A 144,179-nucleotide genomic window follows, 5' to 3' on the forward strand; every position below is an offset into this window, starting at 1 on the left:
TGCTCAGCCAAGTGCTGTCCCGAGAGCTTTAAGTGGTGCCTTAGACTTAATTTGTAGACATAAGACAGAAAGGCTTGACTAACAAAGTGTAATATTTCAGCAGCGTCCTCCCTATGCTGGAATGTTGAAATCTAATGAGTGATAGTCATGTAAGGAATGCCAGTTTCACGGAAGGAGTCAGCATGGTGTTCACAAGGTTGCAAGGAAATTTAATGACTCACCCGGTCACTCTGACACATCTCACTCAAGTACCTGACTCACATCGTAGCAGTGTACATGTCTGCCTGTGCTGTTTGTTCACACCAGGCTGCTTTACGTAGAGTGAACATTCAGGCCTCCTGCTTTGCTGTGTGGAGTCACACAGCTATGATCTCGCAGTCCTAAAATGCCTGTCAGCTGCAACATTCAAATCCCAGCTGGTGTCTTTCTGTTTTCAAAACACGTGTACTCGTTAAATCCATGGAAAATTTGAAATAAAAGGGACAATAAATACAGCACAGTGATGAGTTTATCTCTTAACACTGGGACTGTGTCAAATTAACCAGCATGTTAGCTGCTGCTGCTGCTGTTTCATCAACAGTAGAACCAGCAGTGTTGGGCAAGTTGTTTGGAAAAGTAATTAATTATAGATACTAATTACTTCTTCTTCAAAAAAGTAACTGAGTTAATAACTAAATTACAAGATTCTAAAAGTAATTAATTACTAGGAAAAGTAACTATTGTGCTACTTAAAAAAGTTGTTTAACCCTCTGGGGTCCAGGTCATAATTGCCCATTTTTAACTACTTCTGATGTTTCCTCTACATTTCACCTTTAAAACGATTTTCTTTGCCTTGTTTCGTATTGTGGCGGACCACCAGGTGGCTCCACTCACACCCAAGTTGAAGGGAAGTGCTGGGGTGGAGATTTTGGCGCTTACTATATGTGAAGTTCTGAGAGTCAGTTAATAAAGTTGGAGTGAGACACTGAGACCTCTCCTGTCGTTATTACATACCTCCACAGTATCATCCTTTTCAGCACTACCTCACGTGTCTGAATTTACAGTCATGTTTTCATTTTGACTACAGTATTAACACAACTGATCTAAAATCAGACAAAAAACATAAAATGAATCGTTATGAATCGTATTTCATAACTTTAAATGTAAATATAGTTTGTAAATTTTAAAATCCTGTCACGGTCACCGAGGCAGACCGTGGGGAAGTGGGGAAGGACCCAAACGCTGGACTCTGTGCAGTGAACAGTTTATTTACAGTGCAGAAAAGGACAATAAATCCACATGTGCTCCCTTGACTTCCGTGTCGTGTCTTCTCCCAGAAATCAGTGTCTTTGCACTCCCTGTGCTCGGTGCCCTCCTGTTTCCACGCTCCTCATGGAGTCTTCGCTCCCCCGACGAGCCTCATCAGCAGCAGGTGAGTGGCATGGTCTTCAGGTGTGGCCAGCTCTCCTGCAGGGCCACACCCACCAGGCCTACGGGTGCCTGTCACCCAGCCTACAGGAAACAGCCACACCTGCAGACACACACGCACACATGCCTGCGTATACATACAAATGTGGAACACAGAATGGCAGCACAGTGCAGCAAAAATACAAATAATAATAATAATAACAATAATAATGAGAGTCCACACTGCTCAAGGACCCTGGGTCACTCACACCCACCTGACCTACAGGTCAGTGGCCACTCTTTCAGTGATGAGGATATGCACATCCTGGACAGGGAGGAACGCTGGTTTGAGCAGGAAGTCAAGGAGGCCATTTACATGAAAAGGGAAAGGCCACCTTTAATTTGAGGAGGGGGGCTAAGGGTACATCTGTCACCATCTTACAATACTGTGATTGTAGCTATTCCCCAACTCTCTGTGAATGGCACTCATGGTCATTGATCAATGGTCTCTGATCAGTGGTTTTTGATTAATGGTTATGACAAGTTGCATGTTGGTGATCAAGAAACTGATCTCACAGTCCATTGTTCGCTAGTGGTGCTAGTTTGTGCAACTTTTATTGGGCGAAGCAGGGCTTTGTGCAAGGGCGCTGCTAGGATCATCTCAGTGGAAGGGGTTACATGAAGAGGACATGGAAGCTATGGAAACATGGAACCTGTGATGCCCAACTTCTAGACTAACTGCAAAACAACTAGTAACTCAGTGTTCCACCATTTAGAAGACGCATCTGCTATCACAAGTGGAGCTCAATGAGGTACAACACAAATGCTATGGCAATCATCAGGTCAGGGGGGTGATATCATCATCCACACCCAAGATAGGGTACCTTAAACACAATTGTTCATATAAATCCTCTGAGGATCTACTAGATGATGTGAATGCGGCTCTACGGACAATACCTACCGCCACCATTACCGAGACTAACAAGTGGGGCTGAGTATCATCACTGATTTCTAGAATCAATCGATTCCAGTTCACAAGGTCCCGAATCGATTCAATCCACGAATGGATTCGATTCAATTCGATTTGAATTTGGGAAATTTTGCCTCAGACAGTCAGAAATATTATAATTCTAAACAGAATGTCTGTGAAGGTTCTCAGTCATCCAGGTCATCGTAGTCAAAGGAGCTTGCAAAGAAAAGCGTCTGGACTTCTTTAAGTTGCAACTTAAAGAAGTCCAGACGCTTTTCATCCACAAGCGCCTTTGACTATAATTCTAAACACTTATCCATATTTTTATATCTATAAAAAGACAGCTGACACTTGTGAGCCTTTATCAAAGGTGTGAGCATCACAGCAGATGCCTTTGTGTCAAAGTAACTGAGGATAAAACACAGAACAACATGGACATTTTCGTGGCCTGGCTTTTTATAGCAGATAACCTTCAAAATATTGTGCAATAGAACAAAAACGAAAGAAAACCATGAATCATCATATGAACGTTACCTGATGCTGCTGAAGTGAAGCAGAACAAAGTTACAGAGCTGAGCGTTTTGCAATTTTGCATAATTTTAAAAAGTTTACATTTGTTCAGTATTGACCAACAGAAATGAGACTTTCTTTTTGGAAGTCAGTAAAAAAAACAAAAAACAAACTGTGGCCGACAGCGCTGTAAACAACGGTAGACAGGTGCATAATAAGCAAGCGAATAATGCAGAAAACAGAGATTTTTGGATGGGGAACCTATTCCTGAGAGAGGGAGACAGAAAGCTCTGCATGAAGTGTGATTTTATCGTGGTGGAAGCAGAACAGCAAAAGTCAGAAGGAATTCATGACGATGTTTACGTGAAGCGAAATGTGAAGCGTCGTTTGGCTTCTTTTGTTGATGGTTCAGTCAATATTGGTGAGAGATAAAACCTGCAGCTTCAGAATCAGCGCAAAAAAAGACATAAACACAAAGAGTGGACCCACCGACGCATTAAAAATCAGTGAGCTGTCGCCTTTCTCATGGACATGGCGTCGGGGCGACAGCTCACTGATTTTAACTACTATCATTTTACACCTCGGAGTTACATTAAAAGATTGTGACTCTACTTAGAGTAAAATTAACTCTACTTTTGCAAGAAGACTATTAACACCAAAACATTTAATGCTTTTGAATTGCTGTGAAGTTACTGATGGTGTACTTTGTGGTAACTGAGACACGCCAGGACCACAGACTCGGTGTTGGATCCATTTTATTTATTCTGGCTGCAGCTCTCGGCTGTCAGCCGCACATCACACCACAAAACTACTTGCAACTCTTACCCAAACCCTGATTCTCCATGTTTTAACATGGGGGGCATGATTGCAGATGCCGTGCAGTTGCGTTCGCATGGCACCGCAGACTACGCCCCACCACATACTTAAACTTACTTAAAATGCAATCTGTGTCTCCTTCCCTGTAAAATAACATGGCCATTTTCCAGAAAACAAGCAATATTTATACATTTTACATCGTATGAGGCATAGGCTGCATTCATGGAGTCACTTAAACATACACAACATCAAGGTATTTTACAGAGAAAGAAACACTAAGACAGATTTCTGAAAACTGACTTTGTGTGAAGCTGTTCCTCCAGCACAGAGAGCTGCAAAAGCCCTCAGGAAAATCTAACTCTCCAGTCACAGACAAAAACCAAAAACTCGAGCAGGCACCTGGAAAATGCTGTCTGGGTTGATATTGGATGTTGCTGCTGATGTCAGCAGAGTGCTTCTGACTCATGTGGACAGTGACTGTGGAGAGCTGCCCTGGCAAACTGAAAAGAGACGTAAAATGAAAAAACCCAAACAGGATTTCCATAAAGGCCATTTTGGAATCAGTAATCAAATATTGATCACAAATATACGGAAAATTATTGATTTATCTTTCAGTTAAATATGAATGTGTTCCTTAACTGTGAGGAGTTAAGATGTGGTTTGATTTACATCTTTCATGTACCCAGCACGTTTGTCATGGCCTCCAGCTAAATATTGGTGTAATCTCAGGGGAAATAGCTTATTGTAGGGATTCTGTGAGAAAGATTGCTAGCTCTAATATTAATAGCACAAAATCCAAGGACACACCGACAGCTCGGATTTCTAGAACAATTTAAAAAAAAACATTCGTTTTCTTCTGCCCATTCAATTCAGGGTCACAATGGGTTCCAGTCTGTGGCAGGACTTACAGTGAGACAGACATTAGAGTAGCAAGTCTGTTTAAAACGACTGCAAGCTGGCTGCAACTATGACCATGTGTCTCTGTGCCCACGGTCCACTTCTCAGGAACCTGCAGTTCATTTTTAGTCTACTTTAAACAGACCTCACAAAGTCCAGTATTTTGAATTGATTATGGTACCTTTGGTCATACATCTCCTCACCACCTTCATTTTAACAATTCTAAATGAGACTTGAGTATTTTTCCCACACCTAAATAAAAAATACTGATATTTACAGATAACACATTCAGCTGATCCAGCCTGACTCCAACCTGATTAGAAAAGGTTCAGCGCAGACAGACAGGCATTGTTTAAAGTCAAGGACAGCAAATGTTTGTACAGTATTTCCCAGACAGTGTTTGCATGATGTTTGATGTGACGTTTGATGTCATGAAGTTTCTAACTAATGCTCCGGCAGCAGTTAAGAGGGTCATTAAAGCTGCATCCTGAGGTTTGTTGATGATCTGTCCGGCTGATTAAAGGAGCCAGATTTCTTTCAGACAGGTAGAATTTTATTTTACACTGACCCTGAGTCAGTATGAGTAACCTATACACCGAAACTTTAAGCCAGCACCATAAAGACGGTAAAGCACGTGATAATAACACTCCTGGTAACCACATTAACATTACTGACACTCGCTGACTTATTATAGTCCCTATAAATGCTCTCCATTGCAATGGTCTTACCTGTAAACACTGCCATGTCCACCGGAATCTATCAATCAATCAATCAATCAATCAATCTTTATTTATAAAGCACTTTTCATACAGAAAAAATGTAGTACAAAGTGCTTTACATAGTTAAAAGCAGCCCACCCCACCCTCCAACTCACTCCCCACACTCTCAATACACATATATCCCCCCACCCACACACACATACACACACGCGCACACTTAAAGAGTAAAAATTGGGCTGGGCTCACATGAGCCAAGTGAGGAAACACTATAACAGAGAGCTGGGCACACAGCCGGAGGGAGGCAAAGGAGCCCCCCAGCCAGGCTGAGAGGACCCCAGAGACCCAGCAGCCACGGTCAATAACAGCCCCGGTGCAGAGAGCGCCCTCTGAGGAAACACTGGAGATATGACGCAATACGATGTATACAGGGTAAAATGATAAAATAAATAAGAACAGGATACAATATAAATATAAATATAAATAGAGTAAGGGACAATCAAAAGGCCAGCACCAGAGGACCTCAGGGTCCGCGAGGGTTCGTATGGTAAAAGCAGATCTGAGAGATAAGAAGGCCCAAGACCATTAAGACATTTAAAAACCAATAAAAGAACTTTAAAATCGATCCTGAAACACACGGGGAGCCAGTGCAGCGATTCTAAAACCGGTGTAATGTGGGCCCGCCCTCTGGTCTTCGTCAGCACACGAGCTGCTGAGTTTTGCAAGAGTTGTAAAGGTGAAATATTCTTCTTAGGAAGACCAGAGAGCAGGGCATTACAGTAATCAATGTGACTGGTAATAAAAGCATGCATCAGCATCTCCGTGTTGGCCCGAGAGAGAATAGGGCGGACTCTGGCTATATTTTTTAGATGATAAAATCCAATTTTAGTTACATGTTTAACATGTGGGATAAAATCAAGCTCAGAGTCAAAAATAACACCCAGGTTTTTCACTTGTAGCGAAGGACATAGTGAAAATGCCTGTAATTTAGACAAGAGTTTCTCTCTCTGAGCCTCAGGACCGACGATTAAAACTTCAGTTTTGTCCTGGTTAAGCTGTAAAAAGTTTTCTGCCATCCAAGATCTTATATCCAAGACACAGTTAAAAAGGGCATCCATTGGTCTGGTGTCATCAGGAGACACGGAGATGTACAGCTGCGTGTCATCAGCGTAACTGTGGAAGTTCACTCCATGCCTCCTGATGACACTGCCGAGAGGCAACATATACAAATTAAAAAGTACAGGGCCTAGAACCGACTCTTGAGGCACACCACATGTCATTTTATGGATCTTAGAGGAGCATGTATCCATACTCACCATAAAAGATCTGTCAGAGAGATAGGAAGTGAACCAGTTGTGTACAGCACCAGAGAGGCCCACCATGTGTTTCAGTCTGTTTAAAAGAATAGCGTGGTCTACTGTATCAAAGGCTGCGCTTAGATCCAGTAGCACCAGGACTGAGAGCTTTTGGGCGTCCCAGTTACATCTAAGATCATTTAAAACCTTTAGGAGAGCCGTCTCTGTGCTGTGGTTCACCCTAAATCCAGACTGGAATATCTCCAGGATCTGTCTATCATTGAGAAAATCAGTAATCTGAGTAAAAACAAGTTTTTCTAAGACTTTACTTAAAAATGGTAAGTTGGATACAGGTCTGTAGTTATTAAAATCATTACAATCCAAATTGCTCTTCTTCAGAAGGGGCCTCACCACCGCCGTTTTAAAGGCAGCAGGGAAGACACCCAACTGAAGAGAGCAATTCATCATGTATAAAAGCTCAGCCTCAAAAAATCCATAAAGTGTTTTAAAGAGTGAAGAAGGAATTGGATCTAAAAGACATGTGGTGGGTCTCACTGTGGAGAAAACCTTCTGAAAGTTCTCAGCATTAACCAGGACAAAGCTGTCCAGTGTCTCCTCAGGTACAATCGAGCCCTCAGATGTGTTTACAATCATATCGCGATTAGATAAAATATCAGATCTGATGGCGCTGATCTTTCCCCTGAAGTGGTCTGCAAACTGCTCACAGAGCGAGTCTGTGGGGGTTCTTTGGGAGATTTTAAAATCAGGGTTAAATAAATGATCTATGGTGGAAAAGAGGACCTTGGGATTATTTTTGTTTTTACTGATTATTTTGGCGAAGTATGAATTTCTTGACTTCCTTAATGTATTATTGTACATTTTAAGTTGCTCGGAAAATATTTGATGGTTGATATTATTTTTATTTTTCCTCCATCTCCTTTCTGCTGCCCTGCAATTTCTTTTGAGTGTTTTGACTTCTTCGTTTCTCCAGGGTGATGCATGTTTTACGTTAATCTTTTTGGTGGTGAGTAGAGCAACGGAGTCAAGGCTTTTCTTCAGTTTGCTGTTGAAATGATTAAAAATCAAATCGCAGGGTGCAGGTAGAATCACAGGGGGGCATTCGTCTAAAACCCTGGTAAAATTTGCAGCCACTTCAGAGGTTAGAGAGCGCCTCCTCACAGTTCGCACCGAGGTCTCCCGCTGAATAAAACCGGTGATGTTAAAAAACACACAGTAGTGGTCAGAGACAGCCAAGTCAACAACAGAGGACACGCTGGTGGACAGCCCATGGGTGATGACCAGGTCCAGAGTGTGTCCTCTGTTGTGAGTCGGCTGCGTGACGTGCTGGGTAAAATCCAAACAGTGAAGAATGTTTAAGAATTCTTTTGTTGCAGGGTCAGAAGGATTATCTATGTGCAGGTTAAAATCACCGGTTAAAATTATCATATTATATTTATCTAGGGAGTCTTCCCATCCTCCTGTTAGTGATCCCCCATCTGAATGGATGATAACAACCTTCTGAACAAACTAGGTGTAAAAGGCCCCTACTGGCCCATATCTATGGGGCTGATTTCTGCTAATAATGCCCATTGTATGGACTGTTAACATGTGAATCGGGTGCCCATTGCCTTTTACGGTTGACTCCAGGTATTTAAACTACTCCTTGCATCTTCAGTATTATACAGTACCTATCTCCCTCTCATTCACACACATCACAAAGAAGCTCTAATGTTTAATAGTAGCAATACTCTTCACTTCTGTGTGTGATTTTCTACATTTGGCAGAGCAGCAGCCTGTGCTCACAGATGGTGACGGTGTGAGAGACTGTGGTGTTTCCTCAGAAGAACTACCAGAGGGCACAAGTCCTGTGCTGTGTCATCAAATGTATATTCCACATTTTCTATGCGTACAGATGCAGAGGCTCTGTAGAGGTTAGACAAAGCAGAGAAAATGAAGATCTGATCTCTCATAAGAGGCAGAAGATAAACCATCCACAGCTAGAAAAGAAATAGTTGTGAGTTGTAGAATTTATGGCCTCTCATGTTGTACGTAGTGTGTTCTTTACATTTTACTGTGATTTTTGTCGGCTGATGTTTAGAGTAGGAATGGAAAGTGGAATGAGATGCAGATGTTTTCACTGTCAAATGAAGTGCAGACAGTTCTTCAACAAAAGAACATGGCAGGCCTCAGTGATCACCACAGATGAGTGTGTTCCTGCAACATTCAGCATCTGATTTTTCTTGGTCTGTCTGCTTCTGCTGTTGGTAAGTATAGTGACCTACAGTAACCATCATGCGGTCACTCTAGACACACGCCATATCACTATTTCTTCTTGTTCCCTTCAATCTTGAAGTGTCAGCTGGAAAGGAAACCATGCCAGTGTGCTGTGATGTTTCACCAGCATGTGCCACATGCTGTTCTTGCCATTCATAGTTACACCACCAGAGACAGCCCCGCCCACCTCAGGACCTCCCTGTGTCAAGTATGATTATGAAGATGAAAATGAGCAGAACTAAGACTGTAAAAATTCATGAACAGAATGTTTAAATGCTTTTTAATTATTTATGAATCATTAGTATGTTTGTGTGTTTTGTCTTGTTTTTTGGCGTTGTTACTAACAAAGTTCACCAAACTCAGACAGTTTACATTCTGTATGTGTTTTCATCTTTACCAGCCACACTGAATTGTTGACTCAGTGACTTTATCAAATATTCAAGTAGTCCAGGTAACCCTTGCTCTCAGTAAGTTTGAAGTAATTTCCATATTTATTTTGTAATCTCTACTCTTTCTGTGTTCTGCTCTGTTTGCGTGCTGCCTTTAACAGTTTTTCTCCTTTGTAACTGAGCTTGTAAACAGCTGTGTCTCTTTGTTCCCACATCACCGTGTTAAGTTTTTCAGTGTCTGGTTATTTTTTACTGCTGTTTGAATTCTCTGTATGTTTGACCCTGTAGACTGTTTAATGGATTGCTTATCTTTCTGTTAAGCCTGTTTTTGACTAAAGATTTGGATTTTTGATTTTAATACAGCCTCTGCGTGTCCTCTTCCTCTGTGAATGTGTTACACATGACACAGATGTTTTCATTTTAATAACACAGCTTTCCCACAGTGAGTTACCAGCAGCATTTATTCACAGTATCACAGAGAAAGGAGATAATGACTGTGAGCCACAGTGAGTTATTATCTTTCATGAGGTAAATTTGAAAGTCCAGTATTTCAAAGCAGATGGGATTAGGAACAATACTTTCACTTATTTACAAAGTGTCGTTTTTCTAATTATGTTAAGAAATATGCTCTTTTTTTTCTTTTTTTTCTTTTTTTTGTGTCCCGTTTGGATCTTTAGCATCAGAATTGTTGTCTTAAGGCCAAGAAAGATGCCAAGCAGATTTATTTTACCAAGTGGATCATCATGGCCTTGCCATATTGGTCCATTTGATTGACCTTTATTATAATTATGAATTTATTTTATTTTCAGTTGCTACAAACGGGACAGACATGACTGGGGGATAGGACAGGGAGAGAGAATGAAAGAAAGAGAGGGAGAGAAAGAAAACCAAAGGGGAGAAGAGACGGTGAGAAGGGGGGGGGGGGGGGGGGGGGAGAGAGAAAAAACAAAAAAACAAAACACCTGGGTCACCTGTATGGAGAAAAAAAACGGCACCATCACAATAAACTAGCTAGCAGTAGATATCAGTAGATACTAAATAATAAACGATATTGTGCAGCACGCAAGATAGACAGCGCACAATGTGCTTTGAGGCAGCAGCCAAGAAAGCTGTAGTCCGCGTCTGTGAACACCCATGTGTACACCTGTGTGCATACCTGTGTGGATCAGCATGCTTGTATTCCAAAGGTTCCTTCATGTAACGATCTGCTAGGGAGTGTGGGGGGGCCACAGCCCCGTCCTCCAGGGCATGAAGCGGGTATGGAGGAGATCAAAACTCCAGACATCCAGAGGCCCCCAGAACACAAGCGACCAAGGAAGACCAACAGAGGGGCAGCCGCGCCACTGTCCCAGTAAGAGCTGAGGAGAGTCCCAGATGAGGGCTCACTCAGCAGCCGCGGAGCAGAAGCCAGGGGGAGTTGCAGTGACACGCCCGTGAGCTCCGCCGGCAGCCAGCCGTGCCTGAGTGACCGAGCCCCAGGCCGAGAGGCCGGGGGCACCCCACCTCCGAAGTGGCCCGAGCGAGCCCCAGGCTCCAGGCCCCGATAAGCAGCCGCCAAGGAGTGAGCCGGTGTGTACCCGGACGCCCACCCCCAGACACAAAGAACCACCAACGCACCGACACCTGAGGGAGTCCGCCACCGGCAGGGGAAGTGGTGGTGGGGGGAGATAGGCCTCCAAACCTTGGAGGGCCTGAGGTGTCCCCAGAGAGGTGGCGTCTGATACCCAACCTGACATATAGACACAGACATACAGGCACACACAGACACAAACATCCATTCCCACCCTCATGCTCTCATATGCACTCACTCCACACTCAACCAACGTGGAGACAGACATAAAGAGACGCTGTACACACGATCACACTCCCCAAGCGTACTCTACGAACCGGGTCTAGGTACCTTTGCCCCTGGAGGGGGAACTGCACCCAGACCCAGGTGGTGTTACCCTTTTCCCTGCGGTGGGGAGAGGCAGACCGCCCCGACTCTGCAGCAGCAGGGAGGCCCCACACTCCAGACCGCAGTCGGACGGCCAACTCCTCCTCCTAGCCCCCCCCCCGCTCCAGCAGGCCGCAGAGAATGGGGGTGGGAGAAGACTCCAAACCTCCCTCCACCCGCTCATTGTAGTGTTGATGCATGTGTGTTCTAAGGTGCAATTAAAACCCAGGAGGGCATGGAGCTACCTGCCAAGGAGCAGCAGGTAAGCGCATAGTCCCTCCTGCTAGCCCTCAATGTCTACGTGTATTTAAAATTGAGAGGTGGGCAACGACGCCAGGGGTGAGGTTGGACACCCTGATGGTACCGTAATTTGGACTCCGTGTATCGTGCCCACCCCCAAGATCCTATATGTATGTGTAATGAGAGTGTGAGTAATGTGAATGTCTAAGTTGTGGGATATATGCTATTAATAATGCTGTTAGTCATGTATAAATTAGAGATGGTGACTCTAACTTTACAGAAGGATACTAAAACAAGTACACAACTCGCAATCTAACATGCCTTACTACTCTAAGTCATCATAAATAGTGATCGTTCGCTATGAGAGTCTGACAAGCATTTTTCTTGTCAGTTGGGAAGAAAATGACCTCAAAATGTTAGACTTTCTTTTTTATTTTGCTTTTTTTTTTGCTGCTTTTCTTTTATACTTGAAACTTTAATCAAAGTTACCCATGTAACACTGATGTTTATTAAGCTTGGGTTAGCAATTCAGACATATGTAATCGATATTACTCTTGCTGGATTTAACAAATATCTAGGAATTTGTAATATAATTCAATTTGCATGTAATATTCATATTCAATATCAGTCCTTTCATTTGATAACCACATATGCTCCCAGGCTCATGGTGGGGCAGGGATGTGTCCTGGGATCCCTGAGTAAAAGGCAGTGTACATCCAATTCAATTCAATTCAATTCTTTATTTATTTGTCACATGTAGTTATAACTAGTACAACACACAGTGAAATGTTTTTTCCGGCTAAAAAGTACTCCCCCCCCCCCGACTGTGCATCTTACTAAACTTATAATAAAAAATATCTATATAAAAGTATAAAAATGTATAATATCGTGCAAAATATTACGCTGTAATAGTTAAGAGCTATAGTGTACGTATTTACATAAATACAGATGTATATGATAAAATACAAATAAAAATAAGGATAAAACTCAAAGGAAAATTATATACTGTTTGGTTAAAAGAATATGAATGTAAACTAAAATCAAAGTAGGATTCTTGCAAATGAGAACATGGCTGTTTGTATTCAAGTCTGTCTTTGACTCTATCGTCCGCCTGATCCATCAAACCTCCAGCCAGTAAACCTTAGTCATGACATTATTAAAGGTAACAATGTAAAAAATTACACAGTCTGAATATAAAGTGCATTCTAAACTCCACTTCGGTGAATTATATGAATGTCCAAAGAGTCATTCAGGACTGTAAAACATTAACTAAAGAGCCTGGTCTTTATCATTAAACCTGTTGTTGCTTCATGTTTCTATTTTATATCAGATACTCTAAAGGTTTTAGTAAAGTTGCATTGTTATGGTGAAGTGACAGTATATATGTGTGTTAGTGTGTGTGTCACCAACAGCTATAAAAGGCTTTTTCTTAAAGGAGAAAGTGGGGTTTGAATCCGAGTTACAGCAGACTGTCAGCACTTTGAAATGGAACGCAGCCCTCCTACGGTGGACAGCCAACAACAGGAATCGGATGCGCCTTCCACCCAAAAACAGCAAACACCATAGCAACCGCCTAGCATGAGCTTACAACATATCCAGTCTTCATAACTATCAAACATATGAAATAATTTGCAAACAGTGAAAGTGTTACAGCTGTAGAGAGCTATATCTTTGGAAGCTGCTAACATGTAATAATGTAAAATGTGATGTAACCATGGAGACCATAACTCAGTCATGTTAGCTAGCACTGACTGAGGTGATCGAGCACAGCCTCCACACACAGCACAGGATAAAGACATTTTTTGAATATAGTTTTGAGGTTATGGTGAACAGAAAGTAAATGGATATATATTTGCTTTCTTTGACAGTTTCAGCCTACAAATGTGCACTGTCTAAACATTAAAACAGTCGAAGAATAAAGTTTTGTCTCAGAAATAAGCAGAGCTGTTCATGTTTGCCATTATAGTTTTATTTGTTGAGAGAATTATGAATTTCACACTGTGTATCTAATGACAGAGAGTTTGAATAGTCTATTTCATTCCTTTGCCCTCTGAGAGCAGGAGAAACACTGACAATTATAGTTTAGCAAACTTCAGTTAAATCATGAAACAGTAGATACAGGTAGTGTCAGGGTCCTGGGACTGGGCGACCTAGGATCCCTGGGCAGTCATGGACCTGTGTATTATTATGTATTTTTGGTGTCGTTTCCCCTTCTCTGTGCGTGTACATATGTGTGTTTCTCTGTGCTGTGTTAGTCTGTGTCCCACTCATATGTTTAGGCGAGGTATGGGTGTGTATGTCTGGAGGATGGAGCTCGGCCACCTGCAGGCCTGAGGGGTGTGGCCCTGCGGAGGGACTGGCCACACCCGAAGCAACACACCTGCCGCTGATCAGGGCTCGTCGGGGGAGCTACTTAGGAGAGTCTTGGAGCTCCCACCGACGCGGGATCATTGCATGAGACTCCACGTTAGTCACCCTGTCTAGGTTTTGTCTTAAAGTGTATGCCTGCCATTCCTAAGTGTCCTGACAGCTGCCGCTATTGTTTCCCACAGGTGGAGCGTGGAAGGCTTGGGAGAGCAGCGAGCACCGGGGGTTGCTGACACGGGAGCAGAGGGCACGAGGGAGACACGACACGGGAGTCTGGGGAATACACTGGGGTTTATTGTTACTTTCCATCACTGTAAATAAACGCACTGTTTATACACAGAGTACCGCGCCTGGGTCCTCCTTTTCCCCACATCCCCACGGTCTGCCAGCCAGACCGTGACAGGTAGAAACTGGGTCAGATTTTTGCTTAGTCAAAAGCAGATACATTCTGAGTTCAGTCTGTCAAATTAAAAAAGAAACTACAGCATGCTGCATGTACTGTTTGCATACACGGTCTCATAAATAGGCATCGATGTCTCGAATGTAGACGTGTACCGCAGTAAGCATTAAAAGATCACAAATGAAACAGCAACATTCATGTAAAACTAATTTATATGACAATGATCAGACACTGAAAACAACATGTTTTAAAACAGTATTGTGGGGTGTAGGTGGGCATCAAAGTAGAAAACAGAACAGGACAATGTTCAATAACAAACACTTGCATGCACGGATATAACACATCTCCAAACAAAAATAAATATTTCACAGTTTTTGATCAGTGTATTGATTGTTGTATGACCACATGCAGTGTGTTACCATGATTGGCACACTGTGGATTGAGACTATGAACGTCACTTCTTTGAAGGATTCTCCTTCTTCTTGGCATCAGCATGGAAGCAGAAACAGCAAAGAGTTGCTTTCATCCACCAAAAGGAAAAAGCAGAATATCTGAGTTGAAACCAGTCACATCATGTCACTTTGCTGTTAGGGTTAGTGAGTTTCTCCAAGGTGTTTAACTGGCAGTGAATGTGAGCAGGGCTTCTAGCTCGGAAGCACATCAGTGGCTTACCCCCTAGTGATGGGTCGTTCGCGAACGAAATGGCTCTTAGAGCCGACTCTTTGACGTGAACGACGCGAGCCGGCTCGTGACGTGGTTTGTTTGTTTTTTCTCTCACCCTCTCTCTCTCTCGCACTTTTTTCCCGCTTCACTCCGCACGCGAGCCTTGTGCTTTACGCTGGGCAGAGGGGGGAGGGGCGGTAGTTACACTGAGTAGCACAGGAACAGAGCCAGAGAGAGAGAAAGAGAGGCAGGGACAACAACGTCACATTAGAAAGGTATAGTAATCATCCACAACTATTTTCAGTTGCAGATGATAAAGGATTCAGAAAGTTTATTCATGCAGGTCCATATGACAGAGAATATGCATGTTCTTTTTGTTTTTATATTTTAATTTATATTTAATTGTGTTGTGATTTGCAGTGTTTTGTGTTGTTTCACTTTAAATTTGTAAAAGGAAAAAGCTGAAAATTTAAATAGTTAAAAGTTGAAATGTGAATAGTTGATTTTTGTATTATATGATTTATTTATTACATTTTATGTGGAGTGAATAAATAAAAGTATATTTACGGTGGCCCCTAGAGACAAAGCACATACAAACTTCAAATCACGTACAAACTCCAAAACACGTAAAAACACGTACGAACTCCGAAGCACGTAAAAACTCAGAAGCATATAAAAGCTCAAAACACGTATAAAACACAACAGAAGTGCTCCAGGATGCTGGGCGCAGTGTTGAGCTTTTGTTACCTCGTGGCTACACAAGCCAACAAGTACCAACGACCAGATTTGGTGTGTGGTAGTAACAGGTAAATGAACTTTTTTTTTTTTAATTATTTGAATTTATATGAATGCTTGTGTATAAATACACAAACAATACACATATGCTTTCAATTGTGTAATTTAAGTGATCTAGTAGCTCTGCTTTGGAAGTTCAGTTCATGCTAGAAATGTGTTTTGGAGTTTGTACATGTTTTGTCTCTAGGGGCCACCGCATATATTTATATATAAACATATATAAATAAAACCACTTTTTTTTACATTAGTAATTCCTTTTGTGCATAATTTTATATTATTGTTAATAATAAATTAATTAAAGCAACAAAACAACCTGAAGAGCCGGTTCGGAGCCGAAAGAACCGGCTCTTTTTAGTGAGCCGAACCGAAAGAGCCGGATCTCTAAAAAGAGCTGGAAATCCCATCACTATTACCCCCACTGGTTATCTTTGGTTGCAGTTAACTTGGGAGGTACGTGTGGTCTCCCATGACAATATGAAAAACAATTATCTAGGGTACATTTCATAATGCATGCATATATCAATTCAATCTGGCTTGAAGTCTGCTATATTTTAAATTCAGTCTCGTAGAAACTTGGGATCTGTATTGCAAACATGTTACAGTTAACCTGTCGCTGGTTAGTGCAAATGGCTCATTGGGACATAGAAACCTAATATCTATGTCAAAGAATATCCAACCTGTAAAAGCTGTTTACAGTCAGAATCTTTTTCCACCTGTATGCCATAAAAATAATACAAAAATCAATAGTTACATATGTTAATGAATTTTGTATTTATAAGGATGTCTTACTAAAATAGCACCTCTCTCAGCATGTTTATATTGTTTTCCTTTCAGAAATGTAGCATAAAGCAGACTTATAAACATTTATTATCAAGTAGCAGCTAAATGTTGTAAAATGTAAGCATGATGCTAAAGTGTAAAAATAAATGTTTCACCAGGTATATTTACTTTAATTCAAAAAATATTTGTTTGTTCATCTTTACGTGCATGTATGTGACAAGCATTTTCTCTGCTAGTCATTCTTTTAAGAAAATATCGCATGGCAGTAATTTCCTTGTTTTGTTTTTAACATACAATTTTCCAGCATTAAATTTTATAAAACGGTTATAAAAGTATTATGACATTATTACATTCACTTGGGTTCTATTTACATTTTATGACACAGTTGAATGCAATACACCAAAATAATGTTTAGTGTAATGTAAAGATGGCACGATACCACTTTTTTATGTCCAATACCGATATCATAAATTTGGATATCGGCCGATACCGATATGAATCCGATATAGTGTGTTTTTTAATTAAGACTGTTTTTTTAATATCTTGCTGCATTTTGTATAAGTTCAACTTTAAAAAAAACAAACAAACACTAAAGCTATTCTGTTATACCTGTATGCAAAAAATACACTGCAGCCAAAATATTTCATAGTTCAGCAACACTGATCAATCTAATAAACTTAACCCTTTAAGACCTACCATAGAACCAAGTCCGTCAGAGCTTATATTATATTTTTACATGCTGTGTGTCACGGAGGAGCAGGGAGGACTCGGCGCAGACTGAAATCTCAGAAAAACAGGTTTATTTACACACTCCAGGTGCACTATATACAGGTGAAGGAGAGGGGGGCCAGGGTTCCCAGGGGTGCGGAGAGGGGTCGGGAAAAGCGTCCAGAGTCACCAAACCAAGCACGAGAAATCTGCATACAGAGAACAAGAGTTAGCACGGAACTTTCACGGACAGAGCTCAAAACTGGCTGAGGCTAAAGTAGCACTGACGAGCGTTACTCAATAGTCCAGCGGCGAGGTGCTCTCAGTCACTGCCTTAAGTAGCGGGAGCAAACAAGGTGAGGAGCCACAGGTGATTGCCTACAGGTGGTGGAGGCCGGGAGCTCACAATGAGCTCCGCCCAGGCAGCGAGCAGAGAGAGAGGAGAGAGAGAAAAGACAAAACATAACATGTAGCCACACAGGGCCAGCCGAGCAGGCACGGGGACCATGACACTGTGGTGCCATTTCTGGGAGCATTTCAAGTTGATATACATCAATACAACCATTATAGCCCAAATTTTAATAATATGTATGCATTAAGTGCATAGTAATTACATAAATTGCAAAAAAGTGCAATAAACTACAAAAAAATTGAAAATCGTTTTTGTTTTTTTAACATATATTTCTAGTTAGAGAAATTTAAGAGGCTTATCCCTCAAAACTGTAAATACAAAACAGTTGCACAAAATAGTTTCCCACCACAGGAAATTTATTTTGAGTGTCTTCATAGTTTTAGTTTTGAAATACACCAACTTTTATATACTGCAGGAAAAACGAAAATAAACATTATAATACAAATTAGTGATGGTAAATTTGATTCTTTTTACTGAATCGATTTTTAATGAGTCACTCACCAAAGTGAATCTGTTTTTTTGAGTCATTTGATTCACTGAGTCAGTGGACCAGAGAGTGCAAAAAATGTACATTTTCACTCGAACTTAATTTGTTTCTCTTTTCATGTAAATCCTACTGCTAAGGTGAATGATTCTAAAAGAAAAACAACTATTTTATAGAGCAAAAAAGAGCAAAAACATTTCTAAAATTAAGCAATTTCCTATCAAAATTGCTTAATAAACATTTATTTTGTTTATTTTTATTTTATTAGTATTTTCCTTAAATGTGTTAAATACACTCAACAAAAATATAAACGCAACACCTTTGTTACTGCTCCCATTCCCCATGGGATGGACGTAGAGACCTAAAATTCATTCCAGATACACAATATAACCATCCCTCCCAAACAGTGGTCACAAATCAGTCCAAATGTGTGGTAGTGGGCACATCTGCTATATTGAGATAATCCATCCCACCTCACAGGTGTGCCACATCAGGATGCTGATCTGACATCATGAGTAGTGCACAGGTGTACCTCAGACTGCCCACAACAAAAGGCCACCCTGGAATGTGCAGTTTTTTGCGCTATTGGGGGTCTGGGGACCCAGAACCGGTCAGTATCTGGTGTGACCACCATTTGCCTCATGCAGTGCAACACATCGTCGCATGGAGTCTATCAGATTGTCAATTGTGGCCTGTGGAATGTTGGTCCACTCCACTTCAATGGCTGTGCGAGGTTGTTGGATATTCGTGGGAACTGGTACACGCTGTCGTATACGCCGGTCAAGCACATCCCGAACATGCTCAATGGGTGACATGTCCGGTGAGTATGCTGGCCATGCAAGAACTGGGACATTCTCAGCTGCCATCTGCCCTGAACAATGTGAACCATGATTCATCCGTGAAGCGCACACCTCTCCAACGTGCCAGACGCCATCGAATGTGAGCATTTGCCCACACAAGTCTGTTACGGCGACGAGCTGGAGTCAGGTCAAGACCCCGATGAGGACGACGGGCATGCAGTTGAGCGTCCCTGAGACGGTTTCTGACAGTTTGTGCAGAAATTGTTTGGTTGTGCAAACCAATTGTTCCAGCAGCTGTCTGGGTGGCTGGTCTCAGACGATCTTGGACGTGAACCTGCTGGATGTGGAGGTCCTGGGCTGGTGTGGTTACACGAGGTCTGCGGTTGTGAGGCCGGTTGGATGTGCTGCCGTATTCTCTGAAACGCCTGTGGAGACGGCTTATGGTTGAGAAATGAACATTCAATGCACGGGCGACAGATCTGGTTGACATTCCTGCTGTCAGCATGCCAATTGCACGCTCCCTCATTGCTTGTGGCATCTGTGGCATTTTGCTGTGAGACAAAACTGCACATTCCAGGGTGGCCTTTTGTTGTGGGCAGTCTGAGGTACACCTGTGCACTACTCATGATGTCAGATCAGCATCCTGATGTGGCACACCTGTGAGGTGGGATGGATTATCTCAATATAGCAGATGTGCCCACTACCACACATTTGGACTGATTTGTGACCACTGTTTGGGAGGGATGGTTATATTGTGTATCTGGAATGAATTTTAGGTCTCTACGTCCATCCCATGGGGAATGGGAGCAGTAACAAAGGTGTTGCGTTTATATTTTTGTTGAGTGTATATATTTTCTCATCTAAATGTCCACTGAGCTGTGAGCCAGGGGGCGGTAATGCGCCTTAACATTGGCTGCCAACCAAGAAGAAGAAGCTGTGAGCCAGGAGGGAGGGGGTGAGTGAGTGAGAGAGTGAGTGAGTGAGTGAGTGAGTGATTAGTTTGCTCTATGATTCAGCACAGGAGGGAGGGGGTGAGTAGCTCAAATGTGCTGTTAGCATGTTAGCAGAGGGATGCTACTGTGAACCGAGGAGCTATTGTCTTGATGTGAGCTTCTACTCAGGGTTTTTTCTTCCAGTTCAGAGCAGTATTTTTTTTGTTAAGATACTGGATGTTGTGTTTTTCTCCACAATTTTAATTATAAGCTAGATACATTGCTGCTAACAGCAACAGGGATGAGTCAGTGAGTCAGTTGGGTTTGTGAATCATGATTCATGAGTCAGTAAAGTGATTCTCGAGTATTGAACGATTCGTTCATGATTTGCGCATCACTAATGCAAATTTGCAAAAAAGCAGCATATGCATCAAAATAAACTATATCCAGCAATGCAATATGAGTCCTAAGCATCCCAGAAACGACACAGAAAGTCATAAAGTCAAAGATAACTTATAAAAACACCAGTATAGGCTCATGAAGCCCTGATGGTAAAAAACTACATTTTCGCGAAAATGTCACTTCCGGTTTCGGGCAGGTAATGGTGGACATGTGAAAGTTCGCGCTGACGTGTATTCCTGATGGCATAAGATGTAAGTACAACTCCTCCGGTTTCATATGCAAAAAAAATTATCGCGCTAGCTTACGTGGTTGCAGTGCTACTGGGATTTAAAAATAGTTATGCAAAACAGAGCCTGCCGCTCCGACCGGCTTTAAAGGGTTAAACCTACTCCATCCTCCCTATTCTGGTATTTTAAAGAGTAAGTGTTAGGGAAAATATTCTAAAACACTTCTTCAGTAAAGACTCAGAGAAGAGAAACACACAGAACTTCTTGCTAGCAAGGGCAGCCTCCAGACTGAGACTCGCACTAAGAAACTGCCCCAATCTTTATTTATACTTCAGTAGGTGTGTGTGTGTGTGTGTGCGTGTGTGTGTATGTGTGTGTGTGTGTGTGTGTGTGTGTGTGTGTGTGTGTGTGTCCTGCTGATCAAAGGGTCATGAGAGCACAAAAGGTACATCCTTGGTCAGGAAAGGGGGTAGTCTCCCCCACCCTAGATAACATGGTGAGGAAGTCCAGCAGTTCATCTATATGTAAAGAAGCACTTAAACTAAAACAGACATAGCTACGTTAATCCTGCCGTAAAACAATAAAACAAGGTATGAGCTCTCATGCTCCCAGACGTGGGGGTGCATTCCTGGGATGCACCCCAAGCCTGCAGCCTGTTAGAGATCACACACAATTAATTATATGCCTCTAAGTATACATGGTTGAATATTTTCTAATACAAATAACTACATGCAGTATTCTACCATATGCAAACTTATATCACTAAAAGATTATACTGACTACTAAATACAATTTTCCATTGACAGTAAGCAACCTAATTAATAGGGTTGCAAGCTCCCAGCAAAAAAAAAAAAAATAAATAGGGAACCACCCTCCACCTCATGATGCTTAATCGACGTAATCAACTTTAATTTGATGCAGTGTGAAAAAAAAATGCACAGAAATCAATTATTTTTCAAGAAATATTAAATAGATTCAACATCTTTCTTCAACAGAACTGCAGACTGCACAGATGGTACCTTCCCAAAGGAAAAAGTTCTATAGCTTACTAGGGTATATTAGACTTAATCTTCTTCTTCTTCTTCCTAGCAGTTAATATCCCGCGACGCAGGGTCCGCTATCTTGCATGCCTTCCTCCACTTCTTCCTATCAAGGGCGTCTTCTGGTGTAACATTCACAGCCTTCATATCATCCTTGATTCGGTCCATCCAGAGTTTTTTTGGTCTTCCTTGTGGCCTGTTTCCATCCAGATCTAATTGCTGGGGTGTCTTTGCGATGGAATTTTTATCGCTACGGGCAACATGGCCGTACCATCGGAGTCTCGCCTCTCGCATCTTGTCTGTGATCGGTGTCACTCCCCATTGTTTCCTGACATCTTCGTTCCTCGCTCGGTCAAGTCGTGTGAGACCCAGAGGCCACCTCAGCATCTTCACCTCCATGGTGTGAAGAGCTTGTTCGTGTTTGGTCGTCGCTGGCCAGCACTCTGATCCGTAGAGTGCCACTGGGCGCACAATTGACTTATAGACTTTTGCCTTAAGATAGATTGGCATTCTCTTGTCACATAAGACTCCACTCACCTGATGCCACTTCCTCCACAATGTGTTGACACGGAGTCTGGCGTCTGGTAGAGTTTTGCAGTCCGAGGTGACAAGGGACCCGAGGTACTTGAATTGGGCAACTTTAGTCAGCGGCTCGCCGTCGATAGTGATGGTACTGTTGATCTGGGGGCCGCATTCAAGGTACTCAGTCTTCTTGATGTTCAGGTGCATGCCGTTTTCGAAGAGCCGGTCTTTCCATGCTTGTAGGCACACATCATCTGCATACAGGAGGAGCAGCAGGAGAGGGGGAGAGAGAGAGGCAGTCGTCCATATATCGGTTGTTAAACTTAACGCTGGAATGCTTTACAAACATTCAGAGATGAACTTTGTAACAGTTGCTATCGTAATGCAGTGTATCACCACATGGCGGCGCCTCCTGTCTCACGACTGGTGTCACCCCCTTTTTTGTTCTTCTTCGCACTCCTCCTGTAATGGATGCTCCCGTGTGTACGCGGACTAGTGTGCTCTTCAGTAATGTGTGGTAGAGGTAGCACTTATTTTTGATATTGTAAATAAATGAGTACTTTTTGGAAAGTCAGAAGCTGTTGCTCATTCGCTATCCACCTGCACACCTCCGCGGCTGGCTTCATCTCCACCGCACGTTACAACTTACACACTTGCTTTACTTCTCTCTGGGATCACTTTCTGGTAGATGAAATGCCAGTTTGGTAGCGAGCCTCCAAATGCTCAACCAGACAACAGGTCTCATGCCACAGCCGCTCTATCACGTGATGCATACTGCTCCGCCGCGCTACGGTCATGAGCCGAGTTACGCCATGTCGCAAGTTTTGTGAAGTGCTTTTTTGATATTTAATGGATCGGATTACATTTTTTTATTTCTCTCCGATATCTGATCCAGTAATTTAGGTCAATATCAGACCGATACTTAATATCAGATCGGTACATCTCTAGTGTAATGGACTTTCACTTGTGCACCTATTCTGTGAAGTACACTTGTGCTGTCTGGACAGACAGCACGATTATTGAATACATTATTGCATGCATTAACTGCTGTTATGTAAAGCAGTGACAATGGATTGAAACAGAAAAAAGCAAAAAAGAAATTGCAAGCATAAAAGGAAAAACACTGTAAATGTAAAAATTCAGTGTCAGTGTTTGCTTTTTCAGTTCACGTTTTTTTTTTATCTTTCAATTACATTTTGTTTTCAGTATCAAAACCAGATGCTGTTCTGGCTTCATGTTACCCACCCAGGATACCAAGGTTGCCTGAAAATTCCTCTATCGGCAGGCTCTAATAAAAAACCTTGCAACACTCCATTCCTGATCAAAACTTAAATCAGTGTTCATGTGTTTAATGGGACAGTTTACAATGAAATTGTTCAGCCAGTTTTGGGGTGCTGCTGCAAGAAATGCTAAACCCGCTTCTTATTCTAGCTGTTAGCACATGCATGTGGGCCACCCAGCTGTCAAAAATAAGATTCGCACTGGCCCTTTAATGACTGGACCGCTCCATTCATTCCACAGGGGAGAACTCACCAACAAAGAACTAGATATGCCAACGTCTAACATAAATACAAAGAGTCACGGGGGGAAAGTGAAGGACACCACGTAGAAAATCGAGATAAAAGACTGTCTATGCTAAGAGTGGATTTAAAATTAAGTAAAGAAGCAGACAGTCCAAGGCTGCTTTCCCGTTCAGCCGCATCTATCTACTTTATTGCAGGGGCTGAGCCCCCGTCAAGGTAGCCGCAGTAGTGGATCACTAAGCGGAAAACAAGGGTTTTTACTTTCAAAATAAAAGTAAAAGTAGGCCCAGCTACAGTACATCAAAGGTATCTGTATATTAATTCATTCACTCATCACTCAATTATATTATGCTACAATATTTATTACGACTAGTCTTTCTGATTTTTTTATGCTTTTACATTCATTGTAGTTCATTTTAACTGTTGTTTTTACGATTGGATGCATCTTATGATGCATCTTATGATTGGACTTTATAAAATGCCAGTACGCCAACATAAACAAGTTATCAGAGGTTCACTAAAATCTGTTAGGGTATAATGAATATCTTCTTTGTCCTTTATAAATAGACAACTATATAAACGTTAACGAGGGTCAAAGTCGACCATAATGCTTGAAGTTGTGACCGGAAGCGGCCTTCGTGCTGCCGCGCAGCCTCACAGCGGTGCTGCTGACTGGAAACAGGATGCTGTCAGGCCGAAGAGACGCTCTGACCTAACGGAGAGAAACCGCAGCATCATCCTTTGTTTTCTGGAGCTGGATATCCAGGTAAGGACAACTAACTAGCTTAGTTGTGATGTTAACCTGTCTGCATTTCATAGCTGCAATGGCTGAAACGGCACTGACACTTCTGATGAAACGCAGGACCTGTCTTTTTTTCTTCATTAGCAGTCTTGTCGTAACTAAGGCTATTGTTCGGGATAATGCGATCCAGTCAGGCGCTGAGGACAAATCATATAACGTAGCACTTATCCGTTGTTCTGACGAAGCCCTATGAGAGGTGCTGATGTGATTTCGTGTGAGGTTAGGGGTGGTGGTGCAGAGCTAGCTTCCAGCGCAGGAGCACACAGGCATTCCGAGGTGTAACATCCATGGCTGTGCTGCTGTGACGGGGGGGGGTCGCATTGCATTGCATTGCACTGCACCACCCCCACCACCAGCAGCAGCAGTAGCAACGCGGGGACGCGCGCGCATGCAGGTGTAGTTGGTGTTGTAAACAGCTCGTGACACATGGTGTCACAGATAGGGACACCTCTGAATGCTTTGGGGACGTTTGTCTTCCTCCTCCATGTCACAGTGGCTGTAGATATATCTGCAGTATATGATGCTCATGCTAGCTTTGAGGGAGGAAAATATTGTCTTTTGGTGTGCGCACACTCACTTCTCTCTCTCTCTCTCTCTCTCTCTCTCTCCCCCCCCCCCCCCTCTCTCACACACACACACACACACACACACACACACACACACACACACCTTTTCACTTACTTGTAGGCTGTTGATTATGCCTGACCATTTTGTGCTTGTTCCACCCTTTAACCATAAGAAACACTGTCCACTTTCACGCTGTCTTTAGCAGTAGGTGGTTCTTTGGCTAGCTGCAGTTACACGGGAAATTCCACCTGTTAGCTGTAATGTCGTGAAGGACTCTCTAAATGACAACAGTGTGGAGCAGAGTCCGTTTGAATCACCAGACCAAAAAGCCGGATCAGTGTAATCAATGTAACCCAGGGATCATACTGACAGTAGATGGCCCTAAACTTTAAGCACTTGTTCTTAAATTCAGCCAAACAGCCAGTGTTACATCTATGTCAGCGTTTGGGAGCATGGTGTAAATGAGCCTTTATACATTTAGTGCTTCGTGTCCACTTTACTGAAAGGAAACGGGGAGAAAAGGCTGCTGTGGCAACAAGTCGCTGTCAGTATCAGTCCAGTTCAACGGGGTAGAAAAGTGCTATATAAGAACCAGTCCATTGACCAGTTTTAGTGTTGAATCCAAATTTACAATGTGTGCTTCATCATCAGTAAGTATGGAGGAGGTCAGGAAAGTGAGTGGCAAACACGTTGGAGGTTCTGCCATGGTTTAGGGTTGTATTTAACCCAGTAGTGTTAAAATTCATGGAATTACGAAAACTGCAAAGTACCATCAGATTTTAGCTACCGTCTGAAAACTGATTTGTTACAGCTTCATTTTTCAGCCTGTGACCCCAATGATCCCAAACACGCTGCCACTGCGGTAAAAGCATTCATGGATTTAAAAACAAAATCAAACACAAGAAACTCAGTGGAACATCAGTCATGGTGTTATTAGTAGTAATACCAAGTGTTAGCTTTCAAGCTTGTTAACATTGTACAAACTCTGTTATGCAGCGTATATAGAACAGAATAATCCTTTAATTGTCCCACAAAGGGGAATTTGGTTGTAACAGCAACAGAAGAAAAGCACTTATACAAACAGAAACACACAATTTTTACAGAACAAATATTTACATCATGGAATCGATTCAGTAAATCACTGTTACACATTTACCTAGTGAAATATAAAGAAATGAGGAAGGGCTGAAGAGGTTTGAACAGAATTGAAATCACTACTGTTACAATATATACTCTAGAACAGCGGTCCCCAACCCCCGGGCCTCGGACCGGTACCGGTCCGTGAGTCGTTTGGTACCGGGCCGTGAGAGTTGAGGCTCAGGTGTGAAATGTATAGTTTTCAGGGTTTTATCGGTTTTCAGCGTTATTTTGTTATCATTTTTATGGTTAACTCGGTTTTCCTGGGTCTTTTCACGTCTGTTATGAATAAATTTTCTGTTTTTTGGTACCGGTACTAGTTTTATTTTTTTGTATTTATCCGTGACACATTAAAGGCCGGTCCATGAAAAAAAAGTCGGTCCGTAGCGCAAAAAAGGTTGGAGACCGCTGGTCTAGTACATGTGCTCAGCTTAAAAATCACAGCCAACAGTACAACAGTGCTTTTTACATTATGGGTAAGTTTACATTCATTAAGCTTGTCACAGAGCAGCAGCTCACCGTCTGCTCTCTGGGCATCATTCCTGCATCTTATAGTCATTTAGGGCAGCAAATAAGTCTTGATCACATAGAGTTTTGTGTGAAACTGTACACAGAATACAGTTTAGTATATAAGATACAGACCAAAAACAATGTCTCTGTATTTTCAGACTGAATAGTACAGTTCATAGTGCAGTGTTTCCCACACAGACATTACTGGGCAGGAACCCCAGGTATGCTTTATGATTTCATTTTTTCATCCTTCTGAGAAAACGGCACCATCAGTTTCCTTATAGGCCAAATTTTTAAGCCCCGTCACTGCTGGACAGGCTCCCATCTTGCAGTCAGATGGACTCTGCTGCCATGGACTGATTCTGGCAGCAGTAGTCAGTGCTTGTACTTGGAAGGTCACTGTCCACAAGCTGCAGGTGGGAGACTGGTTCATGCATTGCTAAGCTGTAGTTCAGTGAGGCTAAAGAAAGTTGCTGCTAACTCCAGGTCAGGATGTTGAAGATTGAGTTTTTGTCATTCAGATTAGACAAAGTTTAATCTGTGAAAATCCCAGGCTCTTTAATCTCCAGCACTTTTCTGCTCTTAGTAACCAAAGTGTGAAAACTGCAGGGGTCAGCAATAACCAGCACGAGTGCGCATCACAGAACTGTTCGTGTTTTGAAGGTTCAAAGTATCTTTACATGAAATGTGAAACACTTTACTTCCAAAATGTCTGAATGTGAAGGACACGTGTCTCACCTTTGTAAATGATGCTGTTCCTGTAAGGACTGCCAGCTCTTCAGTCGTGTACGTTATTAACACCAGAGGAAATTACAGTGGTGTGAAAACGTGTTTGCAAGCTTCCTGAATTCCTGTTTTTTGTATGTTTGTCACACTTCAGTGTTTCAGAGTATCAAGCAAATGTAAACGTTAGACAAAGACAATATAAGGCTACGTTCACACTGCAGGCGAAAGCGCATCAAATCCGATTTTTTTGACCCTATGCGACCCATATCCGATCATGCTATGACAGTGTGAACGGCGCAAATCCGATATTTTCAAATCCGATCTGGGTCACTTTCGTATGTGGTACTGAATCCGATACATATCCGATGTTTTAGAAAGCGACTGCTGTTTGAACGGTCAAGTCGCATTAAATCCGCCTTTTACGTCACTGACACAAGACAGACGCCAATTATCAGCTCCGGAGAAGCGCCCGAGAAGACATCGCGAACGCTTCTCTGGCCATCCCGTGTAGATATCAGTGAAACTGTTGGGAAGACAACGTTGGAGAAATGTGAACATTTTATTTGTACTGTGTAATCTGCAGATTCTGACAGAAATCTGCAGCTATCCTTTGAAGCACCGCTCCTCTCTAAAACAGCAATAAGGATCATTATTAGGTTATTTACATTATTATGTAAACAACAAAATAACTTAAAGCAAAAATTGGGAAACATAAAGTCCGAAGTCTTTATATTAAGGGCCATCTATGAAACAATACTGTTTGCTCTGGGTCTAAACAGAGCGCGTTGTGTGTGAAGTCTTCTTTTGCGCATGCGGGCCGCTTTGAGCGTTCACACTAGAGCGCGTTTGCTGTCGCATTTTATTTGTAGTGTGAACGAGGAGACAAAAAAATCGGATTTGATCAAAAAATCGGAATTGAGCATTAAGACCTGCAGTGTGAACGTAGCCTAAGTTCCATGTTTTCGCCATTTGTGGATAAATGGCTCGTACTGTGTTTGGCTGAAGTTACACAGCTTTAGCCTTTTCAGACTCAGACCTGAGGGTTGTTTCTCATTTGTTCCTGAATTTTCTTGGATCACCTTATTCTTGATCGAGAACAGGTGTGGCAGTAATCAGCAGCAGCAATGGCCTTTATACATCTAGTGTTTCATGTCCACTTTAAGAAGCCACACTTCCACTGAGTCCATTTCTGATCAGGCTTGAGTGAACACTGTGGTGCAGCTGAAGTACATCTTCATGTCATCTGTTGCTGGGTATTTTAGTCAGGACCACTATAACCAATAGAAAAGGCAGACGTTTTCCATCTGCACCTTCCCAACTTTCCATGTGTATGTACATAGAAAACCAGTTAAAGGGAGAGCAACTATCCTAAAACAGCTATAAGAGACAAGCAGCTTCATACACAGAGGGCTTAAGGTAGCAGTGAAACCACTGGACAACTATTCGAGGAAAACCTTCTGCCCTTCCGTGTGAACGGGAAACCTTGAGGGAGGCCAAGCAGCAGAAAACATGGCCACAGGGAAGCCACTAACTCCTCTGTTTATCCCCAACCAGGAGGTCTGAGTCAGAAGTGAACAATGTTGAATTTGACCAGCGGTTATTGAATCAAATTCTTGCTTTCTTACAGAGTCTAGTTTTTCTTCTCAATGAGCTAAAGTCTGCCTAAAAAAGCAAAAACATGTGTGAAGTGTGTTTGCGTGAAGGCAATGCTTTTTCCGCTTTAAAAGTCAACATCAACATGACTGAAGCTGTTTTTTACAGTGTTGTCATTAACAGTCCTGCACCAGTATTAAGTTAGTTTTCTCACTGTGTGCTCAGCAGTTAACAAGTAGTGTAACTTCCACTCTTCATTCAGATCACTGCTACATTGAGCCAGCATCAAAGAAGCAAGAAGAAAGATGGAAGAGCCCTTTATAAAACCTGGCCTTTGCTTTGGTAACACTGCAGAGCTCTCACCTTGCGCTCCCTCTTCATCCTGTGCACACTTAAGTGATGCAATAACCTTTTAAATTTGTCTGGGCAGTCAGTTGCACAGTCTTTGCTTTGTTGTAGAAACAAGCCTAGAGTTTAGTGCTTCCAGCTTCGACTGAGATGTAGATTGAGGAAGTTTTACCTGAGAGCCACAGGTGTCCTTGCTCATAGTGCACAGCTTCTGTCTGTAGCCTTTATGAATTCTGCTGTGAATGATTTAGTCAGGCTGTTTCTCTGCTCTAGCTGGAGCTTTAGATTGCAGTTACCAGGAACAGCTGACAGGGATTTAATCAAATGCATGAGATGATGGGTTCCCAGGTATCTGTGAAGTTACAGACGTCATGTATTAGCAGTTATTGAAAAGTGTTTTCTTTTTTCCAAAGACAGTGCTGCTGCTTCTTCTTCTTTAGAATCAGTTCAGACAATCAGGCTAAACCTACTGCAGCAATGACTTGACCCCTTTAGAAGGAGCACATTCAAATGATGGAGGTAAATGAAGCAAACTGCAGCGACCGCAGTGAAGGCAGGGCTTACTCAGGATGTGACACTACCCAACACTGGAGCGTGCATCGCTGTGCTAAGGGACATTTCCAATAAAGTTTACTGTACAACCAGCTCTGCTATCAGTGGTGACATACAGAGAGCTGTGCAGAGTAACTGTGAAACAGCACCGACTCTGAATTTGTACTCACCCATGTAAATGATCACCAGTGTCCAGTGTTTTTACATTTGGGGCGGTCGTTGTGTCCTTGGGCGAGAGACTTCACCCGTTGCCTACTGGTGGTGGTCAGAGGGCCCGGTGGCGCCAGTGTCCGGCAGCCTCGCCTCTGTCAGTGCGCCCCAGGGTGGCTGGGGCTACAATGTAGCTGCCATCACCAGTGTGTGAATGGGTGGATGACTGGTTGTGTAAAGCGCTTTGGGGTCCTTAGGGACTAGTTTTTACCATTTCCAGTGACTCTCAGATTAAACAATAAAAAGCAGAGTGTGCTACTTTGAGCCTCTCCTCTGTTACAGCTCGGCGTCTGTCTGCATTGTGTGTGTTCTGCAGTTTGAACTGAACATTATTAAGGTGTCTGACAGTGAATGAAGAGCTAATCATGGTCTCTTCTTTTTCTTTGCACTGACACATTTTTGGCAGCGCAGTTGTTAGTAGTAGAGCAGGGCGATATGACCCAAAATATTTATCACGATATAGATTTGAAAATTTGCGATAACGATATAACTGACGATATAATTGACACTAGAAAGAATACTTTACAACTCCTCAACTTTATTAGTGCAAAAAAACCCATCAATGTATTTTCTCTTAAACAAGCAGCTGTTTTTTTTATGTGCATTACAGTTATATAAACTTTAACAATGCAAATGTAAATTCTTTGCTGACAGTTTAACCAAAAGGCATTTCCAGTGGAAATTGGCCAACATATCCTCAGCATAACCATGTATAATATCCTCAAAACTGAAAAAGAGGTTATACACACACAATACGGTAATATTATGTTGAAGCCTACGATAGCCGTAATGCTCCGACAAGCCATCAAGTGGTGCGGGTTCGTAGCTTAGCAAAGTCGTACTAAACATTTGACAGATTTTCGAGCGCCACATAAAATCGTTTCGAGGTCGGTAAACAAAACCAGGATTAATATATAAGGCACACGGGATTATAAGGGGCACTGCCGATTTTCAGAAAAATCAAAGGATTGGAAAATACGGCACACTTAAAATCAAACAACACGGTAATAACGACGGCCCGCTAGCATGCTCTACCAAAAATAGTGTTTTGTTGTGTATCTGACGGACGAAAGCCAAACCAGTTCCACACCACTGAAGTTGCAGCATTTTTACAAACCAGTTCTGGTTCATCCGTTTCATTTAACGATCCGCTTTCGCCCTTGTCATTCTCCGTCACCGCCGTGCCTTTTCCGCCATGTGCGTATGAAAACAAAGGCACTGCGCATGCGCGTTTTACCCATATTCTATCGTGATATTTAATTTTAAAATAAAACAATGTTGTTTTTGTGCATAACAAAAAGCTCACAATTGTGCAGTCAAAATGTAAACTAAAAGACGCTGAGCATAATATGAAAGACAGATTTCACAGCTGCTCTGTTCCCAACTTCTACTGTGTGACTGACAGCCTGGAGTTTGAAATCCTCTTTGTAACCACGTCTCTGAACAGTTGCCATTTGTGTCAATAATTAATTAAATGTGTCAAAAATATTTATTTAATTAATTATTTCCCATTTGTATTTAATTATTGCCACATTTAATTAATTATTTAATGGTGTATTTAATTAATTCATTATGGCAGTCCTGGCGTTCCATAGTAAAGCAGCAACACTGATCCTTTTATTAAAGATGAAAGAATTTAGACAGTTTTTAACTCTCAGTAAACCCACAGTGTTCGTTTGACTTTGGACCCAGAATCTCGTCTGTAAGTCTGACGTCACTGACTTACAGACCGGATAAGATAAAGAAGACATTTAAGCATCTGCACGTTTATTTTCTAGAAATGAAAGCAAGACGAACATAGCAGTGTAAAGGCAGTATCCAATGAAACTGAAGTTTATATTCAGCACTTGTACAGAGGAAAAATAAGGCTTTTTTGCATGTTTTTAGGCCACCAGCTTTTTAGCAGGACAAGCACAGAGATGAGTCCACTGTCAGAGGCCATAAGAAGATCATTTGTAACCTTCACTAAAGCTGTTTCTGTGCTGTGATGAGCTCTGAAACCTGACTGAAACTCTTCAAATAAACCTCTGCAGATGATCTGTTAGCTGTTTGACAACTACTCTTTCAAGGATGTTTGATATGAAAGGAAGGTTGGAGATTGGCCTATAATTAGCTAAGACTGCTGGGTCTAGAGATGCTTTTTGAGTAAAGGTTTAACTACAGCCAGCTTGAAGGCCTGTGGTACATAGCCGATTAATTTTTAAAACACCTGATGGCTTAGCATTTAGCGTCACAGTGAGACATTTATATATAACCTAACTGTAATCCTGACACTAAAACCACATTTTGAGCCTCAAACATGCCTTCAAACTTGTGGGGACGGCATTTCGTCCCCATTACTGACTGTTAGTCCCGACAAGTATAGTAGCATGTCAATTTTCTGTCCTCACAAAGATGTCTAAATATGTACACACACAGCCTCTGTCAACTTGGCAAAGTGGTTGATTAATGACTTTATGCATGCTGCAGGTTTAGATGAAGTATGTCTGTGAAGGTTCTCAGTCATCCAGGTCATTGTAGTCTAAGGAGCTTGGAAAGAAAAGCGTCTGGACTTCTTTGAGTTGCTTGAAGACGTTTCACCTCTCATCCGAGAAGCTTCTTCAGTTCTAGGGTCACATGTTGGAGAGTCCCAGATTTAAGCCGTGTAGGAGCAACCCACTGAGAGGGACAATGGACCCCGTAATGATCCTCTACCTAATCACATGAGCCAAGGTGTGAAAATGGGTGTAGGTCGTCACAATGGGTTAACGCCCACTCACATCCTGGGCCATCTGACCTCAGAAAATCACATGGTGGGGTGGGGCTAGGTTTCACAATGAGCTCACCCGAAACCTTGGCTGATTGTGCCCTACACCCATATTTGGTTGTAAAGGTGTTGTCGTTGTGCTGTTGTCCACCTCAGTGTGTAAACAAAACAAAAAAACAACGATTGGGAATAATACTTTCTGAAGGGATTTGGATAACAGAATTTAAAAAACAAACAAAAAAAACACAGCGATTGTAGACTTTCATTTCTTTCTTTTTATGATTTTCTTTTATTGTTTATGATGTTTTTTTATATCTTTATTTTAATGGTTTCACCTTGTCCTTTAGTCACAGTGTAATAATATTAGAGACAGCGTTTTACTTTGCAGTTATTTTTGTGTGTATCCATGGAAATAAATCCTCCATGAGCCATCTGTCACATGCTCTCCATGTTGCAGAGACTATGTATGTGCATGAGGCGCACTACCTGTCAAATGTGTGAGCTGATTTTACCTAAGAAGTAGGATCCACACACAGCCTCACTCTCTCTTTGTCTCACACACACACTTGCAGTTGAAGAATACATTAACTCAGCTTCCTTCTTGTACTTGCTGGACTCTTTCAGGTAATTTAAGATTAGAATCTGATGGGTCACATCAGGGCGTCTGGGTGAAAATGAATCCAGGGATGTGTGAGCATCAGGCAGATGAAGTGGGGGAGGGGCTTTTACATGTCTACTCCAATCAGATTAGAGATGTTAAATCTTTCTGCTTTGCCATCCTTGGAAAACATGGCAAGCACTGTCATCAGTCTGTGCTTCAGTTCAGACTGCAATTCATGAATGGATGCTGCAAGTATTCCCTGGTTCAGGGCAACAACAAGTACCACTCCTAGGGATGGGAATCGAGAACTGGTTCTCTACAAGAACGAGTAGTTCAATTTAAGGTTGGGCGACTGGACGAATATATTGAAGATAGGCTGAGCCTTCCGCTGATCGTTTTTACAAGAGTGATTTATTTATTTGCCCATGAGTAAGTTTGCTAAAAATGTTGGTTGAAGCTAAGAGAAGCAGTCAACCGTAAAAATAATAGCGCTGTTTTAACAGCATCCTCTTCCAGCTGCGAACAAATGCAGCAATTCATTTACTCGGGTGGGGCGATCGTGGCTCAAGAGTTGGGTGGTCGCCTTGTAATTGGAAGGTTGCCGGTTCGAGCCCCGGCTTTGACAGTTTCGGTTGTTGTGTCCTTGGGCAAGACACTTCACCCGTTGCCTACTGGTGGCTGTGGCTACAATGTAGCTGCCATCACCAGTGTGTGAATGTGTGTGTGAATGGGTGGATGACTGGATATGTAAAGCGCTTTGGGGTCCTTAGGGACTAGTAAAGCACTATACAAATACAGGCCATTTACCATTTACTCAGACTCATAACAGAAAGAAAGAAAGGAGTTCAGAAAACATATTATTACAAAAAAACCCAAAACACAATGGTGGGGAGGGAAACAAAGAAGAAATGGCTTCTTTTTTCCACTATAACTGTGTTTACAGGCCGTTCCAGTGTTTATGTGTTTTACACACTCGACCAAACAACAAATACAAAATTAAAAATGGTAAATGGTAAATGGCCTGTATTTATATAGCGCTTTACTAGTCCCTAAGGACCCCAAAGCGCTTTACATATCCAGTCATCCACCCATTCACGCACACATTCACACACTGGTGATGGCAGCTACATTGTAGCCACAGCCACCCTGGGGCGCACTGACAGAGGCGAGGCTGCCGGACACTGGCGCCACCGGGCCCTCTGACCTGATTAAACACAAAGTAAGTTAAAAATGTCTCTGCCAGCGAACATAAAAAGAATCTCTGACGTAAAGTTAAGTCTTTTGTGCGATTTGGTGCATCTCAAATAAATAAATGAGTAATCCAAAAAGTATCTATGTTAATACTGAAACAAGCAAGATAAGAAGGTGAAATATTCCCTCCAAACAAAACGTACAAATTTGAAACGCGCAAATCAGTCCATACATGATTACATTGCTCTGCCCATCAAAAAGTCTGCATGAATATATCGCCTATCATCGGTTATTGGACTGTCAGTTGGAAATTTTTTACATATCGCCCAAGAACCCAAAGTGAAAGCTGAATGAATGTTAACCCCAACCCAGCAACCAGACACCGAAACTGGGTCTACATATACATGTATATATGTGCGTGTGTGTGTGTGTATACCAGCCAAGGTGTACTCTCAGTGGCAGAGGAACAATATGAAATCGGCACCACCAAGGCAGGAGACGGCGCAATATTGGAAGAGCATATGGGAGAAGGACGCAACTCATAATGGCAATGCTCAGTGGCTAGTGGATCTAAGAGCAGACCACAGCAACCTCCCTGAACAGGGTCCAGTAACCATGCTGGTTGACGAGAGACACCCAGAATGGCTAACCAAAGGCCGGATGGTCCTGATCCTCAAGGACCCCCCAGAAGGGACCGGTCCCCTCCAACTACCGACCAATAACCTGCCTCAGCACCACGTGGAAGCTCCTGTCAGGCATCATAGCTGCTAAGATGAACAGGCACATGGGTCAATACATGAGTACGGCACAGAAAGGGATGGGCAAGAATACCAGAGGCGCAAAACACCAGCTACTGATAGACCAAGCAGTCAGCCTAGACTGCAAGACTAGGCTGACCAGCCTGTGCACTGCCTGGATTGATTGCAAGAAGGCCTATGACTCAATGCCCCACACCTGGATCCTGGAATGCCTAGAACTATATAAGATCAACAGGACCCTAAGAGCCTTCATCAGGAACTTAATGGGGATGTGGCGCACAACACTAGAGGCCAACTTCAAGCCCATAGCACCAGTCATTATCACGTGCAGGATCTACCAAGGAGATGCTCTGTCCCCACTGCTGTTCTGCATAGGCCTGAACCCCCTCAGTGAGATCATTGACAAGACTGGCTACGGATACCGACTACGGAACGGAGCAGTTGTCAGACACCTCCTGTACATGGATGACATCAAGCTGTATGCCAAGAGTGAACGAGACATCGATTCACTGATCCACACCATCAGTATATACAGCAATGAGATCGGAATGTCTTTCGGACTGGAGAAGTGTAGTCGGATGATAATAAAGAGATGGAAGGTAGTCAGAACTGAGGGGATCGAACTACCAGAAGGTAACATTGCAGACATAGAGGACAGTTACAAGTACCTGGGGATCCCGCAGGCGAATGGGAACCATGAAGAGGCCGCTAGAAAGGCTGCAACCACCAAGTACCTGCAGAGGGTCAGGCAAGTCCTGAGGAGTCAGCTGAACGGTAAGAACAAGAAGTCCTGAGGTCAAAATGGGAGACGCCCCCAAGGGTGATGGAGAATGTCCGAGCTAAGGTCCTGTGGGACTTCCAGTTACAGATGGACAAAATGGTGGTGGCTAACCAACCGGATATAGTGGTGGTAGACAAACAGAAGAAGACAGCCGTAGTGATCGATGTAGCGGTTCCCAATGACAGCAACATCAGGAAGAAGGAACACGAGAAATAAAGGGCTCAGAGAAGAACTCGAAAAAATGTGGACAGAGGTGTAACAGCGATCCCAGTGGTAATCGGAGTACTCGGTGCGGTGACTCCCAAACTAGTCGAGTGGCTCCAGAAGATTCCAGGAACAACATCGGAGATCTCTGTCCAGAAGAGCGCAGTCCTGGGAACAGCTAAGATACTGCGCAGGACCCTCAAGCTCCCAGGCCTCTGGTAGAGGACCAGAGCTTGAAGAGTAGACCGCCCGCATGGGCAAGTGGGGAATTTTTAATTTTTTTAAAATATTCTCATTCAGCAGTCAGCGTACAAGTTATTGAACCTTGCATTGGCCTCTATGCTTATATAGTGACCATTGCAGGGAGAATTCCTCGGCATAGTGGAGGTGGAGCATCCCCACACTGACTCCTGAAATCTGACATGCATGTGTTCATCACGGTGTGTTAGTGCCATTCATTTGGTGAGTTAATAACATTACATAACAGCTTTTTTCAGCAGTGTCTGCAGTACTGTGAGGGAACTGAGGCTGGAGAGTTCATCTGTGTTCTCAGTTAGAGGCCTGTCACAGTATCTGTATAGGACCCACAGCATCTTAGCACATGTGTGCAGGAGATTTGAAATGTACTGTTTACCCTTTATCTACCTCATACCTTTATCTAATAAACTTAAACTAGTGCTAACACTGGTGAATATTGCGAGGATTGTTTTGTTCCAGCTAATGTCTAAATTGCAGAGGAAGATATGCAGATTATTACTATTTATCTTTTTTAGAGGAATCTTGTTTGCTTGTCTTATGTTTAGTTTGCAGTAGGGCTGCATTTTTACTCGTAAAGTGGACTGGTACTTATTGCTGATTAAGGGATTTTTTTGTGTCCAAATTACAGTCCCTAGGGTTTCTCTGTGTCCGTTTCAATGTATATGTGTAGCAGCTGGATTGAGGCCATCAAAACCACAAGTTTTTCACAAGGCTGTCAGTTTATTTGTGGCACAAACCCTGCCTGGATTAACACGTGCTGCTTTGACTTGGCTCTCAGCACTCTAATGTCTCTGATCCCAGTCAGTCTGTATGTACAGAATAGAATAGAAATAGAAATATCCTTTATCGTCCCTCACTGGGGAAATTCAAGTGTTCCAGTAGAAGAGTGACCAGCATGGAGCAAAAATAAGGAATAAGAGACTGTATGGTCTCTTAAGTGAAATTTAAAACATAAGAAAAAAAAATACTTTACTGTTATTAAAAATAGCATACTTGGATTCAAAGAAATGTGCAACGGAGTAGGGTAATTGTTTTTAAAAAGAATGTACAAAATGTGCTGTATATTTGTGCTTAAAAAACCGAGACTTTTTACAGACAATGGAAAAACGAGGGGGCATCCTAGGACAGAGCTGGCCTTCTTGATTAGCTTATCCAGCCACTTCCTCTCAGCTGTAGATATGCTGCTGTTCCAACACACAACACCACAGAAGATGGCTGACGCTACCACAGAGTCAGAAAAGGTCTTCAGCAGCATCCCTTACACTCCAAAAGATCTCAGTCTCCTCAGTAGGTAGTCTGCTCTGACCCTTTCTGTAAAGTGTGCATATATGTTTGGAAGTGTGGCAAAACACGTTCTTGTGAACGTTGTGGCGACTGTGGGTGAATAGTGCAACACAATAGTGACATAACCTGCAAGATACAGTGATAAAACTTTACAGGTGTGTAGAACAAGTTTAAAGAAGAAAGAAATGCTACAAAATGAGATTACGGGATTAGAAACTTATGTTGAACATAACCTGCTCCCACTCAAGTTATATTCAGACATTTGGTTTAATGTGCCATCTTTTCAGTTGATTCTTTTGTTTCACATCCAGTATACACTCACCAGCCTGTTTAACTGCTCATTAACACACATATCTAATCAGCCAATCACATGGCAGCAATGTAAATTTGTAGACATGGTCAAACATGGTCATGATGCTGAAGTTCAAACTGAGCGTCATAATGAGGAAGAAATGAGATTTTAAAAAATATCCAAGTTTAAAAAAAAAAGGCAGCATAAAAAGTACACACTGTGGGTGCTGTGGGTACTTTAAGTGTTTTTAACACTCAGTTTCACTTTATCTCTTTGTTTGTTAAAACCTCACTGTTCTCTACAGCTGCTGATGGACCAGCAGCAGCACAAGCAACAGTGTCCCATAGATCGGTTGAACCACATTTGGACACTGCCTACAAATGGCAACAGATACCCTCTTCTCATAGATGGGCTGTCCATGGCCCCCTATAGTCTGCCAGCGGAGAACCGTGCTGAGCTCTGAACTCTTATGAATGCATCAGGACCAACTCAGGGTTCAGTGTCTTGCCCAAGAATACTTTAGCATGCAGACTGGAACAGCCAGAGATTGAACCAGCAACCTTCTGAATAATAGATGCTATAGTCTGCTACTCTTCAGTCTCCTCCTAGAAATATCCTGAAAGAAAGAACAAAGAAGAAGGAATCTTTTTATAGCAGTTTCCAAGTTGTTTACTGAGCCACTTAATCTCTGAACAGTAATTTCCGTTGACACGAGTCCAATAAGTTGAGGTGGTGAAGAAAAAGCTGTTCTGTAGAAGTGCTGTGATTAAAGCAGTAGGGTAAGTCTGCTTGTAAGATGTGATCTGTGTCTTTGGTAAACCCATTAGCTCCAGCACACAGCTTATCTTGTCTCCCTTATCTGACCCAGGGCTTCTTCAGCCTTCTATTGCCACTCTTTTTGCTTACTTTCTGCAGGTTTCTTCATGAACCTTGTTAAATTTGCCTGAAAATTGTAGTTTGCTCAAAGAGATGATGCCAGTTTTTGCCTGACTCGGGCAACAATGTGTACAGTAATTGTGTGCTTCATAATTCGCCAAGTCATCAAATGTGTGGAATTTAGCAGACTTATGGTAAGTCTGCAAATTAAATGTTGCAGAATATTAGTCTTACTATACAGTTAGTTCCACAATTTGTTGGTCAGCAACACAGTTTTTGTCACGTTGCCTCTGTCCACCACCACAGTGGATTTTAAAGTGCAGACTTACAGCTTTAATTTGAGATGTTCAACAAAAGATTTGGCTTAACTGTTTATAAATTGCAGCCATTTTTTTCACGGTCCCCCATATTTGGAGCCTCAATGGGACTTGGACAGTTGAGTGGCAAGCATGTCCTGTGCCCTTTGTTATTATCTGAAGTTAAAGAGATATTGGTGCAAATGAGCAAAGCACTCATTGGTCTGAAACAAAAACTGTGTGTGTGAGAGAGAGAGAGCAAAAAATCTGTTAGATTTTACAAAAGAATGGATGAACTGTTCAGCTACAACACAAGGCCTGAAAGAGCACTGCAGAAACTGAGGTGTACAATCACAGATTCATTTCCTTGGTTAAGACAACCAACTTCACAATATCTAACCATGATAAGAAGCCTCTCGAGAAGGCAGGAATGAATGGAAATACAAAGTTTAGGTGAAACAAGCTGAAAACGTCTGGTGTGTAGACTTCATAGGAATCATGTAAAACCTTCACAGTTCTGAGAGGTGAAAAACAGTCTTTGGACAAATTAATCCAAGATGAACTTGTACTAATGTTGGAAAGACAAAAGCACAGAGAAGGAGAGGAACGGTCCATGATCCAAATATCTGTCAAACATAGTGGAGGTAATGTTGTAGTGTTGCCAGTGGAACTCAGCATAGTGTTGATTCATGATGTGAATGCTGATAGAAGCAGAAGCATGAATTGTGATTTGTACAGGGTTTTACTCTTTGCTCGGGTTCAGACTGATGCTTTCCAGGGCTTCTCAGAACAGATGGATACTGACCCCAAATATGCTACAAAAGCAACCCAACAGAGCAGCTTCAGCTACTGAGGACAAAACTAAAGACGAGGACCCGCAAATGGGCAGCAACTGAAGATGGCTGCAGTAAAAGTGTGACAGAACATCGCAAGGAAAGCAGCATTTGGTGATGTCCATGGGTTCAAGACTTCAGGCAGTCAATTTTCACCTAAGTATGGAAAACAATCCTTATATTTGAAATGGTCCTAGTTTGTCCACATAGTTGTCAGCAGTGTTGGTCAAGTTACTTGAAAAAAGTAATCAGTAACTAATTACTGATTACTTCTCCAAAAAAGTAATCCCGTTACTTTACTGATTACTTATTTTCTAAAGTAATTGATTACTTAGTTACTTAGTTACTTTTTAAAAACACGATTTACAACCTGAATAGGTGATAAAGTGATAGATCTTTCAGCCCAATTCTACTTTTTCTGCATAATCCATCATACAAAATGTAATCAAATGGAAAAGTCTCTTTTTAAAACTTGTTTTATTGGTTTTAATCTTTTAACTTTATGCATCAAGCAAAAATTAAATTACATGCAACATTCTCTGACTGGAAGAAATTAGTTTAACATTTAAACCTATTTTCTGCACATAAAATAAAATATTTTTTGTGTTTACACTCAGTCTTTCAAATAGATGCAAGTAAAACACAGCAGAAAATAAATAAAATCAAAGACTCAGCGGTCCTGTTGCTCTATTTTCACCTGTAAAGCAGGAGTGGGGTAGGCGGAGGTTTACCCTGGTGCAGGTGTGCCGCAGCGGTCAGTGGAAGGATACGGCAGTTTCTCTGTGAGTTTCCCATTACGTCGTTGTGCACTCGGAGCTTGTTTGGGGGGGGGGGGTTCGGTGTAAAAAGAAGTTTTCTTCCTACGCACAGCGGACACTAATGTTTTTGTCACTTTTTATGGAATCAAACTCAAAGTAAGGTCAGTACTTCCACGCTTTAAACGCTGCACGCTCATACTCTCTCTGCACTCGATATATGATCCATTGTTGATCTGCACACAGCTGTTGTCACCAACGTCGCACTCGCTTACGTCACTGTCATGAGACATTCTCACAAAAAAATCACGGTTTTAGTAACGCAGTAACGCAGCGTTCCTACGGGAAAGTAACGGTAATCTAATTACCGTTTTTGCAATAGTAATCCCTTACTTTACTCGTTACTTGAAAAAAGTAATCAGATTACACATCTCTGGTTGTCAGCCTCTAACAAGTGGAGAAAATCACTGAAAGACCTAAAAGATGAACCTAACATTTTTGTAAAACCCCTTGAATTAGGCTGCTCGTATTGTTTATTTGATTTCCGATCCATTGTGGTGGCGTTCAGAGGCGAAACTACAACAGCTGGATTTGTGCTGCCTGACCTCAACCCTTCCAGTGCCCCTAGTTTGGGCCCTTGTTGTGGGAATGAGTATCTAAATAGTCTGAAGTTTCAGTATGACGTTTAAACAATTTTTGTACTGTGGTCACATTTCCAGAAGAAATAAATTATTCCGATTTGTTTTTCGTGTAGTGTAGCCTATACATTCTCCTTCCAGCCTCTCTCTCTATTATTAAAAGACGATGTTGCTGCACGTTGCCTCGACAGAGATCTTAGTTATATGAAAATGTAAGAATGCTAACACACACATACTCACGCTCTGCTTGGAAGAGCCGTAATAGGATTAGAGAGAACTGGAAGTGCAACTGGAACAGAGACAGAGAAACGGGGAGGTGACAGAGTGGGTCATCCACAGTGGAGCATATAGTGAGACATGTTATGTTTAGGCTCCAGTCTGGGCAAAGTTGGGTTTCTGGTTAATGTAAACACAAACAGAATCCAATGATTTGCAAATCTCATAAATCTTTATTTTGTTTTATCAAATCTTCGCTGAGAAAATATATAATTGTAAACAGGATGTTTGGAATTTAGCAGCAACACGTGCCAAAAAAGTTGGGATGGGGCAGCAAAATGTTATTTTGTATTAGTAGAGCTCCAAAACTGTGGAACAATTTCAGTGGAATGCAAATAGTGTGAATATCTCATCCTCCAAAGTCATACGTTCAGGAGAAATCTCTGTGCATGAGGGGCAAGGCTGAAAATCAGCATTAGATCCCGAATGGTCTTCAAGTCCTCAGGCAGTATTGCATTAAACACAGATGTGATTCTGTGATTAAATCAGTACATGGGCTCAGGAACAGACAGAAATCACTGTCTGTGAACACAGAAGCCATCATCTCTGGACCAAAGCCGGACCTCCAGACCAAAATGGATCGAAACATGGACACTACGTCCTCTAGACTAAAGAGGAGAAGGACCATCCAGCTTGCCATCAGCACTCACTTCAAGAACACCTGTATCTTTGGTGGTGTGGGGGTGCGTTAGTGCCTCTGGAGTTGGCAGTTTTAGAGCAGCATATACTCCCACCCAGATAGATGTGTTTCAGAAAGCACCTTGCTGAGCTGGCCTGTCTGCAGTGCAGGCCTTTAACCACCTGAGAACATTTGGAGCATCATAAAGTGAAAAATATGACAAAGACACAGGACTGCTGAGCAGCTATAATCCTCTATCAGACACGAATGGGACAACATTCCTCTGTCCCAAAAGTCCAGCAGCTGCTCTCCTCGGTTCCCACAAGTTTGTGGAGTGATGTTAAAGAAGAGGAGATGCTACAGAGTGGGAAGCATGACCCTGCCCCAACTGTCTGAGATGTGCTGCTGCCATCAAATTCAAATATTACATATTTTTCTTGAAATTATTTGTTTTCTCAGTTTAAACGTTTGATATGTTTCCTATGTTGAATAGATTGAAAGATTTGTAAATCAGATTTACAGCAAACAGCATTCAAACCTTTTTGGAATTGGAGTTGGCTTACCTCTGTTTTCTCTCCTTTCTGTTGTGTGTCCTGGTCCACTTTCCCCCATCAGCTCACATCACTGTGTGCTTTGCTAATTTGAGCCTCTTTTCCTTTTCCTCCCACACACTCAGCAGGCACTGAGGTGGACAGGCTGCCACAGAGCAGGAGCCCACAGCATTCTTCTTCACATGTGACAGACCCCGATCCTCTTTCAAATTCTATGTTCTCAACATACAGTTAAATCTTCAGGAGCGTTTCCACCAGATGACCTCTGTGTGGGGGTGGGCTCTAAGGCCCCCCTACTGGACAAGAGGGAGCTGCTAAATATAAGGCTGGGGGTGGGGGGTGGGCAAGCAGCTGACTCAAAACACAACTTGGATTTGAGAATTTTAACAGATTTGTTGGTAGTTTGCTAACTAATTTTACAGTACTCTGTTTTCCTTTTGGTCAGCTTCAGTAACTTAGATGAGGAAAAACATCTTTGGGGAAAACAGACTCTGTGGCATGTTGTGGAGAATTTAAAGTCCAAGAGCTGATGAATTAATCATGATATAAATTGTTAAGACGTTCACATCATTCACAGCATCATTACTGCTGCTGTTGTGTTATAAGTCTTTAAAAAAAAACAAAAAAATGGGGTTGGTGTGGGCTTAATATTGTTATAAGTTTTATTCACTTTATATTGTAAGGCAAAAACTCCATAATAAAGAGAAAACCCCAACCAGATGACCCCCTATGAGCAAGCACTTGACGACTGTGGGAAGGAAAAACTCCCTTTTAACAGGAAGAAACCTCCAGCAAAACCAAGGGAGGGACAATTATCTGCCGTGAGCAGTTAGGGGTAAGGGGAGGGGGACGGGACAAAGCTGTTGAAGAGAGCCAGATATTAATAATAACCAATGATTAAATGCAGAGCGGTGTATAAACACAAAGAAACAGCATCATGGGAAGCCCCCAGCAGGCTTAGACCTGTTGAAGTTCATGGTCAGCTAATGCAGCCCTAACTATAAGCTTATTTCTCTGTGTATATCTATCGCTTTGAAGCAGCCTTGGTATCTTTGGGTGGATAGTATGCGTATCAAAAGTTCAGCGGTTTAATCCCCTGTTCCTCCAGCCTGTGTATCAACATGTCTTTGAGTAAGAACCTAAACCCCAAACCGCCCCTCATGCATTGCATGCAATGCAGCATGCTTATATATCAATATGCTGCACAAACAACCTGCCAGAAAACCTGCTACTGCAGTCCACTGCAGAGTTAACAATGTTTTTGACAAACGTTTTTGAGTGTTGCTGACTTTAACGGTGTAGGTGTTCTGTTGTTTTTTCTCCTTCTGAATGTACAGAAGCACTACTGCTGTGTAGTTTTAGTATAGCTAGCAGGTTATTTGGTGGGACTCCAGCTCCCACTGAGTGACCATCTGGACCTCTGAGCTGGTGCATGTACGCCACATACCACTCACACACTCACCACTGTGAGTCACTGATGTAGAACCAATCAGCACAGGCCCAGATGATGTCAGCTAGTAAATGAGGTAGGCTGGGACCAGGAAGAACTAAACTAAGATGACAGCTGGAAGTCAATACTTACAGTAAGTGTAAACTGTAACGTTTTTACACAAACACAATACCTGTGTGTCACCTCCTTTAGCCATGTTTAATTTGTTGTAATTAGGGCTGCCACAAATGATTGTTTTGATAGTCGACTAGTCACCGATTATTTTTGCGATTAGTCGACTAATCAGATCATCATCCATTGGACGTAAAACTACAGCTTATTGCACCAGCAGCGTCTGCTCGTATATAACTATCATTATCTTACAGCTTGAAGTGTTTAAGGTATGTGCTAACTAAAAATAAAGACAAGATGATAGTTTATTAAATTTTAAAGAAATTTGCAGATTGTTTGAGTGAAGTTTAATAAACTCAGCCGTCTGCTCCTTGCTGTCTAAAATATAACAGGACACCGGAGTATATTCTCGAGCATCTCACACTCTAATGAGCCTTGAACCCCGGCTAGCTATCGAGCTGGTGGGTAACAGACGTCTCTGAAAACGTCGGAGCGCTTTTGAAAATATGTGGTGTCTTGATAAACTGAGCAGATATTTATTTGAGGTTTACACAGCTACATTCTCGCCTGAAAATATGTTAAACGTTTATTTTTTGACCCAGAAAGAATAATAAGAGTAACATTAAAACTAACTAGCTGCCGGAATCCCTGACAGAATTTGTTTCCCCTGCATCGGGGTCATGCACTGGCCTTTCAAAATCATGGACAAACACTATCCCACATTCGTGATTTGAATGATTAGTTCATAAACACTTCTTATAATGACTAACTACTCCATAAATTTTGGAGATGGTAGCTGTTTATACAGTAACGTTACAGTGGGATACAAATAATATCAGGCTGATCCTGCCACAATTTGTTCCCCCTGTCCAAAGACTTCTTGCTCCTGAAATTTTGGAGGTTTTAGCTCAGTACAGTTCTGAACAGTTACAGAAGGATACAAATAATGATCAGTCAAAATGTCATTGGTTTATTTAAATAATCCCATCCGATGTTGTGCCAAGGTCCCAACGCAGGGGAAGCAAATTCTGTCGGGGATACCTAGGCTGTATCCCAATTCAGGGTCTGCAGCCTTAAAGGCCGCATTTCAAGGCCGATTACGTCACAGCGACGCGACGAAGGCTGTCCCAATTCAAAGGCTGCTCGAAATGCGGCCCTCAAATGCGTCCTTCATTTCCCTGAATTTTAAGGCTGTGGCGGTGTAGACTTCGTGGCCCAACATATCCCAGAATGCATAGCGTGGCGGTGGGTGTGGATAATTTTGCCGAAAAAAAAAACGGCGGATGAGGGGCGCCCGAAGAGTAAACTTTAAGTAAGTACTGAATATTATGTCACTTATTTATGTGCAAATGTTTAATAATGAAGGACATTAAAACATTACTGTTGGCAACATGTCGGCGAAGTTATGTGACATTAGTGACGTTTGTACTAACTTACAGCCTTTACTTTAAAATATACGCCGTTCAATAGCTGAGCTTAATCTTACAGAGAATGATCAAAGCTCATGTAGAAAGAAACAAACAAAAGATTTTCTCCTTCATTTCTGTCAAACAAAGCTGTATGACACGTTTCCAGCTGTTAGTATCATGGTTGCTAGGCAACTTGGGCAGCGCAACGGAGGCTAGACCGTCCCATTTTACGAGCCTCGCACTTCCGGCCTTAGCGGTCTTCGAGTACGCGGCCCTTGAGGATTGTTGAGGCTGCGTACTTTAAGGCTGCAGACCCTGAATTGGGATACAGCCCTAGTTTGGCACGATACCGGACACAGCTTCTTCTTCTTCGGAGTTTAACGGCAGCTGGCATAATAATAATAATAATGGATACTTTATTGATCCCCATGGGGAAATTACTTGTTTTTCTCTGCATTTGACCCATTCACTCAGTGAAGCAGTGGGCAGCCCACTAAGCAGGCGCCCGGGGAGCAGTGTGTAGGGACGGTACCTTGCTCAGGGGTACCTCAGGGTAGCCGTTAAGTGGATTCGAACCGCCGACCTTCCGATCATGGGGCGACCACTTTACCTACTGAGCTATCCCTGCCCCTGCATCCTTGTACATGCAGTGCTGCCATCTTCTGTTTCAGTCCGTTATTACTCTCTTAAATCCTACTACTTATTCCTGCATCTTTTGGGATCTTACAAAGCTTCAAATGACGTGTCGACTATTAAATTAGTCGTCGACGATTTTGATAGTTGACGTAATCGTGGCAGCCCTAGTTGTAATTAACAATACAAATATGAAGTCATACTGTAAGGACTGTTTGGCCTAGTATGACCTCATTGTGAGCTGTGGGTAGACTATCACAGCCATTAGTATGACGCACTGCACGAACTCCTTTCACGTACTTGCATGGAGGCAGTGATGCGTTCCAGTCGAAGCTGAGTCGGGCTGAGGAAAAGCTGCAGTACTCCTTTGCAGCTTTGCAGTTTTTCTTCACACTGAAGAGCCTCACAGAGATGTGATGATGTGAAGAAGCGACATTTTTTCAGTGTGTTGTCAGTCAGGCGTCAGTGTTGACCTGAACTGATATCCAACATTCAGCCAGTGGCTTCTCTACAAGTCTCTGCTTCACAGCTATGTCTCCACTTTGAATTAATTTTAATATTCCTGTCAACTTTGTCACTGTAAAACTCTGCATGTGTCTACCAGGTTGTGCTTTTCCACTGAGAGGAGCCTGAGAGTGTCCATGTGGACTGGAGAGACAAATATGTCTTAATCCAGGAGAAAACATTTAAAATTGCTGATACAAAATGGCCAGCAGAGACAGACTCAAATGGAAAAGCGTGATGAATCTGGTCTCACTCAGACTGTGGATGGTGGGCACCTACTGTGCATATTTTGTGGGTATTTGTTGCAGTGTGGAGCTTTAACGCCATCTGCAGAGCAGAAGGATCATCTCTACTGCGCTGTCTGTGTCCACACAGAAAGCCTTGAACTACAGCTTCAGGTCACCCATAGTTTGGCCTCAGAGTTCAACATACAGTCACAGTAAAATGCAAGAAAACAGAAATGTAAAAATACATGTCGGCTTGTGTTTTTAGGTATAGACGGTGAGTAAAATGGTTTCCCTGGGTTTTTTCCCATGTTGTAGTTGTGTGTCTTATTCTGAAAGAAATATTTACGCACTACCATAGCAACCAGAGAGCATTAATAGACCCCGTGCACGAGAAAATGCTAACTTCCTGTTTTAAGACCGGATGTAGGGTTGCACATTTCTGGTAGCTTTATTTTGCAGTCAATTGCTACTGCGAAGGTGGACTCAAAAATCATGTCCAAAATACGAAAACGGAAAGATTACGTTAAGTTAAAAAGAGCAGAGGGTGGAACACTCACCATTGCTGTCATAAAAAAATCAAATGATATATTTTGATGTTTGAAGAGCGTAGAGCGATTGTTTGTTTACATCAGTGATGGTAAATTCGATTATTTTTACTGAATCGAGTTTGGATGAGTCACTCACCAAAGTGAATCGGGTTCTTGGAGTCATTTGAGTCACTGAGTCAGTTGACCAGAGAGTGACAAAAATTTACATTTTCACGCAAACTTAATTTGTTTCTCCTTTCATGTAAATCCTACTGCTAAGATGAGTGATTGAAACAGAAAAACAACTATTTTTATTTTTTGTACGGTGCGTACTAGGAAGTACGAGAAGTGCAGAAGTGAGAGGCTTTTAAATGGGACGGTCTAGCCTTCGTCGCGCTGCTCAGGTTGCCTAGCAACCATGGATCTAACCGCGAGAAACGTTTCATACAGCTTTGTGTGACAGAAATGGAGAAAAACATTTTTTTTTGTTCATTTTTTTATGACATCACTTTGATTAGTTGAGTATCTGAGGCTGAGACCACGGGACTGTAAACATGATTGTTGGGCTTCATGTCTGTGCTGAACAGTCATTTAAGATTAGTTAGTAAATAACAATTAGTTAATGTTGCTCATGAGACTAAAGTCATCTCACTTTGGAAATGTAAATATAATATGGCCAATATCGAAGTTATTATCATATTAATCATTATTAGTTATTACAGCAGTGAACTTGAACTCTGTCAAACTCTGAGCTTCAGTAAAGATTCAAGTTGCAGTTATTTATATTTCCTGTCACCTTAAATCTTCACTCAAAGACACTCAAGTATCTTTGACAGTGTATATAGATGTATTATATATAATATTCTTCGTTTAATTTGTTGGCATTACTAAATTTGGCTCAATGCTTACATATATGTGTGAAATGAAAATGTACGAGCTGTGATAACTGTGTCTGATAGAATGAGGAGTAGACTGATATATGAAATATTCCTTTATTGGGTGAGAAAATCAGACCATGTCATAACTGCTGTAAGTCACACAGAATAGATATCAGAGCCTTAAACAGGCTGACGTCTGCTAAATGGGTCAAACTGGGCAGAAAGTATACAAACACATAACATCCTTATAGAATATGATGTAACACTATAGATCAACTTAGCTCAGAATATATAAAGCATATAAACAATTACAGCAATATGATGCAACACACACAGCAGCTACTGATCCAAAATCCTCAAAGCTTCATAGAACTGAAACCAACATTTATTTTAGCTCCATTCTGCTGCTGATACATACTTTAGGTTTCTGAACATTAAACTTGTTGCTGCCTTTCATAGTGTGTAACTTGAAGGCCCTGAGTACTCTGAGTACTTTCTCCCACACTGAAAACACTGGGATGATCACATTATTTGAACATTACCTAATAAGACTGATTCAGCACAGACAGTTATGTTAAACTTTTCTAGCAGTCCTTCACAAACAGGGAACAGAAAGGGGTCGGCAACCTTTCTGGTGATGAGTGCATCTAAAATTTCCTCAGAGGTCAGTGTGCCATATGACTGCATTAGCAATAAATTTAATAATACTCTAAATTAACAGTTACACACTATATAGAAAAACTTTATAGAATTATATTTGTTCACAGATGTTGGCAGCTATCAGCGAATAGTTATCAGCTATTTTGAAACAAAAAAGACTTTTTATCCATAACAGCAAATGAACTGAACAACAGAAAATCCAAATGCTATTTATGGTCTCCTCACAACAATGATAAGAAAAATAAACTGGGCCAATATGGCATGGTTGTTAATACAGAGACACACATGTTAATGTGACCTCTGGTCTCCCACTCAGACACACAGGTCTCCGAGTGTCCAGCATTCAGAGGCTACCTGAGGACTCGTGTGAGAGAAAATCTGCTCACACAGACATGTAGAGCCAAACACTGTCAATAAGGCTTCTGCAATGTTCTGAAGACAGTAAACCTGTCAGGTAGTGATGTCCAGCAGGTGAACATGCAGCTCCATGAACACGCACAGCAGTGGATTCCAGCTGCGTCCGTAGTTCTACAAACTTTGACCCCACAGAGTCGAGCTTTTCAGTTCAATCAGCTGCATTTCGATGTCCTCTGTGTCCAACCAGTTAATGCGAGACAAATCCAGCTGCTCATTAAAGCTTTTTGATTTGATTAGAAAAGAAAACATTGGTCCAAACACCTGAAAGCCCCGAAAACCCATTGTGAATTCTGTCTCGAGTCTACGGATGTATCCGTGTATTTCTGCGGTGCTGATGCTGCGCTGAGCGGACAGCTCCTGAAGCATTTGAAGTGTCGGAATGAAGAAATTTCAACATTGCCTGAAAAAAAACTGCCAGCTAGCAACGTCCCTCTCACCGGTAGGCGAAGTGATTTTTAGCCAATTATAAGATGAATCTGGTAGTTGGGGTTGCTAAGATACCGTCATTAAGAAGCGGCACAACTAATGTGTCTATGCGAGCTGATTTGCGATGTGCACCGCTGGCCCGGCCATTAATTTTTTTAATGCATCTTCTCGGATTAACTCACTGCGTGTCGTGTCCAGGGCTGGACTGGGACAAAAAATCGGCCCGGGCATTTTGACGAGAGACCGGCCCCCCAGGTATTAAAGCCATAAAGCCTTTGAATGAAAACAAACGCTGTTGTGACAGTGATGTACAGTCTTGTTGGTTTCTATACATTTTACGTCAGATAAAAACTTTGGTTGTAAGCTTCAGATCATTAATTAATAAAAGTGAGACATTTTAAATGAGAATAAGAAAGTGTTTCTTTGTGCCCCCCTTTCCCTGTTAATGCCCTACCTGCCCCCCTGGCAACACTTTGCTAGACCCGCCCCTGCACAGTTACCAGCTGTCAGCTGCTTAGAAAAGGATCCTGGTGTTATTTGTCTCTCAGAAACAGTTCATAACTTCAACTCATCCATGTCACCTAAAAGGTAAACCTGTTTCTCCATCACCTGTTCAGCTCTGATGGTTCAGTAAGGACATCTCCTGGTTTCATCTTCATGTTTCCCTCTCACCACATATCCAAACCAACATCATGACCAGCAGCTTTACAGCTGTGGCTCCAGCAAACATCAGCTGATACTAGAAAGTAATATTAAATAAATTCTAACAACAGCTGATCAAGCTTAAACGTGCTGCTGTTGTTTAGCGCGACATCCACTGGTTTCCTGTTTCTGGCGCAAAGTGGACGATAAACAAAGAAGAGAGAAAAGCCGATCAGCTGATCATTGATCACTTTCATGATTGAAGTAGCAACAGGAGAGAGAGGGAGAGAATGAGAGAAGAAGAGGCAGCTGTGCAGCGTAAACACAGAGTAACTCCAGCTTTGTGTCTTTTTCATTGTAGCTGAAGTCCGGGACAAACTGTTCTTTTTCAGCTCAACATGAAACGCGTAATATTTTCTCTGAATACGAGACGATAACGTCTTTTTACAGAACATTTGGCAACTCTACTAACTAACCTTATGAATTAAATAAAGTTCACCATCAGTAACATCATAGCACCCACCCAGCTGTATAGAAACTCCGTCATGCTAGCTAGTACGCAGTACGAGTTATTGTAACTGACTGTAAAAAGTCAGCACAACGAAAATAAACTCTACCTAAACTTGGTTTATATCTGACCCAGATAGACTGCAGGTCATAACTTCTTACCTGAAGTTCAGTTCACCTGACACTCAGACCGGTGGCCGCCTCGGGTCTCTCCTCCTCCTGCCTCCCCTTTCCCTCATCCACCTGCTGCCTCTGTGGAAGCTCCGCCATAGCCACCACCAAACAACTGAGTTATTTTTACACATCTGCCAGCATCTGGCCAATCCACCACCTTTCATTGTTTATAACGTTACAAAAAATCATCGGCCTATAAAAACCGTCAGCTCGTTCAAACACACGTTAAAGTCCGTTTGGCTCGACACCACCGAACAGAGGCAGCAATATAACACAGCTAACATTAACAGTGCAGTGGATCCTGCTTGTGCCGTGATGTTCAGGACTGCAAACCGAGCAGCATCACTGACTTTCAGCTTGTTGTGTTTGTGGATATATGACTGACTTTAATTATCCACAAAATCATCACAATCTCTGTAAGATTAAGGTCGACTATTGAACGGGGTATATTTAAAAGTAAAGGCTTTAAAACCAAGTCAGTACTAACATCGCTAATGTCACATAACTTTGCCGACATGTGGCCAACAGTAATGCTTTAATGTTCTTCTTTATTAAACATTCGCACATAAATAAGTGACATAATATTCAGTACTTACTTTTAAAAGTTTACTCTTTGGCCGCCCCGTTTCCGCCGTTTTTTTTTGGCAAAATTATCCACACCCACCGCTGCGCTATGCATTCTGGGATATGTTGGGCCACGAAGGATAGACCGACCCATCCTTAAAATTCAGGGAAATGAAGGACGCATTTGAGGCTGCATTTCGAGCAGCCTTTGAATTGGGACAGCCTTCGTCGCGTCGCTGTGACGTAATCGGCCTTAAAATGCGGCCTTTAAGGCTGCAGACCCTGAATTGGGATACAGCCATAGACTATAGGCAGAGAGGAGGATGTTACTCTCAGTGTTGTTGCCGCATTTCAGGAGTACGCTGCTAATAAAGTTACACAGTTGCACAGTGAATTCTCTTTAATTACTTCATTTACAAAATACCACAGTTTTTGTCTTGGTCGTATCATTTTACTTTGTTGTATTTATCTGCGACACCTTAAAGGCCGGTCCGTGAAAATATTGTCTGACATTAAACCGGTCCGTGGCCCAAAAAATGGTTAGGGACCGCTGAACTACAGTGTGTGAGAGCTGAGGAGAGAGGTTGATAGCAAATGTCTGAAATGTTTGAAGAAAGAAAACCACTTCAAAAGGGCCTTAAATTCTCATATTTCATCCTGATTAGAAGCAAAGATAAATAAGCTTTTGTTAATTTATTCAACTACTGAAAGTCATTCCAGCAGCACGCATTATGCGTACAGTTCAGTTATCATCACATCAATCAGCTGAAGCATCAGTAGCACTGAAAGGTCAAGGAGAAAAGGCCGTACCTGCATCTGGTTCAAATGGAGGCAGCTTGTTCTAGCTGTGGTGGTCAAACTCCTTTTAGATCACAGTTTTCTGTTTCTGGGACATTTGGCTGACCTGGCTGCGATGGATGGATGGATATGTGTAACATATCAGTAGTCCAAATCCTGGGACAAACAACAGGACTGGTTCCATTAAGCACTGGCCTCCCACTCTTACTGTCTGTTTTTATAATGTTTTATAATAATGACACCGCTATAATAGTAATAATAATAATAATAATGACTTTCTGTGATACTAACATGCATCAAGGAATCCTTTTCTCTGATATTTATCTCTCTGGATTGTTTTGCAACATGTGCTTAAATGGCTTCATTTCTAGATCTTGGAATATAGCGAGCTTCTCGATTTGCTTATATTGCTCGCTGCTTATGTTTGGAGTAAAAGCAGCACCAGTGATGTAAGATGCTCTATTTCGATGTCAGTAATGTCACTCATCATGATCAAATCTTTTATTTTCTAATGTGTTTTCTTTTCTTTAGGCACTGTGACACCGACTGATAATCTGGAGCAACTGGCAGAGAAGGAGGAGGAGTCCAGCTCTGACAGCCAATAGCGAAAGCTTAAAGCGTCCAGGGAGGCCGACTGCTCTAAACAAGTAAAAAAACTCAGTTTATGTAATGACATTTTTTTTAAAGATATTATTAGTTTAAAAAAAAACCTGAGACATGCAGCTTGAAGATCCAACAGCTTACCAAAATTATTTTATGAATAAACAAAACCCAAGAGAGCAGAATTCCTGGTCTGTGTTGTATTAGTGTAGAAATTGTAATTCATTAAGTTGCAATATCATCATATCATATAAAATGCTATTTTGGAATTTGAATAGCAGCTCCCCAGGCTGTAGTATCACTGATGTTATAACCAAATGGCCGCGTGCAGATGAGGGTAAAATTATTTTCCCTCCTATAAAAATAAAATGAAAAGTGCATTTTTAAACATACTAGTTATTTTTTTCAGAAAGCACAAATTATCTTTATTTTATTGAGCCAAGGCACAAAGCTTGCAAAATCAAGTTCAAACTGAGGGTTAGCTCCAAATTTCTACAGAGTAACTGTAGAAAGACTCTAATGGATGAGTTTGTCAAGTCGGCCATCGTAGTCTCAAAGAAGGAAAGCACCAAAACCCTGGACAAGAATGGACTGCCTCCACTTTTGCAGAGACACAGTGCACACTGTGAGTGAAACATGGTGTTTGGAGTAATATGCTGCGGGGAAGCTTCAGTGAGTCTGGAACTGGGAATCTCATCTAGGTGGAAGTGATCATAAAGAAACAAGGATATGTACATATGCAAGAAACATCTCCTAGGATGCGCTGGTGTGCATCATCATTGATATTGTGTTGTTGTGTAAAGCACTTTGAGTGCTCAGAGTAGAGAGCACTATATAAGCACTAGTACATTTACCATTTATGAACAGTCCCGTTGCCTGGGGTCATGGGGCGTTTTGGGTCTTAGCTGACTCACCCAAGTGACCCGGTTGGGGTTGATCAGGCCTCGACTTATGTCCCAGGAGCAGTCCACTGATCAGCCCCCTTAATCTAAAGCCACCTTGTCTGTGTGGCTTGAATGGGCTTCTCCTTGGCGATTCCTTTAATGCCCAACCGTGTGTCTGCCTGCATTCAGTTTGGTAATCCTAAACTGGAGTGTACCCACCTTGACCATGCTCCTTGCTGCTCACTCTTTCACATCCATGTAGGCTCTTAGGTGGGGCTGCCATACTTGAGACTTGGACAGGGGTCTTCTGCACACAACCTCAGCTGACGCAGCTATAGAGATGGTACAACCTGTTATTTTTCCTTCTCTAGGCAATGCCATTCTGATTTTTCTGACTCGCATCCTGAAATTGTTATAGTAATCCAGGATTAGGTCTTTAATCTTCTTGGGAACAGGGTTGTGGTGAAGTGCAAGTTCAATCAGTTTGTGCGGTATCGATCCGTAGGCATTAGCCAGATCCAACCACAGCACGACTAGATCACCTGTGTTCTCTGGGGTTCTCTGATCAGCTGTGTAACTACCTCAATGTGTTCCAAGCTGCCAGAGGTGCCTGATATTCCAAGTGTCACATGTCTAGCTGTTGAGTTTGAAGATGAGTTGAAGATTTTGGAGGCTGTCCTCCATTATTCAGTGTACTTTGTGTGATGTACCACTGTCAGCAAAACAGCCCCAGAGCATCATGCTGCCACCACCATGCTTGACATCTGGAACAGTGTTCTTAGGATTGAAGGCTTTTGGCTTGCTCATGTGGGCAGCTGAAAATGTCAGTCAAACTTGAAGGTGTCAATCTTAGAGCAGGGCCTTCTTTCTTGGTTGGTACCCTCTCAGTGTATAGTGTAGAGAGAGCGCAGAGGTTCAGAAACAATCATATAAAAAGAAAATGTTGCATCTGAATGTTGACGTGAGATAGCTGATGGGTGTCAGCTTGCTTTATTCCTCACTACCTGTCTGTTGGTAAAAATACAGCTTGGAGGTCATGTAAATCAATATTTCTGCTCATCCAGGTTATTGTGAACCAAAAGCTAATTTCTGAAAGAGACGCTGAAGTATGATGAATACTGGTGGGAATGTGGAGTGTACTGCCTCTGCTCACCATGCTGCTAACTCAGGAAATCGAAAGAGCTAGAGGCTATGTGAGCATGTGTGTGTTTGCTTGTGTTCCTTGGCTCTATGCCTAGAAGTAACAGAGAGAGAGAGAAATGAGAAAAAAGAGAGGAGGTGGAGTTGAGTCATCACACACGGTTTCTTGATGCCGACTCAGTGAGAAGACCCTTCATTTCCCAACCTGCTGGTGTGAACCATGCTAACACTGAGATCCCAACATGGTCAAAGTGCTACAGGCGTCTGTTTTACTTTTGCCTAAATGTAGGAGACAAGAACAAATAAATAAAGAAGACCCAGGCTGTGCCCATACAGTTTTAGATTACTAAAAAGCCAATAAATCTTCCAAAGTGAATTCCAGTTGACTTCCTGATTGAGTGGCTGTAGCTCAAGAGGTAGAGCAGCTCATGTACTAATCAGAAGGCTGTTTTTTCAGTCTGGCTGCTCCAGTTTGCATGCCCAAATATATTTTTGCAAAATACTATCCCCAAGTTCTGATGCATCCATCATCATGAGGCATGTTGTATAAAACTTGTGAGTGCTCAGGAAGAGTAGAAAAGCACTATATAAGAACCAGTTCATTTCCATTTACCATCAGTCCTGTCCCCCTGTAAACTCCCCATCGGGCTCTAAAACAACAAAATAACCAACACATTTTTATCTGTTATATGACTGGTTCTCTGAGAAATGTTTAAAGCGGGGACTGTTATCATTTTAGCACAGCTTTAGTATTTGACCATGTTGTTATGTTTTTGTTGCAGAGGGGTTTTTTTTAATTTTTATTTCACCTTTATTTATACAGATTGTAGAGGCTAAGCCTACGCTTGAAGCCACTGAGGTGGTCGTTAACGGGGGTGACGCGATGTCACTGGTATGCATGAATTAAGTTCACAGTCCAATAAATCCAGCAGTATGTATCTTGTCCTTTTTGGTCTTTATTCCGTATCGACTTAGCATAACAGCACAACGGTCACAAACTGTTTGCCTTCTTAATGACACACCTGACGCCGATTACGTGCGTCTACCTTAAATACCTTTACATTACATAATCAAAACAGAAAAAGGTGACCTCTAGTGACCACATAAGGTATTAACCCAAGAATGGCTCCTACACCCCGGCCCCTAATTGAAATGGCTATCAGACATGGCAATTCTAATCACAAAGAAAATAAGGAGCCACTAATACAGTCTACTTTAGACCTAGACATTCACATAAATAAACATAAGTAACACACTTTTAGATTACAGTCTCATGTAACAAGCAAAGTTTAGTTACAGGTCTTTCCAGAATATTAGTCTTTGTTTTTAAACGTGCAGATCGCACAAGTCCTTTTTGTCACGAATGGCTTCCAGAACTCTTCCAAGTGGCCAGGAACCACGTGGTGCAGAAGAATCCATTATAATGACTATATCTCCAGGTTTTAGATTCTTCTTCTTTTGGTTCCATTTTTGTCTCTCCTGTAACAAAGGCAGGTATTCGCGTATCCATCGTTTCCAAAAAAGATCTGAGATGTACTGAGCCTGTTTCCATCTTCTCTTCAGATACATATCCTGAGGGTCAAATAGTCCGGGTGGTAAAGATGGTTTTCCTTTCATCAGGAGGATGTGATTTGGTGTAAGTGGCTCTAGGTCTTTTGGATCATCAGAAAGCTTTGTGATGGGTCTGTCATTTAAAATTGCTTCAATTTCACATAGAACCGTATTTAATCCATCGTCGTCCAACTGTTGTTGCTGAAGAACGGATCTCAGAATCTTTCTGATCATACGAATTATCCGTTCCCAAATTCCACCATGATGTGACGCTCCAGGCAGATTAAAACTCCATCTTATTCCAATGTGTCGCAAAGCATCCGCTATTTGGGTATGTTTCAGCAATTCAAGAGCCTCCCTTAACTCTCTGTCTGCTCCGACAAAGTTGGTTCCATTGTCCGATTGGATGTGAGCAACTTGACCTCTTCGACTCACAAAACGGCGCAAAGCATTAATGCAGGCATCTGTGCTTAGAGAGCTAGCCACTTCCAAGTGCACTGCAATAGGTCCGAAGTAATCAACTCCGACGTTGGTGAATGGTGGGTTATCTGGCAAAATTCTTTCCTTGGGTAAATCTGCCATCTTTTGCTCCAAGGCTTTTCCATGATATTTTCTGCAAAAATTACATTCTGCGATAACCTTCCTTACAGCTGAGTTGGCCTTTGTGATCCAGTATTTTCTCCTTAGTGTGGATAAGGTGTGGTTACGACCGCTATGACCAAGCTGTTGATGAATGTGCTTTAGGATGAGACTTGCTACATGTTGATCCTTTGCAAGAACAAAGGGATGCTTTATTTCTTCTGATAAGGAGCCCTTTGTCAGTCGTCCCCCAACTCTTAAGAGGCCTTCATCGTCAAGATAAGGATCTAATCTATAAATTGAGCTGTGTCTGCTCACAGAACCTTTCCCACTTGACAACGTAGCAATCTCCTCTCCAAATCTTTGTTGCTGGCAAAATCTAATAATGGCAAGCTCAGCTTGTCACTAAGACACGTGACCTGTTTTAAATATCCGTACAACGCTACAATATAACCAAATAACTGGGAAAATAATGAAAAATAAAATAAAAAACAGTAGCAATAACACTTTTTTTTTTTTTAATTATGAATTTATTTTATTTTCAGTTGCTACAAACGGGACAGACATGACTGGGGGATAGGACAGGGAGAAAGAATGAAAGAAAGAGAGGGAGAGAAAGAAAACCAGAGGGGAGAAGAGACGGTGAGAAGGGGGGGAAGAAAGAAAAAAAAGAAAAACAAACAAAACACCAACAAAAAAAAAACAAAACACCTGGGTCACCTGTATGGAGAAAAAAAACAGAAGAGAAAGCAAACAACAAAGAGCAACATAATAAAAAAAAACAGCACCATCACAATAAACTAGCTAGCAGTAGATATCAGTAGATATTAAATAATAAACGATATTGTGCAGCACACAAGATCGACAGCGCACAATGTGCTTTGAGGCAGCAGCCAAGAAAGCTGTAGTCCACGTCTGTGAACACCCATGTGTGCATACCTGTGTGGATCAGCATGCTTGTATTCCAAAGGTTTCTCCATGTAACGATCTGCTAGGGTGTGGGGGGGCCACAGCCCCGTCCTCCAGGGCATGAAGCAGGTATGGAGGAGATCCAGGCCCCAGATATCCAGAGGCCCCAGAGTACAAGGACCCGAGGAGGACCACCAAAGGGGGGGGGGGGGCGTGCCACGATCCTGGGAAGAGCTGAGTAGAGCCCCAAACGAGAGGTCACCCCGCAGCTACGGAGCAGAGGCCAGAGGGGGTTGCAGTGGCGTGCCCGCGGGCTCTGCCGGCAGCCAGCTGTGCCAGAGAGGACCGGGCTATAACACATTAAGAGCAGGAACAGCCATCCAATGATGCTTTCTCCATTGCCCTTAGAATTTAAAACCTTCAGTTCAATATGCTGCACCGTTTCAAATCCTGTTGTAATTTTACTGTTCAATCGAATTAGTTTGAACTTTTTTGAACTTAAAAAATCTGCAAACTCGTTGCCTTAAAAAGAATTTTTTACATTTATTTGATGGACAATTTAAACCTTACAATGAAAGAAAGATTTAATTATTCTGAAATTAGTCTGAAGGTTAGACTTTCCATAACTTTGTATTGGAAGGTACATTACTGATATAATCAATATAAAATGTATTTATTGTTCAGTCACAAGTGCAGTCTCTAGGTCAAACAACACATTTGTTATGCATTCAGTCACAGAAGCTGGTATGTTGTAATATTTTAGAGATGTTTGTTTCCAGTCCAGGCATGACTGCCTGAACGACTGTCATGGATTTGGGTGATCCAAATGTATGTGCAGAAGAACTTCCCTTAGGTACAGTGGCAGTGGATGTGGGTTGGAGATGCAATGACCTTGAACCTGCAGGTGACCATCCTCACTGACCACACCATCTGTGACGGAGGACTCGTCTCTCCTGGTGTTCTGCAAGCAAACGATCATATTCTTTTGAACACCAACTTATTTGCTTTCTTAAAACATGTTTTTCTGCATTTGCTATTGTACAGACCCCAATTTAGACAATCTCAGGCTCCCTCCCCACCAGAGAGGTGGAATTCAATGTCCCACTTGTCAGTCTGGATAGCCCTGACCACCACCTGACGCACATTCATGTCACAAAAGCATAATTTTAAAAAGGGCAATGCAAACGTGTCGACTAACTTTTCATTGTGATGATCTCCAGAATCATTTGGGAACAAAACAAATTTTACTGTTACTTTACTGTAATTTTATACAGTTAATTAATAATTAATAATTTGGACAAAGAGACATTTGTTTCCAAATGGAGGACTTTGAAAAAGAAAAGGACATAGAATCCCTCTCCTCATAGATAAGGTCATTAATAACCGGGCCCATCTAATCTTAAAGACTTCATAGTACCGTGTCACCCTTATAGAGCACTTCTATAAGGGTCAGGGTTAGGGGGGGTCTGACCAAAGTTGAGATTATAGAAGGCTATTTGGAATAGCATGGAGAGCAGCTCTGCTGCTTACCTTTCAAATATAGAACACATTTAATATTGATCTAATCTGGTTTGATAGCATTGCTTAAATGATACTGTGCACAATATGTATTCATACTGATCACTGTTAGAACTACATGACTACATTTGGGGCTACATCCTCACAATAAAGGGCTATGACTACGGAGGTGAGCAAAGGTGCCAGGGCCTGCTGATTGGTGCTTGCAGCTTAATTCAAATTGAAAGAAAAAAAAAAGAAAATCAGGGTTTGTTTGTTTTGTTTTTTTACTTCAGTTTTAAATAAGAGAACCACATTAACTACAATAATTACTTCCTCCAAACCATCAACGTGTCTTTTAGACCCCATTCCTACAAAACTGCTCAAAGAAGTCCTGCCATTAATTAATGCTTCGATCTTAAATATGATCAACCTATCTCTAATAATCAGCTATGTACCACAGGCCTTCAAGCTGGCTGTAGTTAAACCTTTACTCAAAAAGCATCTCTAGACCCAGCAGTCTTAGCGAATTATAGGCCAATCTCCAAACTTCCTTTATATCAAACATCCTTGAAAGAGTAGTTGTCAAACAGCTAACAGATCATCTGCAGAGGTTTATTTGAAGAGTTTCAGTCAGGTTTCAGAGCTCAGCACAGCACAGAAACAGCTTTAGTGAAGGTTACAAATGATCTTCTTATGGCCTCTGACAGTGGACTCATCTCTGTGCTTCCCTTAGGCAGCATCATCAGAAGACATAGCATACATTTACACTGCTATGCAGATGACACCCAGCTCTATCTGTCCATGAAGCCAGATAACACACACCAATGAGTTAAACTGCAGGAATGTCTTAAAGACATAAAGACCTGGATGGCCGCTAACTTTCTGCTTCTTAATTCAGATCAAACTGAGGTTATTGTACTCGGCCCTGAAAAGCTTAGAAATATGGTATCTAAGCAGATTCTTACTCTGGATGGCATTACCTTGGCCTCCAGTAACACTGTGAGGAACCTTGGAGTCATTTTTGACCAGGACATGTCCTTCAACGCACATATTAAACAAATATGTAAGACTGCTTTCTTCCATTTGTGCAACATCTCTAAAGTTAGAAATATCCTGTCTCAGAGTGACGCTGAAAAACTAGTTCATGCATTTATTACTTCCAGGCTGGACTACTGTAATTCATTATTATCAGGATGTCCTAAAAACTCCCTGAAAAGCCTTCAGTTAATCCAAAATGCTGCAGCAAGAGTACTGACAGGGACTAGAAAGAGAGAGCAGATTTCTCCTGTTTTGGCTTCCCTTCATTGGCTTCCTGTTAAATCCAGGATTGAATTCAAAATCCTGCTCCTCACATACAAAGTCTTAAATAATCAGGCCCCATCTTATCTTAATGACCTTGTAGTACCATATCACCCCATTAGAGCACTTCGCTCTCGCTCTGCAGGCCTACTTGTTGTTCCTAGAGTATTTAAAAGTACCAATTGTTAAGTTTAGAAACTGCTGTAGATGGCACCTGTTTGATAGGATTCCACATCGTCTTCATCAGCATACTACAGTTAACTGGTAGCTGTGGTTTCACCTGAGTGTCATAGGGCGTGTCCAAATTCATGGGCTGCATCCTCCTGAGGCATTTGTAGGCCGATTACATCACAGCGATGCGACGGAAAGCTGTCCAAATTCGTAGACTCCTCTGAACACAGCCGACAAATGTGTCCTCCTTTTCTCCGAATTTGAAGGATGGGTCGGGTGTGTCCTTCGTGGCCCACCTTATCCTAGAATTCATAGCACAGCTCAGCCAATTCCAGTTTTCAACAATGGCGGACACTACTAAGTTTTTAATATTACTCTTATTACTCTTTCTGGGTCACAAAATAAACTTTTATAAATAAACATTTTCAGGCGAGAATGTAGCTGTTGGTTGTCAGTTTATCAAGATATTATATTATTTGTTATCAAGATAACAAATTTCCCACGTGTGGGACTAATAAAGGTTATCTTATCTTATCACATATTTTCAAAAGTGCTCCGACGTTTTCGGAGACGTCTGCTACCCACCAGCTCGATAGATAGCTGGAAGCTCGAGGGTCACTGGAGCCGCCGAGAACAGCAAACTCCCGGCACATCATTTTCAGATCACCGCGGTCTTTCGCTACTCAGGTTAAACGTAATATATAATTCACTTAGATAATCTAAAAATGTTAATGTTTGGCTTTTTTCAGTGTTTTATTTGTTCGTGAGTAAATCGGTTTGGCTGAGATTAAAGTTATTCGATTCGATTAGATAAAATAAAACTTTATTAATCCCCCGGGTGGTTTTTACACAGCTGAATAAACATCAAACAGAAAACTGATTAAACAGAAGTGTGAGATGGTCGAGAATTTACACCAGTGTCCTGTTATATTTTAGATATCAAGGAGCAGACGCTGAGACAGCGGTGACGCTAATCAGAAGGCTAGACCGTCCAATTTCACAGCCGTTTACTTCCGGCCAACCCGACCTTCTGAGGACCCGGCCCACGTAGACCGCGAAGGCCGGGTCCTCAGGAGGATGCAGCCCATGAATTTGGACACGACTATAGAAGTGTCTGCAGATTCTGGAACAAGTCTTTATTCTCTATTTTAAATTATTTGTTTCTTTTACTTTTTCCAATAACTTAAAGGTATTTCCATCAGCCACGCTGCCTGTTGCTGTTATGCCTCTGTCGGTCCACTTGTAAAAGTCTGGTCAGTCTCTCCTGGTGTGTGAAGGCCACAGCAGCAGATGGCACTCTCCCTCCAGTTCATATCTCTTTACTATCTCTGTCCATACTGCCAGTGTTTCTGTTACAAGTATGTTATCCTCTTCCTGGGGTCTGATATATTTCTCTCATATTCTGGCCTGAGGTGGAACTCTGGAAGTGGAAGTCTGAAGAGCATCAACACACTATTTATCTCATTTGGGTGGACTACAAACTGTCATGCGCCGTGGTGCGCGGGCACGAAAGGATCCAGGCGCAGACTCCGAGCTAACAAAAAGACACTTTAATAAAACAACGAAAGGCGACCCGGGGAAAGTAGAGAGCAAAACAGAAACTAAAAATCCGGGGAAACAATGACACGAGGAAGCCGGGATCGGGACGGCGGGGGGCTGCAATAGAAAGGGGAGATGATTACTAGGGAGCCAGGAAGCGGGGAGAACATATCAGGACTGAGTTAGAGTAGGGGCTTACGATAGAACGGGACCGTGGGAGCTCGGGAGGGAAGTGTGGCAGTCCGTGGGGGCAGGAAGTCCGTGGAATGGCGAGTGGGCCAGGTGAGCACCGCGAGATCCAGTTGAGCCGGAGGACAGGCAGGTAGCAGACGCCGAGTAGAAACCTGGACAGAAGTAGGCAGGTTAAACAAAGTTCCAAGCAGAAGAGAATGCACACTTTTCGTGGAAGTCTGGTTACCACTGTGGGGATGACTACGAACTGGCGTGGAGCATCCGTCAGCGCCGGATTAAGTGGATCTCCGTGTAACCACCGGGATGGAGAGCAGGTGTGCTGGTGATGGCCCAGCCCGGGGGTGTGGCTACCCGAGCATCACGCATTCCACAGACACAGGACCACGGACCATGACACAAACGTTATCTTAAATTCGGTAAAGAGAGTCCTCCGTGCTCCTTCTCTAACTGCAAAGTTTTGAATTAAACCCTTGGCCTCCTGCCTGCCTGATATTTATATAATATATAATATGCGCAGCCGCTGCAGCCGCGTGTGTAAGTTGAAAGTGCGAACATGTGGCTGGGTGTCTCGTGCCCCAATCCTGGGTTTCGGCATCACTGTAAACGATGTATGACAGACCCGACCACATGTTCACACTTTTCAGTACACTTCTTATTGCGGCTGTCGACACACACATGGCTGCAGCTTTTCAGCGGCTGCAGCTTTTCAGCGGCTGCAGCGGATGCACATATTATTAAATAGTATATTAAATTTCTTTGTTGCGCCATAAAAGTGATTCTGATGTTCAACATTAGTTCTGCATGACTTTTCTGCGAGGTTCACAAGTGTGTGGTGGGGTGCGCCACACACTTGTGAACCACTGCTCTAATGTCACTGTTTTGCCTGATTTCTTGGGCCAAGGGTTCAGTGAACAAGACAAACAACGAGGGGCTTAAACAGCAAGTGTAGCGGCTCTATAGAGTGTCAATCTGTCTGGAAGGGTGCCATTGGTTCAATGTAAAGGGCTTGTATATTCCTACTAAAACCCATCCTCTCTATAACAGAGAACAGTAGTCTCACAGTAGTCTTTGTTTCTGCCTTCTTTTGGGATTACTGGGATGACAGCGTCCCTGAGGGCTGGATAGTAGCCTTAAGTGTCCAGTTAAAGGAAAAGCTCCGTCACTCCCGGGGCTTTTGTTTGCCTTCAGTTTGCTAACGTTGTCTAATTCCTTCATAGATGTTAATGCTTCGCTCAGGTTTGTGTCTGTTGTTGGAAGGTCCAATTTGAACAAGTAGTTTTGGATTTCAGTCACATTTGAATCAGTAGGTGTGGAGCACAGCATCTCATAGGCACTTTTAAAGATTGTTTGAATCATCTCTGGGTCGAATGTAAATTCATTAGTAGATAGGTCTCTAATTTTAGGTATTGAGTGTTTAGTTCTTTGTGTTCTAAGGCGCCTCGCTAGAATTTGTGTTGCTTTTGATCCCAATTCATAAAATGTTTGTTTAGCATTTTCTTTCCCCGTTCTTCACATGTGTTTTTTGTCCAGGGTGTGTTTTATTATTCTTATTTCTTTTGATAATTCCTCACTCCGGTCAGTTTGGTGTTGCCTAGTTCCTAGTTCCCTTTTTTTAAATTGTCATATTCAACTCAAGAAATCAGTTTACCTCTTGTAATGGAAATTCCTTTATTTAATGTATTGATCACTTTGGTAATAGTAATATCACTTTCTCACTTACAGTGGCTTGCAAAAGTATTGGGCCCCCTTGAACTTTCCCACATTTTGTCACATTACAGCCACAAACATGAATCAATTCCAGGTTAAAGACCAACACAAAGTGGTGCACACGTGAGAAGTGGAACGAAAATCATACATGATTCCACAATTTGTTACAAATAAATAACTGCAAAGTGGGGTGTGCGTAATTATTCAGCCCCCTTTGGTCTGAGTGCAGTCAGTTGCACATAGACGTTGCCTGATGAGTGCTAATGACTAAATAGATGCACCTGTGTGTAATCTAATGTCAGTACAAATACAGCTGCTCTGTGACGGCCTCAGAGGTCGTCTGAGAGAATATTGGGAGCAACAACACCATGAAGTCCAAAGAGCACACCAGACAGGTCAGGGATAAAGTTACTGAGAAATTTAAAGCAGGCTTAGGCTACAAAAAGGTTTCCCAAGCCTTGAACATCCCTCGGAGCACTGTTCAAGCCATCATTCAGAAAGGGAAGGAGTATGGCACAACTGTAAACCTACCAAGACAAGGCCGTCCACCTAAACTCACAGGCCGAACAAGGAGAGCACTGATCAGAAATGCAGCCAAGAGGCCCATGGTGACTCTGGACGAGCTGCAGAGATCTACAGCTCAGGTGGGGGAATCTGTCCATAGGACGACTATTAGTCGTGCACTGCACAAAGTTGGCCTTTATGGAAGAGTGGCAAGAAGAAAGCCATTGTTAACAGAAAACCATAAGAAGTCCCGTTTGCAGTTTGCCACAAGCCATGTGGGGGACACAGCAAACATGTGGAAGAAGCTGCTCTGGTCAGATGAGACCAACATGCAAAACGCTGTGTGTGAAAACTAACACTGCACATGACTCTGAACACACCATCCCCACTGTCAGATATGGTGGTGGCAGCATCATGCTCTGGGGCTGCTTCTCTTCAGCAGGGACAGGGAAGCTGGTCAGAGTTGATGGGAAGATGGATGGAGCCAAATACAGGGCAACCTTGGAAGAAAACCTCTTGGAGTCTGCAAAAGACTTGAGACTGGGGCGGAGCTTCACCTTCCAGCAGGACAACGACCCTAAACATAAAGCCAGGGCAACAATGGAAAGGTTTAAAACAAAACATATCCATGTGTTAGAATGGCCCAGTCAAAGTCCAGATCTAAATCCAATCCAGAATCTGTGGCAAGATCTGAAAACTGCTGTTCACAAACGCTGTCCATCTAATCTGACTAAGCTGGAGCTGTTTAGCAAAGAAGAATGGGCAAAGATTTCAGTCTCTAGATGTGCAAAGCTGGTAGAGACAGACCCTAAAAGACTGGCAGCAAAAGGTGGTTCTACAAAGTATTGACTCAGGGGGCTGAATAATTACACACACCCCACTTTGCAGTTATTTATTTGTAAAAAATGTTTGGAATCATGTATGATTTTTGTTCCACTTCTCATGTGTGCACCACTTTGTATTCAAAGGAGCTTGCGAAGCTTCTTCAGTTCAGAACTGAAGAAGCTTCTTGGATGAGAGGTGAAACGTCTTCAGGCAACTTAAAGAAGTCCAGACGCTTTTCTTTGCAAGCTCCTTTGGCTATGATGACCTGGATGACTGAGAACCTTCACAGACACCACTTTGTGTTGGTCTTTCACGTGGAATTCCAATAAAATTGATTCATGTTTGTGGCTGTAATGAGACAAAATGTGGAAAAGTTCAAGGGGGCCGAATACTTTTGCAAGCCACTGTAGTTATATACATGTAGGATAGCATCGCATGTGTTCTACACACACACAGTGGGGCATTGTGAGTTCATGGGAGACATTAAACAGATGGTGAGGCTCCTTCCCTTATCAGGGAGGATTCGAGAGGTAAATCTCTGGGTGACGGCTAAGTGAAAAACAAGGGTGCATCTCTCTGTTTAAAGGAAAGGTTTGAAGGAGGGAGCTGAGGGTATAGGCTCATGCGATGGGACAATATGTAAGAGGTGTGTTTTTGTTCACCCCTGTATTTAAAGAAACGCTTTGTTTTTCATTGTTAGAGACCACTTTGGTGTTTGACAATGTGATTAAACCAGATGCTCATCAGTGTTTGCAGTTTATGTTAAAACTTCCACAGCACTCTCATTACACCCTTAACCATATCCCAGACTGTTGTGGGTTCCACTTCATTATCTTTGTTTAAATTATTACAATCTCGAGTTTCGTTCTTTATTTCCTGCACTATTGTTTTTTTGTTCAAAATTCCAATGTTTAGTCTCTGTTGGGTCCTTCGTTTTAAGTCTTCCAGGTTAACTGTCAGGTGAATGGTGTTATGATCTGATGTGTCAGCTGTCCCAATTGTACAATCTGAGACCCTCTGTCTCTCTGTAGTGTTCATCAGGAAATAGTTCTGGAATAGACCTTGTGAGTTGCAGAGTAATGTGTAATGTCTTTTTCTTCTGGATGGAAATCCCTCAGCACCTCAAATAGTTCACTTTCCTTAATTTTTTAAAACATTTCCACATTTTTAGACACAGTATGTTGTGTGAATGCTGTCCAGTGCTCGTTGTAGTTTGATATAATATTCCTTCTTCTTATAAATACCTTCACTCAGGGAGACTACTTGATCAAAAACAAGCCTGAGACATGTCAGGTCACTCTCTGGAGGTGCGTCTATATTGACACAGTGCTGTTGATTCTGCCTTTAACAATGACATCTCTACCATCTTTATTGGCTTCCACTTTCATCACTTCAAAATTGACGTGGTTAGATATTAGTGTAATAACCCCCCTCCTGCTGTTCTTACATGAACTGCAGAAAGAGTTTATATAGCCTAGCTTTTCATCTTCTCATGTTCGTTTTCATGTGTGTTTCTGGGAGAAGCTGCTCTTGCCTTTTTCATTTTTGCAGTGACTTTACTCCTTTTTATAGGATTGCCAAGACCATTAACATTCCAACAGTCAGCCCTATAAACAAAAATGATACTCTATAAGAGTCCAGAACTGTAATGGAACATCTAACATGGAAGAAGACCAAATAATACTGTGAACTCCAATGGTGGGGCAGATAACTGTCCTGCTCCATAACCCTGCTGGTGGGTCATGGGAAAGGCCTGTCGTAAAGACAAGGCCCTACGCTGGGGGCTAGTGATGAAACAAGCACCATCCTATTTGTCCAGCGCTCTTAATTTCGAAAGCTGCTCCCAGCTATAAGCATCTGAAGCAAATTTACATCTGACCCGTTGTTGTTCCCACACCACACCATCGTAGTCATTCCGGGGTGCTCCTTTTGAATATCCAGAGTTTTTCTTTGGCTCTCCCTGCAGCCTTCCTTCTGGCTCTTTTCCAGGCGTTGCCATTTTAGTTGCTCCTTCCGTCTGGTTGCAGCTGAGGCATCCTCCTCTCTCAGAGCGGATACCACTACGCTGAAGCTGCGTCTCTTTAGTTCCAGCGCTGCTTCGTGTGCGTTGCTGTAGGTTCGGATTCCGTTGTCACAGTCGATTCTCTTATTAGTGTCTGTAAACGAATGCCTTTCTCCTTTAGTGCCTTCTTTATCCCGTTGCAGTCTCTACGTTTTGAATAATCTCTGCTGCATAATCATGGTCAAAGAACAGCGTTTGGTTTCAGGATATTAGCTAAACAGAAAGGCACAACTAGCAATTCAATGAAAATAAAAAGAGAAGAAATTCTGAAAACAGAAAGCTCTTTGGAAGGCAAAGGTTTTCCCATCGGTGCTTGATAGAGGATTTCAGCTGCTCAGTCATCCAGGACTGTTGTTGTGTTACAGTGGTCCCAGTGTTTTCAGTGGGTGACAGGTAAACCAGCAGTCTGTGATATGGAGCCATGCTGCTGTACATCAGGAGTGTGGTCTGATACTGAATTTCTGAAGTAATCAAGACTTTTCCAGAAGAAGACATCTGGGTACCAACATGTGTTGCTTTAACACCCCCAAAGATCTTCTAAGCTACTCGTGCTGTGCAAAATGCTAGCTTTGAACTGTGCGTGGACAGTGGGCCCACTGTGGCTCACAGCATGACAAGGTGTCCTTGACCAAGATATTGAATCCTAAACTGTCCCTGGTGCAGCCATCAGTTTGTGTGACTGATGAAATGCCCAAAATAAGCGCCTTGTGTTTGAACAAATGTATTTTCCAGATTGGATGAAGGCAACAACGTTTTAAGATGTTTATATAACTGTTGTCACTTTTTAATGTTGTGTAGCTTGTTGTTGGTGTGATGACAAACCATTCATGACACCTTGCAGGGACTTCCTCTGTGGTCCTGGCTATTCCTGCTATTGTTGCTAGGTGCATGTCAGTGTGTTACCCTAATCTGATTGGCTTTTGTCTTTCTTTCTGTTTTTTTAACCTCTTTCAGATCGTGTGGTGAACTGAAAAGAACGCTGAAGCAAAGGTGGAGAGCAGCAGGACTTTGGTCTCCTGCTGTCCCGTGTTTTTGCTGGAAACTCCACTTCTCTCACTGCCCAGTACACTCCTACTGTTCTTCCTGTTCGTTCACTCTCCTATCATCTATCTGCCCATCTTGCTCGACAAATAGGTCAACAGAATCCAAGCGCCAAAGACTAGGAGACCATCTCAGCTGTTTCTGTAGAAGCACTGCTAATAGAAAGAACACAAGTGGATGTAACTGCCCCCACCCACAGAGTTCGGTTCAGTCCCACGGGCGATGAGACGAGCCAGGAGCTTCATCTTTCTCTAGACACTTTCTTCTACACCTTCTGTCTTCATGCTTTGGGGGTCCTCAGGTGCCCCCACCCCGTGTCGACCCCCCCACACCCGTTGCCACCACGGCAGACCACCCCAATCGCCTTGTTGCCATGCCGACAGAGACACTGACTCCAGCCCTGCCAGATAGCAAGGCTGCTGGCCCTGCAACGCCCTTCAGTTCCACTGTACCCCTCCGCATCCTCAACAAGGGCCCCGAGTACTTCAGGAGACAGGTACTGTGTGTGTTAGGATGTACAGAGATCTGTTCAGGTAAATGTGGGATTGAACTGAAGCATCAGAGGTCATAACTTTAAGTGTTTTGGCCACAAAATTCCAGGGTCGAGCTCATTTGTATAACCAATATAATTCCATAATAATTGGTCATTTGTGAGTCGTATAATACCGTGTTTTAATAAGCGCTGATCAAAATGCCTGCACCATTTGTGACTGTATTGTACAGTGAAACTTGTCTTAAAAAGAACTAGTTAGCGCTTTACAATGCAATTAATATCCTGTTGTAGTAACACCCACTGTACCACTGTCAGAAAAAGGTGTCCATCCATTTGGAACTAACACTGGTCTTAATCTGTCTGTGAAGGTTCTCAGTCATCCAGGTCATTGTAGTCAAAGGAGCTTGCAGAGAAAAGCGTCTGGACCTCTTTAAGTTGCTTGAAGACGTTTCACCTCTCATCCGAGAAGCTTCTTCAGTTCTAAGGTCAAGACTCAGCTGTCCATCTGCATCTAAAGGTCAAAGGTCACTCTTTCGGGGATGCCAATGTTCACATTTTGGACAGAGAGGACAGATGGTTTGAAAGAGGAGTGAAAGAAGCCATCTATGTCCACTGTGAGCGACCATCTTTGAACAGAGGCGGGGTTTACGACACCAACTCTCTGCCATCTATAATCCAGTTTTGAGATCCTTCCCAGACGCCTTAACGCCCACTCACATCCTGGGCCATCTGACCTCAGGAATTCGCATGATAAGGTGGGGCCAGGTTTCACAATGAACTCACCCGAAACTCTGGCTGATTGGGACCCACACCCAGTTTCACACCTTGGCTCAGGCGATTAGAGGATCATCAAGGGTCCTTTTGTCCCTCTGTGGGGGGAAACTCCCACTAGGTTTATATCTGGGACTCTCCACCATTTGACCTTAGAACTGAAGAAGCTTCTCGGATGAGAGGTGAAACGTCTTCAAGCAACTTAAAGAAGTCCAGACGCTTTTCTTTGCAAGCTCCTTTGACTGGTCTTAATCCACGTCACAGTTAGAGTTGTATGAAGTATTGCTGTGCTCTGCTGACGGGGCTCCATCGTCTGTTGCTGATCATGTAGGCTGTCACTGTTGCCGTCAAGTTGCTCGTAGACACAATTGCAACAACTTTTACATGACCTTGTAGATATGCACTTAGCTGTAAATGTTTAAAGTGTGGAAGCTTGTTGCAAATTTAGGGCTGTGAGAAACTCAGAAAGTCCTAAATATAAATAAGCATAGAATAGAATTGTGTAATGGCAAAGATGGCAGTTAACCTGCCCCGATCACCACAGAGCCATTATCTTGTTTCAGTTCCAAATGCACATCAGAGGTGGAGCTGCGTGCTGTCGTTTTTCTTGTTCCTGTAATGCTCATCACCTCTGCACTCTTCCTTTAAAACGCTGAGGCGAGCCAGAGAATTCGTACAGATGCGAAGCTGTGCCTGTATAGTACAAATATAACGTGCTGGGGAAAAAGCGTTTTAAAGCTTTTTCTAAGGCAAAGCTGCCAAATTTTAAAGCATTTTTAATAACATTTGCTGATTCTGTACATCAGTGCTGCATAGGTGAGACGTGCTTGTAGAAAGACTTTGGTAAAAATCAGGATGTATCAGTGTCTGTTTCTATAGTGTCCAAACGTTATGTGATGCAAAAGGGAAAAAAGATGAGTGGATAAATTTCCAATGCTCACTCGTTGTATCCCAACATTAGGCAGTGTAACACTTCCTGACTTTATGAACTCGTGAATCTCTTCCGAGATGATCTGCAGCTGCATCACCAAATGAACGGGGTTGTATCATGTTTGTCTCCTATCGCTTGTTTCAGACAAGGAGTGAGAAGAACACAATAACAGATTTTTAAAAAAACACACAGAAATAACCCAAAACAACTCGATTCCTACCCCTGCTGCACGCATATAGAATAAGGTAAGGGACTGATTCAATGCCATCTCTCTTTTTTAACCTGTGTCTCAGGTGGAACCAAACCCTAAGCGCCTCAGTGCTGTTGAAAGACTAGAAGCTGATAAGGCCAAGTATGTCAAGAGCCAGGAAGTCATCAATGCCAAGCAGGAGCCAATCAAACCACCTGTGCTCGTTAAACCACCTGCTGGCCATCCCCTGCTATCCAAGAGAGGTCCTGGCATCGGTGGAGGAGGCAGTGGAGGCGGGTTACCTTTCAAAGCATCCAATAACAATGCCAAGTCAGACACGTGCGCAACAAGCTGTGGCAGCATCAAACGGGAGAATTTAAACCTAGAGATCCTAAAAAATCTGCTAAACTCATCGTCTTCTTCAGCAGCAGGATCTGGAGGTGGAGCTAAGAGTGCTGTGCATATGAGGTCAACAGGTGGAATGCCCAGGAGTTGGACACCATCGGGGTAAAATAATATACTTTTATCTTGTGTACATATGTAATCAATAATTATGTGGCGCTCAAATATCTCCATTCAGAAAGTTTCTCTAAACGTGTTACTTTGAGTGTAACTTGGTAATGTATGTTATATTTGGTACAGTCCTGTGAAAAGCTATATACAACCTCACTGCTGTCCAGTTAATCAAAAGCATTTGATTAACTGATCATCAAGTGTGACCGCAGCTGTAAAATCAGAGGTTTTGGCAGTTTGCTAGTCTGCAGCAGTCAGGTGTGTTAACACAATGCCACAGTCTTCCCAGGAGTGCACGTTCCAGCAAATTCCCCCCAGCTCAGACCATGCAGCCTTCAGAGAAACTGCAAAAAGCCCACGAGCTACACGCCAGACTCTGCAGGCCTCAGTTAGCAGGCCTGCAGAGTCTGAAGGGGGGTCTAGCCTAGGGACCCTTACTGGATACAGATGCCCTGGTCAGGAATCAAACCCCTGACATGAAGTTCCAAAGACGTGTAGTGTTTACCTCCAAGTGAAGCAGAGAAAGTGCTGATAGGGATAGATCTACCATCTTTCTGATTGGTAGATGGCGTGCTCTACCACCTGAGACACGACCGCCTCCAGCAAAACTGGAGAAGCTCTGACTGAAAGAAGTAAAAGTTGTGTCCAAAGAGGAAGCCTGAAAAGGCACAGCTTCCCAAAATGTTTCCACTGTTGTGAGGACAGTTTTAAAAAATATTAATAATGAAAAATCAAAGCTCCAGCTCGGAAAAGCTTCTGAAAATAGTTTCTGCTAAGATGCTCACTGTGACTAAGTTAAACAAAAAGTCTGGAGGTCAATGTTGATATGCAAAAGACAAAAATATGACAAGCAAAATAAGAAAGCAGGAAGTGAAGACAAATGTGGCTTCTGGTGTATTCGAAACCTATAGATAATGACCAAAAGACAGCCGGGCCGTCATAACTTGTTTGTTTGCACTTTAAATATGTGTTCATGAAGCGCAAACAAAGTCAGCTAGATGATAAATAACCAACATTTGTACGTGTAACGTTTGTATACACAATTTACGTACAGATTTTTGTGTACTCGCGATTCAATTAGGTTTAATGTCCTATGAACAGACGAGACCAAAGTGGAGACAGCAGCATCTCTACTTTAAGAGAAAAACCAAACGGCACAAACCTCTCACACCAACTGTCAGCATGGCGGCGGTGGGATGATGATCTGAGCGCCTCACACTCACTGAGACCCACAGATGAAGACGATGAAGTACGATTTAGACCAGGCTGTCATAGACAAGCCTTGACACTGAAAACTGCTTTTGCTATTACTGATGATAATAAGAATGAAATGATTTCCGTTGTTGCTGAATGTCTTACAGTTTCATTTCCCAGAGATGCTGGAGAATCTCAATTTTGTGAGTTTTTTTGTTCTGATAGAAATGTACCTGGTTTCTGTTTTTATTAGCTCGAGCTTTGCTGCTTTCTTGGTGAATTACTTTTGTTTCCTGTCTCGTCACTGCAGTCATCACTACAACTTTCTGGCTTCCTCCTCTGATAGTTTCAGGTTCAGTCAAACTTTGTCCTTCTTTTTCCCTCAGCGGTGCAGGCTTCTGTCTTACAGCATCATTACCTCTTTCTCCACTTTGGCTGTTGGTTTAGTTTAGTTGTAAGAACAAAATAGGTCGGTGGGCACGTTTCAAGAATCCTGATATTTCTTGGGACGTATTAGTGATAAGGCCCAGTTATCCCAATCACAGAAACAACTCTATCAGAATGACTGGGCCACTGCAGAGGCTTGATTCTTTTCCTCAACCTGACTGAAAAGCTGTGGACAGACCTTAAGCTAGCCGAGCACAAACAAAGATCCAAAAACCTCGATGACTTGTAAAGAAGAGGGAGACAGAAGTTCTCCACAGCAATGTGAGAGTCTGATAAAACCATAAAGAAAACGACTCCTCCAGCTATGGCTGCTCAGGGTGGTTCAGTTTAGTTTTCACAGGACTGCTGCTGAAAAAGGAAGTTTACTCAACTGACTACAAAAAATATTTTTCCTTTTTATTGCTCCTTGATATGACGATTGTTTGTTTTGTTTTTTTAAAGGTATGTTATATTGTACACCAGAATAATGGTTTCAACACTTTAAAATCTTCTGGTTTGAAGTGTTTCTTCAGTATTTAAGTGATCTAGTCGTCAGCATTTCTACTGCTACACAGTAAACAATAGTTGCTGATAATAACTTATTTTCCAAATTGTAAACAAATCCGATGTAAAACGGTGCTCGTGTTGCTGCCATGATGCAACTCACAAACTTTACATTGTCACATCAGGGCGTCTCTTTCTTTGGCCTCCAAACTGTGAAAAGTAATTTGGCGAGCAGGATTTGGCTTTGAGCGCGTTCAGCGGCATGCGTGTGCTAAACGGCAGAAGCATGCACACAGCACGCACTTTGAAATTACGTGACAGGACTTTAGATAATGTTTTTTCTCACTCTGAACTTTTGAAATAAATATAGTTCCATACTCCGCTGTGAATGCTAATCCACGTGGTGACATCAGCCCAGACTGACTCGGCTGTCCACAGATGGTACCTATTTAACGTAGCCAAATACTGTAAGAGCTGTGGGCGGTGCTAACATTCAGCTGTGCGGTCACGGATTCTCTTTAGTACCAGGAGGTTCCAACATCAAAATCGGGGCTTGCTCTGGTGCACATCAAAAGTAAATCTAGCTCTGTGCTTATAGCAACCGCTCAGTTGGCTGGTGTTCATTAACTTGGCTGCTGATGGTGGTGGTTTATAAAGGCAAGTTTTCAAAAGCTAAGCTACCATCCAAATACTTGTGTCTGTGTCTTTATTTAGTTTGTGCTGGACTCCTTGGATTTTAGCTTTCTGTTTTCTGCTCCTAGGATGCCGTTAACCTATCGGTCTACCATGACTCTTAACGAACAACCACCCGACTCGACTCCCAGTCCCAGCACCTCACACTCCCTCCGATCCTTCTCCCATTCACTGAAGGTTCCCCCGATCAACAGCGGGGGGCGTCGCAGTCCGCAACAGGGAGGAAACCTGAATCTCAGCAGACGAGTCCAAGATGAGAGAAGCGGCGAAGGAGGCGTTATGGATCGTTCTCGGTCCCCGCTGCCACCTCTGCTTACTTCCCACTCATCCTCCGACCTCCTGCGACTGTGCAATGGCAAGCCGCTCCGTACTGCACGATCCAGTAGCTCCTCAGCTCCGCCCCTCCCTCCAAAACCCAAACCTGCTTCCCTCCCTCCTCCTGCACTTTCTTTGTCACTGCCTCCCCCTCGTCCTGCCCCATCCCCCTCACCTTGTGACAACACCACCCCTCAGTCGCTACCTTGTGATCTTGGAGATCCTTCAAAAATGTTAGCTGATCCTAACCTCGAGCTAGAACCTGGTTCGTCAGTGGCACGTCGCTCCTCGCTGCACAGATCTAAATCAGACCTGTCAGACCGTTACGCCCGGGCCGGAGCTGATGTGGAACGCTTTTTTAACTACTGCGGACTCGACCCTGAGGAGCTGGAGGCGGTTGGTCCGGAGAACTTTGCACGGGCCAACTCGGATATCGTCAGTTTGAATTTCCGATCAGCTTCTATGATTTCCTCTGACTGCGACCGTTCTCGGCGATCTTCCAATGATGGTCTGTCAGATGGGGATGAGGGTGAGGACGAAGAGGAGGAGGCTGGGGAGCGTGTGCCATATGGCATTTCGGCTGTGGAGCGAAATGCAAGGGTCATTAAATGGCTATATAGCATTAAGCAGGCGAGAGAGTCACACAAAGTGTCCCATGTTTAGAAGTGGAGGTTCTTTAGGCTAAAGACAAACTGTCCTAATCTCTGAAGGAATCACTGCAGCGGCATTTCTCACAGATAAAGAGGCTGTTGTCTTATTGCTGAACGAAAACTTTTTCAACTGTGTGTAGCTGAATGAAAGAGGGAGGAGTGCACAGGTATAACCCAAGCCAGGTAAGGAAAGAGACAAAATAGTGTCTGAAGATTATAGAAAAGACAAAGACTGCAGTCCTCCAAAGTTTAGAACAAGAAAAACACCAAGAACAGGAAGAGGAAAAGCAAATTCAGTGCTTACTCTAGAGTGGCCGTTAACTGCTTCTCTGTGGACACTGTATGAACTGTTGTGTAAGCAACAGGAACAAAAGTGAAATGCACTACATTTGTCCAAGGATCCATAATGTGGCCATCACAGTAGAAAGGATTGAAGACGTTTCTCACAGAGGACATTTGGACTTGTCAGACATCAGTACGACTGACACTCTGTTGAATGTAGCCTTTGACACCTGCACTCATCGTCTTTGAAATGTTCCTCAGTCCACTTTTGTGCTCTTTCATGGTCACATCCTCAGTAGGAAACAGTCGGCCAGCTGTAAGTGGTTGAACATCATCTTACCTCACAAATGCTGTCTGTTAGAAAAATAAAGCTACAGGTTAACTGTCTTTAGCTAGCACAGAAATATTTTATACAGGCCTCAGTCTTGCTTACATTTATCGCTCATTACAGATACTTTGGATATGTTCTCCCTTTGGGACACTAAGAAACAAAAAAAACCTAACCTCTGACCCTGTGACTAAGTTTGCATAGTAAATGTATACATGTGATAAACTGAAAGCTTAAACAACAAAGACCCGTTAAATCAGCACATTTCTTGGACGGAGGCAGCTGTCTTTCACACAATCTGCCTAAATTTGCACTCAATGCAGCGCATGTAGCTTATTGCTAAACCATTGGTGAATGACGTCACACTCGTTGTGGTTTGTCTAGCACCTCACAGAAGTTCTTCCTCACAGTACTTTTCTGATTGTTTGAGGTGATCAGCTCCCCAGTTTCCAGCTTTTTGCCTTATCAGAAACATCAGTAGCATCATTCACTTACAGTAATAGGGTTGCCAACTTTTTAGCTAACAAATACGGGACACTCTGGCATGCCAGAAGCACAATACACAACCAGCTGGGTGTAGTGCACATATGCACTGTATGTGACATTGCAGGTAATGGTCAATAAATGGGACATTTAAAGTGGACTAAGGGGCAAACCAGTGTTTGCTCATTATACAGCTAAAACGGGGCAGTTGGCAACCCCAGACAGCAACACTGTGAGGTTTGGGTAACAGTGCAGTTAACAAATGGCCCCAATAAAATGCCTGTTGCTATAACCCACGGTTAAACAGCACATGAATTTTAAATAAAAAGTGAAAATCCTTATCAAGTAGCACCTGTTTCCATAACTTGTCACTGTTCATAAGTTGGTGGAACGGAGTCATCGTCTGTGCTTTCCTACAGTAACAAGTCCAAATGTCCACTGTGAGAACAGCCCGCACGCAGTGCTGATGAGGCTGCTAAACACACCTTGTGAAAGACGCCGCTGCAAACACGACTGAACTGTCAGAGCAAACTCGGTAAAATCACTTGATATTTGCGTAAAGTGACTGTTAAAGGATGGATTGATGACTTCGTCACTTGCCTCAATGCTGCAAATTGTTGAAAAACTCTGAAATACAGACGGTGTTAGAGTTGCGAAATAAAGACATCGGAGCGGGTGGTGAGTGAGACAAGAAGGAAAGCAAGGAACATGAAACAAAAACTAATGTCACAAACTCTGAGCATATTTATGTGGTTACACCATCAAATCATTGCACTCTTTGGCCTTTATCGCCAAATGTCTCATTACGCTGCCGTGTCAGCCAACAGAACATTTCAGCGGAGAGTTTAGGTGTCCTGTGGTGGGATATCTGTAGACGACATATTCAATTCAGGTGTATTTATTTAGCACCAGATCACAACAGCAGTCACCTCAAAGCACTTTACACTGTAAAGTGAAGAGTCTACAGTATTCTAGAGAAAACCATGACCTCTAGTTTCAATTTGAAAGCTTTTGATATTAGAGCCGTGGTTTTAATGGGAATTTCCCAACTACTTCTCCATCTTAAGGTCACAGAAGGTTGGAGCCTTTCCCCATTCAGACAGCCATTGTACCACTCAAGTCAAAATTAACTGTGGTAATGAACAGATTTCTTCCGTGAGGCTGCTTTCATGACGTAGGGTGACATCAACAGAAGTGTTAAAGTACCAAACCTTGACTTCATGCCGCCGATGTCAGTGGGACTATTAAACAGACCACAACTACTGACTTTTCTTTGGTGGCAGCCAAATAAACCAAACGCCCGGTGTTGAAGAAGCTGAAACAATCAGACCTGTAGATGTATCCACAGACGGTCCAAACCTTTATTGAGAACGTGAGTGAAGCTGCAGGACACCAAGACTCTCCTGTCGAAACAGTGTTGGTACAAATCATCATGTGTCACCACGTGCAAACACCTACACTGAAAGCAATATTATGCATACCGTATTGCAGTGCAGAACAGTGTATGAAGGTGTCAGACTGAAGTGTTGCTCACGCTGATTGCACGCTGCAGCCACACACAGCTCCAGCAGTGCGTCTGCCACCCTGCGCTGACTCCATCTCTCTACTGTATCCAAACCCTCAGTCAGTCCATCACAGGAGCAAAGTCTTTCGTTCTGCCTTTGTTTGCTCCTAATAATGACGGTGGCCGGATTACTGAGTTCCACACCACCCTTCACATCTGTCTGCAAGCCGCTGACATGTCTGAAGGCCTGAAGCCATATGGGTGTGAATGCAGTGCCTCAGCCAGCAGTTCCATCTACCCCACCACCACCTCCTTTTAGCTCACTTACAGGTCTGCAAAGGTCCAAGCACCCTGCTGGCTTCACTTCACTGCCCCTCATCCTGCACTGCAGATAGTGTTGGTGCTGTGGAAGCATAAACGTCTGAAACAGCTGGAGTCTGCTCTGCCACGTTAAACTGAATTTGGGTTGGGGGTAAGATGACTCACATGTTAGTTAAGCTCCCTATAAAGCCGTCCACTTTCAAATGCAACCAAAAACAAGGTGCTTGCTCAAAGCACCTTCGTGCTTACAATCAGTGTCAGAATGGAAAAGCTTCACCTAATGGACACAGCTGCTGCCAGATGTCTTACAGCTTTGAATGTTTCATACTTGCAGAACTCCAGGTGCAGCGTAGATGCAGTCATAAGTGAATGTAACATATGAAACATTTCTAAATGTACATCACTGGTTAGCTGTTCACATAGTGCTCTCAGGTACAGGAACAAGTTCTTGTTTCCTGAAATGATGCACAGGGACGTGTCTTTGCTGAGCTGGAGCAGTTAGGGTCACAGTATAATGCTTGTTCTTCTGAGTAATTATGAACAAAGTGTACAGCTGTAATAATCTCAAAAACCCTCCAAACATCAAATTCTTGAAAATAACACGTGCCTCGTGAAACACAAAAACTCAGTTCAGCTGCAAGGAAACAAGGAAACAAGTACCAGGAAAGCAGTGGTTTTCTCTGAGGACTCATCATTCTCCCAGCAGCCTCTGCACCTTAGAGGAGACGCAATGAGTTGTGTCTTGAGTCCAAGTGTCAGTATAAAAGGCTCTCGTCAGATCCCGAACCAGCGCTTGATTCTTCAGTCAGCGAGCACACACTGCCAGCACAAGTCAAAATGGTAGTAAACATGAAAGCAACTGAAGATACCCACTTAACATTGGAGAGGATATAATTAGATGATGCTGAACAGTGATACTGTCAGCATACTGAATATAAATATGACCTCTAAAAATGTCAAACTAGTGCTCTGAAAGCATTAAAAAAAAGTCATGAAATTCATTGTTAAACTCTGATTCTTATATCGCGCTTTTCTACTCTGTTTGGTTAGGAACATGCAGCGACAACACCCGATTATCAGCTGCAGGTTATGTGGTTTGGGTTAAAATGTTTAATAAGTCAAAGCATTGTTTTTAATGACAAGCAGGGGGAGCCCTCCAACTGCATGTATGCAAATGTGTGACACAATTAGCCCACTTCTCCTAAACCCTTTTTTTACTATGTTTTTGGTCTTAGTCACTAGTTTGATGTTTTAGTGAACACAATGCGATGCTTCCTGTGTAAAAGATAATTAACAGTAAAGCAGGACACTCGTTACCATAGTCGTGCAGTGTCCGAGGGGCTTCTGATGATTTAGGTTAACATACACCCATTCACAATAGCAACAACCCCACCCCTAGCTCAGAGTTATTAGACAAAACACCAACCAAGTGATCCTAAAGTGTGTGGACACAGTTGTCATGAGTTGCGGGATGTTTAATGTTCCTAAGACAGTGGATGTGAAGTGAAGCCAGCTGGAGGACTGGCCCTGTCCTGAGGCTGAGCATGTTCCTGACCCTTCATTTGTCTCACGTCTTCCCAGCATCCTTTGTGGAATCAAGCAAACCCTGCTGCTTCTCCCTGACAGCATGGTACGGCAGCAGCGACATTGTGTGCCATTTTCACTTTTGTCGACATGATGTGCTTTTCCTTTGACTCCGGGACAGAAGGATGTAGAGTGGTAATTGTTTTACTTTTCATTCAAAGTGTAAATATTGTAAGAAAATGTATATTTGATTTTCAAAGGACGGTGTGTTGTGTTTCAGTTTTTTCTGTGTTATAAAAGACCGGGAACAAAGCTCTGCTGTTTTGCTGTTGCCCTCAAACAGAACTGTCGGATTGAGCCGGGCATGACTGTTTCAGTGTTGATCATGTTTTTTGATGTGGAAACTGTTACATTTTGCTTGATTGGGAGAAAAAAATTACAAAAATGTCTTCGTGTTTAGTTTCTTTTGCATTATTTCAATAAATGTCTTCTTTTCCCATGTCTTGCCGCTCATGTTTGTAAGTGTTGACCTGTTAAACTAAGATGGTGGAACCTGAGCAGCGGCTGCTCTCTTCAGTCCAAACGTGAAGCTGGGCTGGCACAGACGACTGCTGTGATCTGGTGCTACAGAAATAAACTGAACTCGTTCAAGGTGAAGGTTGTTAACTTCAAGTATTACAATGATCGGTTCAATACTAGCAACTCTAAATGATAGAGCTGGGCTTTTAAATAAATATAAATGGGAGTGACTATAAGAGATGAAATGATTTATTGTAAGTACAAAAATATGTCTCGAGATCTGATTGGATACTCGTGAGATCAAAGGTGTGCTTAATGTTACTGCAGAGGAGCTGCACGAAGGTTGAGCTCTATAACACGCATGAACCAAGCTTAAAAGAACAGCTTGTTAATGCTTAAGAATCTGGGTTTGTGTAGCAGACAATGGAATAGTTCAACAAAACGGGAAAGAATTGATAATAGTCACATAAAATCTAATGTGAAAGTAAAAAGCTGCGGGATTATTCACAACTCTGCCCTGAGATACAAGCCGAGCCTTCTGGAGTGGATCTTAGACGCTCCTGACTAAGACATCGTTAGCATGCTGTGTCTGCAAGACTACTTAGGTTATGTGCAATATCAGGCCTTGAAACCACAACACAGCAGGTCAGATTATTTGTCAGATTATTCCATTAAATTGCTCTAAAGCCTGGAACAGCAGCACACAGCGACCTGTGCTGCTACGTTTGTCTACTGCTTGCTGACGAGCACTTAATGAGACATGAGTGAGAGGTTCCTTTGCTTCCAGTATGAATGTTATGTTTGATAAACTTCTATCACTGTTTATCACTTCACTTGTTATGGTTTTTAAAAAAGTGTTATAGATTTTATTTTGAACATTTACAAAGGATCACACTAATATAACCCACATGTTGTCACGGAAACACTGTTTTTTTAAGAACTTTAATATCAAATCTGAGCAACGTTTTTTTGTTTTTTTAGGAACATCGCAGGCCAGTGGAGCGACAAAGAGAGGCCACAGTTTAGCCAAGCAGAATATCATCCAGTCTTTGCTGCAGTTCTTCTGAGAGCATGTGTTTGTGTTTCAAATCCTCCAGCAAGCTTTTTACTGTCTTTTTGTGCCTTCTTTCCCGATCCTTAGCATTTCTTAAGTCCCGACGCAATTCTTCCAACTTCTCCCGGGCCTCATTTAACCGCTTTTTTACTTGCACTGGGTCTAGCGCATACTGATGATCCTGAAAAATATTACGACTGAATGAAAAGTGGCTTTCTAACTGATGACGGTCCAGAATGTGTAAACGGCAGCTGTCACTCACAGATGCTGTTTGCTCCACATCCTGCACCTGTGGGGGTTCTTCTGCAGCTTTCTGAGAGGTCCTGCTTGTTCTGGTTGCAGTATGTGCCTGGGAAGGTTCAGAGTGCAAAAGGTTTTCCTCACAGTTATCACTCGGTTCAACACAGCCTGTGATATGTGATACTCACCTTGCCAAGATGTCTTGTAAATAAAAAAACTGATGGGATCACTCCTTCTCTTATACGAGTTGTCTGTCCAGTCCTGTCAAAGTCTTCTGCTTTAAAATGACAGCTGCAGACAACCGAGCGGTCATTTGGCTCAAAGTCTCTTCTCTTCAGGGCCATTTTCCATAACTGCCTTTTAACTTTGTCCTTCGGGAACCTACAGAGATAAGAGCCTTATGAGGAGAACAGCATGTAGTCCTGTTGTCTGTAGCAACAAGGTACACAGTACACTACTGTGGTCCCTCAGAACTCAGAGGTTTCCCCCCTCTGAGCTTCAAAGTCAACGCTGTATACACACGACCACATGTTGATGCACCCTGTCCTCCTTTTAATGAACTATTCTCAGCTTTTCTCATTTCATGTTAGCACTGCTGATTCAACACAGCTGCCTGTTTTTGTGTTCTCTATATCCCATTATGGAGCCTTAAGCCGTTTTTCCCTTGACCGTGTGGAAGTGCTGGTTCTGACTGAGAAACAAAGGACACTGTGCACTGATTGGCTGCAAGTCATTACCCAGTGGGCATACCCAGGAGAATTCTCTTTTCTGGCTCCTAGAATGACCATAATGTGGAAAATGAGCTTCATGTTCACTTTGATATCTGAAAGATAAGATCTGAAATTCAGCACATTCTCGTGATGAACTGTCTCTTGTTTTCCCCCATTGAATCTGAACCTGTGGCTGTGAGTCACATCAACATCCAAGAGGCTACAAACCACTGCAAGGACAGGCGTGCTCTACTGAACCACGACTCATAAACCCCCAGCCTCTTTCATGCTTCAGCAGGGGAACACAAAGCATGGCAGGGGCAGTCACAGGCCCCCCCGTCTGCACCACGTAACTAGCCCCCGGCCCAAGCTTGCTTGTGCTGTTGTTGGTGCTTCAGTCAATGAGAAGAGTAAAGTTCTAACATACAAAGCACTAAAGTTAGATTTTTTTTATCTCAAGTATTCAAGGAAGAGTGGTGACAAAAATATAATAATCTCTCTAATAATTACAGTTAACATCTGAAGAAACTGAAATGATCAAAAACTATTCCAGCAGCTGAGACTCTCCAAAGATCTGGGTGTGCTGGATTGCCTGAAACAAACGAGCAGCATTTTCCTCTTGTTTAGGCGCATTGGGACAAAGTGGGCACTGCTGTTTGAATGGGGAAATATCTCCATACAGGTACATGAAGACATCTGTTACCTGAACTTACTGGATTCAAAAATCAGCTATTATTTTTTTTCCAATATCACTTTTAGAAGGCCATGCAATTCATTGTTCTTGTTGTCTGAACAATAACTGGAGTCCCACTTTACAACGTAAACGTTAGAGGCGGGTGGATCGGTCCAACTTCGCTTTCATCCTTCAAATTCAGTATGTAGCCCGCTGAACTGTGTTAATTATTTCTTTGAAAAAATAATCCTCAAACATGCACTACAAAAAATTTCCAAACCTTTTTGTGTGCTTTAGAGACAGAAACATTTACATTCCAGGTCCCCAAAAACCCAGTTTCAAAACACATGACAAGCTGAAAGGTGTGTTTTGTTGTGTTAACTAATTATTCTGCAAAGTAACAATGACAGTGATATAGTGGTGAACAAAATGTGCTCAGAATTTGCAAATTGAGACTTAATCTGGTAAGTGATGGCACACCACTCTCCCCCAATCAGCTGCCTGAATAACTTACAATTATTGGTACGGATATCGGCAATAGTGGCCCTGTGTTTACTTGGTATTGGATTGATACCAAAATTTGTAGTGTGGCGCTGCACTACCGTGGATGAGGCAAAGTGTGAATAGAGTATTTTTGTTGAAATGTCCAGGCAAGTACATACATGTTAAATGACACGATATACGTGTTCACATAACGTCAGTTAACGCACAACTTCAGGCTTTTATTTCTACATGATAATCCTTCATAATTAAACAATAAGGACAAGTTGTCTGATGTCCTGTGATCGTTATGAAGCTAGAAGTTTAAATCACACATTAAGTTTCTGTACAAAGGATCGGAAAGGAAATCAGTGGTGTCGCACATCACTGTGGCATAAATAATAAATACGTTTGCTGCAACGTCACTCGGTGCCATGACAGAAAGCGGTAGGAACTGTCGTAAAACGGATGTGGCAGTTTCGTACGGGACCCGTCGCGCAGTGCTGTGCTTGGTGAGTGCAGATGAAATAAACTGGAGCCGTTTTCTACCCGCACACAGGAGCAACATTACCACAGACAACGCATCCGTCGCGTGCCGTGGGTCAGTACTACAGCACCCAGCTGACTCACAGCTTCCATGTTCAGCCTCACTGACGCTTTAATGGTTTGGCAGCTTAAAGTTAAATAACTGTGTTAAAGCTGTTGACACTCTGCTGTGTGAAGAAACGCTAATAGTCGTAAACTAGATGCTATGCTCGTACAGCAGTAGTATTGTAGCGGCTCACCTGTGGAAAGTTATTCCCTGCTGCTTGGTGTTGGCGTTCCTTTGATTAGAGCACCCGAGAGCGGCACAGAAGTCTGGCATGTTCTGTTATTTTGGGCTGACCCGAGGAACCCCGTTGCAATATGGCGGCGGTATAAACACGTCTCAGGAGCCGGATGAGGAACCCACGTATGAATCATGAACGCAGTGGTCACGTGATCCGGAAAACAAACTGTTTTTTTATTGAGCAATTGCAAAATACAAACTCTCAAAGAGGAACACGGATAATAATGCAAATGAAAATTAGAAACAGTACAAGAAATATAGAATTAGGGGAATAATAAAAAAGTAAATGAATAAAAAAGTACAATTAAAAAAACAAAAGATACATGGCAGGCATTTAAATTGTGCATAAAAGGGAGCAGTGAAACAAAAAACATAAAATAAGTCAAAATTTAGAATAGCAGGAGATGGGCAATACCCTGGTAAAATGTTTGGCATATTTGCTCTTTGTCTTTTTAAGCGAAGAAAAAAAACTTAAAATCATTAATAAAACCAGGGAAATAAGGCTTAGAGTTCCCCCATCTAGCACAATGGATATGATATTTACTCAATACCATGTTGGGTAAATATCTCTGACAGAGACATCCAAAGCTAGATGATCCATATAAAAAAACATGATATAGTTCAAATGGTGGCACATCATTCATTTTTAGAGAAATCCAATTTTTTATGTCACACCAAAAGCATTGTGTGATAGGGCATGGAAGAAATGTTTTAGGGTTTCATTTTCGTCAGTACAAAAAGAACACTGATCCACCTCAAAGCTAAATCTCTTTTTTAGAAATTCGGCCCTGGAATCAAAACCGACTGGACCTGCACACTCTCTGATTAGAGCCGGGCTACGTTAGTCTCGGCACAGTTTAGTTCTCGCTCACTTTTCAACAAAACGGATGATTTGAGGCTCTAGTTTGTCAGTGACAGGTGTGGAACAATAATTTCCGAGACATGGCTGTATTAAGAACATGCCAGATGCAGCTGTGGAAACACAGGGACACAGTGTCTACAGAGTGGACTGCACACCAGAGGCTGAGAAGAACAAAGGAAGAGGTGTGTGCATTTGTTGAAAGACAACTTCTGGACTGATGTTGCTGTTGGAGAAAAACATTTTCCATAGACTCGAAGTTCACATTGCTAAAATGGACACCTTTTCATCTCAGCATTGAACGTAGCACACTGTTTGTCTTTGCTGTGTACAGTCATCTATGGACCAGTGCAAAATTAGCTGTGAGTAGACCGCATAATGCCATCAGTAAACAACAAGACTTCCGGCTAGTTCCTTTATTATGGCGGGGGACTTTAACCACACAAACCTGAAGTCTGTGTTACCAAAGTGCCACAAAAACGTTCCCATTGGAACATGGAATGGAAAACCACTGGATCAGGTTTACACCAACATCAGAGGATCCTCCAAGACCTGCACAGCCGTCCACCTTGGACAGTCGGACCCTTTGGCTCTGTTTTTAACCTCTTATCATCAGGACAGGTCACGGTCTGAGGAGACTGATTGTGTCCCATCACGTGTCGCGCCCGCAGTCTTTGTGGCGCTTTGGCTGGTTGTGCACTAAGGGTACTTTCAAGCTCTTACAATGCTGTGGTTGCATTGAAGAGCTTGCATTACGTTTCTCCCACCAAAAACGCTGCATCCAGATGAAAAGAATCAACTTTCTGGGATGTACTTACCCAGTTGTTTGAGCATGCATAAAGATATGTAGCACGTAACTTTGCTTTAACTATGAACAATTTGTGGTTCTTCACCTCCCATGTGGAATCCCTGACAATAAGGGATAATATCAATTAGACTATGCTTTACGTTACTGTAAGTGTAACAAAAGTGTCCCAACAACTGTTACATCAACCATAATGAGCAAGAGGGAGTGAAGAAGCAGAAGAGCATCTCTAGCGTGAGCGCATTTAGGTTTGGTAACTCACAGTTAGCAGTCAACTTAAACACTTATGCAAACGTAGGAAAAACGCTGTCACAGCAAGGGTGAAATACACGAGTCATCTTGCCTTTAAGCAATATTCCATCTAAATATGAGGTCAGTGCATCTGTACGTAAAATGAGCTCAAAGACAATCAGGTCCATATATATTTGAACACTGACACAAGTTTAGTTTTTTAACCTGTTTACTGAAACATATTCCAGTTATAGTTCTATAATGGACGTGGACATGATGTGTAGACTATCTACATTCAAATTGGATGAAGAGTTTAGAAATTTCAGCTCCTTAACATGTGCCACCCTGTTTTTAAAGGGACCAATGTAATTGGACAGTTGACTCAAAGGCTGTTTCACAGGCAGGTGTGGGCAGTTCCTTCCTTGTGCCTGGAGCTGATTTGAGGTGCGGTGCTTGCATTTGGAGATTTTGCTGTGAACAGACAACATGTGGTCAAAGGAGCTGTCCATGCAGGGGAAACAAGCCATCCTGAAGCTGCAAAAACAAACCCATCCGAGAAATGTCTTCACAATATGGAAAATCTACAGTTTGGTACATCCTGAGAAAGAAAGCAAGCACTGGTGAAGTCAGAAACACAAAAAGACCTGGACGTCTACAGATGACTGCAGAATCATTACCATGGTGATGAGAAAAGACTTCACAACAGCCAATCACGTGAACAACACTCTCCATGAGTAAGGCGTGTCCATATCCAGTGTTCCATGAAGAACGCTGGACAGCTTGCACTGCAAGAGTTTATTAAAGCAAAGAAGTGGAATATCCTTGAATGACCAAGTCAGTCACCTGATCTTAACCCAACTGAGCATTTCACATGTAGAAGACAGACGGCCCACAAACAAACAGCAACTGAAAGCTGCTGCGGTAAAGGCCTGGGAGAGTCAGGAGGACATCTAGTGATGTCCATGAGTTCAAGACTTCAGACTGTCATCACCGGCAAAGGATTTTCAACCAAGTATTAGAAATGAACATTTTATTTTCAGTTATTTGATTTGTCCAATTACTTTTGAGCCCCTGAAATGATGGGATTGTGTTAAATAAATGCTTTAGTTACTTATATTTTTATGCAAACTTTTAGTTCAACTTGCTGAATGAAAGCTGAAAGGCTGCACTTCACCTGCATCTGAGTTGTCTTGGTCCTGATATTTATGCACCCAACTTATATCGGCACACGTGCATCCACAGTCTGACTATACATGAAATACTGTTTTGTTTTTGTGTGTCCTCTGCATAGATGAGTGGGTGTGCGCTGAATGAAAAGGAGTTCTTTTCCTGCTGTCAGCTCCTCCTGCAGCAGTCTGAGCATCTGAGAGATGGCTGGAGCTGGGAGGCAGTCCAGGTGAGGAGGCCTCTCAATCTTGATCTTGATGAGCAGCCTGGAGCTGTGCTTTAAAGGCAGTCTGATTTTGGTACAGGGTTCAGAAGAGGGCTACCTCAGGAAGACTGTTCTCAGGTCAGTCGTAGCTGACTGCTGTGATGCACAGAAACAGAAGGAAGCTGCTTCAGTTTCCCCTATTTTCGCTCACCCCATCCAAGAACTGCAGCAGCAGGAAAGGACGCAGGTGAAACTTGAACAGCGCTTCATTTTCCAGCTGTCTCTCCAGTAAATATCACTAAATGTGTCTCTTCCTCCACAGCCTGTTGTTGCTACCCGTTTTCATTCTGATGGCATCACAGGCGACGGCGGTGATGAGGACGATGCAGTCTGCGTGCTGTCTGAAGGCAGCAGCCACGTGCTTCAGTACGAGTATCACATCCTGTACTCTTGCAGCTACAGCGCTCCTGTGCTGTATTTCAGAGCTTTCACCCTGGGTTAGTCACACATACGGCAGCCACGGCACACACACACCTACCCGTGTCCTCCTGTTTGAGCAGGATACCGCAGCGTTTGCCTTTGCTGCCACTCGCCACCAACATGATGTTAGCTGTGTTTCACCGCAGCAGCTTTCTCCACAACTGCTGTGTAGCTCTTTCAAGGGACTCGGTATTTTGTGTAAATCAAGTACACAGGTGGAAGTGATGATGTTTGGTTAAACTCGAGTAACACAACCACGAAACATAAACAGCAGAACAAAGGGCAGAAGAATGAAAACTAAACTCATCAGTATGAAGGCGACTCAGACTTAATGTTGGTGATGATGCACTAACCTGTGGCAGGAGGTCGTCCCTCAGCAGGTCCCTGTGGTATAAACTCACCCGTTTTGCACTGCTCTTTGTCAGAGGGTCGGAGTCTGATGTTAGAGGACGTGTGGAGCTCTGTTCATCCAAACTTCAGACACTGCCTTCAGAACAGTCCTTTGACTGCAATCACTCAACAGGTAAAGGAAGTCTCGGCATCATTATCTCTACTTTTCTCCTGACAGTCCACTTACTCTTGTGTCTGTGTGCCAGGAGCATCCTCTGCTGGGTCAGCCTTTCTTTATGCTCCACCCCTGTAGAACGGAGGAGTTCATGAGGCCTGTGCTGCAGGAGGCTCAGGAACAGCCCAGGTAGGGTCGCCGAACCACAGCGCTGTTGATGTAAAACTCTGAGGTAGCTCAGTGTTGCTCTGTTGATCAGGCAGCTCGGGAACATTGACTCCTGTATTAAAATATTTCTCAGGCTTTTGTGGCATGTTTCTGATTTTGTATTTTTAGCCTGGTTGGATTTGGATTGCATTTCAAAAAACAAACTTATTTTTAGGTCCACATTAGTGAAAACTGGACGCTTTTTCAGGACCAACTCTGCTGCTGCAAAATCAGATCACATCAACACACATGGTGTCACACTGACGCATACACCGTGTTGTTGCTTTCACTAACTGAATGTCAGTTTGGTTCAAAGTATTAACTCGGGAACCGTAGGACTCTGCAGCTGTCCACTCGTAGCTCTGGTTGTTACTCTGTGACTGTGGGTGTAAACTTAAACAGGATTGAACGTGCAGCTTTCAGGAGATCTAGTCTACACCCTCTGTCACCTCTGATGGTGACATATGAAGATGCTGTTTAAGAAAATCAGCTGATCCTAAAAAGTTTCTAAAATGATTTAAATACAAAGTCAGATCAACAACAAGACATATTGGAACTAACAAAACGAAGCAGAAATACAGGTGTGTGTGTGTGTGTGTGTGTGTGTGTGTGTGTGTGTGTGTGTGTACAAGTACTTTGATTTTGTACTTAAGTAGAATTTTCAGGTACTTTTTTCTTTACTTTTCTAACATCTTCCTTCATTTTTATACGAATATCTGCGATTTCAACTCGTTACATTTTCAGTCTCGTTGCTTTTCAGAGTCATTTGCAACACGAGTTTAACATCACTACGATCGTGCGTTGAAACATCAAACCAGTCTGAGAACAGTAACATGAAATACAGTCCTGCTGTCGACATCTCTGCTTCTGCGTTTTGGATTAGTTTTTGTTCAATAAGTAACAGCGTGGTATAATACCTCATGTTCTGTTGTTTATCCGAGTCTGTATTTAAATCATTTTAAAACCTGGTAAAGATCTGGTTCCTTTGTTGTCCCAGTATATAAAAGTTTGAGCTGACAGAGGGTGTCGACTCTGTACATCGTGACTCTTTGCAGTTTTCTTTTTGATGCAGTTGTTGCTTCCTCTGTTTTTTGAAAAGCTGGATTCATACATATGTGTGTGTGTGTCTGTGTGTGTGTGTGTGTGGGCAGGCCAGTGAACTATGTGTTGTTGTGGCTCAGTGTGGTGGGTCCTGTGGTGGGTCTGGACGTCCCTCTGAAGTACTGCACCCAGCTCCATCCGTCCTCTCCCAGCAGCAGTGAGCCTGACTAGAGCTACAGCGCTCTGCTTCAGATTTGATGAGCAGCACCGTGGAGGCGGCTCTGTGCGACATTTTGCAAGGAAGACTTGCAAATGAGTGACATCTCCCCCGTCCGGGGAGAGTTTGGACCAGTGTTAGATAACGCTCTCCACTTTCATCATCAAAACATGGAATATCTTACAGAAGAATCGCGGCCCATCTCTCCACTACAGATCCATAGACATGGAGAATCAGTGGCACATGGCGGCTTGAACTCGTAGTGAGATGCTCTTTTTCCTTTAATTTGACCACTGTCAAAATCAGCGTTTTGATTAGATACCAACTCCGTGCTTTGGAGAGATGCCCTGTGCTATTAATACATTTAATATTTGTGTTGATGTAATGTATACAATACATATTGTGCTAGAATTTAGACTCAACTGTGCAAAATGTAATAAAAATATAATCCTGGGATTTGCAGACCTCATTGAAATGATACAAAAACAAAACGAAACCAATCACGACCTTTTTGAAATGCATTTGTACATTTTATACCAGCAAAACATTTCAAAAGAAGTTGGAGGAGAGTTAAGAGAAGTTGTATAATGCTGAAAGAAACACCTGGTGGGAAATCTCCAACAACTGTGCGTGGCCGAGTATTCCACAGAATCTTTCTGAGTGGGAAAACAGTTCAACGTTTGATTCTTTTAAATATAGTCAATACAGTAATATGGTCAGCTGATGGTGGTGAGTTTTCAACGGAGCCACATCAGTGTAGCCTGTGAGATATTTTTATTATAGATGTACATTAGCGTTTCACGGGAAATGTTTAATCCATCGGTGCAAGTGCAGAACACCTTTCTGAATAAATAGTTTGTATTTTAATGATAATTATGTAACTATTCAAGTTCTATTTAATTTAAGGTTTTCTGTTTGCTGCTTAGTGTTCCGGAAAGTAAGAATACTATCAAGCCATCATCACGGTTTTCTCAGATGCACAGTCAACGTGGACCGTATACAGTAAATCTTGCTGATGGCGTAGGTGGTAGGCAGTAGTTCTGCTTACGGTCTTGACTTGAAGGATGACTGGAACACTGCCAATGATAATGCTGCATTTTTTTTTACTGTAAAGCAAACTCAAGTACTTTGAGTGACAGGCAGGTTAAAATGGTGTACACTGAAGTGTAAAGCATAAAAAGCATTTTTAAAATGTGTCGGACTTTGAAGCGAGTAGCATACACTGATTTGCTGACTCGATATTAAAGTAAACCCTGCAATCTCCTGCTTTCTTTGAGCCAGTTCATGACATAAGAAACAGATAATGATGAATAAATAAGGTGTCATAATTAGATGTCAGGCCACTGTGAAAGGACAGACGACCACAAATGGGATCTCACTGGACATTTCCATCTCATTGTGCACTAAACAGTGCCGCTTTCAGGTCTCTGGATGGCATAGTATATAAATTTGTATTGATAATTATCAAAATTTGAATATATTTAGAACAGTTCTTATATAGTGCTTTTCTACTCTGAGCACTCAAAGCGCTTCACCAGAACAGCCTGTGATTGATCCATTAACCTGCCGATCAGTAGATGCTCAGCCTCCTGAGCTACAGCCTTACCCTGTCTGTCACAGACCATTCAGCATTGCTTTGGAAAGCAGCCAGTTCAGGTGCTCCACGTCTGAAACCAAAGGTAAGTGTCGTCATAAAGTCACAATCGCACGCGTGCAGGCTGAGATGTCCATCAGCCTGTATTGACTGAGTCTGTGGATATTGCGCCTCTGGAAGTAGGTAGGCTAGGTCACTTAAGATATTAAACTAAGATATCCAGCTTCAGTTGAATAAAGCTTTTAAATAATGCTATCAGTTAACTGCATTGTGTGTATGGTGCATGTCTGACAGGGAAGTTGAACAGAAGGACACCTTAGGTAAGATGGCGCCACCGGGAGTTTGGCGAGGGTGACTTAAGTGTTTAGGAAAGTAACACTACACACTGTATAGGTGGATGTCATTTGAACATGAAGGAATTGGAATCCTTATTTTAAAAAACAAACAAAAACCCCTAAGATTTATACTTGAGCTTAAGGTATTTTTAGACAGTGTACTAATACTCAACAATCACTTCATTAGGTATACCCGTTTATTACTGTGCGGTTATACTAATTGGATAGTTAAATTGCAGGAAGTGTATTTAGGCATCCAGATGTATTCAAGATGACCTGCTCAGAGTACTCTCAGAACTGAAGAGTCCTCTTGCATGAGAAGTGAAACTTCTCCACGAAACTTAAACAAGTCCAGCTGCGTTCTTTCCAAGCTTCTTATTCTACAATGACTTGGATGGCTAAGAACCGACACGGATCAAAGAGAATGGACTTTTCTTGAATGTATTGAAGGGTTTAAATGGCTGTGTCTGAACCCAGTTCTAAATATTTTCCAAAGCCGAATGATGTAGTTCTGGTACCTAAACTCAAACAAATCAAAATGGACCTCATACTGAAGACTAAATGTAAAAATCCTGGTCAGATGTCATCTGTGTTTTCATTATTATGGGCTGGGAGGTCAGTTAAAGGAAATGACCTCCCAGTCCATTGCTCCTTCAGTGGGCTGGTTTCAGTCATTATGCAAATATATTGTTTATAAGATTGAAACCTGCAGTCAGCTGAGACTGAAGACGTCACTGGATGAGTGACGAAGCGTTTCTCCCACAAAACGCTGCGTCCAGATGAACTGAATCAACCTTTGGGGAAGGTTTAAAGCTCATTTTAAATTCTTTTATATTCTGTTTAATCTACGGGTAATGCACATATCCCAGTTAATTCATCCAAAGGTTAGATGCTGCAATGTTCACAAATACAAACTGTGACTGTGGATGTAAACTTAGACAGGACTGAGCGTGCAGCTTTCAGGAGATCTAGTCTACACCCCTTGATGACACCCAACCACCTTTAATGGTTTGCATATGAGGATGCTATTTAAAAGAATCAGCTGGTCCGAAACAGTTTCTAAAATGATTTAAATGCAAAGTCAGATCAACAACAAGACATATTAAACCAGGTCATTGTTTAGTTAAAAAAAACTAAGTGGAAATACAAAAATACAGAAAACTATTATATCATGAGGTGTAGCTTAACTTAAAATTATTTTTGAAGCTAATGGAAAGAAATATCAGGATGGCTATTTTTCTGAAGAGTCTTTGCACTATCACGGCTGAGCGGTGGATAAGAGCATGTATGACATGCTGTGCAGGCTTGATGTGGAGGCAGGCTTCTACTGTGTCTACTATGAGTCCAAAGCCCATATCCACTGGTCTGTGAAAGCAGGTAGGTGAATGATATCAAACACAAGGCAAGCTGATTTAACACATGAACTACAAAAACGAACTAGAAGAAAGCCTGGACAATTAAGTGACAACCGTAACCTTTAAGTCCTTTAAGTTGTAAGTTGAGAAACTGCAATGCACTGTGTATTCTAACATCTTTCTATCAGAACCAACATGAACCTTTTTCCCAGTCTGAGCTACAGTAGCTCATCTATTGGATTGGACCACGTGGGCTTAAGTGGTGCTTGGCCCTACATGACCCCGTCTCTGGTTCACCACCCTTCCATCCTTGGACTACTTTTGTTAGACAGACCACTGCAGACCAGGAAAACCCCACGAGAGTTGCAGTTTTGGAGATACTCTGATCCAGTCATCTGGGCTTTGTTTTCTTAAACCCCTCTACTTGCACATTTTCTTGCTTCCAACACATCATTTGAGGACTAAATGTTCACTACTCACTAATATATTCCACCCACTCACAGCTGCCATGATGAAGAGATAATCACTGTTATTCAATTTACCTGTCAGTAGGCAGAATGTTATGCTGGATTTGGACGACACCACAATCACTTATGTGTTTAGTGTAATGAATGAGATTGTAGATACAAGCAGCTGAAAAAAAGCTTTCTTCCAAGGGTAGCTGGGCTCTGCCTTAGAAATAGGGTGAGGCGTTCAGCAACCTGAGAGAGGAGGTGGTTTGGGCATCTGACTAAGATGCCTCCTGAGTGAGGTGTTTCAGGCATTACCTACCAGAAGAAGGCCCCAGCTCTCGACTGGCCTCGATATGCCTCGTGCTCCCTCAGATAAGTTTAGGTTGCTGCCCCTGCGACCCAGCCACAGACAAAGAAAAGAAAATGGATGGATGGATAGAAAAAAATGGATTGTATAGTTTTAGATTGTATAGGTGAGATTTTTTTTTCAAACTTTTGAGGCGGTTGGAAATTACCTGGAAAATCAAGAGGCTGCAGAGGTACCAGAGACCGGCTCCATGTAGTTTGCTAGGATACCCAGCAGAGGGGGCTGTTTACTGGCCTCAGAAGTTGTGTGCTAATACTTCTCTGACTCTCATGTCAGTGCAGACAGATAATGCTACATAGTTTAGGTGCCATGGCCAACAAAAACAGAAAAATAAAATTACCGCATTTTTATGCTTTTAAGTTTACCAACACACTGTATGTGCACGTAATTCACATACACACCTGACACAGTAACAAAATTTTATCTTTAAAGAATATTTAAAGTACATAAAGTCATCCTAGCTCATTTCATGTGGAAGGAGGAGGATATGGAAGAGAGGTCTGCAACATCTGAGGAGTAGCCATTGGACTGATTTTATTTTTAATCACATGAATGTGATTTTAAAGTGCAAACTACGCACAAGACAGAAAAACCTTGGCTGACAATGAACACCTGAAGTGCACGCATCGTCATTTTCAGCTATGCTGTTAGCTTGTGTTAAAAACATAAACACTCAAAGGGAGCGTGTCCTCATTAGATAGGGATTTAGGTAAGTGTGTGAGACTGTAGGCATGTTATACATGATCCAGTATATGAGAGTAATGCATAGTAATGAGAAATGAATGAATTTGTCGTGGGGTGTGGTTGGTGGCTCAACTGCAGAGGACGGGTGGAGCAGTGGGTTTAGGGCATGGTGTCAGGGGGAGGCTGATTGTCACAGATGGTGAACGTCATCTAATCATGCCTTCCACATTTTAGTAGCCACTGGGAAGAGGAGAGAGTGCGAAGAAGCTGATGGAGCAACGACTGGAACGGAGCACCAAGCAGGCACTCCACCTCTGGGTGCGAGGTCTTGGGAAAAGCAGGCATGTGTGAAAGAAGCACAAAGAACACAGGCTTAGTACTGAGTTGTGCCGGCCCTTTTAAATGGTGCCAAAACCCGGCCGGCATGTCGGAGCCTCGTCCCGCGCAGCCGCCTGAGTCACTGGCGCAAATGGTGATTTGAGTTGCGGTAATGTAACAGTCATCGTAAATGACTGAAGGCAGTGCAGGGCCAAGCCGAGCGACAGACAGAGGTATTGGAAAACTCCCTGTGATGTTTCACCGGATGGTGGAGGGAGATGACGCCTAGGAGAAGGCGATCTCTGCGCCCATGGTGGAGGTGTGCTGGTGGCCGGAGGAGGAGTGGGCCCTACCGCTTGTTGCCGCTCCTGTGGGGAGAGGCCCGACTACACCATGAGCCTCCCTGTCATGGAGAGGACCTTCAGGGATGTGGAACGAGTGGCTTCGGGCTGGAACGGTGGAGTGGGTCCACTTTCATCGGCTGGTTATCCTGGAAATTGCTGTAAAATTGGCCGAGGACCACCTGTCAGTGTGGCTGGAAGGCTCACAGCTGAGGCTGGCGATCGCATCAGTGTCTGATGGAGGTGGGACTAGTGTTCTGCGTTGCTGGCCCTCTGACACCCTCCCCCAGAGAGACGTATTGGGTTCTACACTCAACAAAAATATAAACGCAACACCTTTGTTACTGCTCCCATTCCCCATGGGATGGACGTAGAGACCTAAAATTCATTCCAGATACACAATATAACCATCCCTCCCAAACAGTGGTCACAAATCAGTCCAAATGTGTGGTAGTGGGCACATCTGCTATATTGAGATAATCCATCCCACCTCACAGGTGTGCCACATCAGGATGCTGATCTGACATCATGAGTAGTGCACAGGTGTACCTCAGACTGCCCACAACAAAAGGCCACCCTGGAATGTGCAGTTTTTTGCGCTATTGGGGGTCTGGGGACCCAGAACCGGTCAGTATCTGGGATTTGTTGTTTGCAGTGCTGGAGGTGCCCCAGGCCTCCACAGGATTTTCTCCCTTTGAATTAGTGTTTGGCAGAAAGCTGTGGGGGATGCTGGACCTGATGAAAGGATGCATGAAGGATGCCATCACCTGGATCACACGGTGATATCTGTCTCTGCAGCCTTTTAAGTTCATGGTGGTCCATAGACCACGATGAACAGAGGGAAGCCACATGCGAACTTCACAGACCAAGGTCCTGCTGACCAGCAGATTTGAACTGGGGATCTTCTTGCTGCAAGGCCACATAATAATAATAATAATATAGAAAGATGCTTTTCAGAATCATATACATGACATTAATGAACTGGTTTGGGTCCTTAAGGGTCCGCTGGAATATACTAATAAACAGCAATGCCAAGTCCTGTTTCTCCTCGGCATACCTCATCAGGTACACGTACACCAGCTTCTTGAGTTCAATATTTTCACTCGCAACATTCTTTACCACAGCAGAAAACAACTTGGAGACCCTCCTTGGCAGTGAGACCGAGAATTCTCTTCAGTGTAAATGGTTCCTTGTTGCTCTCCAATATCTCTTAATTTCTTCATTCTTTTTAAAGTTGGCGCTGAACAGCTGAAGGCAGCTCCGGTGCTCGAGGAGGTCGGTGTCATGGTCTGGGTGTGTGGCTGTAAAATTCCACTGAAGGTCTGGCCCTCCCTGGTATCCACCCATGGGCAGGGCCTACTGCCTCCCTCACCTGAAGCTGATTGAGGCAATCAGGTTGGAGATTTAAGCTGCTTGCTGACGCTGCTTCCTCGCCAGTTCGTCAACTACCCTATGTTGGTAACCAGGCCTCATGCTTCATGTCTATGAATCTCAAGTGCTCTACTTAGCTTGCATCTTGTGTTCTAGTTACTCCTGGAAATTCCATCACACTGAACCTCTCGTCTTGGAAATCTGGTTAACCCGCCTGCTTTCAGAATCATCTCCTTGCCTCACCTGCCTGCCCTCCTGCCCTTACACCACCTCTGGACCTTCACCGCTCAGGACAGCTGCCACACACCACCAAACCCACCTGAACCGCACCACCTCTCCTTCGACACTTCCATCTCCCACCTGCACAGTAAGACGAAGATTTTCATAGCTTCCACCCTCTCCAGAACTCCTCATTGGCTACCGCTCTAACACTGCTCTCCTCTCTTCCAGTACGTACCTAATCACCAGCAGCTCCCGATGCTTTCTTGGACCTGTCCCCTTGCTTATCCCTCTCCCCTGGCCAAGACCCTCATGCCCCATGTGTCAAGCTTTAAATCAAGGACTATCGTAAACGTCATTTCTGTGCTAGTTAATAAACCTTTGCTAAACCCTTTCTTCAGCCTCCGCTTTGGGTTTTCTGCACGTGGGTTTGATTTTTGGTGCTCGGCCTCCGGCCGTTTTGTGACAGTCGGGGTGCTCTCGTGACCCGCTTCCACTGCAGCCTCCTCTCCTCCTTGGTCGTTGTATGAGTACAAAGTCAAATATTGCATCCAAAATATGAGGTTGAAGTAGAAAGTACCAAAATGCAGAAACAGAAATACACTAAAACTCTGCTTCAGTAAAGTTCTTAAATATAAATGTACTGAGTGAATGTACACAGTTACATACCACTTCTAGACTTATCCATGCTTTCATGCCATTAGTGGTTTCCTTTTTGACAGAACATATAGTTAGGACTATATGAATCCTTGGTGTAGACTGCTGGAGGCCTCTCATGATTCTTTTCCACACCTTTTTCACTTAATAGGTGTTTACACACCACCCTGCATTTAATCACGAGTTATTATTAATCTTTGGCTCTGTTCCACAGTAAGTCTTTGTCCTGTCTCCCTCACTTCACCCGAAATGGTTGCAGCAAATGACTGCCCCTCCCTGAGCCTGGTTCTGCTTTTTCCTGTTAAAAGGGAACTTTTTTGTGCTTGCTCATAGACTGTTTGTGTTTTCTGTGTTATTGCAGGGTTTTTACCTTACAATATAACGTGATTTGAGGCAGCTGTTGTTGTGATTTGGTGCTGTATGAGTAAAACTGAATTAAATGAATTGAATTGTGGTGGTGGGATCCCATCTTTACAGTAGAGAGCCTTAAGAGCCCTGTGTTAACTCTGGATATTGTCAGCCATCAGGGCTCCTCGCAGTCTTTAACAGACTCTGACACAGCCTGCAAGAAACATATGGAGGAGACTGACCCAGCTGAGAGGATCTTCCAGCCATCAGCAGGTTTCTCTCTACAGGAAACTGACAGATGATGGAAAAAGCCCTTCAGCTGACATGGAATAGCGCAGTGTCCAGATCCCATCTCAGCACTCTTCACTCTCCCTTATGGCCCCAGATCATCACCTTCGCTGACTTTCTTCTTCTACTTCCTCAGCTGTTTGGCTCTGTTCCCTGTCATGAACAGCAGTGCAGAGGTGAATATAAGGTGAATAAGGAGATTAGCGGCTAGAGAAAAGAAACAAACAACTAATTATACTCAAGTGTTCAGTATAACACTAATTGGACTGAAATGATTTTTTTGGTCAGCAGTCTATGCCCTATGATCATGGCACAGTGCATTAAGCCAGCTCCCACAATAAAGGCCTTTTTCAGGGCATGAGCAGAAGGATACAGCCTCATTTTTGTTGGTATTCCATAAAAGTCTCACTGTCATTCATTCCCACTGTAACCTCTCCCAGCACAGCACCCATAAGCTGCAATAGTCTGGGAAGGTGGTTTCACATGATCACATGAGCTGTTTAGTCTCCAGACCATTTGAAAAGCTCGTCCTTGGACTGGGGGAGAAAGCATGTATGTATACGAGATGCAGAACTGCTGACAGACCTCTGGAACCAAGGCCAGATATAGGTCTCCTTTTGTTCCCTGAACACATATGTTTCAAAGCTATGAACAGTTTTAAAACCGCAAATATTTTATCTGATTAATTTATGATGCATTCAGGACCAGTGATAGCGATCAACAGAAAAAAGCTGTAAATGAGCTTGAGTAATGCTTAGACATTAGGTTAAAAGTGACTGTAGTGACTGTAGTGGCGTGGCAAACAAGTATTACAAAACTTAAACATAAAATCAGTAAAATAGACAAAAGGAAATGACATTTTCCTGATGATGGATGATCTAATCACAGAATACACAGAGTGCTTTTCATTCCCACTTCTGCTGGTTAGATCTCATTAGCTAAGGCACTCTGTGGCTGAAGCACCACACTGAGCTTAAATGTGTGCGTGTGTGCTCGGTGTATGTCTGTAACCTCGATGAGCTGCATATGGCCTGATATTTTTATATGGTAAGCCCTCAGTACACAGGCTTAATGAGCAACCTGCAGATGCCCCCCTCCCCCACCCCCACATATGTAGATTACAGATATGGCTACCAAAGAAAAGCACTCTGTGGACCACTCACTCTGTGCTAGGCTCCTGACAGCAACAGAGCTTGATGGAAACTGGCAGCCTTAGAAAGCTCGCCACTGGGGCTGACAGTGCCCACTACCTCAATGTTAAAAAGGTCACCCAGCAAAGTGGGAAGAGACTGGTAACTAGCTCTTGTGAGACAGACTCCACACTACAAGCAGAGCTGGACTGGTAATATGACGGGTTATGAGCTACTGTGCACCCACCCTAAAGTGTGTGGAAGAAGTGGTTGATAAAGTTGGGCAGGCAAATGTAAAAAGGTGGACTGGTTGGAATGGACTGGTTCTTATATAGCGCCTTTCTACTCTTCTGAGCACTCAAAGCGCTGAAAAGCACTTTGAGGTGGAGCTGAAAAGCTAAGAGAGAGATAATAAAAAGAAACTAGAAATAGGTTTAATAAGGAAATAGATGAATGGACATCATTAGGAAAGGATAAATAAAATGAATGGATACATGCACATCTTTGCTCTGAAAAACAAATGGCATTTGGAAGGTTACTGCATTTGGAAATTCACTGCATGTATATCTTATATCCTCTAGTTTGTATTTCTCACCTAACCACATTCTGTTCTTGTGCTTTTCACATATTCTTAGGATATTCAAAAGTCATGCTGTCTCCTGAAGGTCCGCCCCCTGGGAGCCTTGTCCTCCGTTTTGTCTCATTGGAAGCTTCAGTTATATACATATACTCCTAGGACCTGGCGTCCACATGTGGACATCACATTTTGGGTTATTTAGACCAAAATACTCAATTTTGCTCTATAAGGGCCAGATATCTACTTACGAGGACATTATCCTGCTACTGTTCTATCGAAAGTTTAAACGAATATCCTCATATGTGGCTCTGATGTTTCTTAGAAACAAAAATTAGGTAAAATTTTTTTTAAAAAAACAAAAAAAAAGTGGTAATTCTTTGTTTTTAAATTCATCGAGTCCCAATATGCCCAAATATCAAAGAGAAATTAAAAATGCCGTGAAAGAGTTCGGGTCTTAGCGCGGATTGACGCGAGGTTAGCTCGTTAACGCGCCGTCCAGACTGTGTCTGCTTCTGCAGACTGTGACACAACCAACTAGCTAATATTGTAGTACTGTCTTATATGTACCTGAGATGACGGAAGATAAAGCCAGTGGGGATGCGTGTTAAATCTCCCTTCTTTCATAGTTTTATGTCTTATTAACTAATGAGACTGAAAATAGTCTTATTCTAAGACATGTCTCATTAACATCACTAAGTGATGTCCACTTAGTAAATTATGTTCCACATTAGAGGAAAAACAGGATACTGAAGGACTACCTGCTGACTGATAAGCATGTGTTGTCCTTGAGTTCAGCGGTGAGGCCTGAGTTATGAAAGAGTTGAAAAGGTGATGGCGAGAACACCTCAAGCCTTTGTAAACCTGTGATGATGTCACAGTGACATCTTTATCTTTTATAAACTATGGTCCTTCTTCTTTATTTATGTATTGTTGAGCAATGTTCTAGACAAATGGACAGCACGTAATATCCTATGTAATATTAATATTATGTTTTCCTTGTTGTCTAACAGACGGCCCAGCAGCAGCAGAAACCATATTATGAAAAATAAAGCATACCAACTCAATGCCCACACAGTTTTATTCAGTGATGTCTGCAGTGTTTCCACGTTGTCTCCTCAAATGTAGCAAATGGAAACATACATTTGTTCTACCCTCAGTGGCATACTTCACTCCCCAAACCTGCCTCTGTGCTCACTCTCATCATCTAAAGCTCAGTTCTGTTCTGTTCACACAAAGATGTAGTTATGAATACACACACACACACACACACACACACACACACACACACACATCTCTACAGATTTTTGCTGTGGCAAAGCTGTTCATGAAAAGATTAGCAGGAGTTTTGAGCACCTGCAGGATTGAAAGCATGCTGATGACCGTGACAGGATACTGTCCATATGCCACAAGCTGCGCACACTATACTCACTCATACACACATCCACACGCACACATGTGTGCAGGCTTCAGTGAAAGGTGAAGGAGTGTATCAGATTATTGCGACAGGCAGTGAATGAAGATGTTGGGCTGTTCAGCCATGGTGAACTTTCACACACACACACACACACACACACACACACACACACACACACACACACACACACACACACACACACACACACACAGTCAGCAGATTGCAGTGATCTGACTGCTAAGTCTGGAACAGTTTACAGAACGTGGAGAATGTGGGACATGTAGTGTTAAATACTCCATGAGGGAGATTATTTCCCTTTGAGCCTATAGTTGGTTAGAAGCTCAGAGATGCAGATGGTGAGACTATCATGACCTGCTGCGCTCTCAGGGATCCAATGCCAGAGCAACAACACAGAAACCCAGAAATGTGATTATTGACTCAAACACAGTGCTTGCAGTCGACTCCAGTATCTCCAGCCAACAGACAGATGTCTCTTTAACATGTCTAAGACTGGATAATAGTATTGTGATAACCATACTCAGATTAATGCCAGATAAGGCTGAAAGTAACTGTGATTGTTTGAGTGGTCAGATCAGTTGATCATAGAGAAGTTGTGGCTGTTTTTTCACCCGATCAATGAAAGCACAGAGAATATTAGCATTTCATCATAATCTGGTTGATGTACTGCATGGTTGATTATCAAAAGGAGAAGCCCAATGCAAATGGTCTAATAAAAGGTTAGTTTTAACTAAACTTGTTCAAACTTACAAGAACACAAATGTCCAAAAGTCTATGCAAACAAAACAGGAACCAAAGAAAAACACAAGTGGAAATGGGACATGGGAAAGAATAAAGGCAGGGAGACGAGTAAAAAACATAAGAAACGATTTGCTTAGCACTTTTCTAGTCCTACTGAAAAGTGAGCACCAAGGCCACATTTAACCGTGCAAACATACAGTGTTTTGTTTTATACTTTCTAGGTATTTTTTCTACCTCACATCCATAGCCAATTTAGAATGGCCTAACTTGTCTTTGGACTATGGGAAATAGCCAGAGAATGCAGAGGTCATCCACAGAGCCACAGGGAGAACTTGCAAACTCCACATAGGTGCACTATTGTGCTGGTTACACAAGCCACTTATAAAATAAGACTGGAAGTAACAACAAAGAGAGGGACATAGGTAAAGACAGGGAAGATAACAGGACTTGGAAAAAAAAAAGAATAAGAAACACCAGCAATTAGCCAAGGAGAAAACATGCCACAGAGAAGCCAACATGCATGAAACTGTGGAGCACGTTTTTACAACGCTGTGATTGCAGCCATTCCCCAGCTCTCTGTGAATGGGACTCATGGCCATTGATCAGTGGTTGTTGATCAATGGTCATGAGAATTTGCATAATTATGATTAAGGAACTGACCTCCCAGCCCATTGTTCCTTCAGTGGGCTGGTTTCAGTCATTATGCAAATGTCCTGTTTATAAGATTGAAACCTGCAGTCAGCTGAGACTGAAGACGTCACCTGATGATGACGAAACGTTTCTCCCACAAAACGCTACGTCCAGATGAACAGAATCAACTTTTGGAGATGTAGAGCACATTGCATAAACAAGTAGTGTTGTGAAGCCTGCTTTAAAAATGTAACAGGTCATAGTATACCACCCCATAAAAATATTTAAATTAACTTTTAATATTTGATTACTTTTGAATTTTGAATGTAAGACTTGAAAGTGAACAGTAAAGCAGATGTGTCCTCTAAATTCAGGACATATTTACCAATGTAAACAAGCTGTATTGTCTACACATCGTCATGCTAGGTCAGCTTTCTGAATTCACAAGGATACTGACTTTATATAGCACAGTACCTGAGAACTGATCCATGAAATTTGGTGGCAATTCTTGAAATTTTTATATTTTTCCATTTTCAAAATAGTGCAGGGAGTTAGTCCACAAATGTGAAGGCTTTGGAAACAGCATTTAACCCCTTAATGGAATCTAACAGTGGCATCAACATGATTCATGAGAAGAACATACTGATTAAATGTTTGCATTCAGGGCTGGAGTCCAGTATGTTACATTCCTATCAGAAGAAATGAAACCAGCTGCATATCAATGGTGCATATTTGAAATGTTATGCTGTAAAATCTGCCAACAGCAGCCGGGCCAAGTCATCTGCTATGTAATCCTCTATACACACAGTACACATAGGATTATTTCGCAGAGTTAATTGGTATTTTGCAGAAAACAAACACTTATAGCATCACTGAGCACACACTGTAGACAGGAGAATAAGTTCTTGTTAAACCCAACTACTACATGCATAGTCTGCAGTGAATAACAATTAACACAGAACGGTGGGTGCCGCATTAGTGTGAATACGCTGAGGTGGAAGAGCAACTGTCCTCTGTTTAAAAGGCAGCTTTAAGTAAGGTGCCAGGTGTTTTATAATTAGAGAGTCAATAGAACCAATCTCTCAAAATGCAAAGATAACTGCCTTCATCCTTACTGATATATGTGAATTGACGAGCATTTAAATATAAAAAGACACTGCTCAAAGACAATGGTTTCACACTTTCTAATAAAGCTAATAATATTAGCTATAATAATAATGCCCATACATTTACTCATTTTTTCCACAGCTATAAAGTTATCAGTCATTTCAAATAAACCTACAAACAAAGCTCCCACATGGAAATAACAGCAAACCAAGCTTTAGTCTTTTAAAGTGAAAAACAGCAGACATGTCCTCTCTGGGTCTCAAGTTATTTTTCCTTTATTCTACATCAGTTTTTACCGTTCTTAAATCTAGCAAAGGAGGAGGGCGAGGAGGCCTTGCTGGTGTTAACACACAGTTATGCTTCCTAACTAGCTGGTGTTATCGTGGCATTATCAAGCCCACAGCCCATTTTGTCTGTTTCACGAATGATTGTGCCACAATGTTTGACTTTTTTTTATTATCTTTGTCACATCATTAGAACGACACTGAACTGCCAAAGTGTACCCCGCCTCTTGCTCAGTGATAGTTGGGATAGGCGCTCTACCCATTGATCACAATTCATCTAAAAACAGAGAACTTTGAGAACCTTTCTTGGTGCAGTATTCCAGGGCACTGGATTAATGCAGTGCTTCAACCAGCAGTAAAAGCTAAAGCCTGGTTCTATGTTAGAACATTTCTTAACATCAAAGAAACACTGTTAATGAATTAAATGTTGTCTTAAATAACTCTCAAGCACTTCATGGTAGATCAAACCCTAACGCCATTCCCTCCTCGAGCAAATGGAGTAAAAAAGCTGGCACTGGATCAAAATTGACAGGCAGTCTTCTCTAATGCTGCGAATCATAAATTACAGCCCTGCTACTGAACGTCAAGGTTAATTCCCTCACCCAGTGTGATGAAATGATTCCACATGACACCTTCAATTGATGCTTTTGGAGGCCTGCCCACCAGAGGAGATCCCTGTCACACAGGCTTTTAATAAAGGACATAAAGGAAAACGAAAGTGGCATGACAATAGTAACCATGAAAATGACTTCATTCTTGCATAATTCACTGCAGCACTGCCTTCTTTTGTTAATAATTATTCTTTTTGGTGGTGACTGAGAAATAGACATTGAACAAAGTAAAAATGATAAAACTCTTCTTTCTGTCTCTCAGAACATTCAAAATTCTTCATCGAGACAATGAAAATATGTATAGAGTTTGCACAGCCAAGCTATGATTTTTGCTGCAGATACATAATAAGTCTGGTACATAGCCATCTGTCAAGATTAAGTACCAATCAGCACCACTGGTTCAAATGCCCTTCTTAACACTCACCATCCTCACACTACCATCCCTCCTCTTACCTACCCTTTCTTCTCTCACCTCCCTCCTACTACCCAGTGTGTTTTGTTTCTGTGCCCAAATGTTTGGAACACATAAAAAACAACAATAGCAAGTCTACAAGAGTGGTGTGGTTTTTTAACTCCCAAATATGAATATGAACTTTAAATTCATACCATCACTGAATGTTTTGTGGCAAACAAGTAGCACAAAATCTCCTTTTCTCCTCTAGAATTGGGCATGGTGGACAAGGTCCATGGCATGGCTGGATCATTCTGTCATGGTAGTCAGACATAACTCAAATGCAGGACTCAAAGGTTTACAATCAGACGTGTGTTTATTTACAACGTGGTCACCAGGTGCTATATACAACAGTGGGAGGAAAGGGCTCCAGGGAATACAGAGGAAGGCACACAAGTCCAGACTTCACACTCTTCACTTGACAGTCATTTACAGAAATACACGCTCATCACAGTCCAAGGCCACAGGGAATAATCCAGGTAGGTCTGTGCCAGGAGAAGGAAGTACACGTTAGAACACGTGAACATGAGAAAGATAAATAGAGATGGTACGAGAGCCAAGGGTACACTGAGTAGATTAAGCACAATGATCCAGAGACAATTAAGCAATGGCTTTGAAGATGATGATGATTTGCAGGTGTCTGAATGTCAGCAGGTGAGTTGGCCAAGGGCAGGGAACCAGCAGGGAGGACCACAGGTAAACAAAAGAGGTGAGAGAAGGAGACAGAGGGGGAGAGAGAGAGAGACAACAACAAACTCTGGTAGGAAGTCAGGGAGGACTGGGGTACGATGACGTGGCAATTTTCTTTTATTGTTTTGTTTTTGTTTGTTTTTTTCAAATTGTGTATGAGTGTGTGTGTGTGTGTGTGTGTGTGTGTGTGTGTGTGTGTGTGTGTGTGTGAGAGAGAGAGAGATTGAGAAAGAGAGACATTGTATGTATGCCTGGAATAGATTTTAGTAATTTTTGCTAATGTATGACTGTAAGCAACTAGCCTGGTACCAAGTATAACATTAACATTCTTGTTGTTTTGCTTATTTTATTGGCTGAGAATAAGCCAGTAGCTGTGGAATCTGGATGGTGGTGGGTTCTTTTCCCCACTCCCTTTGTTGTACAACAACCTGAGTGTAAAGTTGTTTTTAATTGCTTTATATTGTAAGGTAAAGACAAAGAAAACCCCAACAGTCATATGAACTCCCTATGAGTAAGCGCTTTGGCGACAGAGGGAAGGAAAAAGAAAAAAAATGGGTTTTAACAAAAAGGGCTTCTCACTCTTACTAAACTTGTCACGGTCGGACGGTCCTCCCTGGACGACCTGCTTGTTGTGTGTGTGTGTGTGTGTGTGTGTGTGTGTGTGTGTGTGTGTGTGTGTGTGTGTGTGTGTGTCCTTTTTTCCTTCGCCCCTCCCTCCGGGTCCGTCTATGTTTAGGAGCCGTGCTTTCGGGAGAGTGAGAGTGTGGCGACCCCTGACCCGGAAGTGTCTCCGCTCAGCTGCTGACACACCTGCACCTAATCTTCCACCCAGCTGCCACTAATCATCCCCGTTTGGGCTGAGGTATTTAACGGTGTGTCCAGACGGCAGTCGACGCTGGATTGTACTCGAAGCTCGGTAGTAAAGTGTGCTCGTTATTGGTGACGTAGCTTTAGCCGGCTAGCCTTCTCATCTATTGTTGTCACCCGTCCATTAGGAGCAAGAAGTACGGAGCGGAGGGTTGGAGAGAAGGGCTCCCTAGGATTATCACTCGGGAGGAGAAGCACATTCGGATTACTACTGGGGAGACTCACCTGCACCACTACTGGGAACTTGGAGAAAACCACTGTTGGACTATTACACTTCTTTCATGTTTGAGACTGTTTTTGAGCACTGTAAATAAAAGCACTGTCTGCTTTGCATCCAGAGCTCCGCGACTGAGTCCATATTTCCCCATTACTCGTGACAAAACTGCTGCAGTGCTCAATATATACTGTGAATAAGAAATTACAAGAAACATTTACAACAACTATTTACAAATACTCTTAGCTCAAAACAACATATATTAATTACAAATGGCTCACGTGTTACGAAAAAGACCATCGCTCAGGATTCTCACAGAAATGATCAGAACTACAAACAACTAGCTGCTTTGTTGGTTGTAGAGGAGACAAGGAGAGAGGCAAGGTGGCTGTCAGCTGGAGATTAAGAAGCTGCTGTCCATTCAATCATCCAATCCGGACTTCAAGAGCTTTCTTGAGTCAGCCAATCACAGCCACACCCATACACCCAGCCTGGAGGGAGGAGATAAAAAATACACACACCCACACACACTCCAATGGGAGGAGCCACACATCAAAACAGGCAGCATGTGATCACAAACCACAACATTTCATGGAATCATAACATTTCCCCCCCCCACCCAAAAATTGAACATTTCGCCCTTAACGAAATGCTGGATTCATCACCTAGATAGAGCATCAGCCATGACACTTTCTAAGCCTTTCTTGTAACGGCAGAGGTCTTACACTGTGAAAATCTGGGGGTGAAGCTGGTTGTGTTTTCTAAGGAGCTGTCTTATAGTCATTTTCTGATGGTTTCCACTGCCTCAATTGTAGGTATGCAAATGAAGAGAGAAACCACATCAAAGAACGCTATGGTTTCACCTGGATAAAGTGTAGGTTTCTGGACATCTTTTGTGAAGTCGGTGGAGTTTTTGATGTGACTGGGGGTGTTCCCCACAAGGGGTGCTAGGATAGTGACAAGGTGTTTGGAAATGTTCTAGGTGGCTGAGTTTATACTGCTAACAATGGGTCTGAGTGGGATTCCTTCTTTGTGGATCTTTGGAAGTCTGTAAATACAGGGTATAGCATCCCCGTTTTAAGGCTTCATTGGTATTGTTGTCACTGAGCAGTGAAGTAATTTTTGTGTCATAGTCCATTGTGTTTAGAACAACAGTGTACCTTCCCTTGGTAATATGGTGATGTTTTGGTGTTTGCTCGGGGATGTGAGGGCCTTGTTTTCGTTTTTATTGTGTTTAAGCTCCTTAGATGACGATGACCTAGATGACTGTGAACATTCACAGACAACACCTTCAACACACCACGCTCCTCCTTGCCATAGCATTTGTGTTGTGCCTCATCAATCTTGAGTTGTTTAAGTTGTTTATGTTCAAGAAAGGACTTTATAAAAGATGGACGATGTGGCCCCACTTCCTTCCATTGTACAAAAATAAAGCTTAAAGGTTTCATAGAAGTGTAATTTGTTCTATTTAGTTGTATTTTTACTCAGTTGTATATAGTATTTGTATTTGTATTCTATTTTTATCTTATTGTATATTTATTTTATTTTATTCTACTGTATATAGTATTTTATTCTATTCTGTACAGTTGTGTACTGTATTTATTCTTATTGTATTCTAATTTTTGCCTCATAACTTTTGCACTGTCCACTTCCTGCTGTGACAAAACAAATTTCCCACGTGTGGGACTAATAAAGGTTATCTTATCTTATCTTAATAAGGCGCGTGCACACGCAGCGGCTTCTCTCTCTCCCAAACAAACTACTTTTTCGTGTTTTTCGTCCTGTAAGTTGCAGTGTTTTTGTAAGTCTTTGTCGCGTCTATCTGTGTGCAAGCGAGGATATGCCCGAACACTTCTTCTCGACATCGGCAGAAACAAACTTTTTAAGTTAAACTCTGTGGACATCGAGAAGCTGAAAGATCTGGGTCTGCTCCGAAGGCCTACTCAATCACCGACCCCCACTCCTGCACTTCGCCCACAATGGATGCGCCTCAAGCGGTGTGAGAGGAAGCAGAAGAGGGGTAAGCGCGGTGGCATCTGAGCTAGGCTAGCGGCTAGCCCACACAAACCCGCCATCCCCTCTATCGTTCTGGCCAACGTACGCTCGCTAGAAAATAAACTGGACGACATCCGACTGCTACGTTCATCTCAAAGGAATGTAAAGGACTGCTGTGCTTTTGTGTTCACGGAAACATGGCTTAGCGACAGTGTCCCGGACCGCGCCATTCAGCTCGACCAGCTAACATGCTACCGTGCTGACAGAGTCATCGTCGCGGGAGGTAAGACCCGCGGGGGAGGACTTTGTGTTTACATCAATGATGCCTGGTGTCGCGATGCTGCTGCGGTCTGCAAACACTGCTCACCAGTGCTGGAGTGTATGGTTATTAAGTGCCGGCCATTCTATCTACCGAGGGAATATACAGCCATACTACTGTGCGCTGTGTACATCCCTCCCTCCTCCAATGTCAACAACAGGAGTGAGGCACTGAATGAACTGTACCAGCACATCAGTGAGCAGCAGACAGCCCATCCTGATGCTTTTCTCATCCTGGCTGGGGATTTCAATCATGCAGACTTAAAGTGCGTGTTTCCAAAAATACAACAACACATAGACTTTCCAACAAGGGGAAATAACACACTGGACTTTGTTTACACCACCCAGAGAGGAGCTTACAAAGCTTTTCCCCTCCCCCACCTCGGCACCTCAGACCATATCACTGTCATGCTAATGCCTGCTTACAGACCGCTCGTTAAAACCACCAAACCGGTTCGTAAGCGGATACAAGTGTGGCCAGAAGGGTCTTCAGAGGCTTTACAGGACTGCTTTAACACCACAGACTGGAACATGTTTAAGCAGGCTGCCACCTATAACAACACCACTGACCTCCAGGAGTACGCAGAGACTGTTACTGCCTACATCAACAAGTGTATTGAGGATGTAACAGTCACGAAAACCATAACTGTCCGGGCCAATCAAAAACCATGGATGACAGGAGAGGTCTACAGGCTGCTGAAAGCTCGGAATGTTGCCTTCAGAGATGGAGACGAGGCAAGCCTGAGGACAGCTAGGGCCAACCTTTCCCGTGGCATCAGAGAGGCTAAGAGACAGTACTCCAGGAAAATATCTCATCACTTCAAAGACAGCAGAGACTCACGGAGCCTGTGGCGAGGCATTCAGACCATCACAGATTACAAGCCCCCACCACAGACCTGTGATAGCACTATCCCCCTGCTGAACGACCTGAATACTTTCTTTGCTCGCTTTGAAGTCCAAAACAGCACCACTGCACAGAAGACCCCACCCCCTCCTGGTGACCAGGTGATGACTCTGTCCCCGGACAGCGTGAGGAGATCCCTCAGCAGGATCAATGCACGTAAAGCTCCGGGTCCTGACAACATTCCTGGTAGAGTACTGAGAGACTGTGCAGTGGAACTCACTGATGTCTTCACAGACATCTTCAACATATCACTCATCCAGGCTGTCGTCCCCACATGTTTTAAAGCCACCACAATCATTCCGGTTCCAAAAAAGTCATCTCCCTCCTGCTTTAATGACTACCGTCCTGTTGCACTTACTCCCATCCTGATGAAGTGCTTCGAACGACTAGTCATGCAACACATCAAGTCTGTCCTGCCCCCCTCCCTGGACCCCTTCCAGTTTGCGTATCGGCCCAACCGCTCAACCGATGATGCCATCTCCACTGCACTCCACTCAGCACTCACACACCTGGACAAAAAAGACTCATATGTTCGAATGCTGTTCATAGATTTCAGTTCAGCATTCAACACTATAATCCCCCAACAGCTCACTCAAAAACTGGTCCAGCTGGGGCTCAACACCTCACTGTGCAACTGGCTGTTGGATTTCCTCACCGGAAGACCTCAAGCAGTACGGGTCGGCAGTAATACATCCAGCACCATCATTTTAAACACGGGGGCCCCGCAGGGATGTGTGCTGAGCCCCCTCCTCTTCACTCTGCTGACCCATGACTGCACTCCATCATATAGCTCCAACGTCTTCATCAAGTTTGCGGACAACACAACGGTGGTGGGTCTCATTAGCAACAGGGATGAGACCGACTACAGAAGTGAGGTGAGACGCCTGGCCACGTGGTGTGCTGACAACAATCTCTCTCTGAATGTGGAGAAGACGAAGGAGATTGTTGTGGACTTCAGGAGAATGCACACCCAACATTAGGGATGGGTATCGAAAACCGGTTCTTGTTGAGAACCGGTTCCCACTGTTTCAATTCCTTGGAATCGTTTGCCACTTTTAAAAACGATTCCCTTATTGATTCCAGTCGCCCCGAATGACGTCATCACGTTGAGTAGCGTCTTTTACCCAGTAGGAAACACGGCGCCTGAGCGGCACAAACGCTCAAAAGTTTGGTTACACTTTATGAGAAAGGATGACAACAGGGCAACATGCAATACTTGCAAAGTAGAGATTTCATCAAAGGGAGGAAACACTATGAACATGCAAAAGCATTTGCTCAAAAAACACGCGATTGCGTTCAACGAATGTCGTGTTTTTGATCCGCTCCGGACTAGCGAAGCTCAACCCAGCAGCAGCGGTAGCGTTTCCACGTCCTCTCCCGTTAATACTGCAGGTAACTAAGCAATTAGCATTGCATATTATGTTAGCGCGATTTACCTTATTACAAAACCTGCTATTACTGTGCGTTGCATTTAGATAACCATGATGAGACAGAGTCTGGCTCAGATGCTGGCAGTTCTCGCTGCAGTCTACCGGCAGCGTCTCCTTTCAGGCCAGGATAGACGAATGTCACCGAGCAGTGTCTAAGTTTGTGGTCAAAGGCTTGCACCCATTTGCCACAGCACATGCCCCCGATTTCACTTTGGTAAGTGAATGTGTTTAATTGTAGGCAGGACATTACTGGATATTCTTGTGTAATTGCTACAGAATAATTTATGTTAAACTTTGTTATTGCTACAGGAGAATATTTATTTTATTATTTTACATATACATTTTTTTTCCTGGGGACCCTGTGACACCCCATTGAAGAGCCGTAGGCTGTGGCTCTCTTTAGATCTCACTGTTGGGTTTGTAAGGCCATGTTACTCCTAAATTTCTATCTTGTTCAAAGAGAAGATATAAAACAAAGTTCTAAGCTAATCGACTTTAGTGTTCTCCTTTTAAAAAAAAAAAAAAGAATCGATAAGGAATCGAATCGTTAAACAGAATCGAAAATGGAATCGGAATCGTTAAAATCTTATCAATACCCATCCCTACCCAACATGCTCCTCTGACCATTGACGGAGCGTCTGTGGAGAGAGTGAGCAGCACCAAGTTCTTGGGTGTGCACATCACAGAGGATCTCTCCTGGACGTACAACACCACAGCACTGGCCAAGAAATCACAGCAGCGTCTCTTCTTTCTCCGCAAACTAAGAAGAGCAGGAGCACCAGCCCCCATCATGCACACTTTCTACAGAGGCACCATCGAGAGCATCCTGTCGAGCTGCATCACTGTGTGGTTTGGAGCCTGCAATGCGTCCTGTCATGGAACCCTCCAACGCATAGTGAGAGCTGCAGAGAGGATCATTGGTGTCTCTCTCCCCTCCCTCCAGGACATTTACAGCACCCGTCTCACTAAAAAAGCCCTTTGCATAGCGGCTGATCCCACGCACCCAATGCAAAGCTTCTTCAAGCTGCTGCCGTCGGGGAGGAGACTGCGGAGTCTCCAGGCCAGGACCAGCAGACTGAAGGACAGCTTCATCCATCAGGCTGTCAGGAAGCTTAACTCCCTCCCGATTCTGCCCCCTCTCCCCTCTCTCCTCCATGGTCTCACTGAACTCTGTCACACACACACACACACACACACACACACACACACACACACACACACACACACACACACACAGACTCACTCACTGGCCTGCACCAGTTACCAGTCACTTTGTGGAGCATTGGACTGCCATTACCTCATACGACTTTGTTGTTATACTATCTCTTACCGTACATTACTAAATCTCCATTTGCACTATTTGCCTATTTGCACTACTCTGCCTGGTTTACACTCAATGTCATTTACCCTTACCTGAATATTGTATATTGTATATTGCATAGCTTTCTTGTTAATTTGTATTGTATTTATTTATTTAAATTTTTACTTTTTAATTATTTTATTTACATTTTTTAATCACTCTCTTTATTTAAATGTTCATTTGCTATTTCATCTAGGGTTTGAGAGTAACGAAATTTCTATTCTCTGTATGCCCTGTACATGTGGCAGAATTGACAAATAATAAAATAAAATGACAAATGACAAATAAAAATAATTTCCCCCAGGGATCAATAAAGTATTCTGATTCTGATTCTGATTCTGATTAAAGTTGACTTTGACTTTGACTTTGATAACATGATCCAACATCCAGATTATTATCAACAGCTACATTAATCCTGGGGGAAAACAAGTGAGGGAAACAATCAGGACCAAGCTGGCTTTCATCACTACTGCCTGTGCCAGATGTTCTGCTGACTCACGGATAGAGAGACCCACTGAGGCCTGTCCCAGAAGATGGAGAAACCCAGCACTTTATGAACACCTTGATTTTGACCTTTGCTTTGTGTAATGGATTTTTACATAATGATGTAACTCAGCCCTGTTGAAAGTCCATCCATTCATCTTCTTCCACCTATCTGAGGCAGTAACCTAAGCAGAGAAGCATGGACCTGCCTGTAGCTCAGGAGGTAGAGCTGGTGACCTGCTCTACCTGGTGGTTTGATCCCTGGCTGCCCCATTCTGCATGCCAAGTATCTTTGGGCATGCTCTACGGCATGCTCAAACACATTCATCAGAGTATGAATGTGTTTGAATGCTTAGATAGAAAGCACTTAAAGCATAGAAGAAAGTTCTTGTCACGGATTGCCGGGGCAAGCCGTGTGGAATTGTAGAAAGGGACCAAAAGGCGGCAGCTCTGGTGCAGGTGAGTGTTTATTCACAGAGGTGGGTAAGTACAAACAACGGTGGCGACAAAACATGAAACTGGAAACCTAAACTGGGTAAACTAATAAGACAAACCAGAAACGAGGATGCAGGGAGGTCCGGAGAAATACATACGGGAAGACGCAGGGAGACCGAGGGGAAACAACACAGACGAACCAGCAATTACTATGACAGAAGACACAACTTAAATACACTCAGAGAACACAGGGAGATTACATACAGGTGGGAACACAGCTGGGAGTGATCACGTGACGAGAGTAGGGAGACAAACTGAAACACTCACATAAGACGCAGACCTTCACAATAAAACAGGAAACACATACACGCAATGACATAACACACCAACTTAACACAGACTGGGGGACACAGAACATAGGAACATGAACCATGAAACAGAAGAGTATAAACACCCAAGGTAACCAAAACCACAGAATACTAATAAACTAAACAAACACGGAGTCGCAGACTCCGGATCATGACAGTTCTTGTGTGAATGGCTGAATCTGGCATGTTGTATGATGCACTGTAAGTGCTTGAGTGCCTGCGTTGGGAAAGTAGAAAAGTGCTATAAAAGAATCAATCCACTTGCCTCCCTCTCCCCAGCCACTTCCTCCAGCTTGTCTTGGGGAACACCAAGGCGTTGTCCTGGTTCTGCCTCAGGGCCTCCTCCCTGTGGGACATGCCCGGAACACCTCACACAGGAGAATTCCTTGTCAGATGAACTACCCCAACCTTCTCCTTTCAAGGTTGTGGAGTAGCGGCTCTACTCTGAGCCCCTCCTGAATAGCTGAACACCTCACCTTAAGGGAGAAGCCAGCCACCCTTCGGAGAAGGCTTATTTCCACTGCTTGTACTTATACTCTCATTCTTTCGGTCACTCCCCAAAGCTCATGACCATAGGTGAGGGTGAGTACATAGATCTACTGGTAAATCGAGAACTTCGCTCTTATGCTCAGCTCTCTCTGCACCACGGTGAAGATGAAGCCAACAGAACCACATCATCTACAAAAAGCAGAGACAGGATTCTGGAACTGGAAGCCTTCCACCACTTGGTTATAGCTAGAAATTCTGTTCATAAAAATTATGAACAGAATCGGTGACAAAGGGCAGCCCTGGTGGAGTCCACTGCACACCGGGAACAGGTCTGACTTATTGCTGTCTATGTGAAAAAGACTCTTGCAATGGTTGCATAAGGATCGAATGGCCAGTAGCAATGGGCCAGAAACCACATACTCCCTCCCAAGTATGTGGAATGCCTTCTCCAAATCCACAAAACACATGTAGACTGGTTGGTCAAATTCCCATGACCCCTAAGTATCCTTGAGAGGGTAAAGAGCTTGTCCAGTGTTCCACGACCGGGACGAAAACCACATTGTTCTTCCTATATCAGGCATGGCAGGCACCAACCTGGTGGCTGCAACTCAGCAGCTTCAGCAATGCAGATGCTGAACATGGTCCATTTGAACTCAATGTCCCCATTCTCCTTCAGGATACTGCTGAAGCTCTGCCAGAGGAGAAGTTGAAAATTTTGTGGACCGGGGTCTCTGCCAAATGTTCCCAGCACACCCCAATTATACATTTAGGCACCCCAGGTCTGTCCAGCATCCTCCCTAGCCACCTGATCCAACTCACCACCAGGTGGTGATCATTTGACAGCTTAGCACCTCTCTTCACTTCCAGAGTGTCCAGAACATATGGCCACTCCAAGACTCCAAGAAAGCTGGGTGCTGTGGTTCAGCACATTGGCACGGATAACAGTCTGGACCCAACAGTGTTATTTGAGTGATGTTAGATAAAAGATTAGCACTGTTGACTCAGACCTCATAGTTGGGAAAACAGTGATAATGGATGGGTGCTGAAAGGTGGAAGACGTGGTGCAGGCCGGGTGCTGGTGGTTGGACGAGCAGTGATGTTGGCTGATGGAGGAGAAGCAGTGTTGACTGAAGCTGGCTGGGAGCTGAAACATTTAAATGAGTCCAAATGATTCCATTGCTACAGCTAATGGACTTTTTTCTCTTTCTAAAAAATTGCTTGTTACTGTCACATTAGAGGGCACCGTGAAATTCTGTCAATAATTACACATTTAACCTAGCAATCTGTCCATTTTGCAATTGTCAGTTTGAGGAAAACAAACAAAACTTTGAGGGAGAATTATTCTGTAATTTTCACTAATCAGCATATTTTTTGTGTTTTATATATATTAAAACATCACACAAAAGCTGAAGGTAATAACTTTGATTTGAATCAGTTTTTCGCGAGCAAGCTAAAGCCATATGGTAGAAAGGTTGAAATATTTATAAAGAGGCCAGTTGGGTGTTATTATCTCACTAGTCCTGGGGTTGAGCCCCAGAGTATGAGAAGTATTTTTGCTGCTAGGCATATTAAGGTATTAATATTTTTTTGTTTATTTGTTGGCTGAACAGTTTGTGTTGAGCCATACATCAGCAGTCAACCCAAGGAAGTATGGCGTCTATGGTCTGTTGTCTGCCAAAATTGATCTCACAGACTTTGTACCCCTGGCAATCCAGGGGTATACATTTATTTATTACTGATTAATTAATTAATTAATTGTTTTTTTTATTTTAGATTTTTGTATGTATTATTTTCATGTCATCCTCCCACCGTCTCCTCCCACCGTCCAAAGACATGCAGCTTGTGGGGATAGGTTAATTGGATAATCCAAATTGCCACTAGGTGTGAATGTGCGAGTGAATGTGAATGGTTGTCTGTCCCTATGTGTTAGCCCTGCGACAGACTGGCGACCTGTCCAGGGTGTACCCCGCCTTTCGCCCTATGACAGCTGAGATAGGCTCCAGCGCCCCCCGCGACCCTGAAAAGGATAAGCGGAAGCGAATGGATGGATGGATCATCCCCATGTGAATGAAATGTTGAATTCTCCTTTTGTGTTTGTTTCACATGCCATATTCAGTGTACATTGCCTGAACGTAACTTAACTGGGGATTTAAGCTTCAGCAGAAAATCTACATTGTAACCTGTGGTGTAACTTTGAACCTCTATGATCCCTACGCTGTCATCTATTCACCTCCCTGAAAATGTGAGTCGGGTTAACGCAGCACACAACTCCTGTAATTGGTCTGTTCAGCAACATTGATTCCTGTTTTGCATTTGAGGCTTTTTTGCCGCAAAAAGCTGATGGTGTATTGTCATCCATTGTACATCTACTAAAAATCTCCTGGTGACCTTGACCCACAAGGTCAGAGGTCACGTTTTCTGAAAATCATGTGGATTCAATAACTCTGAGTGACTCTGAGCAAGCACAGAGTGACCTTACTTCCTACAGGGAGTGCAGAATTATTAGGCAAGTTGTATTTTTGAGGAATAATTTTATTATTGAACAACAACCATGTTCTCAATGAACCCAAAAAACTCATTAATATCAAAGCTGAATGTTTTTGGAAGTAGTTTTTAGTTTGTTTTTAGTTTTAGCTATTTTAGGGGGATATCTGTGTGTGCAGGTGACTATTACTGTGCATAATTATTAGGCAACTTAACAAAAAACAAATATATACCCATTTCAATTATTTATTTTTACCAGTGACACCAATATAACATCTCCACATTCACAAATATACATTTCTGACATTCAAAAACAAAACAAAAACAAATCAGCGACCAATATAGCCACCTTTCTTTGCAAGGACACTCAAAAGCCTGCCATCCATGGATTCTGTCAGTGTTTTGATCTGTTCACCATCAACATTGCGTGCAGCAGCAACCACAGCCTCCCAGACACTGTTCAGAGAGGTGTACTGTTTTCCCTCCTTGTAAATCTCACATTTGATGATGGACCACAGGTTCTCAATGGGTTTCAGATCAGGTGAACAAGGAGGCCATGTCATTAGTTTTTCTTCTTTTATACCCTTTCTTGCCAGCCACGCTGTGGAGTACTTGGACACGTGTGATGGAGCATTGTCCTGCATGAAAATCATGTTTTTCTTGAAGGATGCAGACTTCTTCCTGTACCACTGCTTGAAGAAGGTGTCTTCCAGAAACTGGCAGTAGGACTGGGAGTTGGGCTTGACTCCATCCTCAACCCGAAAAGGCCCCACAAGCTCATCTTTGATGATACCAGCCCAAACCAGTACTCCACCTCCACCTTGCTGGCGTCTGAGTCGGACTGGAGCTCTCTGCCCTTTACCAATCCAGCCACGGGCCCATCCATCTGGCCCATCAAGACTCACTCTCATTTCATCAGTCCATAAAACCTTAGAAAAACCAGTCTTGAGATATTTCTTGGCCCAGTCTTGACGTTTCAGCTTGTGTGTCTTGTTCAGTGGTGGTCGTCTTTCAGCTTTTCTTACCTTGGCCATGTCTCTGAGTATTGCACACCTTGTGTTTTTGGGCACTCCAGTGATGTTGCAGCTCTGAAATATGGCCAAACTGGTGGCAAGTGGCATCTTGGCAGCTGCACGCTTGACTTTTCTCAGTTCATGGGCAGTTATTTTGCGCCTTGGTTTTTCCACACGCTTCTTGCGACCCTGTTGACTATTTTGAATGAAACGCTTGATTGTTCAATGATCACGCTTCAGAAGCTTTGCAATTTTGAGACTGCTGCATCCCTCTGCAAGATATCTCACTATTTTTGACTTTTCTGAGCCTGTCAAGTCCTTCTTTTGACCCTTTTTGCCAAGGGAAAGGACGTTGCCTAATAATTATGCACACCTGATATAGGGTGTTGACATCATTAGATCACACCCCTTCTCATTACAGAGATGCACATCACCTAATATGCGTAATTGGTAGTAGGCTTTCGAGCCTATACAGCTTGGAGTAAGACAACATGCATTAAGAGGATGATGTGGACAAAATACTCATTTGCCTAATAATTCTGCACTCCCTGTAATCTGGGGCTACCATCAATCTAGTGATCTAAACAAGTACACAATCCTGTTATTCAGTAGTGATCTCTCCAGAATTAAACAATCATGGCTTTCAATGTCTTTTTATTAATTCCAAAGTAGTGTAATCTGGGGAAGTAATGACGTAGAATTCAGTTTCTGGGTCAAAACTCTCCTGATTCAATATGCCGCAATGCTGTGTTCCTCATTGCCTTAACAGGGATCTGAATTTTTTTTTAAAACACAGTAATTAGTCATTTTACTGTTTTGACGAAATGGCTCCATCTGATAAGGTTACATTACAATTCTCTAGTGTTTGAAGAGGCATGTAAAATTAGCATAATTTTTTACTTCCTCTCCGTGAATTGCTACCTTATCGTGGTGGAGGGGTTTGTGTATCCCAGGGATCCCAGGGGCTATGTTGTCTGGGGGCTTTTGCCCCCTGGTAGGGTCTCCCATGGCAAATTTGTCCTGGGTGAGGGACCAGACAAAGAGCGATTCAGAAGACCCTTATGAAGAGAACATCGAGGGAACAGTTTACCCTGCCCGGGATAGGGTTACCGGGGCCCCGCCCTGGAGCCAGGCCCGGGGAGGGTGCCCGAGGGCGAGCGTCTGGTGGCCGGGCCTTAGTCCATGGGGCCCGGCCGGGCACAGCCTGAAGAGGAGACATGGGCCCATCCTCCTGCAGGCCCACCACCCGCAGGAGGCACCATAGGGGTCGGGTGCATTATGTGCCGGGTGGCGGCCAGGAGCCGAGGCCCTGGCGGACTGATCCCCAGCTGCCAAGACTGGCAATAGGGACATGGAATGTCACCTCTCTGGTGGGGAAGGAGCCTGAGTTAGTGCGTGAGGTTGAGAGGTACCGGCTAGATATAGTCGGGCTTGCCTCTACGCATGGCTTGGGCTCTGGAACCAGTCTCCTGGAGAGGGGCTGGACTCTGTCTCAGTCTGGAGTTGCCCTTGGTGGGCGGCGGGCTGGGGTGGGCATTCTAATATCCCCTCGGCTTGCTGCCGGTACGTTGGGGTTTTTCCCAGTGGATGAGAGGGTTTGTTACCTGCGCCTTAGGGTCGGGGAATGGGTCCTGACTGTCATCTGCGCTTATGCACCGAGTGGCAGTTCAGAGTACCCAGCCTTCTTAGAGTCCCTGGGGGGGGGGGGGGGGGGGGTGTGCTGGAAGGTGCTCCACCTGGAGACTCTGTTGTCCTCCTGGGAGACTTCAATGCTCACGTGGGTAACGACAGCGACACCTGGAGGGGCGGCCTCCCTGATCTGAACCCGAGGGGCGTTTTGTTATTGGACTTCTGTGCAAATCACAGTTTGGCCATAACGAACACCTTGTTCGAACATAAGAGTGTCCATAAGTGCACGTGGCACCAGAACGCTCTAGGCCGTAGGTCGATGATTGATTTTGTAATCAACAGCATTCCGAGGGAGACTGGGGACATTGAGTCCGAATGGACCATGTTCAGCGTCTCCATTGCCGAAGCTGCTGCATTGAGCTGCGGCCGCAAGGTGGTTGGTGCCTGCCGTGGTGGTAATCCCCGAACCAAATGGTGGACACCAGAGGTGAAGGGAGCCACCAGGCTGAAGAAGGAGTCCTATCGGGCTTGGTTAGCCTGTGGGACTCCGGAGGCAGCCGACAGGTATCGACAGGCCAAGCGGAATGCAGCTCGGGCAGTGGCTGAAGCAAAAACTCGGGTGTGGGAGGAGTTCGGAGAGGCCATGGAAAAAGACTTTCGGACTGCCTCGAAGAGATTCTGGCAAAACGTCAGGCGTCTCAGGAGGGGAAAGCGGTGCTCAACAATGATGAGACAAACTATAGGACAGAGGTGCAACAACTAGAGTCATGGTGCCACGACAATAACTTGGTCTTAAACACCAAAAAGACCAAGGAGATCATTGTAGATTTCCGGAAGAGGGGTCATAACAACCATCTGCCTCTCTTCATTGGCAGTGAGGCGGTGGAGAGGGTGAGCAGTTTTAAATTCTTGGGGGTAACTGTGACCGAGGACCTGTCCTGGGGCAACCATATCACCTCAGTTGTACGGAAGGCCCAACAGCGCCTCTACTACCTGAGGAGACTGCGGAGCGCACACATCCCAGATCTCTGATGTTGAACTTCTACAACTGTGCCATCAGCAGCGTTCTGACGTATGGATTTCTAGTGTGGTTCCCCAGCTCCACCAAGGCCGATCAGCAAGCACTCCAGCGGGTGGTGAAAGAAGCTGGCAGAATTATTGGAACAAGTCTGCCAGAGATCAGTAATATCTTCCCCACTCGCTGTCTGAGGAGGGTGCACAGTATCCTGCGGGACCAACATCACCCTGCGCGCCACCTTTTCCATCTGCTGCCCTCAGGGAGAAGGTACAGGTCTATACAGGCCAGAACATCCAGACTGGCCAACAGCCTGTATCCACAGGCTGTGAGGCTCCTGAACTCTCTGCCCCCCTCTCACGGACAATAACCATATCCAACTTCTTAATGGCACTGAACTGGTCTGCATTGGTGCATCATATCTTTATTCTCTTCCCCCTCCTGCCCCCCCCCCCCTCTTTCTTAAATAGATAACTATCATATCTGATATCATATCTCACAGTACAATAATATTGAATGGGTTGCATTGTTGTATTTTGTCATGTTTCTCAGGTCTTTGTCTGAATTTCTATGAACATTATTGCTAAGGATTGTCTTATTGCATTGGAGTCACACTGGGTTAAATATGTACACTTGGGTTTTAAGGGGTATTTTTTTTTTTTTTGGGTTGTATGGAAGCCCCAAACGCAATTTCATTGTTCTTGACAATGACAATAAATAAATAAATACTAAATACTAAATACTGTGTATAGTGTTGGCGGAGCGCTGCTGACGTCGACTGAGAAAATTGTCAGGCGGTGGAAGGAATACTTCGAGGACCTCCTTAATCCCACTGACACGTCTTCCGAGGAGGAAGCAGAGTCTGGGGATGAGGGGAATGACCCACCAATTTCTGGGGGCGAGGTCACTGAGGCAGTTAAACAACTCCTTGGTGGCAGAGCCCCTGGTGTTGATGAGGTCCACCCTGAGTTCCTGAAGGCTCTGGATGTTGTAGGGCTGTCCTGGTTGACACGCCTCTACAATGTTGCATGGAGATCAGGGGCAGTACCCCTGGACTGGCAGACCAGGGTGGTGGTCCCCATCTTTAAGAGGGGGGACCAGAGGGTGTGTTCCAACTACAGGGGGATCACACTCCTCAGCCTCCCTGGGAAAGTCTATGCCAGGGTGCTGGAAAGGAGAGTTCGTCCGCTAGTCGAACCTCGGATACACTGCGGTTGGAACAATGCGGTTTTCGTCCTGGTCGCGGAACACTGGACCAGCTCTTTATCCTCTCGAGGATACTTGAAGGTGCATGGGAGTTGGACTTGGAGAAGGCATTCGACCGTGTCCCTCGGGGTGTCCTGTGGGAGGTGTTGCGGGAGTATGGGGTGTCTGGCCCATTGCTACGGGCCAGTCGATCCCTATACAACCGTTGCAAGAGCTTGGTTCGCATTGCCGGCAATAAGTCGGACTCGTTCCCGGTGGGTGATGGGCTCCACCAGGGCTGCCCTTTGTCACCGGTTCTGTTCATAATTTTTATGGACAGGATTTCTAGGCGCAGCCAAGTGGCGGAGGGCTTTCACTTTGGTGGCCTCAGAATCTCATCTCTGCTTTTTGCGGATGATGTGGTTCTGTTGGCTTCATCGGGTGGGGGCCTCCAGCTCGCACTGGAACGATTCGCAGCCGAGTGTGAAGCAGAGGGAATGAGGATCAGCACCTCCAAATCTGAGGCCATGGTTCTCAGCCGGAAAAGGGTGGAGTGCCCACTCCAGGTTGGGGATGAGTTCCTGCCCCAAGTGGAGGAGTTCAAGTATCTCGGGGTCTTGTTCGCGAGTGATGGGAGAAGGGAGCCGGAAATCGACAGACGGATTGGGGCTGCAGCTGCAGTAATGCGGACGCTGCACCGGTCCGTCGTGGTGAAGAGGGAGCTGAGTGTAAAAGCGAAGCTCTCAATTTACCGGTCGATCTACGTCCCACCCTCACCTATGGCCACGAGCTGTGGGTAGTGACCGAAAGAACGAGATCGCGGATACAAGCAGCAGAAATGAGCTTCCTCCCAAGGGTGGCTGGACTCTCTCTTAGAGATAGGGTGAGAAGTTCGGCCATCCGGGAGGGGCTCAGAGTACAGCCACTGATGCTCCACATCGAAAGGAGCCAGCTGAGGTGGTTCGGGCATCTGACAAGGATGCCTCCTGGGCGCCTCCTGGGTGAGGTGTTCCGGGCATGTCCCACCGGGAGGAGGCATCGGGGCAGACCCAGGACACGCTGGAGAGATTATATCTCTCGGCTGGCCTGGGAACGCCTTGGTGTTCCCCCGGATAAACTGGAGGAGGTGGCTGGGGAGAGGGAGGTCTGGGCCTCTCTGCTTAGGCCCCCGCGACCCGGCCTCGGATAAAGCGGGTGAAGATGGATGGATGGTTAGGCATTTGTTTTGTAGTTTTTGGTTTTGTGCGGAGTAAATAAATGTTTTCCTTTTTTACATTTGCCTCATTTTTTTCCTACCGAAAGGCATACAAGTGATCCAAGAAAAGCACGAGTCAGAGACTTTACGTCCTACAGAAGCGGCAAAGAAGGACCGAAGATTGCCGCTAGCTCCCCTTTGACCCGTCTTCATGCCATGGAATAGATGAACAATATTCTGGAGGAAGGAGATGGCCTTTTCATACTACTACATTTTGAGCTTGCTCAGGGCTGTAATTTGGATGATGAGATGACATGAGAACAAACCAATGATCTATCTACTCTACAAACCATGCAGTAGTAATATAGCAGAGAGGGCAGTTTTCTTGCTGCATTTTTGAGCTATTGGTTTTTGTAGATATTTTTTGGTCACAGAAAATTTTGTTTTCTTTAGAGCTCTATTTTCTTTCCTTGTTTTCCTTAGCCTTTGCGTTTTGGATAGTTTGTTCTTGTCTCTTAATTATTTTATTTTATTTTCAGGATAATTGACTGTCCAAAGGGTCCCTGGCATACTGTCTGTGTCCTGCCTCACTGGTATACTGGCAGACTGCTGGCTGACTGGGAGGTGTAAGCTCTTCCTGTCTCTGATCTCTAGCCTCTTCTCTGTCACCCTCACTTTTTCTTCCCTCAGTCTTTATAGCTGATATAAAGGATCAGAGGAAACATTAGTTGAACTACTGCTGATTTTGTAAGTTTGCCCACTAACAAAGAAATGATCAGTCTATAATTTCTATGGTAGGTTTATTTGGACAAACAGAAACATAAAAAAAAATCCAGAAAAATGCATTTCAAAAAAGTTATAAATTAATTTGCATTTTCATGATGGAAATCAGTATTTCCTCCCCTGCAATCACCAAGATTTCTTTCTCCCAGGTGTATTTTATACAGGAGCCTTCTCAACTCATTACATGTATAAAAGACAGGTGTCCATAGATGCAACCATTCCATCTAGATTCCAAACTCTGCACCATGGCCAAGACCAAAGAGCTTTCCAAGGATATCAGGGACAAGAGTGTGGATCTAAACAAGGCTAGAATGGGCTACAAGACCATCTCCAAGCAGCTGGGTGAGAAGGCGAGACGAGTTGGTCTGATTATTCGCAAATGGAGGAACCATAAAATAACTGCTAATCTCCCACGGTCTGGAGCGCCACACAAGATCTCACCTCGTGGAGTTTCAATGATAATGAGAACGGTGTGGAACCAGCCCAGAAGTACTCAGGAGGAACTTGTCAGTGATCTCAAGGCAGCTGGGACAATAGTCACCAAGAAAACAGTTGGTAACACATTACGTGAAGGACTGGAATCCTGCACTGCCCGCAAGATCCCCCTGCACAGAAAGCACATGTACAGGTCCATTTGAAGTTTGCCACGGAACATCTCAATGATTCAGAGGAGGACGGGGTGAAAGTGTTGTAGTCAGATGATACCAAAATCGAGCTCTTTGGCATCAACTTGTAGTGTTTGGAGGAGGAATGCTGCCAAGAACATCATGCCCACCGGCAAACATGGAGGTGGAAACATTACTGTGGCAGGCCGTGGTCTGCGGTACGGCAATGGGGGAAGCGGACGCACCTGAGCGGCATCCGCAATCATGACCCGCCAGCTTGAAACAGATGTAGCGGATGTCGGGGTGTGCAAGGGACCTGCCAAGCCCGAGGTCAGCGTGCTGTCTAGACCAGCCTTGCTTCCACCAGAGGCCGGTGCGTTGTGTGGTCTTGCACACCGGCTTGGGGGTAAGTTCGGCTGGATGGCTCCGTGGCCTCAGTCGGGCGATCAGGGCAAATTATGTATTTATGTATACTTTATCATGGGGTTAGTCATCGTACACACAGTTATTTAAATCAAGTGTTTTTGATTTACAAAAAACATAACTGTGCTGTTGTACTCTGTTTAATGAAACTATAATTACGTCAAGAAACTTGTAACTGAAATATGAATTCTTAAGCTTTCAGTCCCTTTCACTTCTCCATAATCTATAAATATGATAAAAGATGTGACTGAGCTTGACTGGCATACAAGTTTAGAAACTGTATTAAAAAGATGAGTGCAATAAACAATGTTAACTTACTCTTTAGCTGGCAGCCAAAACTGCCGAAAGGCTGATTCTGAAAACAGTTTTAACCAACAACCAAAACCATTGAGCTAACAGCCCAAACTGTTAACCCTGTGAGTAACAGTAACTGTTCAGACTAATCCTTGAAGATGTTACTGTTAGAATGCATATATATTGATTGAACCACATACACAATTGTATGTTTTATGTAAATATTGTAAATCAGTGCATTTATAGATAATTAATTACCAAAAATTGACAGTCTGTCTCCCTGGAAGTTGATTTAAATTTGCTGGTAAGCTAATTATTTGTAGTCGCCGTGTATCATGTGACAACCCAAATTCTGGACCCCTGCTGACACAACTCTGACTTACTCAACGACTCTGGTCGGAGTATGTCCACAGAGTAACTTGTGTAATGTACAGTGGGGTAAAAAAGTATTTAGTCAGCCACCGATTGTGCAAGTTCCCCCACTTAAAATGACGACAGAGGTCAGTAATTTGCACCAGAGGTACACTTCAACTGTGAGAGACAGAATGTGAAAAAAAAATCCATGAATCCACATGGTAGGATTTGTAAAGAATTTATTGGTAAATCAGGGTGGAAAATAAGTATTTGGTCACCTCAAACAAGGAAAATCTCTGGCTCTCACAGACCTGTAACGTCTTCTGTAAGACGCTTTTCTGTCCCCCACTCGTTACCTGTATGAATGGCACCTGTTTGAACTCATCATCTGTATAAAAGACACCTGTCCACAGCCTCAAACAGTCAGACTCCAAACTCCGCCATGGCCAAGACCAAAGAGCTTTCGAAGGACACCAGGAAAAGTATTGTAGACCTGCACCAGACTGGGAAGAGGGAATCTACAATAGGCAAGCAGCTTGGTGTGAAAAAATCAACTGTGGGCGCAATCATCAGAAAATGGAAGACATACAAGACCACTGATAATCTCCCTCGATCTGGGGCTCCACGCAAGATCTCATCCCGTGGGGTCAAAATGATCATGAGAACGGTGAGCAAAGATCCCAGAACCACACGGGGGGACCTGGTGAATGACCTGCAGAGAGCTGGGACCAAAGTAACAAAGGTCACCATCAGTAACACACTACAACGGCAGGGAATCAAATCCCGCAGTGCCAGACGTGTTCCGCTGCTGAAGCCAGTGCATGTCCAGGCCCGTCTGAAGTTTTCCAGAGAGCACATGGATGATACAGCAGAGGATTGGGAGAATGTCATGTGGTCAGATGAAACCAAAGTAGAACTTTTTGGTATAAACTCAACTCGTCGTGTTTGGAGGAAGAAGAATACTGAGTTGCATCACAAGAACACCATACCTACTGTGAAGCATGGGGGTGGAAACATCATGCTATGGGGCTGTTTTTCTGCCAAGGGGACAGGACGACTGATCCGTGTTAAGGACAGAATGAACGGGGCCATGTATCGTGAGATTTTGAGCCAAAACCTCCTCCCATCAGTGAGAACTTTGAAGATGAAACGAGGCTGGGTCTTCCAACATGACAATGATCCAAAACACACCGCCCGGGCAACAAAGGAGTGGCTCCGTAAGAAGCATTTGAAAGTCCTGGAGTGGCCTAGCCAGTCTCCAGACCTCAACCCCATAGAAAATCTGTGGCGGGAGTTGAAAGTCCGTGTTGCTCGACGACAGCCCCAAAACATCACTGCTCTCGAGAAGATCTGCATGGAGGAATGGGCCAAAATACCAGCTACTGTGTGTGCAAACCTGGTAAAGACCTATAGTAAACGTTTGACCTCTGTTATTGCCAACAAAGGTTATGTTACAAAGTATTGAGTTGTATTTTTGTTATTGACCAAATACTTATTTTCCACCCTGATTTACGAATAAATTCTTTACAAATCCTACCATGTGGATTCATGGATTTTTTTTTCACATTCTGTCTCTCACAGTTGAAGTGTACCTCTGGTGCAAATTACTGACCTCTGTCATCATTTTAGGTGGGGGAACTTGCACAATCGGTGGCTGACTAAATACTTTTTTGCCCCACTGTAATTATATTATTTTACACATATAATATATAATTGAACTGAATCTATACTTCACCACCTCTTGACTTACCCTTCATGACAAAAACATCACAAATCTCTTATGCACAGTTACTCTGAAGCTGCATTTGATTTAATTTAATTTAAAAAAAGAGCTCTTTTTCATCTGCAATGGATTCACTGCCCTGCCTATAATCACAAATCACAAAAGAGTGGCAAAACAATTATTATGTCACTCTATCATCTGATTATGCATAATGTGGAGGTCAATAATCCTTTCAGTAAATCAGAGTTTATCAGGGTAAGCCATAAACTTTAGATTGTGCCTTCCACTGCCTTGGAAGTGGCTCAGCTCCTCACTGAGCATGTTTTCTGTCTTCATGCTATTCCATATTTTGGACTGAGGTCTGCAATTCACGTTTAGAGTCTGGAAGAAATTCTGCGCTCAGGTCAGCCTGTCATAAGGTTTTCATCCTCATAGTAATGACCAGACAAGGAGGCTCAACCAGGAGCTAGAGGCAGCTCTGCATTGTGTAGCGTCCTCCAAGGGAACCACCTAAGCTCCCACCTAGTGTGGACCACAACACCCTAACGTCTGCTGCCACAGAGCTGTCTCCCTTTGAGGTGAGCTTGGGATACCAACCTTTCCTCGTTCCGTCTAAGGAGGCCAAGTTAAATGTCCCATCCATCCACCATCACCTCTGTTGCTGCCAGAGAGTCTGGAGAGCCACTTGGCCACTTTGCTAAAGAATCGCAGAATAAACAGCGTGCAGACTGACATTGCTTTCCAGCGCATAGAAACATCCCTAGTCAGAAAGTCTTGTTGTCAGCAAAAAATATCCAACTTTACAGTGAATCCAAAAACTGATCTCCAAGTTTTGGTGGCTTGTTTGAGATCCTGTATGTGTCTGCACATATACTTGGCCAATAAACACGATTCTGATTCTGATTCTGTCAATAAATAATTCTGTCATTCCATCTCAGATTACCTCAGTATATGAAAATTCACAACAAAACCAAATTAACTGCTAAACCTTTCCTCACTGTCTTACGAGTAGGTTCATTATTCTGTTGGTTCACAACAATGACAGGTGTTTAAATTCTTTTTTTCTTTTAAGAAGAATTTATTTAGCATAAGAGCACGAAAACACTCTCAAAACACCTCACAACACATAAAACTGTTTTAGTGGCAAAGTGCAAACCCCAAAATAATTATGCTGCAGAAAAATAAAACTACACTAAAACACACACACCAACTATTTAACAGGTTTAATATCTGACTTTATAAAGGCATGGTGCAGACATGAAAAAATAATTTTCTGCAATATGAGAGTAATGAGCTCCACTCTATCCGGTCGTTAAGTGATGACGTGACGAATCCTACTGCGTTTAGTCCTTAGTGGAGCAACAGAGTCAAGGATGTTGGAGCATATTGAGTTAAAAAGGTTAGCTAGTTCAACTGATAGTTCCGCACTAGGGTTGGCATCATAGAGGAGCGAGTTAGTAAAAGTGGGGGGAAAGTGAGCAGTGGTCACTGAATTGTTCGCATCTGACGCACAGGTCGCTCGCTGTCCAACTCCACATTACACACTGCAACATTAAACATAACTGGGAAATGATCTGATATCCCACAATCCTTGATTTCCGTAATCCGATCGTTAAGTGATGACGTGACGAATCCTACTTCCGGGTCTAAAGTAGTCTGCGTTTAATATGGCTTTTGTGTTGTTAACATGTTTAATGTTATGTATTTTCTTCTATTTGATCTCAAAAAGCTCCTAAAACAGTCAGTGATCACTGTTGACCTCCCTCGGCTTTTATTACCACTAATCATTTATTTAAGCTCAGTTTTTAAAACCTTAGGATGTAACTACAGCCCAGCCCATGCAGCAGTATATGAATGACTAACCTCGTATTGTGGATGGATTATCTCAGTTGTTCTCCTGGCTGAAGTTTGGTCCTTTTACAGCATCCTGCCATGCGATTACATTTGTTCCTGACCACCGAGAACACTCACGTTAACTTTTATCCAGTGGAAAAAAGTTAGCTTGTTTATATTATGCTAACATAGCTGTGTCGCTAGCGGTCACGTAGCACATCATTATATACCAGCTAGCCAAACTTCAGTAACCCTACAAACGTCACTGCTGTTTAGTTTTCTGTCTTCATTTATGCTGGAAGTGATAACAGAGCTGTACGTTTGAATTTGTTTCCAAAACCCTGCAGTCAGGACATGCTATATTGTATTTAGATAGAAGCTAGCGAGCTAACTTCCTGCTAACTTCTCTGTTAAATGTCATAAATTCCGTTTTCATGGATGCCTGGATGTTAAACTCAATTGTTACACCTGGTAGAGCAGAACGCTGATCATTTTATTAAAGATGAAAGACTTTAGACAGTTTTTCAACTCTCAGTAATGCCATAGTGATCGTTTGATATATGGACCTGCAGCGGAGTTTAGACCCAGACACGGCTAGTGACGTCAGACTGAACAACCGGATTGAAAGGTGATAACACCAGAGCACATTTTACATACAGGTGTACAAACATGTGTGTGTGTGTGTGTGTGTGTGTGTGTGCGCGCGCATGTGTGCGTGTGTGTTAACCACGCCTTTTGCTCCATTTCTGAATCTCAGCTTATCTGTTTGTTCTTCTCTGTGCAGAAAACCTGGAACCACTGAGAGTGATTTACTAAGAGACAAAGAGAACTGTGGGTCTGTCTGCACTGATTGCAAATCTTTTTTAAAGCACTTGCTGAAATAACTCTTGCTAGGGTGTTTTTTTAACAGAAGCCCAGTGAATCATCATCAGAGTAATAGCTGCAAATGTTAACAATCCTATCCCAATACTTAATTATGACGCTGATAAAATAATGAAAAATAAATTTTCACTCGATCCAGCTGGACTGCACTGATAATTGATAATTAAGGTTGCTCTCGACTAGCTGCGTGCACTTGATTTGTAGAAACAAATATTCAATGTACATATGTATCTATCCTCTGACTTTTTTGTTTAGCACTGAAAACAAGAAAACATAGCTGCTGGGGCAGTGAATGAACTGTGGCTGAACAAATTGACAGCACAAACTTTGTTATGCAGTGAAATGCACTCCCTGTAGGAGATAATGAAGGTAGTCCCTTGTAATGGTCCTGCTTCCCCTCACCATTCCCTCCTCTGGGACAAAGCCATACACCATGAACTGATAGATATGCAAAAGAGAAGACTGAGTGTAAATTAACTCAGTAATTTAGGTGTTACAGAGGCATAACGTGCCTGGTTGTTGTTGTTTTTTTGTTTTGTTTTGGGGTTTTTTTCCCTTGGGCGGGGGGGGGGGGGGGGGGGGGGGTATTCTTTCTTTCTTTTCCTTCATTTTATTATGTGCTGCTATATGTGGTGTGGTGTAAATGCCACTAGAAACACTATGGAGGCATCAACAATTTACATTTTGACGCCAGCCGTAGATCTGGCTCCTGTTATACCATAATCATTACTACATCTGAGGCCAACGGGAGCATTTTACTCACTTCCCCAGATAAGCGTGTCCACCTTCAAGCCAAGCTAATGATCACTAGTCTTTGAAACTGTGGTGGAGCCACAGTGTGATGCACTGTGCACAAATTTCTTTGCTGGTTAGAAAACAATTATACCGTAAATCATTGTGTTTGAATCTGTTTATTGCTCTCAGCACAGCCACACAGCAAAGTTGGGCAGAAAGAAAACAGGGTTCAAACAGGATGACAAGGAAATAACAGAGCACAATAAGGTGGTACAGTGATTAGCAGTAGTTTTATCAGATGGTAAGAATGGGTTTCCTCTAGATACAAACCAACTGCCTTAAGGACAAGAAGTGTGGAACCTCTTAAGCTGCTGAGGTATCTCAAGCTTTGCCAGCCTCCATCCATCCTTTGTCTTCTACTCATCCAGTCCAGGGTTGCAGGTGGGATGGAGCCTATCCCAGCTGCCATAGCGATAGGCTCCCCATTTACACCCTGGACAGGTTGCTAGTCTGTCGCTGGGCTAACACACACAGACAGACAACCATTCACACCTATGGGCAATTTGGAATTACCAATTAACCTATCCCCACAAACAAGACATGTGGGAGGAAATTGGACTAGCTAGAGAGAACCAAACAGAAAGACCCCACCCAAATGGTGAAACCCAGAGCCTCCTTGCTGTGAGGCAACAGTGTTAACCACTACACCGCCATGCTGACCCCTTACACCTCTGCCAGCTTGTTCAATCACATTATCAGTGATGCATCTTGGGTTTGGATGGCCAGGACTACAAGACCTGGAGTGTACAAATGATCAGCCAATCAGCTTCTGTGTTACCCCACAATGATCTTCAAATGAGCCACCATCTCTCCCAATCAATGCCGATTTGGCAAAAGGTGTAGGATGACTGACAGCATCCATAGAGCCCAGCTGCATTTGGAAAGACCCCGGCAGGAAAAACAAGCCCGTTCTTATAGAATTTCTGGTAAATGAAAAAGTCTCACCAGGCTCATCTGGCATGCTTTTGGGACACATGACATGTCCAATGTGTCTAATTGCTCTGCCAGAATGTAACTAGACTGTACAATGCCCAGCAGTAACTTTGCTGCTTTTCAATGTCAGTGTTGGGATCAAACCTACCAAAGCTCTTTTTCCTCTATATAGACAAAGCAACAGCCGATTTTTAGCTTCCCTGGAACCTGCTGTATACCTGTTATGGCCCTGGCCATATTCATTACAGTTTAGTATTTCTTCTGTGTGCTGTTTTGTGCATTAGTATGACCCTTCTTCTTTATCTCTGAGTCTCTCTCTCCAGGTCTCCTAATAATTGGTCAAATCCATGGCTTTAAATCCAGCCTTCAACATCACACACATTAGTGGAAGGATTGGCTGGATGTGATGCCATGCAGCTAAATTTAAAGACATGCAGCGGGAGCCACAGGCAGATGGGGCAATGGTTGTCAATGGTTTAACCCTGAATAAGTGTTCAAATACTTGGCTCCATCATTTCCAGTGATGGCCAGAGGTGGCAAATGTACAGCATATCTGTACTTAAGTAGAAGTACAGATACTAGTGTTAAAAATACTCCAGTAAAAAGTACAGTACTGATTCAACTTCTTTACTTGAGTAAAAGTAAAAAATAACTCTTTGGAAAATGTTTCTACCAGCAAAGCTAACTGAACTTCTTCCTATATTAAGGTAATAATAAAATAATGTTAGTAGATGGAAATACAAACTTTATTTCAGTCTCTCAACTTGAATCTGTAAAGTAGACCATGAGCAGAGAAAAAGAAGGAAAATTAAAAAAACAAACAAAAGCAAAACAGTAGCTCTATTTTGCCTACACTGCACTAAAGAGGAAAATGAGTAGGGAAGAGGTTAGAGTGGGTTTCAGCAGGTGGAGGATCCCTAAAATCACCTGTAATGGCTCAGTGTAGAGAAAAGAATCACAACTCACAATAATTTCTATTGTAGATTTTCCTAGTATACAGGCTGTGATTCAGCTACTTTAAGATGGCGATTTTAAGATGACGCGGCCACATCCAGACGCCTTTCTGACCGCTCCGTTCTGATTGTGCACCTTTTTAGTTTTTGCACAAGTTGAGGAGCGTGTCAGGTTACATTTCACTGTGTGTTATACTTGTATAACTATGCATGTGACGAATAAAGAACCTTGAACCTTGAGCTAACCTGCTGCTCTTTTTGGATATACACAACCGAAGTCAACAACTGGATTCAACCAAATGTCAGCTGATGTTTGATGAGTTGTCCTTTTTTTTCTATAAAGTTGTTATGAAGGTGGAATTCAGTAAATGAATCTCAGTACCATCAGCTTAACTTTAAATTAATCTCTGCAACACTTCATTTAAGCTAACTCTGACCATGAAACCACAGCTGCTGAAACCAGTCACACACACTTTAAATCCAACACAGTACAGCAAATTATCCTGTTTATCAGAGTATTTTCATGCAACCTTTAAAATGAATTAATGTTGCATGAAATAAATAAATAACACAGTAAGTCTACCTCAGTTCTTACCTTTAAATCTAACCTCTGTTGTCCGTCTCCTGTCCTGTTTTTCTGATCTTTCTCCATCTCTGAGTGAAGTTAATTCTCTTTCTTTTCTCTCCCTGTGAAATACAGCAACTGGACCTTTAGCCAGCAACACACTGTGAGACCGACTGCACACAAACACTTTGTTTGTTTGCTGATGTTTGTTGAGTATGTTGTTTGTATGTTGCATTTAAAATTGCCTGCCACAACATGTTATTGCCTTTATCCTCGCTCATCTTCTGTACTGCTAGGTAGATGTGGAAGTAACGCAAACGTAACTTATGGACACCTGCAGTCATTCTGGTGTCTAAAGGCTCGCAGTTGCAGATAAGATGCAAGAATCATGACTTCAATGGTGTGTATTGAAGACCCGTTGGACAGCTTCAAATACCTCGGAGTTCACATCACGCAGGACCTGTCATGGTCCTGTCACATCAACACCGTGGTGAAAAAGGCCCGACAGCGTCTCTACCACCTCAGACGCTTGAGAGACTTCCAACTGCCCTCCAAGGTGCTCAGGAACTTTTACTCGTGCACCATAGAGAGCATCCTGACGGGAAACATCTTAACCTGGTTCGGGAACAGCACCATGCAGGACAGACGAGCTCTACAGAGGGTTGTGCGGTCAGCTGAGCGCACCATCCGCTCCGAGCTCCCTGACCTGCACTCAATCTACAGCAGGCGGTGCTGGACCAAGGCCAGGAAGATCGTGAAGGACCTCAGCCATCCCAACAACAGACTGTTCTCTCTGCTGAGGTCAGGAAAGCGATTCCGCTCCCTGAAGACCAACACAGAGAGACTGAGGAGGAGCTTCTTCCCGCAGGCGATACGGTCTCTCAATCACACCACCACACAGTACTGACCCACACATATGGTTCTTACACACACACTGGACTTTCTGGACTTTGGTTTTGCACAACACTGGTCACTATATTCTTCATTTCCAGTTAATACTTGTACAGCTGCTGTTATTGTGTATATATTTATTTAGATTTCTTCATACATTCTTATATAGTTCTATATTGTGTATTTTGTTGTACAGTTATTTTATTTTCAACTTTAATTTATATATTTTATCTTATTCTTCCCAGTTAAATTTACCCTTCATTCTAATTTGTGTTGTACAGTTATTTCATTTTTAACCTTAATTTATATTTTATTCCTTCCTAGTTAAATTTACCCTTTTTAATTTTTCATATTTATTTCCTATCTTATTCATAGCCTTTTCCTTTTTTGTTTTCTTTAGGTCACGAGCAGTTGTCCAAGCATTTCACTACATATCGTACTGTGTATGACTGTGTACGTGACAAATAAAATTTGAATTTGAATTTTGAATTTGAAAAAACACCTTATGTCTCAAGCTCAATGACCTCAAGAGAGACTGAAGAAGAGAAGGCATGACCATCTTTAAGAGGACATACGGGGAGTGTGAACTTCATGCCAGAGGATTACTTCAACTTTTTCATATGGAATGCAGCTAAGCCTGTGCTTGCATGAGAAAAATCACTTATTGTATACAATTTTATAAACTATTGTTATAGTTATAGAGAAATTATCGTTGAAACACACACACACACGCAGCAGCCAAAACATGTAAATAACATGTTGCCAGGTAACTAGAGTGTTGTTTTACACGTTCTGTGGTGTCATAATAACTCCTTTGGAGATTCAAGGTGTAAAGGTTTGTATATCTTTCTCTTTATGCCACAAACCCCAAAGGTCACTATTGATAAACTTATTTTAGGAAAAGTAATGGAATTTAAAGTTATGGCATTTCCATTTCACAGTTAGATACTTTAAAATGCAATGATGGACAAGAAAGGCAAGCAGCGCTTGCCTTGAAAACACACAAAAAAAACCCAATTAATTAAAATGTACTAAAAAGCGATCTTTGTCCTTTCCTCTTAAACAGTGCTGTTGTTTCTCCTTGCCTATATGTAAAAGTTACTGCTTGCTAATGTTAAAATGCCAAAGGAGTCAAAATGACACATTTGGCACCTCCAGTGCTAAACTTTTAACATTGCAGAAACATTATTTGAAGCATCTTTTCGGCATTTAAACATTAAAAATTAAAACATTAAGATGTGCAGACGGATGTATGGCTGTACAATCTGAGAACACGATGCCTCTGCAAGCATACTAAGCAGCACACTGACAAATATCTTGACTATATTTGACCTTTTTAGCAATAGCAGACAGCTTTTAATCACCACTGCACGCCATACTGTATTGTGAACATTTACATCTACCTGTCCAATCGAGACTTTGATGTTAAAGATAAGATTCAATTAGCAGCAGGAAAACCAGGTCAGATCCCCCCGTAAAGACACCACCTGGCTCTTAGTCTCGCTCTCTCACGCATGCACAGGTGGGAAGTGAATTACAATGCGTTGCTTGATTAACCTCAGCATGGAGCTGAGCTGTTATGTTTAGAGAAGGAGAAGGAGCTCTTCAGTCAGATCCATTAGTATTTACGGCCACAGCATATCACTGTGGTGGTATATTTTCTATAGCACTGCAGTCGAAAGCTCGAAAGTCACATGCACGTAAATATCTTCTGAACAGTTGAATATATTCTATTTAAATTACATTTAGTTTTAACTGACTGTAACAGGAGATGGTTTATGTTTGGCGTAAATGAATGTAGTTGAATTTATTGCAGTACTGTTTATTTATTTTTGTATGAATTCACAAGTCACCACTGTGGTCTAAAAGTCATCAGCACACTGAAGTCCGATTTCCACATTCTACCAAAGCGTCCAGGAGTCAGCGCCTGTAGACGCTGCGTCAGTTTGATTGGTCCATGCTCTTTGAGTTTGGAATATGATTGGCTGTCCACCTCTATGCCCGACTGAACGTGGCTACACCAGAGCCGAGCACGTCAAGACGACAAGCGAGCCGGAACTAGGTGTACTAAGAGAAGTAGGCCGAGTGTGCTTTTAAGATTGACGCATGATTTTTGTTATGATAAAGATATACTGAATAATTATTTCGAGACAAAGATTCCGACTTATTTTTTATTATTATTATTTTGTGTGTGAACTTTACTACCGCAATTCCCGCACAATAGTTAAATATCGAATATTTTTAGGGCAATGCCCTTTTACTTTGAAAGGCACACCCGGAAAGCTAACTGTTGTACTGTATGTGTCAGTGCTGTTACCTGTCAGTAAGTGAAGCAGAGATAGGCATGTACAGACAAATGAGCTGAGGACATGTCATTATTGTAGTAACAGCGCTGCTGCACCGAGTCCAGCCGGCTCCACGTCCGCTGTTAGCTGCTATAGCTCGCTTTCCTCGCAAGGTAAGACAAGCTACCAGCGCTCCCTCACTATTCCCGACGTGGACCGTACCTCGTAAACAAATGTGAAATCTTAAGACAAGTCTCGTATGGCGATCAAAATCCCAGCGGTGAGAACGCGTTGAAAATATTGTTAATATTTTACTTGTATGAGCCTACAATTCGGCATTCGCTAAGTCCATAAATAGTTCGTTTCAAGTACAGTTTGATCGGATTTATGCTTGCCTTTTCCGCAAGTGACCATACTGAACAACTACAGGTGACGTTTTAGGAAAAGCACTTGTTGATCCCTCCGTAAAGTTCCCAAAGTGCTCCCCTCTTTAAGGTTTCAGGTCTCAGTTTCAGTTGTGTACACGTGGAGGTAAAATAACACTTCAATAATGTATAAGCACACTAAACTTACTGAAAATATGATTTGCATTTAAATTGTATGTGGTTTGGTTTTTTTTTTAATACACAATATGTTGTGTTTTTTGAAATGTCTTCACACTTTAAGACTCTGTTACTTAGGTGTAGTATACTGAAATTTGATTTTAGTTTTTACTGTATATGCCTTTCTGTACTATTAGGCTATCAAGATGACTGCATGGGTTATTCAGATGATGGTGATGGTGCTCTCTGTCTTTACTGGCAGCAGCCAGGGGAAGAGGGACAAGGTGCTCTACTGTTCTGGTAAGTCATGCAGATCTGACAGAAGCTTTCTGTCTCAAAGAATATTGCTGCTATTTTAAGGAAAACCACAACTGAACTGCAATGCAAAAGCATCTCACCAAGTAACTCCAGAGTTGGCAAAAGTACAGACATTCTGTGCTTAAGTACAAGTACAAATACTACTGTTAAAAAATACTTCAGTAAAGTTGAAGTGCTGATTCAACTTCTTTACTAAAGTAAACATAAAAACTGCAGGCTCAGAAATGTACTCAAAGTAATAAAGTGAAAAGTAGCTCTTTGGAGGATATTTCTATTTTCCTGCAAAGCTAACTGAACCTCATGCAATATTTATATGATAAAATAATATCAGTAGATGGGAATACAAACTGTAAAACTTTTTTAAAAATTCGTATTATACTCAGCTTGAATCTAAAGAAAAGGGACGGTGCGATTCCACATGTACAGACCCAATATCTGATTTAAAAACCTCATCAATCCTCATCTTTTAATCTAACCTCTCTTCTTCCTCTCCTGTCCCGTCTTTCTTATCTTGCACAGTGTGTTGTGCACAATAAATGCAAAAATGAGGAGAAATACTTACAACATGCACAAACATATGACCCACAGCATGTAATTAATTTGCATGAATGTAATGTTGTTGATATGCTGCTTAGAGATGCTGGTGGAGCCAGTGATAATCGATAAGGGAATCAAATCGGGAATCAATTTCCATCCATAGCATTTTGACCTTGTAGCACTTCCACAAACATCAGTATGAGACTGAATTCTGGATGATTTTTCATGTTACTTACGTACTGATGTTCACTAAATTCCAGGCTGTGAGCTGTTGCTTGTATTGTTTCCATCACTGAGGTTTACCTCTGTTTCCCAGCATGCAAGGCAATCGTGGATGAACTGAACCACTCAATCAGTCAGGTGGACCCAAAGAAAACCATCAATGTCGGCAGCTTTAGACTCAACCCTGATGGAACCATGAAAGACAAAAAGGTACTTTACGCCAGTGTTTACACACACACCACTCACTTGCCAAAGCCCCAACAGATGCTTCCTCATCGGTGACCCCCCTATGAGTAAAAAGTGGGAAGGAGGATCAAAGTTTTAACAGGAAGAAACCTCCAGGAGAACCAGGCTCAGGGAGGGGCAGCCATCTGTCGTGAGTGATTGGGGTTGATGGGGGACGACAGGACAAAGATACACTTTTTAAGAGTTGCAGAAACCAGTAACAACTAAAGATTAAATACAGAGTGGTGTGTAAACACACAGTGAGTGCAGGTGAATCACAGTGCATCATGGCAGGCCCTCAGCAGCCTGGGTCTATTGCAGCATAACTGAGGGAGGACTCTGGGTCACCTGATCCATCCCTGACTATATTCTTAAAAAGTTAAAGTTTGAAGCTTAATCAGTGTCTGTCTCCCGAATCCACCAAAGAGGGGTCTTAAGGCTCTGCCTTCCATTCTATTTCTAAATATCCTATGAACCACATGTCTGAGAGTGAAGTGTTCTCTCTCGTCTTCATTATTCAAGACCTTGTATGCGAGAAGAATTTTAAAGTTCTGGGTTTAACAGGCCAATGAAGGGAAGCCATTACCGGTGAAATTTGCTTTCTTTTTCTAGGAATGACGTTTTCCAGCTCTAAGTGGAGCATTTTGGATCAACTGAAGGCTTTTCAAGGAGTTTTTAGGACAGCCTGATAACATTGAGTTACAATAGTCCACCCTCGAATAGATGCATAAACTAGTTTTTTAGCGTCACTCTAAGACAAAATGTTTTGAATTTCCTACACATTTGTTTAAAAAACTCTAAGGTTCCTCACAGTGTTACTGGAGGCCAAGGCAATGCAGTTCAGAGTAGGGCTGCTCAATTAATCAAATTTTAATCTCGATTACGATCTGGGCTTTCAACGATCATTAAAAATGACTGAGCCGATTATTAGCCCCTCCCTCGTGCTTTACTCTCGCGCTGCTCTGTGTGGCAAATCGAGCGCACCTCTCTGCATTTCGAACACGTGTCACAACAATTAAGAGCAGCGGTCTCCAACCTTTTTTTGCGCCACGGACCGGTTTATGCCCAACAATGTTTTCATGGACCGGCCTTTAAGGTGTCGCGGATAAATACAACAAAATAAAACTAGTACCGGTACCGAAAAAAGAAAATTTATTCATAACACACGTGGAAAGACCCAGGAAAACAGAGTAAACGATAAAAACGATAACAAAATAACGCTGAAAACCGATAAAAACCCTGAAAACTATACATTTCACACCTGAGCCTCAACAAACCAAACGACTCACGCACCGGTACCGGTCTGAGGCCCGGGGGTTGGAGACCGCTGATTAAGAGGACCCGAGGGAAGCTCGGAAAGCTAAGCAGAAGTTATTTGGAGAGGAGAGTGACTGCTGTTGGTTGAAAAGAGGTAAAAAACCTTCAGTGGTGTGGAAACATTATGGGTTCAGTCAGACGTGGATCAAGTGGACACAGTGTGTAAACTTTGCTACAGTGTCGTAGCTGCACCACAGAGCAACACTGCAAAGTTCACTAAACATAGATGTTTACATTTTTCATTTATTTTTTATATTGCAAACATTTGCACTGTTATCAGTATTTGCACTATTTTATATTATTTTTTGACAATCTTTAAAGTCATTATTCAATACATTGTTATTGTTAAATAAATATCGCCAAAGAATCGAGATCTCAATTTCAGTGAAAATAATCGTGATTATCATTTTTGCCATAATCGAGCAGCCCTAGTTCAGAGTAAGCATCAAGAAATCTCGGGAAATCTTGGGATAAAAGGAAGGCTGGTGATTGGTCTATAATTAGCTAAGACCCCTCGTCTGTGAAGGTTCTCGGTCATCCAGGTCATCGTAGTTTAAGGAGCTTGGAAAGAAAAGCGTCTGGACTTTTTAAGTTACTTAAGTTACTTCTTAACTTAAGTTACTTCTTAAGTTAAGAAGTAACTTAAGTAAGTCCAGACGCTTTTCTTTCCAAGCTCCTTAGACTAAGACCCCTTGGTTTAACTGATGGCTTTTCAAGTAGCAGTTTAATTACTGCGAGCTAGAAGGTCTGTGGTACATTGCCCATTAATAGAGAGAGTTGATTAAAATAGAAATTGAAGCATAAATAAATAGTTGGACTTCTTTGAACAGTTTTGTAGGAATGGGTCCTAAAGACACGTTGATGGTTTGGTAGTTGCTGAAGTTAACTCGGAGAGATCAGTTAATTCTCAACACACTCTCACCAAACTCTCTGCACTTGCTAGCACATCTCCACGTTAAGCACTCTAAGCTGCTGCACATCCTTTCCATCTCGATCACCCCGCCTAGTCCATTTGTCCTTCCTGTTTAGCCAGTGAAATCAGAGCTGCTGGTTTGAGTGTATTAAACAGTTTGGGTATACTGTATGTAGCCATAGGGAACACAATAGACTACTTCCACAGTTTAGGGACTCATTTCTGCACACAAGACATGATAAATGTGTCATAAAACACATGACCAAGTTGCTATGCATTCTTCAGCAGTCTTCCTGTAATCCCATCCGACCCGAGGCTCTTATTTGCCTTTGATTTTTTTCAAAGACTGACTGAACATCATGTACATTTTAACAGTGCAATCGGGGTACAAGGAGCCATTTCTACATAGATGCTGTGATTAACAGATGCGGTCTTTTCATGGAGGAGTCGATTGATCTTTGTTGTTACTGTGGCTGTGTGCATGACACTGTGTGAGCGCAGAAGATTGATCCAGGCTATTGTCCTGCTGTAATGAGGTCACCCCCCCCCCCCTCCCCCCTGGAACTATGACATTTCCTGTTGCTCAGAGGCCAGAAAATCATGAGGTTTACAGCTATACTATTGATTTCTGGAGCTTTAGCGTTTGTTGTGACTATCACTATCACGATAACTGCACCGATCAGTGTGTGCACGTAGGCGTCGACACCTACAGGCAAATTCAGAATCACAGATCTTGCCTTATGACAACTGTTTTCAACACTGATATTACCAGCTCAGTGTAGCCATTAGATGTTCTGTGTGACGACATAAGTCATCAAGTTTTACTGCATAATTTTCCTCAAAACAAAGTCCAAACTATCCTCTAAGCATTTACATGTATCCTGATTAGAGTTAGAAAACAGCATTCCAGTCACCCAGCAGGGAGAATGAGCTTCCTCCAGCAGTGAGCTCCTGCTCTACTCTGAGATGACACTTTCCTCTACCTGTTGTATTATCTGGTCAATCAGATGTTATTGAGCCACATAAGAAGCCAAACCTTGATCCCATGCCCTCCCGGCTCCCTTCTTTTCAGCAGCTTTTGACCTAGTGTGAATCAGAGAGGGAGGGATGTCACAGCTTAGATGCCATCAGTGAGGAGGATTTGCAGGTTTTAAGTCTCTGCTCTTTGGCCTTGTCACAGTAGGACTTCCTGGGAGTATGGGGCTGCTCTGTGCCACAAAAGTTAAACCTGCCTGCCACAACAATGCCACATTTAAGGCTTCCAAAGACATTGAACTTAGTTGGAGCGGGTTGATCTCATAGTGAACGGTGGGAAGTCATGCATTGAGAATGAGAGGATGCACAATAGCATGCTGACACAATGACACATAATATCATGGTCTAGAAATGTGACTCAGTGAGGTGACAGTCATTTTTTTTTTAATCCAACAAGGATCTTTTATTTTTCCTTGGAGGTTTCTTAAAGGAATAGTCTAACTTCCAAACAAATTTCCTTTCTTTGCTTACTGTTTGATTTGGTTGATATCAGTCTCATGTCTGAGACTCTTACTGCACACGGCATTAAAAAAAACAGCGACAACCCTCAGGGCAACAAAATGAACCCATTGTTGGAGTGCCAAGTTTTGGGACTTCCAAAAGTCAGTCAGTCCCAATAAAATTCCACGTTAACTTGACCTGCTAAACAGCATAAAAAGCATGTTTGAAGTTTCCCACTTCACACCGTTATTGATGTATGAGACTAGTATTTCATTATTCAACTTGTCATGTCTCAGGTCTCTTTTGTCTTCCTCCCCTCACCCCAACCGCTGTTGCACCTGTGCAGCACATAATACACCTTCTAACTTGGCAACATTAGTAGCTAACTTGGCGCTCCTGCTTATTATATAAATATGGTATCTTTTGGCTCTTAAAAACACAACAACAGCGACAACATGGCGAATGTTGAAGCCTTAACGTGAATTCTAAAGCCAGTGGGGAACACTGTGGTGGCTACATTCATCAGTCTGTGGACAGGACATGTTCTTCTGTGAGCTCCAGAGGCAGCGTTAGCATTGTGAACGGCCTTTGGGGCCCAGGCCCATCCAAAAGGATGACTGTGCCCCCTCAGCTGAATTCTACTGACTTACTTTTACAACTATAGGTAAAATTAATCGTTGTACAATAATAATTGTTATTGTAGTAACAACCAAGCCCATATTAATAATTTGGTCAATAGCAATTTAGAGCATCTACAATGAAATAGTAAAGTTAGTGAGTCTAATTCCCTCCTGTCAGAGTTGATTGCCTGTCTAGTCCATCTTCTGAGGTGCTGACCCTGTTTAGAGGTGCTCGTAGATGTATGTTTGAAGTTTGGACAGTGTAGAAGGTCAAAAACACAACATGTGAACAGCCAGATTTTCCCTAGTTCACGTCTTCATGATGGCTTTAGTGGATTTTATGAGATCATCACTAGGCCAGCATTTGATGTATTTCATCGTGGCATATCAAAAGTCAGCTGTCACTAGAGATGAAATATGATAAACCAGATCTGATCAGATGCTGAAAGGTTAAATACACTGGACTTCTTTCTGATTTCTAAGAATCACTTAGAAATAAATCACAGAAACTGGAGCATCACGAGACTTTCTAACCAAGTTTTCTAACCTCTGGCTAGTTTTTTTAAAATCTGGCTAATGAGAATAAACAGCATTATCAGCCTAAATTTAAAAGCACTATGAGAGCACAATTACAGTGAGAAAGGACCATTTGAGTGCTTTGA

At 42.9% G+C, this 144,179-nt stretch overlaps 4 protein-coding genes and 2 long non-coding RNA genes across 9 annotated transcripts in view; 3 read left to right on the forward strand and 3 right to left on the reverse strand.

The window, feature by feature from the left end:
* Window positions 1-24,096: 24,096 nt before the first annotated feature.
* On the forward strand, window positions 24,097-80,941 carry fam110b (family with sequence similarity 110 member B). Its single transcript, XM_085440345.1, has 5 exons — window positions 24,097-24,250; window positions 53,347-53,462; window positions 69,232-69,814; window positions 71,807-72,210; window positions 75,102-80,941. The coding sequence occupies exons 3-5, from the start codon at window positions 69,692-69,694 to the stop codon at window positions 76,009-76,011; spliced, it is 1,437 nt and encodes a 478-aa protein (XP_085296471.1). The 5' UTR covers window positions 24,097-24,250; window positions 53,347-53,462; window positions 69,232-69,691; the 3' UTR covers window positions 76,012-80,941.
* Window positions 37,272-42,957, reverse strand: LOC146688401 (uncharacterized). Its single transcript, XR_014916508.1, has 3 exons — window positions 42,901-42,957; window positions 41,683-41,731; window positions 37,272-38,660 (listed from the first exon to the last, which is right to left on the reverse strand). It is a non-coding gene; the product is annotated as an uncharacterized LOC146688401 (long non-coding RNA).
* On the reverse strand, window positions 62,984-64,969 carry LOC146688402 (uncharacterized). The gene is made up of 2 exons (XR_014916398.1): window positions 63,187-64,969; window positions 62,984-63,104 (listed from the first exon to the last, which is right to left on the reverse strand). It is a non-coding gene; the product is annotated as an uncharacterized LOC146688402 (long non-coding RNA).
* Window positions 80,942-81,883: 942 nt separating the features above from the next.
* LOC146688403 (THAP domain-containing protein 6-like) lies at window positions 81,884-85,080 on the reverse strand. Of its 2 annotated transcripts, XM_085440350.1 has the most exons (4): window positions 84,902-85,078; window positions 82,442-82,634; window positions 82,276-82,362; window positions 81,884-82,194 (listed from the first exon to the last, which is right to left on the reverse strand). In XM_085440350.1, exons 1-4 carry the CDS (start codon window positions 84,979-84,981, stop codon window positions 81,982-81,984), a joined length of 573 nt encoding a protein of 190 aa, XP_085296476.1. In that variant the 5' UTR covers window positions 84,982-85,078; the 3' UTR covers window positions 81,884-81,981. The 2 variants fall into 2 exon arrangements, with proteins under 2 accessions (XP_085296476.1, XP_085296475.1); XM_085440349.1 differs by having other exon boundaries at window positions 81,884-82,362; window positions 84,902-85,080.
* Window positions 84,530-91,921, forward strand: atg10 (ATG10 autophagy related 10 homolog (S. cerevisiae)). Of its 2 annotated transcripts, none has more exons than XM_085440346.1 (7): window positions 84,530-84,628; window positions 88,132-88,236; window positions 88,313-88,459; window positions 88,535-88,709; window positions 89,118-89,215; window positions 89,289-89,386; window positions 90,556-91,921. In XM_085440346.1, exons 1-7 carry the CDS (start codon window positions 84,551-84,553, stop codon window positions 90,674-90,676), a joined length of 822 nt encoding a protein of 273 aa, XP_085296472.1. In that variant the 5' UTR covers window positions 84,530-84,550; the 3' UTR covers window positions 90,677-91,921. The 2 variants fall into 2 exon arrangements, with proteins under 2 accessions (XP_085296472.1, XP_085296473.1); XM_085440347.1 differs by having other exon boundaries at window positions 84,572-84,717.
* A 45,118-nt stretch (window positions 91,922-137,039) lies between these two features.
* The window catches only part of cnpy1 (canopy FGF signaling regulator 1), a 13,060-nt gene continuing 5,920 nt past the window's right edge, over window positions 137,040-144,179 (forward strand). The window contains exons 1-3 of one of the 2 annotated variants that reach the window (XM_085439089.1): window positions 137,040-137,138; window positions 138,087-138,189; window positions 139,061-139,176. In XM_085439089.1, the coding sequence (XP_085295215.1) occupies window positions 137,040-137,138; window positions 138,087-138,189; window positions 139,061-139,176 (318 nt within the window). Of the gene's footprint in view, window positions 137,139-137,177; window positions 137,521-138,086; window positions 138,190-139,060; window positions 139,177-144,179 lie in introns of those variants that run through there. The other variant, XM_085439088.1, reaches the window with a different exon arrangement.

Source organism: Copadichromis virginalis, linkage group LG18, assembly GCF_057382275.1.
Source record: "Copadichromis virginalis isolate Kocher_CV1m ecotype Utaka linkage group LG18, C_Virginalis_male_GT1.1, whole genome shotgun sequence".
NCBI lineage: Eukaryota > Metazoa > Chordata > Actinopteri > Cichliformes > Cichlidae > Copadichromis > Copadichromis virginalis.

What these genes read in the sequence shown, in the direction of transcription:
- fam110b (XM_085440345.1), top strand. Translation starts at nt 69,692, where the DNA reads ATGCCGACAGAGACACTGACTCCAGCCCTGCCAGATAGCAAGGCTGCT. An exon ending in CCGAGTACTTCAGGAGACAG is followed by an intron (nt 69,815 to 71,806) that starts GTACTGTGTGTG and finishes CCTGTGTCTCAG; the next exon opens with GTGGAACCAAACCCTAAGCG. An exon ending in AGGAGTTGGACACCATCGGG is followed by an intron (nt 72,211 to 75,101) that starts GTAAAATAATAT and finishes TTCTGCTCCTAG; the next exon opens with GATGCCGTTAACCTATCGGT.
- atg10 (XM_085440346.1), top strand. Translation starts at nt 84,551, where the DNA reads ATGACAGAAAGCGGTAGGAACTGTCGTAAAACGGATGTGGCAGTTTCG. An exon ending in AGCAGCAGGAAAGGACGCAG is followed by an intron (nt 88,460 to 88,534) that starts GTGAAACTTGAA and finishes CTTCCTCCACAG; the next exon opens with CCTGTTGTTGCTACCCGTTT. An exon ending in TTTCAGAGCTTTCACCCTGG is followed by an intron (nt 88,710 to 89,117) that starts GTTAGTCACACA and finishes GCTCTTTGTCAG; the next exon opens with AGGGTCGGAGTCTGATGTTA.
- LOC146688403 (XM_085440349.1), bottom strand. Translation starts at nt 84,981, where the DNA reads ATGCCAGACTTCTGTGCCGCTCTCGGGTGCTCTAATCAAAGGAACGCC. An exon ending in CAGGGAATAACTTTCCACAG is followed by an intron (nt 82,635 to 84,901) that starts GTGAGCCGCTAC and finishes TTATCTCTGTAG; the next exon opens with GTTCCCGAAGGACAAAGTTA. An exon ending in TTACAAGACATCTTGGCAAG is followed by an intron (nt 82,363 to 82,441) that starts GTGAGTATCACA and finishes GAACCTTCCCAG; the next exon opens with GCACATACTGCAACCAGAAC.